The sequence below is a fragment of the Dermochelys coriacea genome, chromosome 1 (genome assembly GCF_009764565.3).
Source record: "Dermochelys coriacea isolate rDerCor1 chromosome 1, rDerCor1.pri.v4, whole genome shotgun sequence".
Classification (NCBI taxonomy): domain Eukaryota; kingdom Metazoa; phylum Chordata; order Testudines; family Dermochelyidae; genus Dermochelys; species Dermochelys coriacea.
In genome coordinates this window covers 337510590-337621701 of record NC_050068.2, presented here as the reverse complement: position 1 = coordinate 337621701, position 111112 = coordinate 337510590, and the positions used below count along the sequence as shown (strand labels likewise).

Here is a 111112-nt window from a genome sequence, read left to right as displayed (position 1 = left end):
AATAGTTTTACTTTGTGTAATGACTCATCCATTCCCAGTCTCTATTCAAGCCTAAGTTAATTGTATCCAGTTTGCAAATTAATTCCAATTCAGCAGTCTCTCATTGGAGTCTGTTTTTGAAGCTTTTTTGTTGAAGTATAGCCACTCTTAGGTCTGTGATCGAGTGACCAGAGAGATTGAAGTGTTCTCCAACTGGTTTTTGAATGTTATAATTCTTGACGTCTGATTTGTGTCCATTCATTCTTTACGTAGAGACTGTCCAGTTTGGCCAATGTACATGGCAGAGGGGCATTGCTGGCACATGATGGCATATATCACATTGGTAGATGCGCAGGTGAACGAGCCTCTGATACTGTGGCTGATGTGATTAGGCCCTATGACGGTATCCCCCGAATAGATATGTGGACAGAGTTGGCAACGGGCTTTGTTGCAAGGATAGGTTCCTGGGTTAGTGGTTCTGTTGTGTGGTGTGTGGTTGCTGGTGAGTATTTGCTTCAGATTGGGGGGCTGTCTGTAAGCAAGGACTGGTCTGTCTCCCAAGATCTGAGAGAGCGATGGCTCGTCCTTCAGGATAGGTTGTAGATCCTTGATGATGCGTTGGAGAGGTTTTAGTTGGGGGCTGAAGGTGATGGCTAGTGGCGTTCTGTTTTCTTTGTTGGGCCTGTCCTGTAGTAGGTGACTTCTGTCAGTATGCCAACATTTTTATGGCTGACTTAGAACAACGCTTCCTCAGCTCTCGTCCCCTAATGCCCCTACTCTACTTGCGCTACATTGATGACATCTTCATCATCTGGACCCATGGAAAAGAAGCTCTTGAGGAATTCCACCATGATTTCAACAATTTCCATCCCACCATCAACCTCAGCCTGGACCAGTCCACACAAGAGATCCACTTCCTGGACACTACGGTGCTAATAAGCGATGGTCACATAAACACCACCCTATATCGGAAACCTAGTGACCGCTATTCCTACCTACATGCCTCTAGCTTTCATCCAGATCATACCACTCGATCCATTGTCTACAGCCAAGCGCTACGATATAACCGCATTTGCTCCAACCCCTCAGACAGAGACAAACACCTACAAGATCTCTATCATGCATTCCTACAACAACAATACCCACCTGCTGAAGTGAAGAAACAGATTGACAGAGCCAGAAGAGTACCCAGAAGTCACCTACTATAGGACAGGCCCAACAAAGAAAACAACAGAACGCCACTAGCCATCACCTTCAGCCCCCAACTAAAACCTCTCCAACGCATCATCAAGGATCTACAACCTATCCTGAAGGACGAGCCATCGCTCTCTCAGATCTTGGGAGACAGACCAGTCCTTGCTTACAGACAGCCCCCCAATCTGAAGCAAATACTCACCAGCAACCACACACCACACAACAGAACCACTAACCCAGGAACCTATCCTTGCAACAAAGCCCGTTGCCAACTCTGTCCACATATCTATTCGGGGGATACCATCATAGGGCCTAATCACATCAGCCACACTATCAGAGGCTCGTTCACCTGCGCATCTACCAATGTGATATATGCCATCATGTGCCAGCAATGCCCCTCTGCCATGTACATTGGCCAAACTGGACAGTCTCTACGTAAAAGAATGAATGGACACAAATCAGACGTCAAGAATTATAACATTCAAAAACCAGTTGGAGAACACTTCAATCTCTCTGGTCACTCGATCACAGACCTAAGAGTGGCTATACTTCAACAAAAAAGCTTCAAAAACAGACTCCAACGAGAGACTGCTGAATTGGAATTAATTTGCAAACTGGATACAATTAACTTAGGCTTGAATAGAGACTGGGAATGGATGAGTCATTACACAAAGTAAAACTATTTCCCCATGGTATTTCTCCCTCCCACCCCACCCCCCACTGTTCCTCTGATATTCTTGTTAACTGCTGGAATTAGCCTACCTGCTTGTCACCATGAAAGGTTTTCCTCCTTTCCCCCCCCTGCTGTTGGTGATGGCTTATCTTAAGTGATCACTCTCCTTACAGTGTGTATGATAAACCCATTGTTTCATGTTCTCTGTGTGTGTGTATATAAATCTCTCCTCTGTTTTTTCCACCAAATGCATCCGATGAAGTGAGCTGTAGCTCACGAAAGCTTATGCTCTAATAAATTTGTTAGTCTCTAAGGTGCCACAAGTACTCCTTTTCTTTTTTCAGTTAAACTGGAACACCCTGAATAGGATATTGGACTATAATCTATGGACTAAATTCTAAAAGAACTCTTTGCAACTACAAAGCTCACCATCTCGGCTATGAATCTGAACCTCAAGAACTGAACTCATGTCTGTATGTATATTGATCTTTTAACCATACTCTCTCTCCCTTTTCTTTTTAAAAACACTTTAGTTAATAAGAATGGCTGTAAGAAAGCATGTATTTGGGTAAAATCTGGAATATTCATTAACCTGGAGGTAATGTGTCCGATCCTTTGGGATTGGTATGAACTTTTTTATATGATGAAATCAGATTTTTTTCAGAAATCATCATACCTGACTTGGGTGTCTAGGTGAAGGCCTGAGGCTGGGTTACTTTAAGGGGAGTGTGTTGTTGATTTCTGAGTAACCAGTAAGTATAATAGAGGCTGCTTTTGTGTTGGCTTGGTAAATCCAAGTATTGGCATATCTACTAGCTTAGGGGATTGCCTGCCCCACCCTTTGTTCACCCTGAGTGACCTCAGCTGGCTCCCCTGGGATCCTGGTGACTACCATTTGTCAGTGACATAGAAGCACAATTAACTATGCATGCAAGCAGCATTCAAAATCACCACTCTGGAGCGATCACGCGCGGCCTTTGTGCAGGACTCCAGTCCGTCTGCCGTATCTGACCTGATTTCCAAAGCTGCTGAGCGAGCACAGATAGCTCCCACTTACTTTTCATGTTTCAGGGTAGCAGCCGTGTTAGTCTGTATCCGCAAAAAAGAAAAGGAGGACGTGTGGCGCCTTAGAGACTAACACATTTATGTGAGCGTGAGCTACAGCTCACTTCATCGGATGCATTCGGTGGATTTTTTTTTTTTTGTTGGTCTCTAAGGCGCCACAAGTCCTCCTTTTCTTTTTGCGACTACAGACTAACACGGCTGCTACTCTGAAACCTGGGGGGGGGGGGGGAGGAACCAAAGCACTTTGAACAAGAGACTCGCTCGGTGGCGCTGCGGGGGCCGGGGCCACGCACGGGGTTGCACTTCCCAGGGTGCATTAACCAGCCCGGGCCGGGGGGGCGGGGGCGGCTCTCGCTCCCCTCCCCCACGGGCGCTGATGATTGTATTGTTGCAAAAACGCCGTTCGGAACAAGGCGCGCGCCGCAGCGCCTGCGCAGCCACGCAGAAGAGGCGCAGCCCCGGGCATGCCGCTATTTTTAGCGCCGGGGACGCCCAGGGCAGTAGTAGCAGCGGCAGCAGCAGCGGCAGCACACGGCGCAGTCAGGCCAGCGGCCCCCCAGTCCCTCCGCCCCGCTCACCTTCGCACGGCGCTTCCTGTCCCCGCGGGGCGAGGGCGGCAGCGGCCCAGGGCCAGACCTGCGCAGGGGCCGCGCGCAGCGCGTGCGGGAGGCTGCGGCATGGTGCTGGCAGCGCCGCCCGGCACGAGACGAGACCCTGCCGGAATGACCCCGCCCCCTTCTCCGCTCCCGGCCGCCGCCGCCAGGAGGAAGGAAAGGGCTTGGGTTGCTATGCTCGGTGACGACGAACACCGGCTCGATTTTTCATTGGCGGTTCGCCGCCTAGTCTGCACCCGGAAGTACGAAGGAGAAGCCTGAGCCTGTCTCTGGGATTGGCCCGAGCGAAAGCTTCGTCGGGAGGCAGATGCGGAATTTGATTGGCTGGGCGGGCGAGCGGCCGTGCAGGATTGGCGCGGGCCGCCTCGCGGTGCATTGTGGGGGGGGGGGGGGGCGGAGAGCGCTGCGGCGGCGGCGGCGTGGAGTAAGGGGCTCATGGCGGCCATAGGGGTCCATTTGGGTTCCACCTGCGCCTGTGTGGCCGTCTATAAGGTAGGCCGCGCTGGGGGTGTGGTGAGGGGTCAGCGGGGGTTGGGGGCCCTCCCTGGTGCCGCTGTGGGGGCCGGCTCGGCTCGGCTCGGCTCGGCTCGGCTCGGCGTGCCGTGCCGTGCCGTGCCGTGCCAAGACCCCTGTGAGCAGGGTGCGTGTGTAGCAGAGTCGGGGCCCCAGGCTGTTAAGGGCCGGGATGACTCACCCCTGGACAGCCCCGCCAAGGGACGTGACGGATTCTCCCTCCCTTGGTGTCCTCAAGACGATGCTTTTCTGGAAGATGGTTTTGTGGCACACAAGTTATACAGGGGTCCCTGGGTGCAGTTTTCTGGACTGGGCAGGTCACGCTGGCCTCACAATGTGCGAAAAAGCCGTTCTAGTGTCAGTCCGTTGCTGTTAGCAGCAGAGCTGTTCAAAACTGTTTAGCTGTTGCCACTCAAGAAAGAGAACTTGGAGTCATTGCGGATAGTTCTCTGAAAACATCAATGTGCAGTGGGAGTCAAAAAAATGCAAACAGAATGTTGGGAATCCATTAAGAGAGGGATAGATAATACAGGAAAATATCATGTTGCCTCTATATAAATCAATGGTATACCCACCTCTGGAATACCGTGTGCAGATGTGCTCGCCCCATCTCAAAAAGATATATTGGAATTTGAAAAGGTTCAGAAAAGGCAACAAGAATGATTGGGGCGTGGAATGGTTGCCATATGAGGAGAGATTAATAAAACTGGGACTTTGCAGCTTGGAAAAGAGACGACTAAGGGGGGATATGATTTGAGGTCTATAAAATCATGACTGGAGCGTAGAAAGTAAATAAGGAAGTGTTGTTTACTCCTTCTCAAAACACAAGAACTAGGGGTCACCAAATGAAATTAATAGGCAGCAGGTATAAAACAAACAAAAGGAAATATTTTTTCACACAACGTATGGTCAGTCTGTGGAACTCTTTGCCAGAGGATATTGTGAAGACCAAGACTATAACAGGGTTAAAAAAAGAACTAGATAAGTTCATGGAGGATAGGTCCATCAATGGCTATTAGTCAGGATGGGCAGGGATGGTGTCCCTAGCCTCTGTTTGCCAAAAGCTGGGAATGGACGACGGGATGGATCTCTTGATGATTACCTGTTCTGTTCATTCCCTCTGGGGCACGTGGCATTGACCACTGTCGGAAGACAGGATACTGGGCTAGATGGACCTTTGGTCTGACCCATTATGGCCGTTATGTTCCCAATAGAGGATCTCGCTCTGCCAGATGGAACGATGAAATGCTAAACTCACTCATAGAGTGCAAGTTTTTAATTGGCACCATTGGCTGTGTTTGGTGGTAAACGTCGATGCTGCATATTTCATTGCTAAGGTAGGAAGGTATGTTAACATTTCACTGAGTGACTTATCTCTGCCTTTGGGCGGTGTATTTTTTGTTTTTAGGATGGCCGTGCAGATGTGGTTGCCAACGATGCAGGTGATAGAGTCACACCAGCTGTTGTTGCTTACTCAAAAAACGAAGAGGTAATTTTTCTTCTCGCTGTAGCAGTTTTCTGCAGAGAGGAATGTCCATTTTTCACTTCATAATTTCTTTTCCATTTTGCAGGTTGTTGGTTTGGCAGCAAAACAAAGTAGAGTAAGAAATATTGCAAATACAGTAGTGAAAGTAAAACAGATTCTTGGGAGAAGGTAAGTGTATTTGAGGAGTAGTGTGTGTATATATTACAAATTGGGGATGAAAATAGCAAATGCTTATTTAACTCATATCTGTACACAAGTCTTCTCACTAAAGCTGGTCTGCTAATGATTTAAGATCTAAAGGTTAATCAATTTAATAGTTTGGCTTTGATAAGAGAGGTCACTAGATCCCAAAAATTTCTTTGGTAGTTTTTCCTTTCTTTAATGAACTGTGGAATAAGAAATTAGACTTTTGAGTATTCTTTTCCTGCATTTGTTTGCAGAATCAAACTGGAATAAAAATTTGCCAATAGGTAATCTTCACACTTCATAACTTGTCCAAAATAATAGTGGGTTTGGCCTACTTCTCAACTGTAGTGAGGGCTCTTACTACCAAGATATTTTTATTTGTATGCAGAAAACATTATAAAGGTTGTAGTACATTTACTGAATTATTACCTTGAATTTAAAGTAAACTACAAGTAAATCCACAAATTAACAAAGAAAATCTTGTGAACTACAGTGAACACAAGAATCATTCATCATTGCAAATTAGCAAGGTTCTACTTTATTTGGTTTTTAGTCCTGCCTAATAAAATGCTCAACTTTGTAATCAGAGAGGTGACAAATCAAGAAGAAAGATTTGTAACAGATTAAAAACAAATTAAAATTCTTTAAATGGCAGGTTGAAGGAGAGAATCTACCTGTGTATAGTCTGATTTTTATTTTATTTTCCTTCTGGTGTAGAATTTTAACAGTTAAACTTTTACTCATCTTTTAGAATAAGTTAATCAGCTTGTAACTGCTGATTATTTACAACTGATATAACGAAAATGATATTGACATATGGTCCTGAAATAAAAATCACGTTGAATGCAGAAGATACTGTTAATTGTTCAGATTTTATTTTTTATCCAGGAGGGTAGTAAATCAGAAGTGATTGATATTTTTCTAGGGTGCACTTTATTTTCTTTTTTTAAAATGTAACTTGGACTTTATCTACGCTACGCACCTTTTAGCGACACAGTTGTGCCGCTACAGCCATGCCGCTAAAAGGTTCACAGTGTAGCTGAACAAAGCGCTCCTGCTGACAACGCACTGTTCACACCAATGCTTTTTGTCGGTAACACTTTTTTTGTCGTTGGAAGGTGTGTGTGTGTGTGTGTGTGTGTGTGTTTTTTAAACACCCCGAATGACACAAGTTTTGCCGACAAAGTTCCAGAGTAGACAAAGCCTTAGAAAAATTGTCCCTTTCCCTTGTTTTTCCATGACAGGGGTGGGGCCCCAGACCAGCTGTTTATTAATAGTAATAGCAACAGGAGTTTTGTCTAAAATAAATAAAATACAAGTGGATCTTCATAGACTGAGTGTCATAAGCTGAAAAAATGAACAACTAGGTAGGTGGAATTACACATCCAATGCCATCTGCAAAACATCACTCTTAATTTGTTTTGACAGCTCTGGTGACCCACAAGCTGAGAAATATATTGCAGAAAGCAAATGTCCAGTAAGTATGATCCAGTTTCTTTTTTCTCCCTAGAGTTGAAAAAATTTGCATTGGTTCCATCATTTATTTTAGTATCACAAATACCTCATTACAGTGTCTTTGTGCCATATGGGTCTGATCACTGTCTGAAACTCTACAAGACACCATGTGTGATAGAAGCTTCTTTTTTAATGAGAGGTTTTGCTATATTCTGCTTTAAACCCTCTATTTGTCTCTCTCTTGTGGAGTTAGAGCCATCCATTATATGTGGGTTCTCCCTTGGGTAATATGCCTGAAGGAGAACTTCACAGAGGGTGATTCTTTAATGCAGTCAAAGAGGAATAGTAACTAGCTTTTATTAACATTATAAATACAGAAAATGCTCAGCATAGGAAGCATGAAATTAAAATGTTTATTACACAAGCAACCACATTATTGAATCTTAAGACAACATTATCCTTGCTACTGGAAGCTTTGTTTCAAAGAGAGATTTTTAAAAAAACTTTATTAAATCAAGATACTGACCTGATCTCTATCTCAGGAGCTCACAAGCATGCGGGAGTCTGAGTAACCGATCAACAATCGACTGCCCTGTATCCAGCCCTTGCTTCACCTCCTTCCTCCCAGAGGAGTGACAGCCAGGCTGTGATAATCGTTGACCACCCATCTTGATAAATTCATGTAAATTGGCGCAAAAGCTAGATAATATGAGGGTCTCAAAGTCCTCCCTGTGTGCCTGGGAGAACTGTGTCTTAGGCAAATCTTCCCCAACATTGCCATGACGTTTGAGGTCCAAATCCTTAGGGGTTTTTTACCTTGTGTTTGAATGTTATATACCATGGGCCTGGCTTCATGATTCAGGCCTGGATAATGTAAGACATCTTTATGATCCCCCTCCTTGGTCAAATCTGTTGTGGTGTCTTCATACTTTTTGGGCCAAATACAAACATGAAAATGTTTCCCTGGTCTAGCTTTCTTTTCTGGGAATGGAAACCGAATTAGACAAACATTACTTTTCATTACAAACAAAATGAGTCTTACTAGGTCACATGCACATATGTTGGCTTTATTCCTAGGTCACTGAGAAGAATGGAAAACTCCAGTATGAAATAGATAACAAACTTGTTTGCCCAGAAGAAGTTGCAAAACTCATATTCAGTAAAATGAAAGGTAAATAGGGAGTAAAACTTTAAAAGTTTTCAACACCTTGGCTATATTAAGGCGCCTTTTAAAAATAGTAATATTTTAATCCACATGTTCTGCCTCTGTTTGTAAACAGAAACTGCTCAGTCTGCTTTGGGTTCCGATGTCAATGATGTGGTTATTACTGTGCCATTTGAGTTTGGAGAGAACCAGAAAAATGCCCTTGGGTAAGAAGAATGACTTCTCTTTTCATTTAGATGCAGGGGGACAGAATGGCTCAAGGGATTGCTGATGATAGGGCCCTACCAAATTCATGGTCCATTTTGGTCAATTTTATGGTCCTAGGATTTTAAAAATCATAAATGTCATGCTTTCAGCTATTTAAATCTGAAATTTCATGGTGTTGTATTTGTAGGGACTGACCCAAAAAGGAGTTGGGGGGGGGGGGAGGGGTGTCATAAGGTTCACAGACACAAGGGTCACATTGGGTCAGGACCCCCAATTTGAGAAATGCTGGTCTCCCCTGTGAAATATGTAGAGTGTAGGGGAAAGCACACACAAGACCAGATTTCACAGTCCTTGATGCGTTTTTCATGGCTGAGAATTTGGTAGGGCCCTATTGATGGGATATGGAGACTTCCATATCTGGACCCAAATCCTGTAACTGATAGTAAATGGGCAGGTTGCTGTGCGTCTACAGAGCCTTCGCAGATGTAGCAGTCTGAACATCCACTTACAGTTACAAGATTGGAACCCTAGTTTGCTGGGTCAAATTTGGACCACGCTGGTGGTAATCAGGAGAAGAATCCTGGCCCGGTTGAAGACAGTGGGAGTTTTGCTACTGACTTCAATAGAAAAGACTTCACTCTAGAGGTTTTATCACTTGGTGACCGTTGTGTTTCACTTGAAATGCAAATGATTTCAGTGCTGTTCCTCCTTAGGTTTTTACATCACAAATCTGAGCATCACAATTGGCACCAAATAGCACCTTTATGGGCGATTGTACCAGGGAGGTTAGATGCTGTATGAGCATGGAGACTGAATTCTTATCCCGCCATGCTAGGTTTGAGACGTCCTGGCAGGACAACACAGGGCCACTTTCTGTACCACTGTTTATTCTTGTAGGGGTTCTCTCTCCAGGGCTCACCAGCAACCACACACCACACAACAGAACCACTAACCCAGGAACCTATCCTTGCAACAAAGCCCGTTGCCAACTCTGTCCACATATCTATTCAGGGGATACCATCATAGGGCCTAATCACATCAGCCACACCATCAGAGGCTCGTTCACCTGTGAATCTACCAATGTGATATATGCCATCATGTGCCAGCAATGCCCCTCTGCCATGTACATTGGCCAAACTGGACAGTCTCTACGTAAAAGAATGAATGGACACAAATCAGACGTCAAGAATTATAACATTCAAAAACCAGTTGGAGAACACTTCAATCTCTCTGGTCACTCGATCACAGACCTAAGAGTGGCTATACTTGAACAAAAAAGCTTCAAAAACAGACTCCAACGAGAGACTGCTGAATTGGAATTAATTTGCAAACTGGATACAATTAACTTAGGCTTGAATAGAGACTGGGAATGGATGAGTCATTACACAAAGTAAAACTATTTCCCCATGGTATTTCTCCCTCCCACCCCACCCCCCACTGTTCCTCTGATATTCTTGTTAACTGCTGGAATTAGCCTACCTGCTTGTCACCATGAAAGGTTTTCCTCCTTTCCCCCCCCCTGCTGTTGGTGATGGCTTATCTTAAGTGATCACTCTCCTTACAGTGTGTATGATAAACCCATTGTTTCATGTTCTCTGTGTGTGTGTATATAAATCTCTCCTCTGTTTTTTCCACCAAATGCATCCGATGAAGTGAGCTGTAGCTCACGAAAGCTTATGCTCTAATAAATTTGTTAGTCTCTAAGGTGCCACAAGTACTCCTTTTCTTTTTGCGAATACAGACTAACACGGCTGCTACTCTGAAACCTCTCCAGGGCTGTCAGTTTTTATATTACACAAGCCTAAGTCATTTTAAAAAAACAAAGTATTTTACTATTATAAGTCGAAATGCTCCAGCTTTTAGATTTAAAAAAAAAATCAGATGCCAGATGTCTGTTAAAAATCCATCTGGAAATAAGAATTGAGTCTTAAACCAGTGAATGGTATTTAAGAGTCATTGAGCAAAGCATTTATGAGGTTTGTGTGTTACTGAGGACATTTCATACTTGCCAGTTAATCTGAGAAATGCTAAATTAGTTAAATGACTATTACAAGGTGTATATTGGAGTGTGTCAGAATGACTGAGTACTTCTGTTTCAAGCGTAAAGGCAATAGACTTTATCTGGAAGAAATGTAATTGTAGGCTGTTCAGAGACATTGAATTTTCCAGAGATTTTTTTTTTGTGGGGGAAGCAATCAAGGTGATTTGGATGAGATATAAAACCAAACTTTCCTGCTATTACTGCTGAGAACAATTTATGGGGATTTTTTCTGGAATGTTAATAGTTAGATTTTGTTCTTAAAGTTAAAACTTCTGCTCCCAAATAAAACACAGCCAATTTCACTTTTCTATTTTGTGTCAGAGACTCTCATGCATTACAATACATTTTTCCTTGACACTTCATATATACAATTAAGGCAGGGAACCCAGTAACAATTTGCATTATAGACAGAACTTTTAATAGTGTTCCTTGACTAGGCCAAAACCTTGGAAATACCATATTATATCCGGGTAACATGGCTCTGTGGTATATGTACATTCATGAGGCCTCAGTAATATGTACCACTACAGTAAGTGAAATGCAGACCTTTAGCTGTGGTGTGTCTTATCACAGGCAAGCAGCTGGGGCAGCTGGATTTAATGTTCTGAGATTAATTCATGAGTCATCTGCAGCTCTCTTGGCGTATGGAATTGGACAAGATTCACCCACTGGGAAAAGGTAAAATGCTTTTATCTCATTTTTATGTGTGCTTTGTAAAATAGATTTAACTGTGGGTGCTTGAAAATTGGAGGTTTTGATGAACAATAGCGGTGTGTAATTAAGGCTTTATTGTGACTACAAAAATCAGGAGACGTCATTGTATTGTCATAACAATAAATGCAAAAATCATAACTTTGCTAGGAAATGCCCAGGGAACACCATATTATAGTTAACATTAAGGCTTGTCATTGGAAATTTGAAAAGTTCCATAGCCTTCATTTTCAATACAGATTTGTTTTCAATTACTTAAATGACTTTGAACTGATAACCATAATTTAAAAACCCATACTTTGCTACACTGGATATGGGGGAAAAAAAAGTGTGAAAAAATTGTCTTGCTCAGTAGTGAGCTGACTGGATTGACAAAAGATCATGACTACTTAGCTTGAAAATTAAAATGCAAGTCAATTTGTTATGGAAGTTATGACAATAGTAACATAGTACTGTTCTATCCAAGTTTTAAGTTAAAATATGTAACTTCTATTACCTGAGTATTCAAGTGCTGTACAAAATTAAAAAGTTGAGATCTGCCCAGGTGTCACTTTTCTATCCTGCTGTAAGTATAACTAGGGCTCATAAGATCAAATAAATGTTAGTTCCCAGTTACGCTCTGTTTAGTCAGGCTGCTTGCTACTTGTAAGCATGCTATATCAACTATTCTGTTTCTTGGAGGAATATTGTAAAATAATATCTATAGATATGATAGATGTATGTATTTCAGTCCTTCCAATCAAATGTTATTGACAAACAATGTGTAAAACTTAATTTACATTGTGTGTATATGTTTAGTTAGAAACAATGAGTATGAAGAAATGTAGATATTTTACTGATCTAGTTTTCAAGTTTTTTTTGTTTTTGTTTTTTTTTGTTTTAACCTGGCAGCAATGTGTTGGTTTTTAAGCTTGGAGGAACATCGCTCTCTGTGACAGTTATAGAAGTAAATAGTGGAATATATCGTGTTCTTGCCACAAACACAGATGATAGTATAGGTGGTGTCTGTTTCACAGAAGCCTTAGCACAACATTTAGCTTCTGAATTTCAGAGGTAAGTGCTGAATATTTTACAGCTACAGAAAAACATACATTGCTATTAATGTTGGGACTACCTTTTTTAAAATTGTCTGGAGGCAAAGTGGGGTTTGGGGTGGAGGCTCACAGCTCACAATCCCCCCATGCAATGACCTTGTGACCCCCTGTTTGAGAACCCCTGTTCTAGGTGTTACCACCATATAAATATTGAATAATAATCCATGCATTTAGCAAAAGTTGGCTAGGGTGAATTCACTGAGCCTACATAAAACTACCGTGTAAGTTTCAGATGGATAACATTCCTTTTCTGACTCAAACTGTTGTGTAGTGTTGCTGTAAGCTTTTTTTTTTTTTTTAAAGCAGTCTCATTTCAACTCTGGGCTGTTGGGCGTTTTTGTTTTTAAATAACGGCAGCTTTTATTAAGAAGTTGTTGAAGCAATTGCTATATATTCCTAATCGCTTAGTCAAGTTTATAGAGTGCTTTGAGATCTTTTGGATGAGGTTGTTACAACTTCTGTTTAATGTTCTGTTTCTTGAAACAACCCTGATGATTGAACTTTAAATTGATTAGCTTCAGGCATCTTCTTCCCATATTGCATTCATTTAGGAGATTGTTCTGAGGAGAGACTAATGAAATCTCTACTTGTTAAAACACTAGTTCCTGGCTTTCCCCAAATGGCATTGTAGAATGTGTCCTTTGCTTGAATTTGAAGCAGACATTTTTCTTTGTACATTTTGAATGTACTTACAAGAATAATATTACCGAAGAATGGGAAAACGAGCCACTTTTTAATACTAACTTCTTGAAAGCATTAATATCTAACGTATTATGTCTAAAACAGTTTCTCAGTCATCGTAAAGACTTCTTTTTAATACAGATCTTATAAACATGATATAAGAGGAAATTCCAGAGCTATGATGAAGCTAATGAACAGCGCTGATGTTGCAAAGCACTCTTTGTCAACCTTGGGAAGTTCAAACTGTTTCGTAGACTCATTATATGATGGTCTGGATTTTGATTGTAATGTGTCCAGGTAAGGGTAATCCTTTAGAAATTACTTTTGATATTTTTGTAACGGGGGGGGGGGTGTGTGTGTAAAATTGAATTTTGGGGCGGGGGGGTACTGAAGATGAAAACTGGGTTTTTGATCTCTTTCTTGCAATATCTAAAGTCTCTGCTTATGTGAATAGTTCCGTTGGCTTTAGTGTCAGATGAGTAAAGGCTGCAAGAATTGGGCTCTGAGTACTAAAGAAGGCTTCTAGCATTGCACTTGCAGGTTCTGACTTTTTTGAAAGGTCCCCCAGAATTTTGCCTTTATTTCATATGCACTATTTTCCCGATTTTTTTAACTTGAAGGATGACTAGTCCTAATCCAGCATAATGACATAGCATCTGACTTTATTGAAGATGGGGCTTGAAAACCATACCAGAGACCTACTGGCCAGAGCAAGATATCAAAGAAAAGTGTATAGAGAGCCCTGATAAGTGAGAGGTGTAGGGAGCTGGGATTTGTACCAGGTGTTCTGTTCCAAGACCCTGCACAGAATAAGGTCTATCCCTTTTTCTGAGAGGGGCAGAAGCTTTCTCTCCCTTCACCCCTCCTCAGTTCTCTGGTGTGAGAGTGGACTACTCTTACCTCTCCCGGGTGGGTTTTTTTTTTTTTTTTTTTTTTTTTTCCTTTGGAGGAGGATTGTCCTCCCCTGTCAATTCTGCTACTGCTCATTGCTTTCCCAGTTGGCAGTAGAAGCAGAATAAAATAGGATGCTTGGCAGTTTTCTTAACAGAATAGAAGCAGTTCCATTTTGCTGCTGCTGCAGTCTGGTATAAAAACAAATTAAAAACAAAAACAAAAAAACCCACCACAGTAGCAGAGACAAAGGAGCAGTCTATCTGCAGACTTTTATGAAAAAACTGTTTGGATTGCTCTAGTTCAGTTTTATGGACTAATATTTTGTTTTAATTAAAGTGATTCATTGTATACCTTTCAACCTTGTAAAGCTTCCCCAGTCCCTTTTGGTGAGTAGTATTCTCAAGCCCTGAATAAAGGTAGTACAACATATTGGGGTCCACAGACTACTTGCTTGTGAACATAAAGCAAGAGGTTGACAGTTAATTCTTAAGAACTTTTCTTACCTTGTTTCACCTTTGCAGATAAATGTGTTTTTAGTGTTTAATGCATCTTCAGATTAAAAATCAAAATTAGATTCAGTTTTTCCACTTTGTCTCACCACCTTGTTTTACCCCACAACTTGCATATGGAGATGGTTTTCTGTGGACCATCTGGGATATGTCTATACAGGAGGAAAAACTGGCCCTGTAATTCTCTACTGGTGTACTGCTACTGATGGAGTTATATTGCAGGGAGCATGCAGGCACTTTTTCCACATTATCTCAGCAGGGTTAATGTGTATTGGTGAAACTTTGGGTGGGACAACACCAATTTTTTTGCATGTCTAAACTGCTGCATTTTTTTCAGCTGTTCTTCACAAAAACAAAATCCAAGTTGAATCCACAGCTTTCTTGGTATATTTGTGAAGCCATAATATTTCTGAGACTCTTTCACACCAGTACATTGCTCCTGCTGTTACTTAATCCTATCAGTTCATGGCTGTGGAATCAGAGAATGCTGTAGAAAATATCTTTCTCTTCCATTTTAACTGCTAATTCTTCCAACGGCTGAGAGATTGTATTTGCTGTTTACTTAGCATTTTCTGTTTGTTAAACAGGGCCAGATTTGAACTGATTTGTTCTCCACTTTTTAATAAATGTGTAGAAGCAATTAAAAAACTCTTGCAACAAGTTGGATTTACAGCAGATGACATTAACAAGGTAAAAATTAATCTTTATTCTCTGGATATTTATGAACTCATTTGGAAGAACACCTGGGGAATATATTAACAAGGAATTAGCCATTAGCTGTTAATTTCTGGGGCTCAAAGTATACCCTTGTATGTGAAGCATTTTCTGGCTGCTAAATGTCATACTAGTTAAAGGTACAATTTACCCTCTGCATGTGTGTAGCTCTTATTACTGCTGACGGGTGTTGTGTTCACATTAAGGGAAGAATGTATCGCACGCAAGACTTTGGGTTTATAAAAGAACTAAAGGGTGACTAAAGCCTTATGGTTTAACACTGTCCTTTTCATCTATGTAGCACATTGATAACAAATCCTTGATCAATTCAAGGAAACTAAAATCACTTATGATTGATTGATTTTTAATATTTTATATGCCTAGGCTGGGATGGGTGCTGTACTTAACTTATCTAAAATGTTGTCTAAAAGATTTTTGATATACTTGGAGATTTATTATAACTAGTGATTTCATAGGTTTATTTTAGGTTTTTAAACATTCTTAAAACTCAAACCATGTACATCATATAACTGAGGGCTAAGGGACTGTTCCAACACCCACTGAAGCCTGTGGAATTTTACATTTGTCTTAATCAGGAATTGGATTGTACTCTTAAGTGTGTGAGAGGGGCTTTTTTGCATGTCTTTAAAGGAACTCCTGAGCTCTAGTTCATGTCTGAGTAAATCACTTAACCTCTGCCTCACTGGCCCATTAAATTGGGTTAATATTTACCCAAATCACAGAAGTATGAGTTGTTTAGTTAGTTAAAAGTACCTTAAAGATGGAGAGGTATGTAAAGTACAAAGTAACTACGTAGTAGTAGTAAATCTTTTAATTTTTAGATATGCACAGTACTTCTGATTGCAGAACCCAAGATCAATTACAGTAATATTGGAGAATAGTAGAGGCCAATAAGTCTTTTTTAGTTATTCAGCATAAAGGATAATACTACATGCCACTGGGATTTCCATAGTCAGTTTTGCATATGTAACGTCTGTTTAGTTTCAGTGATAGGGTAGAGAAGGGTTGGCATTTAAGATATAAAGTCCTGCAGTAACTAACAGATGCTCTTAGCACAGTGAGAACTGTTCCTTGAGTGGGAACTGCAGGCAAAAGAGCACATCAAGGTATCCCACAGGGGTTTGAAAGCTGTGAAAAGCGAACTTAAAATAGTGCCTACAAGTTTGAACTGAGCGTAGTGTGTTTAAAAAAAAATTTCTAACAAAAGGAAATGGTGAGTAGAGGAGTCAACACAAAACAAAGTGAAAATTGTAACATTAAATTTTTTAAAAGGAAACTAAATTCAGTGAATAAAGGGGAATCTTAAGTGAAGTCTTTTTTAAAAGTGAACATTTTTGATAAATGCCTGAGCGCTGTTTTATGTAAATAGTTGGCTGTCATGAATTTTTGCTTCATTTCCAGGTCAGGTTGGCCTCCGCTAAGACACTGTTGTTGTTTTGGGGGCGCGGGGAGTTAATTGGTTCTTTTAACAATGTGGTGTTTTTTTTGTGGTTTTTTTTTTTTTTTTTTTTAATGGAACGCTATTTTTTTAGCTAGCTGACTGATATAATAGGAGGCCTGCTCCAGAAATGATTTCATGCTTGCAAGCTGCCTTTCTTTTGAGACAAATGCTAAAGGTAGAGGTCAGGCAAAAATAATGTATTTATATTTTTTTATTGTAGTAGTTCTGTGGTTTTTACACAATGGGTCATAGAGCATTAAACATTACAGAGCAATTTAACCTTCCACAATGTAGCTGTATGTTCACTTACGTTCTGTAAAGTTCTGAAGTCACTAAGGAATAATATTTTCTAGGTAGTTCTATGTGGTGGGTCTGCTCGAATTCCAAAGCTACAACAGCTAATTAAAGACCTTTTCCCAGCTGTGGAGCTGCTGAATTCTATCGCACCAGATGAGGTCATTCCTATTGGGGCAGCCACAGAAGCAGGGATCCTAGTAGGGAAAGAGAACCTCTCATTAGAGGAGGAGGCACTATCTATTGAGTGTTCTGCCAAAGATATTCTAGTTAAGGTAAGTCTCATAGTTTAATATTGAAACTTTTTTACTCCACTAATGCAAAAATGTATCAATATTGGTGAAAAGAAAAGGAGTACTTGTGGCACCTTAGAGACTAACAAATTTATTAGAGCATAAGCTTTCGTGAGCTACAGCTCACTTCATCAGATGCATTTGGTGGATGAAGTGAGCTGTAGCTCACGAAAGCTTATGCTCTAATAAATTTGTTAGTCTCTAAGGTGCCACAAGTACTCCTTTTCTTTTTGCGAATACAGACTAACACGGCTGCTACTCTGAAACCTGTCAATATTGGTGGTGACTCACTTGGAAATGTCATGTTCATTGATTTACAGTGGTGGTAGTCTCCAAAAACCATGTTAGCACTAGCAATTGCATTGCAACTTCCTACTAAATAAATCAATATGTAGGACCTGATCCATAGCCTATCAAAATCAATAGACATACTCCTATTGATTTCATTGGGCTTTGGATCAAATCCTTGCTATGCTACAATAATTGAATTTACCACTCCGTGTGCAGTATTTTCTATGGCTGCAATAGGAAATGCTTCAAATACTACCATGCTGCAGCATTTGCCTTTATTTTGAGTATTAATGCTGAATTATACTTTTAAGCAGAGACCACTGTATGTAGCTATCATCTGATGATTAAAAATCAGTTTTTGCTAGCTTAACTCCCATTGAGTAGAGCCGAATAAAACTCTAGACTGTAATGTCTTTAAATTTGAACCTCTTATGTAAAGTTCAGAGATTAGATATGTCATGCCAACTTTTCTTGTTTGTTAGGGTATAGATGAATCGGGGACTGACAAATTCACAGTGCTGTTTCCATCAGGAACTCCCTTGCCAGCACGAAGGCAGCACACACTACTTGCCCCAGGAAATAATTCCTCTGTATGCCTTGAACTATATGAGTCTCTAGGGAAAAGTCCTGCAAAAGAGGAAGACAAATTTGCACAGGTGAGTACATACAAGAAGTTAATATAAAATTCTTGCTGTGAATTATTTGGAAATTCAGTGGATGTACAAGAACAGACTTTTTGTTGGGAGGAGTGGAAGTCCCTACGCCAGTCTCTCTAGAAATTGCCTTTAAATCATTCCCATAAACAGATCATACTGACTTTCCAAGCAAAGTATTTTTTTTAAAAAAGGAATTCTTCCTTTACTTAGCACCTTTATCAAGCTGAAGAATCCTACAAGTGCTTTGCAGGCTGCTCATATATAGAGCACTGCTGAAATGTAGCAAGCAACCAGCCCAGCAACGTACTTCACAATGGCAAGTTAGAAGAGAGAACTTTTTGACCAGGAATGGTGGCGTAAGTAGTACACAAAGTGCTACAGGATCTATTCAAGTCCACCTAGATTGAATAGGATCTTAGTTTCAAATATTGCTTTGGAAAAACACACACGGTATGCTACATGGTACTCAACTTCTCTAAATCAGAAGTATTAAAAATTAGTCAGGTACATCTAATACTCCTTGGATGAGTAGTGGCAAGGATTCAATGTTAGCTTAGTGGATAGAGCACTTGACTGCAAATCAACAGAATCCTTGAAGAAATGCCTCCTTAACTAAGTGTGCTTTTTGGGTCTGCACGGTGCTGATCACCTCTACCTGGAGGTACTTTCATGCCACTTAGTAGCCAAAGACAAAGGTTTGCCATAACTTGAGCTTTTTAGGAAGGGAATGGGAGTGTTCTGAAGTTCACATAGTGTTTTAGGACCTGATCAAAAGAGGTGATGAGCATGCTCATCTGATACTGAAATTAATGGGAGTTGAAGGTGCGCTGCCCCTTTCAGGATCAGACCTTGCATAGCCTTTCCCATTTCAAGGAGCTATCTTCACGTGAAGTGACTTCAACAGAAGGATAGAGCCCTTCCTGTATGGATCTCTCTTGCACGTACATGTGGACTTACTGTTTTGCAACTACCTTGTATCTTAAATTACCAGTAATAAATTCTGAACAGAATAAATAACATTCAGCATGTACAATTTTGATTATTTTTGGAAAATGCAGTACTTGTGATTTTTGTCGCCTCCATTTGGAAGAGTTGGGATCACAGAAATGTAGGATTAGAAGGGACCACAATAGGTCACCTAGTCCAGTCCCTTGCACTTAAGCAGGAATAGTGTAATCTAGACTGCCTGACAGGTGTTTATCTAACCTCCAGTGACCAAAGATTCTACAACCTCCCTAGGTAATATGTTCCAGTGCTTAACTGCCCTTAGTTAGGAAGTTTTTCCTTGCTATGCAGGATAAATCTCCTTTGCTGCAAATTAAGCCCATTACTACTTCTCTTTATCCAGAGGACAGGACAACAATTTATCACCATCTTCTTACCTACTTGAAGACTTATCATGTCCCCCGTTAGTCTTCTCTTCTCCAGACTAAACAAACCCATATTTTTTTTCAATCTTTCCTTATAGGTCTTTGTTTATGTTTTAAGAACTTCGGTCACTTCTATTGCTTTCCTCTGGACTTTGTTCACATCTTTCCTGAGATGTGGTGTCCAGAACTGGACATAGTTCTCCAGGTGAGGCCTCATCAGTGCTGAGTAGAGTGGAAGAATTACTTCTCGTGTCTAGCATATGACACTCCTGCTAATACATCCCAGAATGATGTTCTTTTTTAGCAACAGTATACGCTGTTGATTCATCTTTAGCTTGTGATCCACTGTAACTCCCAGATCCTTTTCTGCAGTACTCCTTCCTAGGCAGTCATTTCCCATTTTGTATTTGGGTAATTGATTATTTCTTCCTAAGTGTAGTATTTTTGCATTTGACTTTACTGAATTTCATCAGACTATTTTCCAATTTGTCAGCTGAGTTGGCTGAGTTTAGGTTCTTGTTTTAAAATCCTAGACTTTTGAGAGACAACAGCAGAATCGGCAAGTGGGTAGTGGCCTGGAACGTTAGAGCAAGGGATTTCATTCCGAACGACGAATGTAGTTTTGGAATTTGGACGCTAGATCTGTTCATGTGCTTAGCTTACTTTGTATCAGTGCATATAATCAACTTTAGCCTTTTATTTTTTTTTAAACAGATTGTACTCCAGGAGTTAGATATAAAGGAAGGAGGTCTTCATGACATATTAACTGTTCTCACTATGAAAAGGTACCAGAAATACAAATATTTCCTTGTCTGTGCATTAATTCACTAAGTTCCTATGAAAACTACATTTGAGAGAAATACTTTTTCTGCTGCTGAACTTCATCTGAGAATTGATAATATTTTCTCTCTAAGAAAGAGCAGCAGTTAATTAATTATTTGTGGGGCTCTTGCAACATGGGGATGAATTTGTGGGGAATCTGTGGTTTCTTTTTCTGCCTTTCCCAAAAGCAATGTTAATGTAGATTCTTGATGTCCCTAAATAAAATTTTCATACATGCTATGTTAAGATCTATTTTCAAGACTTCTGGTGTACAATATGTAAATATTTATTTCTCTCTTGCTTAGGGATGGATCCTTACATGTTACCTGCACAGATCAAGATACAGGAAAATGTGAAGTCATCACTATTGAAGTGGCATCATAGTTTCATTTGAAAGGAGACTCTTTTTTTTGTTGGCTTGTTTCCTAAACACACGTGTGTGTGTGTGTGTGTGTGAGAGAGATACTTTTAATGAGCCATTGCAGACTGGAATAAATTAGATAACAGCATTTCAGCACCAAATCTTTTATTTTTTTTAAGTTACAAATGAAAATATAATGCAAAAGGTCACCCCCAACTTTCAAATAATAGAGATAGTAATGCAATCTATCAATATTTAAGTTTCCCAAAGTGACACACCCAAATGATTTTTATTCTTTCAATAACGGGTTTATTACAGAATGAAAACTTTTCAAATCCATATGATTTAAGTTAGGGGTTCCTGCTTCCCATCTCATTAACGTAATAGAGACATAGACCCTTTTGGAACTGTTGATACATCAGTCATAAACAGCCGACCAGTGAACAAGCAAAAATCAGTCACCTGTTTGTAGATGGGTCCTTTAAAGTTTGTACCAAGTTGTACCAAAACTTGAGTAACGAAACTGCTTCTAAAGACTGGCAAGGTGTGATCCCTTTTGGAGTTAAGAGTCCTGTGTGCAGGTTTCGCTGTTCAAGCTAACGTCAAATGGCTTTGTGATCACTACATGGGAAACCTGTATGAGGGAAGACATTCTTGTGTATTTGTTTACTTATGGAATAGCAATAAAATATGATTTTTATATACATGTTGATGCACACTATACTTAATGGCATGGATGCAGACAGCTTTTTCAAACCTAATACAGTAAATTCAGAGCACTACTTGGTTTATGGTGGATAGAAACTTTAGTGCGTTTTCCTGCTTACAGAGTACACTAAGTATAATTGAGTTAACCAGACAAGTACAATTTTTACAGTACTTGGGATCCAACTTGAGAGGTTTAGCACCAGCAATTTTCAAAGATATCAGTTCACACTAATTTCAGATCAGTACCAATTCAAGGAGGAGAAACGTTAAATGGTTAAAGTTATAACCCTCATTGATGCAGTAGTACTTCAGCCTTCCTCTCCAATCTTTATATTTGTAGCCCTTTAATGTCAAGGTGATCTCGTGCTTAAGGTGCTAGGATAAGACTTGAGACCCACACTCAATTCCCTGTTTTGTCACAGACTTCCCATCTGTCCATAGATAAGTCACTGAAACTCAGTGATGTGGTCCCATCTGTAAAACAGGGATAAGTGTCACGGAAACACAGGATCAGTGCTATCTCCACAGCTTTGGAAGAGTCTCTAGGAGGAATCCTGCAATGTGCTAGACCCCTAAGGGCTCTTACTCTTCCTCCAGGGTAGGTCATGCCACAGAACTGCCTCCTTGACTGAACCTCTGGGTATCTTGCATACCTCAAAACCTTTTCCTATAAACCTTAGGTGTCAATTGAAACATAAGCAGTAGAGCCTTTTTTGATCTGTTTAGAGTGCCCAGTATCAATTTATCAATCTGGCTGTATGCCTCTAAAGCTTGGGGATTGGGGGGGGGGGGGGGTGAGACAGCGGAACTAGTCCACAGGGTCAACCATATACAAATTGCAAATCTTTTCAAAGCCTGTGAGGTAGGCATCTCTATCCACCCCTTTCTTAAACTGGGGCAACAATTTGGTATCTAGGCTCCCTGCGGGAATTAGCATCACTGGGTCTTTCTCCTCTTACCCCTCTATAGGTTCTGTTTCCCCTCTGCTACTCCATATTCAGTTCATGCTTTCTCTGCTTCCCCTTTTGTTTTGCTGATTCCCATGGTCAGGTCGTTCCTTCTCAGTCAGCTAGCTCCTTTGCTCTCAGCTCCAACTCCTACCACTTCAAATCTGTCAGTGGGAAACCTGGTCATGAGGACACACTGCTGGAAGGGGAAGCAGCTCTTGAGGATGCTACATGGCTGCCTCTGTCCCTCAGACCCTCTTGGAATGAGGCCTGTGGGGCTGACAGCGTACTTGTGGCACAAGGGTGGTAGTGGGGGCGAGGGGGTGGTTTGGTGGCTTCCAAGCCAGACTATTCTATTGGGGGATTGTGAAGGTCAGGCCTCTGGTCTCAACTTTCATGCCCCAGTGTATCCAATTCACAGGGTGTACACAGAGCAGGCCCTGAGGCATAATCACTTTATCATGCCCGTAGGAAGTGGCTGGGGAAAGGGTCTGGGGTACCAGGACACAGATGCTGGCAAGGCCCAATGTGGTGGACCCAGATCAGTTTGTGCCCAGTGAATAATCCTGAGCAGGAGGTTGGACTCTCAGTTAAGGTGCCTATAGCGAGAATGTGCCTGAAATGGGGTGCCCAGGAAGGGTACACATAGGCTGGGGTGTAGGACCTGCAAAGGTGCTCATGGGAAATGACCTGGATTACTGGCCAGATGATGCCCAGAATGGCTTGGTCCTTACCAGGAGCCAGAACCACAGGGTACCACCCTGCCCAGATCCATAATTGCACACTACCAAGCTTGGGGCTAGCGAGCTTCTGACTGAAGGGAGTGTGATCCCTGGGACAGGGCTGCATTGGGCTAAGCCAGAGAGGGGGAAACCAAGGCACAGCCAAGAGGTTTGTGACTTCAGTCCCTGCCAGCAAGGAGGGACAGGTCATACTCCCTGCCCTAGCAGATGAATTTCTGATAGGACTGCAGGAGGATATTCCCCTATCCCCTGCCTTAGAGAAGCTGAGTGCCATGGCAGGCTGCAGTGCTGCAAACTTTCTTAAGGCTGACTGCAGGGTAAGATTCCTGTGGGAGAACGGATTCCTGTAAAGGGAATGGGTTCCTCCCCAGCACTGAGGCTTGGGTCATCAGGAGACAGTTTGTGGTTCCTTAGAGGTACTGCCAGAGGCTATTGTAGCTGGCCCATGATGTCCCTCTCTCAGGACAGAGGATCCAGTGCATCAGGCAAAAGTTGCTGCAGAACATACTGGCCTAGACCTTTGATGCAGTCAAGCAGTCCTACAAGTTCTATGATCCTCTATGGTCAGAGGGTAGGAGTAAGTGTAAAGCAGCCCTGAGACAACTGCCCATCATAGAGTGAACCCTTCCAGAAGGTGGTGATGGACATTGTGGGGCCCCTTATCAAGGCAACCCGGTCAGGGAAGAAATACGTTCTGGTGGTGGTAGACCTAGTGAGTGGCAAACTCAAGGCAGTGGCTCTGTCTTCTTGCAAGGCTGATGCACTGCTGACTATTGTCAGCAGAGTAGGGCTCCCCTTTGAGGTCCTTACAGACCAGGGGACTAATTTCATGTCAGCCCTTCTGTGATGCTTATGGGAGAAATGTGGGGTCTGGCACACCTGTGCATCTGCACATCACCCTCAGACAAATGGGCCGCTGGAAAGGTTTAATGGGACCCAGAAGATGATGTTGAGGACTTCTATGGGCCACCATCTGCAGGACAGGGACAAATGCTTAACCTACTGCTGTTCACGTATAGGAAAGTGCCCCATTAATCTTCTCCCCTTTTGAAATGCTGTATGGGAGAAGAGTGAGGGGACACCCTGGACTTGCAGAGGGTGGAGTAGGAGGGGAAAGCCTCTCTCTCTGGAAAAATCAGTGATGGAGTATGTGCTGTCCTTTTAAGAGAGGCTCCCTGAATTCCTGGGTTTTGCCATGGAGAGTGTAGCCAGGACCCAAGGAAAACATAAGATCTGGTATGACCACTCTGCCTACCTGTTCGTCTAGCACAAAGACCAGATGATGGTTCTCATCCATTTGTGATGGGCCTTCTAAGTTATCAAACTGTTCAATTAAGTGAACTATGTGGTGGAACTGTCTGCCCTGTCTCACAGCCACTAAGTTGATCACATCAATGTGATGAAACCATACTTTGCCAGGGAGAAAGTGGTGCTGGCAGTGGGAGAAGAATAAGGAATATCCCCTGGTAGATTTTATGCCTGAGATGGGAGCCAGCCCTCCTCTAGAATCAATTCCAGCAGGCCTGGGCTCACTAACCTAGCTGCCTAGCAGGTGGAGACAGGAGCCCAATCTCCCATCAGATGTTTCCCATTCAGAGTCAAGTGACCCGGCTCAGAATGGTCTCAAAGAGGGAAGAGATGAGACAGTGGGAATTTTCTGTAATTTTTATGAAGCCTATGTGTGCATCAGTTTCCCCTATATTTTGAATGGCTTCTCAGTAGAGGAAAAAAGACTGTTTGCTCTCAGAGCAGGCTGGGAGCTATAGGTATGAATGTTGCCTACCTGTCTGAATGGGTCATTAAAAAGGACTGGCGGAAGCCAACCCCATATCAATGGAAAATCCAAGAAGACAATTGAAAAGCCAATCACCAGGCATTGACACCTAGCAACTAATGATCCAGAGGGAGATAGATTTCCCTGCTTCTTAGCAGGAAAGCTGAGCAAAGATCTCAGCTCAAGAACAAAGGATTGGGAAAGTGTGTGTAGGAGGGGGCATGGAGGGGAGACAAGAGGTTGCTGCTGGAGTGAGGTAGGAGACTCTCACCTGGGAACTGACCAAGGAGGTCAGACTGAGACACAGAGCCTGAACGTGGGAGTTCACTACAGCTTGGTTAGGCTCTGGGCTAACCAGGATGATCTATGCCAGGGGTGGGCAAACTTTTTGGCCCAAGGGCACATCTGAGTATGGAAATGGCGGACCGTGAATGCTCACAAAATTGGGGGTTGGGGTACAGGAGGGGGTGAGAGCTCTGGCTGGAGGTGCAGGCTCTGGGGTGGGCCCAGAAATGAGGAGTTTGGGATGTGTGTGGGGGGGGGGGAGGGTCTCTGGGCTGGCGCAGGAGATTGGGGTGCAGGGGGATGAAGGCTCCAGCTAGGGGCACTGGGGATGAGGGATTTTGGGTGCAGGAGGGTGCTCAGGGCTGGGACCAAGGGATTCAGAGGGCAGGAGGGGGAACAGAGCTGGGGTAGGGGGTTGGGGCATGGGAGGAGGTCAGGGGTGCAGGGTCTCGGCCGCGTTTACCTCAAGCAGCTCCCAGAAGCAGTGGCATGTCCCCCCTCCGACTCCTACACTGAACTATGGCACCGACCAGGCGTCTCTGTGCACTGCTCCATCTTCAGGTGCCGCCTCTGCAGCTCCCATTGGCAGTGGTTCCCAGCCAATGGAAGCTGCGGGGGTGGGGCTTGGGGCAGGGGCAGTGTGTGGAGCCCCCTGGCTGCCCCTACGTGCAAGAGTCGGAGCAGGGACATGCTGCTTCTGGCAGTTGCATGGAGCCGTGGCACGGGTGGAGCTGGGCAAGCCCCCAACCCCACTCCCTGGTAGGAGCTTGAGGGCTGGATCCAAACGTCTGACAGGCCAGACGTGGCCCACCCAGGTCTGTGCTTTAACTTTCAGTTCTCTGTGCTAACCCCTAAGGGCTTCCTATGCTGTGTTCCAGCTGACTAATAAATGCTACTGTTTTAACAACACCATTTGAGCGTCACTACAAATACTTGGTACAAGTCTCTGCCAGCAGCCTCTGTCAGTTGGACTCACTGAACAAAGCTCACAGTGTGATTCAGGAGAGCTAAAACCCCACAGCTCTCAAGGAGACTGTGAGGTAGCATGGCCTACCCTGGAGGAAGAGTGAGAACCCTTGGGGGTCTGGCACACTGAAAGGATTCCTCCTAGAGCCTGTTACAAAGCTGGGGGCATAGTACCAATCCTGTGGATCTGTGACAACTAGTACTCTATTTCAGAAGGGATAAAAATCACTAAAGATTGTAAGGTTTCAGAGTAGCAGCTGTGTTAGTTTGTATCCGCAAAAAGAAAAGGAGTACTTGTGGCACCTTAGAGACTAAAATTTATTTGAGCATAAGCTTTCGTGAGCTACAGCTCACTTCATCGGATGCAAGGTACTCAGATAGTACAATCTAAAACTTTTATTCAGTGGCAAAATAAATGCACTTGATCAGTGTTCCCAATAATTCTTCCTACCTTCCTAACAAGAAATAGACTATAATGGTTTAGCAATCTAAACACTGGGTTTGAAATTACTAGACTCAGTGGAATGAATTGCAGGTGAAATCCTGGCAAATTTGTCTTGATCCTTAGAGGGCTCCATTTGTGGTGTACAAAATTTTAGGATAAGACCTTAAAAACTCGATCATTCGGAGGCTACTGAAGCCAATCTGGGAGATTTTAGGCTGCTAAAAGTCCGGTCAGCAGTGCAACAGGGCTAAGGCTGGCTCCCTACCTGCCCTGGCTCCATGCCGCTCCCAGAAGCAGCCGACATGTCCGGCAGCGGCTCCTAGGCAGAGATGTGGCCAGAGGGTCTCCGTGCCCTGCCCCAGGCATGGATACCATGGGCTGGGAACAGGGAATCACAGCCAATGGGAGCTGCAGGGGCGGTGCCTGCAGGCAGGGGCAGCGCACAGCCACCTGGCTGCCCATGAGCCTAGGAGCTCCTGCCAGACATGCTGCCGCTTCTGGGCACTGCCTGGCCAGAACCTACATCCCAAACCTCCTCCCATACCCCAACCTCTTGCCCCAGCCCCCTCCCACACCCAAACTCCCTCCCAGAGCCCTCACCCCCTCCTGCACCCCAATTCCCTGCCCCAGCCCTGAACCCCTCCCACACCCAAACTCCCTCCTGGAGCCCACACCTCAACCCCCTGCACTAGGCTCAGCCCGGAGCCCCCTCCCACACTCCAAACCCCTCGGCCCCACCCCTCAGCCTGTGCCCCCACCTCCTGCCGCAGTCCTGTGAAAGTAAGTGATGGAAGGGGAGCGCAAGCAATGGGGGGGAAGAGGCTGGAGTGAGTGGGGGCAGGGCCTTGGGGAAGGGGGTGGGGCAAGGGTGTTTGGGTTTGTACGATTAGACAGCTGGCAACCAGATCCCAGGGTAAGATAAGGAATTGCCCTGGGCACCTCTCCACCACTGCAGTGTGCTGGCTGTGCACCTAGCTGTGCACCTACTCTAGAGGTGGCTGTGTGATTCCTGAATGTATTTAGCTTTGCAACAGACAAAGAAAACAGAAATGATTTAGTTTAGATTTTTAATAGCAATGAAACTTACTGTATTGTAGGCACACAACTGTTAATATGCTCCTATTGTTTGTCAGGGTATCTAGCTAAATGGAAATAGATCCTCTTCTGAAGGGTATTCAAATATAATGCAATTGTTACTGGTCTGGTCTGGAAATTCTGGTGGGGAAATTCATGCCATTGACCAGAAGGGCTTTAACAATGTGGGTAACATACATACGTCCTGCAAAATCCAACAAAACCTTGGCTCTTTTTCCTGCAACAGCTTCAGCATTCCAGCTTTGGCTAAGCACAGTGAATAAACTAATGTAGATACGTTCTTTCACAAGCAATCTTTCTAAATCCTCTGTTTGAGACTGTCTCCTTTAGCAAACACAGAAGGTTTTCTGTATCCTGCAGGTAGAAGCAATAGATTGCCTACTTTTTATCCCTTTCCTTTCCTGTTCAATGGCAGCTGAACTTATTGATAAAGATCTTTATAGATATGTAGAGCAGTGTACAAAGACTTCTGCCCTGGTTTAGTCCTCTGTCATCCCCTGACACCCCTCCCCCCCCAAAAAATGAACAAGCAAGCTGGAGGTTAGTGCTCTGTTACTAGAATAAGAATTCTGAAATTAACCTGAGTCCCCAGAATAATACCAGGATCTTCCTGCTGGATAGATCAAGAATTGGAAGCCCCTTTTATATTTTTTTTTTTTTGGTGAACAATTGGTACCTATCCACTGACTGTCCAGGTCTAAGGCTTTATAATAGGGCAAAAATGCTTTTCTGGGTGTGGAAAGAGTCCAGTGGCAAACAAAGTGCAGGAAGACAGAGGCAGAAAGGAGTGGGAGAACCCAGGAAGGAGACAAAACAAATAAGGAGGGAAGGAGGAAAAAAGGACTGGACAGGAGACGAATTTGTGGTAATGAGAGAAGAGGAAACAATCAGTTGTGGAGGAAAGTGCCTTCCATAAACTAATAGTTTCAAATAATGTTAACTTTCTAGTGCCTTTTCAATGCACTATATTATATGCTGAATGTCTCAGATAAGCTAAAACCTTCATTCCTGGCACCTACCCCCAGCCCAAGCAGCAACACTGTCCCACAAAGATACTCTGAAAATGTATAAGGTTGGGGTAAGAGATAATTAACTGTTAGACCTAGTCCATCCTGCTGTCAGTGCAAGTTTGTTTTTTATTATACATTTATTAATACATTCAGCTAGTTTACATGTTCCAAGTGTTGAGACTTCTACCACTTCCTTAGACATTTATTTTACAGGCTAGTAGATCCTAAAAGTGACTACCTTTTTCTTTACAGTTTTTTTAATTCTAAAACAACTCTTCCCTGTCCCCAGACAGGCAACTTCCTACTTTGAGAAAAAAACAAAAAACCAAACATTTTTTGATGGTAAGAATGAGAGTTGTGGTATATAAATGTCCCCGTTGAACCGTGCAGTAGAAAGCAAACTTTTCAGCCACCATTTATTGCTGAAGTATGTGTGCATTGAATGCAGAAGGCTCTGTTATTTATTTAAAATAGTACCCATGGGATATGCATCTAATTTCTGAGAAGCCTGATGTTACAGAACTGCCAGCTTTCACTGTTTTGGATTAATTTGAAGGCTGGTTTAAAAGCAAGCCCTTCTTGCAAGAAAGGATATTGTAATGCATGTCACAATAAGATATTTAAAATTTCACTCAGAACTGACTGTTAAATGAATCCTGTGACAAATCCAGAAGGCACTGATCATAATATCCCTATTTTTAACCCCCTCCCAAGCTTGGTAACTGGGCAAAATCATTGGTGCAACCAAATATCAGGAGCCTTGGAGCAAATGTATCATATAGGGTTGCCAATTTTGGTTGGACATATTCCTAGAGGTTTCATCACATGACAATCTTTAATAAAGATCAATCTTTAATTCCTGGGGACAAGGAAAAGAGACAGATTTTTAAAGGTATATAGGTCCCTATCTGTATCTTTAGGTGCATAAATACTTTTAGAAATCTGGCTCAACGCTCATGCTTACTATTGTTTCAACAAGAAAATGAAGGTGTTATATAGTCTCCAAAAATGAAGGGACCTGGAACTATTTGTATTAACTGAAACAGCCAAGCCACAAGTCAATCATTCAAACCAGTGAATGAAGCAAACTCTCTGTGAAATCAAACAATCTTATGATTATTCCCACCCTCGGCTTTCTCAGGTGGTTAAGGTTATCCGTGCTGGTCCTCCACCTTGCTAGGGGGAGGAGCACATGAGTGAATAGCACCAAGGCACATCATGTCAACACTCACCAGGCTGCAAGGGGAAGTGCTGTGTTTGAATTCAATAGTACAGCAGCACTTCTTCCACCTGCTGATGTGGATTGTGGTCAAGATGGACTAGAACAGGGGTGGCCAACCTGAGCCTGAGAAGAAGCCAGAATTTACCAAAGTATATTGCCAAAGAGCCACAGTAATAATTCAGCAGCCCCCCATCAGCTCCCACATCCTGCTCTCAGCACCTCCCATCAACTGGCAGCCCCCGTGGATCGGTGCCTCCCCCTCCCGCCCCGCATCTCCCAATCAGCTTTTTTGTGGCATGCAGGAGGCTCTGGGGGGGAGGAAAAGGAGGGAGGGCAAGGCAGGCTCAGGGGAAAGCACGGGAAGCGGTGAAGTGGGGGCAGCATAGGTGCCAACTCCGTGGATGCTCCAGGGCTGGAGCACCCAAAGGGAAAAATTAGTGGGTGCTCTACACCCACTGGCAGCCAAGCTCCCCTCCTCCCCCACACCGGAGTGCGCCGCGTCCCCACTCCTCTGCCTACCTCCCAGCGCTTCCCACCGCCAAACAGCTGTTTGGCAGCACTTAGCACTTTCCAGGAGGGATGGGGGAGGAGCAGGGACGCGGTGCACTCGGAGGAGGAGGCAAAGAGGCGGGGCAGGGGCGGGGACTTGGGGAAAGGGGGGTGGAATGGGGGCAGGAAGGGGGTAGGGGCTTTGGGGAAGGGGCAGAGCGGGGCGAGGGCGGTGCAAGGGTGGGGTCGAGCACCCACCAGGAACAGCAAAAGTCAGCGCCTATGGGGGGGCGGGGATCAGCGGCTGGGGCAGAGCCAGGGGTTGAGCAGCGAGCACCCCCTGGCCCATTGGAAACTTGGCACCTGTAGCTCCAGCCCCGGAGCCGGTGCCAATACAAGGAGCCGCATATTAACTTCTGAAGAGCCGCATGTGGCTCGGGAGCCAGAGGTTGGCCAGCCCTGGACTAGAGCCGTGAATCAGGGAGCCGCAGACTATCAGGGCCGGAAGGGACCTCAGGAGACCATCTCGTCCAACCCCCTGCTCCGAGCAGCACCAACCCCAACCTGCTCACGGGGGAGGGAGGTGTTGGGGCTCAGGTGGGCCAATCCCGGAGAGACGCCCCCTTCTCCCCAAGCCTCCCGAGAGTGGGTCTGGAGCAGGGACACAACCCGCGGCCCCGGAGAGCGCTTGCAGGGAGGAGGCGCTGCGCCAGGCCCGCCGGAGGGAAGGCCGCGGGCCGGGGTTGGCCGCCGACGGGCTCGGGCAGCAGCAGGCCGTCGCTCGTCGGCGCACACGCCGGTTTCCAGGCAGGGGGGGCGGGGGCGGGGGTGGGTGGCAGCGTTGTTTCAATGCGATCAAGAGGGGCGGTCACGGGGGGGAGGGCGCGAGCTGTCCCCGGGGGGAGGGGGGCGCTCGTTGGTGAAGCGGGGCTGGACTCGAGACCGAAGGGCCCCCCACGGGAGGCAAATGATCCTACTCACGCAACGCGCGTTTCAGCGCTGGTCTCGGTTCGCTCGGGCGGGACTCCAGTCAGCGTTGGGCCGGTTCCCCCCCCCCCTTAGAGAGCCCCTCCCCGGAGCGGGGTGCTCACCGCTGAGGGCGGGGAGGGGGCGACGCCGGCCGGCTTGCAGCGCGCGCGGAGGGTGGGGGTAGGTCTCCCGCCGCGACGGGCGGCCTGGCCGAGGGAGGGTCGCGAGGCGCCGCCCCCCACCCCCGCGCCCTGGGGAGTCTCAGCCCGCGCGCGCCGCCGGTGCAGCCCTGGGGACCCGCGGAGGGGCGGGGCCATCCCGCTGTGGGCGGAGCCTGCAGCGGGCGCCCTCCCCGCCGGCCCAAGTTCCGCAGGGTTTGAATGCAGCCCCCTGCAAGATGGCGGGCAGGCGAGGAGGTGAGGGGCCGGCTAGGGACACTCGCTTCCTGGGTCAGCGGGGATGGGGGTGAGGCGCCTCAGGGTCTGTGCGGCCTCCGTCCCCGCACACCCCGAAACCTACGGCAGGGCCCCGGTGGCTGCGGAACCTGCGGGGGGACAGTGTGGGGTTCCCGGGGGGGGCGGGCGTGCGGTGCGGGGTGCCCTGGGGGGGCGGCAGCGCCGTGCAGTGCTGGGGGGACAGTGAGGGGTGCCTGGGGGTACACTGTGGGGTGGCCGAGGGGGCGGCAGCGGCATGCAGTGCCTGGAGGAGGGGTGGGGTGCCTGGGGGAGGGGCGGGGGACAGTGTGAGGTGCCGGGGGGCGGCATGCAGTGCCGGGGGGACTGTGGGGTGCCCGGGGGGGCGGCGGCCGTGCAGTGCCTGAGGGAGGGGTGGGGTTCAGCGTGGGGTGCCTGGGGGAGGGGCGGGGGACAGGTGCCGGGGGGGGCGGCAGCGGCACGCAGTGCCGGGGGGACTGTGGGGTGCCCGGGGGGAGGGGCGGCGTGCAGTGCCTGGGGGAGGGGTGGGGGTACAGTGTGGGGTGCCTGGGGGAGGGGTGCGGGGATAGTGTAGGGTGCCCGGGGGGCATCGGCCTACCTTGACGGGGGGAGGGGCGGGAGGAGAGGGAGGGACCCTGTCGGGTGCTAGGGGAAGCTGGGGTTGGCATTACTGCCCTATGCCTGCGGGAGGCTTTTGGCGGGAGAGGTTGCTGCATGAAGTTAGAAATAGCCAAGGCCTCCCCTAGCTTGGGGAACCTCCAGTGCCTCTCCCGCTCCCCTCCTCTTCAGTGGCTATGTGCTAATTGCAGTCCTGGTTGTGAGACAAGTGAACAATCCCTTGCAAACGCAGAGGAAGGAATTCAGCTGTTGTCAAATACACCCTGACTCTTACTAAAATACGGGGGGGGGGGGACTGTTGCTTTGGATCCAGACTTGTGACTTGCTATAAACTTTGGACGATCCCTCCTAACAGAGTTCTGAACTATTGCAATTATTGTTCCATAGTCGGCACCCTTACATCTTTACGATAGTTACATTGTCTGTAAACTGTAACCCTCCTAAATTTGGCCCAATCGTCAAGAAATCAGAGATCTTTCTGGAAGAGGGATTTGCCTCTGTCTCATCCCAATCGCCATGGTTGCATAGCAAGTACAAGAGTGTTGATTCCACTTGACTAACTGCAGATATTTTGCAGTCTTGTGTTTTTGTTTTTGTTTTGTTTTTTTTAAAGTGAAGGATTTCTACATAACTGCAGTCAAAAGCATGGGTACCTTAAGGTCAGGGTGGTGATTTATTTATTTATTTATTTCTGTTTTGTTTCAAAACCGTTAACTATACTGAGAATCTTTTCCTATGAAGAATTAGTATGTCCTAGGTCAATGCTACTCAAAGTGGTGGTCCGCAGACCAGTGCTGGTCTGCGAGCCATCGGCTGCTGGTCCGTGCGCACACTGGGGAAAAAAATTGCTGGTCCCCCACATCAGATAGCTTGAGAAGCACTGTCCTAGGTTGTTTTTTTTTAATCATTGCATGAATACACATAATATCATATGCAGAGCTGAGGTTCAGGCAGAGAACTATTACAGGCTTACTTTATACTTAAGTGGAGTAGCATTGGTTCTGTCTGCCTGTGTGCTACATTTGTAGTTCTACAAATATACTGTGGACAATTCTTACAAATTACAATCTGGGGGCTTGGGAGCAAACTAAAAATCAAAAGTGCTTAATTTTTTTCAGCTGAGCTGAGACATTAAATTAGTAAAGAATCCTATTTTCTTATTGTAGCTTGGTATGTGCCTTGTCTAGCTTCACTTGAGACCATCCAGGAATTATGTAGAAAGGAAAATCTCACATGTAAATCCCTTGGAATCACCAACAGGAATCTAAAGAGTTATGAGGTGGAATATTTATGTGACTACAAGGTAGAAGAGGTAAGATAAATGTCTAGTCTTACAGAACAATTTGAACAATATTTCAGTTTGAAATTTGGAAGTGAGAGGCAGTAGTTTTCCTTAAGGTTTAAAGTGTGAGGCTAGCAGAGGGCTCTTGTTATGCTGCTGCTGACATTGAACAAAATATTTCAGAATGTTGAAGCCTAAATAAAATGTTCTTTAGCTCTGACTCTGTAAGGAAGGAAGGTTCTGCTGAAATAACGGAGATGTTAATAACAGAGCACAAAATGTCTGACCCTTGTATATCAGTGCTAAAGCAAATCTTACTGTGCTTAAATAACAGCGCAGTATGTATTATTATGCTTCTCTTCTCCCTTGTTAGTACTGCAGTCTGTTCCTTGAACAGTTAAAGCCACGTGCTACAACTGGGTCCATTGCCAGACCCCAGTTAGGTGCCATGTGCGTGCAGAAGCCTACCAGTGTGTGTCTGGTTTAAGGATTTGGCCTTATTGCTCTATTCCCTTTGAATACAAACCTCCCTTTGAAATAATTACATTTTGCAATACATATTCTTCTTAGTAGTAAATATAGCATTAAGAATTGTTTTGAATATATTATTCCTCTAGGATGGTTTGTGTAACTATTATAAATAGTACTATTAGAGGTTTTTTTGGTAAGTTTAGATTTTTTTTTATTTTTTTATTTTTTTTTGTTCTGTGTAGGGTGTTACTTTATTCTCTTTCCTTATAAAAATTAGTATATCTGACCTTAGCTGTGGCTGTGCTAACAAACTAACCCATGCTGGTATAACTTTATTGTTTTGGGTCATTCTATCCAGCTGTATGGTTATCCGTGTCCTTACAAGTGGTGCACAAAGTACATACCCAATTACCTTGCATTTGAAATGCTTGATCCTTTACTGTTAGGACCAGATGGCTGTGAATTTAACTATGTGGTGTTATGCCTCAATCATAAGGAGGGAGTTACGGATGTTAGTTTGACTGCTCCTCAGTTTATGCATTTTTGCCACCTCCTTGTCACTCCTCTGTTTAATTTTATTTACTATGGATGTGATACCAAAGCAGTTGAATCATTGAACAACCACACTTTATTTTCAAGATATTTTTGATTAACTGTTGGAAATGCTATGGCTAAATCTGTATTTATTTCTCTATTTCAAGGGCACAGAGTACTTCCTTGTGAAATGGAAAGGATGGCCAGAATCCTCAAATACCTGGGTAGCTTTGAAAAATCTTAAATGCCCATTGCTCCTTCAGTACTTCCATAGCGACAAGAATGAATATTTATCTCGGCTAAAGCGAGGCAAAGCAGTAATATTGAAAAACCATATTAAAGCTTTGAACCCTGTAGTAGCACAGTACATAGTAAAGAAGGCTAAACAAAGAATAGCTCTGCAGAGATGGAAGGAAGAACTCAACCGGAAAAAGAACCATAAAGGAATGATTCTTGTAGAAAACACTGTGGATCTTGAGGGCCCTCCTTTAGACTTTTACTACATTAATGAATATAAACCTGCTCCAGGAATAAATGTAATGAATGGAATCACAACCGGCTGTGAATGCTCTGATTGCCCTGCTGAGAAGTGTTGTCCAGAAGAGGCTGGATTTTTCTTGGCTTACAATAAACAAAAGCAGTTAAAAATCCAACCAGGCTTGCCTATCTATGAATGCAACTCATATTGTAGATGTGGTCCTGAATGCCCTAACAGGATAGTGCAGAAAGGCACGCCATATTCTCTTTGCATCTTCAGAACTAACAATGGACGTGGCTGGGGAGTAAAAACCCTCCAGAAAATTAAAACAAAGAGATTTGTGATGGAGTATGTTGGAGAGGTATGTATTTATCTCAGAGATAAATTATTTGGAATAAAAGATTTAAGTGTTAGGAGAACACTTTTTTTAAAAATAAAAATTCTTTCCTTTTTCAACACTTTTGGATTGTGTTACATAACAGATAAATATGCATTTGCTGTTTAATGAACTACATTGAAGACATCTCATTTGAAAGTCAAATTACCTTTATATTGTATGACCCAGGGTGTTTTCTGCACCAAAGCAATGCAAAGGGGCTGAAGTGCAAAAAAGATCCTTGGCATTGTTTTGTTATATCATAACTTTTAGAACCAGGTCTTGTCTCTCTTCTTTCACAATTTTTTTTTTTTAATTAATCAGACCCTTCTTTACCTCTTGTCAATCAAATTCCTTGTTAGTATCCTGATCGTCTTCCCATCTTGACTACTCTGGCCTTCTCTTCTAAGGTTCTCTTAATAATACTTATCTCATCCCAGACCAAATTACTGCAAAAATTATTTTTATCACTTGACATGCTGATCACGTCAGCCCTTGTATTTCACCATGTCTAAACTTGGAAAATAGGTTGTGCTTTAAAATGTATTGGTCAAAACCAGTTAACTCATTGTTAAAATGACTTGCCCTGTCTACACTAGGTGCAAAGTCCTGTTTAAAATAGTTAGTTAAAATGTGTTAGTGTATTTTCCTAGTCTAGACATGGCCCTTGAGTCACACAGTGCGACCGTGAACCAGTGAAATATCAGGTTAAACTTGTCCTTCCTTTCAGGGCTCTACATGATCCAGTTTCTACTTGCATCTCTCCCCAACAATCTGTGGTCCACCACTGATGGCAGCATCAGTATTGTATTTGTCCCCTTGCACAGCTATTTCTTCTTCTGTGTGCTGCTTCTGTGCTTACCCTCCCCAAGCTATCCAATTCACATTCAGGTCCTTCCTAAAAACTCTGTTAGAATGTACAGGAGATCAGTTTCTCAAAATAGAATTAATCCTGTGTGATGTTATGAGGAAACTTTTTTGGGGGGATGGGAGGAGAGAGAGGCAGGACTTCAAGTGAAGGTGGTGATTAGTTGTTTGTGTGTCCTTCCCTTGTGGCCGCCTCCTACCCCCTTCCCCAGCTGTATGTGATTATACTTTGTTATTCACAGGGATAACTGAGTGGTAAGCTCCTAAATCTTCAAGAGATTGTTATAATGTTCACTATTTTTCTTTACTGGTAGAGTTAGCACAACAAAATCTTTTTCTGGTAATAATAAAAGTGAAGTATATATTTAAAGTAGAAGACTGGGGATAAAATTGCATAGTCTGCAGCCTGAAGCAGGAGCCCTCTTTCAGACAGCTTCTGCATATCTCCATTCTGCTAATGTGTGCTGGCCATCCCTGACTAATTTTCAGCTATACCTGTAAATGTGCAGTTTTGCTTGTATAATTGTGTCTACACTAGGGGCTTCTGCCAGCACCGCTGTCAGGGATCACAACTCTTCACACCTTTGACCAACATAGTTGTGCTGGCAAAAGTCTGTAGTGTAGATATAGCTATAAGCCCAGTACTTCAAAGCAATCCATTTGCAAAAAAGTCACATTGAAATCAGTGGGACTTTATATGGACATTAGGGTCTGCATAGGTAAATTTTATATTACAGAATTAGCACGATACGTAGTAACTCAGCAGGGAGTGGGGAGAAGTTTTGAGAGTAGCTAAAGTTACAAGTGTAACCTGATATATTGATTCTCTCATACACTGAGGGAACTGGGGGGAACATGACTGGTTCCACCTTCCCTGAACCTTTTCGTGGTTCTGCTTGAAGTGAACTATTTTGTACAGGTCTGGTGGAAAAGTAATATGGAGGTTTAAGTAGTAAATATAAACTCTTTAGGAGAAATGACAAGGTTCTCTAGATAGGGTAGATTGTAATTGTCTAATGACCACATCCTCCTTTAGGGAGTCAGTGATTTTAAGTTATCTAAAATGTAGTTATAAAGATTACTTATAGAGGAGTTCAGAAAAGTTGGGGGCAAAGATAAATTATTTTATAGCAGGTCTTTTTATATTCAAGTTTTTATTCTACATTGTATAGAAAGCAATGGGAACATCACTTTATCTGTAAATACATATCCAGCGAAACTGTCCAATATTATATTGCCTGAGGAGAAAATACCATCACTATCTATAAATACTAATTTCTTCCCCCCACTAGTAATGCATCCGATGAAGTGAGCTGTAGCTCACGAAAGCTTATGCTCTAATAAATTTGTTAGTCTCTAAGGTGCCACAAGTACTCCTTTTCTTTTTCACAACTTCTTGTTAACTATTTGAAATGGGCCATCCTGATTATCACTACAAAGGGTTTTTTTTTTTTCTCCTGCTGATAATAGCCCACCTTAATTAATTGGTGTCCTTACAGTTGGTATGGCAACACCCATTTTTTCATGGAGGGGGGGGTGTGTGTGGTTAAAAAAAAAAAAAAAAGTTCCTACTGTATTTTCCACTGCATGCATCCGATGAAGTGGGTTTTAGTTTACGAAAGCTTATACTCAAATAAATTTTAGTCTCTAAGGTGCCCCAAGTACTCCTCGGTTTTCTTTTGTAGAAACAATCAGTAATTAGTCATTTTAAATAGCTATGTTCAAGTGTTCCTTATTCCTTACAGATACACAGCAACTTTCTTACTTCCTTTTAAAGACAAGTCTCCCTACTTCTGTTCAAGAAAATGTAAAAGTTTTTTCTAACTTTTGTGGTTTTGTTTCAGTTCAGTAACAGTTAATAATATGATGCAGGTTTCTTTTTTTTTTTTTTTTTTTTTAGGTGATCACAAGTGAAGAAGCAGAGAGACGAGGTCAACTGTATGACAACCAAGGAAATACATACTTGTTTGACCTGGACTATGACTCGGATGAATATACAGTGGATGCAGCTCAATATGGAAATGTGTCCCATTTTGTGAATCACAGTGTAAGGGGTTTTTTTGTATTCAAGAACTGTCCAGGTTGCACCAAGAATGCCTTCTCCTTTTGTAAATATCTTGATATCAAACACACAACTTTCATGGAATGACTTGTTCATACCAACCTCTCCCCCCCCCCCCCCCCCCCCCCCCGGAAGAAAATGACTTGAGTGGATTAATGCTGTTACAGCAGCACACTCACGTGAACTTGAAATCTTTGAGGAAAAATTGAAGTCACTTTGTCTCATGTTTTTAAAAGTCTAAATTAAAATTTTTATGAAACAATGAATGTGAGGGATCCTAAAATGGACAGAAGTATCATCCGACGAAGTGAGCTGTAGCTCACGAAAGCTTATGCTCAAATAAATGTGTTAGTCTCTAAGGTGCCACAAGTACTCCTTTTCTTTTTGCGAATACAGACTAACACGGCTGCTACTCTGTCCATTTTGACAGGTTTCAGAGTGCATGAGAGTGAAAGGGGCCTCAAATATTCCCACAAACCCCACAATCCTAATTTTTATTAATGCTTTTTTCTTGGATGCTTCAAGAAAGGCATCTTTCTAGACATACAACATAACCTAATGATCAGTTAAATAGGATGGAAGAAATACTGATACATACTTTATTTGGAGCGAAATTAAATATGAAAGAATATAAAGTAGCTTAGATTTAAGACAGTGTTTGAAACAACAATTATTCTTTAGTTTTCACAAACATTGGGAGTGCAAGGTTGTTTTTTATTAACAGGATCACTCCACAAGACATCATGTTAAATAGCAATTTTATTTTACCTTTTGAAGTAAAACTAAAAAGAGTTTTCACTGTTTCACTTATTCTTTCAGGCTCAGAATTACCTAAGAGGAAGATATCAGCAGTTTCTGAATTAGGGATTTTCATTAAAATGTAAAATAACATGATCAGTGGTCCTGATCCTGAAATCTGATCTATGTGGATGGACCTCTGAGCTCAAGCAGAGACCCACTGACCTCATTGGAACTCAGCCTAGGGATAAGGGATTGCCTAAGTAGATCAGATAGCAGAATTGGGATCATGATCTGTATTTCCAGCATATTCAATACTTGTTTCCAGAAACCCAAAACAAATTTTTCTCTTCAGATAATTGAATACCAACAGTATAGGAAATAACTGCATAATTAAACCCCTGGCTGTTGATTAATATTATATGAACTATTTTCCTCTGTGAAATACAGGAAGAAGAGGAAAGTGTCTGAATGTATTTTTGTTGTAAGTAATGGAGAGAAGGAATTTTCCTGCCTCTTCCATAGTATATCTCTCCCCTGCAGTTTTCCTCCTTTCCTCAGCACCATTTGTAAACTTGCTGGGGAACTTGAAATTGAAATCCCACCTTTTCATCCTTTAGTAATTCTTGTTTGTTTAAGTCTGAACGTGCTTTAGATTGCCTTTTATGAAATTGTTTTGATTCACCCACTCCACTCTAGTTAGTTGCAATCACTTTCAAGCTTTAACTTTTTTTTTTACTAGGTTGTTAGTTTTACTGTGCTATACCTGAAGAAGAGCTCTGTGTCGCTCAAAAGCTAGTCTCTTTTCACAAACAGAAGTTGGTTCAATAAAAGATACTATCTCACTCGCCTTCTCTGTGTACTATACCCACACAGCCATAGTGTCAATACTGTTGCTTAACAGGATCCTGCTTTCATTTAATAGTGATGTTTCAACAGATGTAATTCTGTTGACTTACAATGGCAAAAATCACAAGTAACTCCACTGAACCTGAGAGGAGACTCAGCCTCTAAATTGTTATAGTGTCACTTTCTTCTCACTAGTAGCGCACAATACATTTTAATTGCCATTCCCTACACTGTGTCTAACAGTTCTATTTTGATAGCAAATGTACACCTGAATTACAAAACTATAACTTTGCTTTGCAGTGTGATCCAAATCTTCAGGTCTTCAATGTTTTCATTGATAACCTTGATCTACGTCTTCCTCGGATAGCGCTGTTTTCTACGAGAACCATCAAGGCTGGAGAAGAGCTCACCTTTGATTATCAGATGAAAGGTATGTACAGTATAAATCTTTGTGTGCAGGATAGATGGTACTAGCTGGTTTTGTTGCAGCCTGATCAATTTTTCTGCATGAGTTTGCTGAAATCAAAGTGTTTAACTTCCTCTTTTTGGAGACACCACTCTCTTCTGTTTGTTTCTTTTTCCCCACTTTGTTTTGCCAACACCTCCTTCCAGCTCCCACTTAATCCAGTCAATAATCTGTGCAGGGCAGGTTTAAAGAATGATGCACAGCACCCCATGCACATAAAAGTATATTAAATGAAAATTAGAGCCCTGCATGGGACTATTTTTAATCCAAACAAAAAAAGGTTGGTTTATATATTGAGAGCTGGGTGGCTGGAGAGTGTTGGCTGCTGGCTGGGAGCCCAGCTCCGAAGGAAGAGCTGCCTCCAGCAGCAGCGCAGAAATAAGAGTGGAAATACTGTACCCAGCCACCCTTAATTCTGTGCTGCTGCCTTCAGAGCTGGGCCCTCGACCAGCAGCCACCGCTCTCCTACCGCCCAGCTCTGAAGGCAGCAGCGCAGAAGTAAGGGTGGCTGGGTACAGTATTTCCACTCTCATTTCTGCGCTGCTGCTGGTGGGACGCTGCTTCAGAACTGGGCACCTGGCCAGCAGCTGCTACTCTCTGGCCACCCAGCTCTGAAGGCAGTGCAGAAGGATGGCAATACTGCGACCCCTCTCATACAGTAAACTTGCAACTCCCCCTCCCCCACTACTTCCTTCTGGTTACGACCCCCAGTTTGAAAAACGCTGGTCTTCCCCGTGAAATCTGGTCTATTTTGGGTACTTTTACTCTATACTATACAGATTTCACGAGGGGAGACCAGGTTTCACTGTCCGTGATGTTTTTTTCACGGCCATGAATTTGGTAGGGCCCGAGTTAGGCATTTGGTATGCTTAGACCATTGCCTATTGCCCTGACCAATACTCTCTCATTACTTCCTTTTGCTTCCTTATCTGTCGTCTTTTTGTACTTTAGATTTCAAGCTCTTTGAGCAGGGACCACCACCTTAGTCTGTGTTTATACAGCATCTAGCATAGATTCATAGATACTAAGGTCAGAAGGGACCATTCTGATCATCTAGTCCGACCTCCTGCACAGCGCAGGCCACAGAATCTCACCCATCCACTCCTATGAAAAACCTCACCCACGTCTGAGCTATTGAAGTCCTTAAATCATGGTTCAAAGACTTCAAGGAGCAGAGAAGCCTCCCTCAAGTCAACCATGCCCCATGCTACAGAGGAAGGCGAAAAACCTCCAGAGCCTCTTCCAATCTGCCCTGGAGGAAAATTCCTTCCCGACCCCAAATATGGCGATCAGCTAAACCCTGAGCATATGGGCAAGATTCACTAGCCAGGTACTACAGAAAATTCTTTCCTGGGTAACTCAGATCCCATCCATCTAATATCCCATCTCAGGGGATTAGACCTATTTACCCTGAATATTTAAAGATCAATTACTTACCAAAATCCCATTATCCCATCATACCATCTCCTCCATAAACTTATCGAGTAGAATCTTAAAGCCAGATAGGTCTTTTGCCCCCACTGCTTCCCTTGGAAGGCTATTCCAAAACTTCACTCCTCTGATGGTTAGAAACCTTCGTCTAATTTCAAGTCTAAACTTCCTGGTGGCCAATTTATACCCATTTGTTCTTGTGTCCACATTGGTGCTGAGCTGAAATAATTCCTCTCCCTCTCCTGTATTTATCCCTCTGATATATTTATAGAGAGCAATCATATCTCCCCTCAACCTTCTTTTAGTTAGGCTAAACAAGCCAAGCTCCTTAAGTCTCCTTTCATAAGACAAGTTTTCCATTCCTCGGATCATCCTAGTAGCCCTTCTCTGTACCTGCTCCAGTTTGAATTCATCCTTTTTAAACATGGGAGACCAGAACTGCACACAGTATTCTAGGTGAGGTCTCACCAGTGCCTTGTATAATAGTACTAACACCTCCTTATCCCTATTGGAAATACCTCTCCTGATGCATCCCAAAACTGCATTAGCTTTTTTCACAGCCATAATCACATTGGCAGCTCATAGTCATCCTATGATCAACCAATACTCCAAGGTCCTTCTCCTCTTCCGTTACTTCTAATTGATGCGTCCCCAACTTATAACTAAAATTCTTGTTGTTAATCCCTAAATGCATAACCTTACACTTCTCAGTATTGAATTTCATCCTATTACTATTACTCCAGTTTACAAGGTCATCCAGATCCTCCTGTATAATATCCTGATCCTTCTCCGAATTGGCAATACATCCCAGCTTTGTATCATCTGCAAACTTTATTAGCACACTCCCACTTTTTGTGCCAAGGTCAGTAATAAAAAGATTAAATAAGATGGGTCCCAAAACCGATCCCTGAGGAACTCCACTGGTAACCTCCCTCCAACCTGACAGTTTGCCTTTCAGTAGGACCCGTTGCAGTCTTCCCTTTAACCAATTCCTTATCCACCTCTTGATGTTCATATTGATCCCCATCTTCTCCAATTTAACTAATAATCCCCCATGTGGCACGGTATCAAATGCCTTACTGAAATCTAGGTAAATTAGATCCACTGCCTTTCCTTTATCTAAAAAAATCTGTTACTTTTTCAAAAAAGGAGATTAGGTTGGTTTGGCACGATTTACCTTTTGTAAAACCAAGTTGTATTTTGTCCCATTTACCATTGACTTCAATGTCCTTAACTAATTTCTCCTTCAAAAATTTTTCCAGTACCTTGCATACTACAGATGTCTGTCTAACTGGCCTGTAGTTACCCGGATCACTTTTTTTTTTTCCTTTCTTAAAAATAGGAACTATATTAGCAATTCTCCATTCATTCGGTACTACTCCTGAGTTTACAGATTCATTAAAAATTCTTGCTAATGGGCTTGCAATTTCAGATGCCAATTCCTTTAATATTCTTGGATGAAGATTATCTGGCCCCCCGATTTAGTCCCATTAAGCTGTTTCAGTTTCGCTTCTACCTCAGATATGGTAATATCTACCTCCCATATCCTCATTCCCATTTGTCATGCTGCTATTATCCCCAAGATTCTCTTTAGCCTTATTAAAGACTGAGGCCAAGTATTTGTTTAGATATTGGGCCATGCCTAGATTATCTTTAACCTCCACTCCATCCTCAGTGTTCAGCGGCCCCACTTCTTCTTTCTTAGTTTTCTTCTTATTTATATGGCTATAGAACCTTTTACTATTGGTTTTAATTCCCTTTGCAAGGTCCAACTCTACTCGACTTTTAGCCTGTCTCACTTTATCCCTACATGTTCTGACCTCAATTAGGTAGCTTTCCTTGCTGATCCCTCCCATCTTCCACTCCCTGTATGCTTTCTGCTTCTTCATAATCACCTCTCTAAGATGCTTGCTCATCCAGCTTGGTCTACAACTCCTTCCTATGAATTTTTTCCCCTTTCTTGGGATACAGGCTTCCGATAGCTTCTGCAGCTTTGATTTAAAGTAATCCCAGGCCTCCTCTACCTTTAGATCCATAAGTTCTTCAGTCCAATCCACTTCCCTAACTAATTTCCTTAATTTTTGAAAGTCAGCCCTTTTGAAATCAAAAACCCTAGTTGCAGATTTATTTTTGTTAATCCTTCCATTTAGTTTGAACTGAATTAGCTCATGATCACTTGAGCCAAGATTGTCCCCTACAACCATTTCTTCTGATGTCCTCGCTGCTCACCAAAATTAAATCTAAAATGGCATCCCCTCTAGTCGGTTCAGCAACTACTTGATGAAGGAATTGATCAGCTATCGCATCTAGGAAAATCTGAGCCCTATTATTATTACTAGCACTGGTCCTCCAGTCTATATCTGGGAAGTTAGTCTCCCATGATCACGCAGTTTCCATTAGTATTTACTTTATTAAAGACATTAAAAAGGGCTCTATCCATATCCAGATGAGATCCCGGAGGTATATAGCACAACCCAAGCACTATCGTAGGAGAGGCTTTACTAGTTTTCTTCCCCAATATAATTTTTGCCCAGACGGACTGTGTCTTATCCATTGCATCGCTTCTTATTTCTTTAGATTCTGCCTCATCATTGATATACAGCATCATCCATGATAAGCTCAGAGCCAACCCACAATAATCTGTACAATAAGATTCCAGGATTGTTACTTCGAAGGCTAAAATGTCTGTGGAGTCAGTGTGAAGCAATGAAAACAGATACAAGCATGGTTGAGAACTCTTTTTATTTAGAACATCACCAGGTTCAATCACCATTAGGATTCATGGTCTGTTACTGTTCAACCTTTAAATTCTCAGCCATTTAGACTTCATGAATTTTACCTATTCAACAGCATAAGTTTTCAGCTACTAGTAAATAATAATTTTAGGTAACAATTCTTCAAAGATTTATACTAATGCTTAACTTTGCACACACAAGTAGTCCCATTCAGTTTAGTGGGACTTATTCACATGTGTGAAGCTAAATACATGCACAGGTCTTTTGAATTGGGGTCTTAAATCGTAAGCTTTTGGGGACAGAGACTACCTTTTTCTTTCTTGCACAATAGCAATGCCTAATAAATAATATCCTTTTCCAACCACCATCAATTCTGTTTGTATATTCTTATGTGTTTAGGTTCTCTAGATGTGACTTCAGACTCTGATGCTGTCAGCCCAGTGAGAAAGAGGATCAGAACTGTGTGCAAGTGTGGAGCTGTGTGTTGCAGAGGGTATCTCAACTGAATTCTCAATAGCCAAAGTTGCAAATAAATTATTTCATTTTGTCTTTTTAAATGTATTTTAAGAAGACTGCTGTTCTAGTTCACTTATACTTACGAATTGGAGTATTTTTACATATGAGTGAATCAATATAATGAAAACAAAGCATTAAATTTGTATTTGAAAATGTCATTAGCCAAAGAAAGAGATGTGATATTACAACTGCTCTTAAGTATGAAAACTGGCTATGTGGATTAAAAACTAGATCTCCTTGGAATTATTTGCACACTGTGATTTAAGAGCTGATGGAGGTGCATGTTAATGTGAATTCGAAGTTGAATATTCAAGTGTGTGTTTGACTCCAATCCTGTGAAAAGCTGATTTCAATATGAGGGTGTTCCAGATCTTCTGCTTTATGAAATGGGAATCTAATACCGTTGATGTACTAGAAATCAGTTGACTTATCATTTTTTCTTAAAAGGTTTCATGAAGTAGCAGGAAAATTTGAGGCCCTGATCCTTTATTGGGATCTACCACCATTAAATTCTGCATAGGTATGGAAGTTCATAGAGTACACTTAAGAAATAGTTTGTTTGGCTTTTGTTTTTTTGAAGTGTCCATGGAACTTCACACAAGCACACTGATCAGTGTTAGCAGATGCTGGACACAAGATTGGGTAGTCATCACTGAAACAAATTATTGGTGAAAGTTTGGAAAGCGATAGACAGGAATTGAGTAAATAATATTTAACCGATATTTTTCATGAACCTAGTGCATTGATACCCAGTTATAGACATAGACATAAAAGTATCCCAGCAATGTAATTGTACCAACAGCTGTCTTTTATATTATGTTACAAACTTTTACACATTATGAATTTTTTCTACCTAGTGGTAGACTTTAAACATATTGTGCCCATCTTTTTTCCTGTTGTAATAACATAACTTCAGTGAAGTTACAGAAAGGGTGAATTTGCCCATTTACTGTAGACAGTAGTAAGATGTTCTTTGAATCTTGAATGTAAAAGGCTGAACAATTTATTGTTCAGCTTCTTGAATATTTGTTCTGTTAATCTTCAAAAATATCAGATGTTTGTTTGAAAATGTGGTGATGAATGCTAAATTGTTCTTGACTTCAGAAAAGCACCCAACAGCAATTAAGTTAGTTGTAGACCATGGGTGAAACCACAAAGTAATTGTACTCTAGGGACAGAAGTTCAAGTCTTATTTTTCTCATTGATTGATTGTAAACATTGCATATTTCTTGGAAGTGATGTACAGAATCTCTAAGGGATCAGGCATAACTGTTTCTCATCAAATAGACATTCGATGTATATCATGAAGACAGCTACTTACTTTTATAAGGTACAGTGCTGTTGGCTCAGGTCACGTGTTCAGCCTATGATTATGTAGTTGGTTTGTTAAATATGCCTTAAATTTCATGTTTGTTGTTGGCACTGCAACAAGAGTTTTTGAAGGACACTATGATCATTTTTTAATTTAAAAGCACAAATGTACTTGAACTGCAGAACTGGCTCTCTGTAAGATAGTGAAATTTTGTACACCAAGGCTTATCCAATTTGTGATTGGGCATACATACACATTTGGGGCTATTAGCAATGCACAAAGCTATGTATCTGCTTGTAAACTGAAGAGTTTATAATTTTAAAGTAGATGATTTATATTGTTTAATGAATGGCATACTAATTGCTTAGGTTTTAAACACATCTAACATTGCTATGCTACCTGGAATCCATACTTGAATGAAACTGCTGCAGCTAGTTATTTTTAAAGGTATTGTTATTGGATAGAATTAGTCATGTGTCTCCTACATAAGTATTTTATAAATCTTAAGGGAATCTTAAATGCCCTTTTTTAAAAAAAAAAAAAACTTGTTTGAGCCAAATTCATTCCTCTTCCATTTACATACTGCCCCAATAAATGGGGTTGCGTGTGCCCATGTAATCCTTCATTTCATTTCCTTGCCCCTATCCACGCTACTCCCCAGGCTCTCTTGCTACAAGACACGTGAAAGGCCTCAGACAGCTTGGTTGGCTGCTCTGCTCCTTCCTCTTTAGCCCTGCTCCTGCGTATCCTTAACCAAACTACAGGGACAGGCAATTACAAATATCTATATTTTAAGTAGGTCTGACAGCTATCAAAATCTGAATTTAGGTCCTGTCTTTTTACAAGTCAGTGTATATAGCACCAGGTGCTCTTCTCTAGGGGCTGTGTGTTACCTCTCCTGCAGGCCAAATACAGGATCCTGAATTCAAATCTCGGTGAGTAACAGGAAATTATTAGATATAAAGTCTACTGCTGTATCCTGTTACTTATTTAGGACCTCAAAGATTGTTTTGTGTTTAGCCATTTAAAGTGCATTTCAATTTGCCTTCTGTTAATGGGACATTCAGTTTTTTTTTAAATATGACATTGAAAAAGCTGTTTTCAGTTTCTTAGCAAGCCCAGACCAACCTTGCTTTGGCCTTTTCTGCTTTTTTGTAGGCATTACCGTGGTTACCACTGCAGCTGTGTGAATGGTACTGGTAACCTATTTAACTGTCTTGGGGCTGGTTTTGAGGTAGCAAAACTAAAAGCTGCAGTATCTCCAAGCAAAAGCACCTGTGTATTTAAGTTCTCAGTTATACCACCTCTTTTTGGTTATTTCCCTTGGGGGTCAGGGCTGTGTATTTGTTTATAACCTCAGGAACATTACTCTTTCATAAAATATGTGACATCTCTGTAATAGCAGTTAGTTTTTTGGTAAAATAAATTCAATTTAGTTTTTTCTTTTGTTGGCAGTCTATAATAACTACCATCCCTTCTGTCGGTCTTAAATTTTGTTCATGTACTCTGATACAGCATTAGCTAGCAGCTCAGAAAAAGTCCTGCTGAATTACTTTTGCATGTCTGAGTAACCTCATTTTACCAGCATTTCTGTGAATATATTCATAGCCCTATACACTGTGATAGAACAGTAAATTCACTGTCTTCCCTCTCCAGACCCTTGAGAGTTGCCTCTAATTAAATAATTGATAACACTTCTGCAAGTTTAGAGAATGTAGTGGTCTTAGTGAGCTGATCATCTATAATAGCCCAACTACTTTGTCTGAAGTTGTGGGTTACTAGTGTACAGCATCAAAGTCCAGCTCTGGGAGGGGGTGGTGTTTGCTAGTTATAGATTTATTTGAGCTCCCTCTCTTGAAAGGGACACCAGACTGGTATGAGAGGATGTAAATGCTGAATCCATAAGGTGCTTTAAGCCTCCAGAGTCTGAATGGAGTTCAGGCCCTGTACCTAGCTTGAGGACTCCATGTATGTTTAAGCATGCAAATCATCAGTCTAGCACCACCCAGGAGAGCTGAGACCCTGTCCCAGAACAACCCAGCTGGGTAAGGACTCTGAGTTTACAATTTACCTCTTCAGGGACACAATAGGTGTAACAGCACAGAAATGTGCACAGGATTCTAAAACACCCTTGCTCTTTTACTTAAAAGCATGAGAAACAGGTAAGAAAAAAAATAAAGGGCTTATTTCCCTTCCTTACCCCTGTAACATTCTTTGTGGCTCATAGGATAACCAGAATTCTTCTGCAACAAGCTGGGTCAGTCTCTTTCTCCAGGGCTGCATACTTTGAGCTCAGTTGATCCCATAGCTAAACCAGGGCCCCCTTAAAAAATGTTTTTCTCCTGTCCCCAACTTCATATGCCAAGAGTGCTTTTTACTCTCTAGCTGTCCCTTACAGCATCACTTGCTCAAACTGCTTTCCTAACACACAAAATTCTCTATTTTCAAATGCCTCAGTGGACGTAACAGCTTTAGAATGATACCCCTCCACAGCCAACAGGTATAAGATTTAAGGTGAAAGGAGACAGGAACTACCTCTGATTGAACTCTTACAGTGAAACCTTGTTTACAAGCCTACCTTCCCTGAAACTTAGTGCTATTTGTTTTATCAGAGAACAGCACCAAGTAGGGAACTAGAATTTTAGCAAGGCTTTCAAATATTTGCCTGCCCTGTGTCTTTCCAACAACTTACTGCATACAGCAGAAGGGACATGGTACCCTAGAATAGATAAGTTTGCAGGTGCTCCTAAATTAGGCTTAGTCAACTTCTTTCTGAAATTTTAATTTTTTTTTCAGTGAGTTGTAAATTATTTCTTAACTTATGCACAAGAACATGGATTTTTATGTTTCCCCCTCTGTGGATTATCCTACTTCATATTCAAAGTTACATGTTGCTCCAGGAGGGGGCAGGGTCTTAGTATTACACCCCTCTAGGCTATGGCCAAGGCTTGGGCACACAGTCTCATGGATTCTATTTCTCTCCCTACTCAAAACATGAACACCTCAGATTCCAAAGCATGAATGACTCCTGTCCCTTTCAGAACAACTTTGCTTGAGCTAACACACATTAAAACAAAAAGGCCAAAGCTTCCCTACTTGAAAGTCTAAAACCAATATTTAGTAGAATCAAAAAAGAGCAGAGGGTACATGTTTAGGAGCTAATGTAATCTGTTTTAAGAGTACAAAAAAAAGTAGGGGTCATTTCAAGTGTTAGTTACATACACACTTAAGGTCTACAGTGAAGGTCTCTCAGATCTTTGTTATTTAGAGCATTCACTGAAGAGAGTTTCAGATTACAAAAAAACCCACAACCCAAGACTTCAGAAGACTGCTAGTGTGTGAGTATTGAAAGGCAAGTAGTATAACACCAGTATATTCAAGCCTGTTAGCTTGACATGAATCCAGGGCAAACTAGAAAAAGCTGATTCAGGATTCATTTGATAAAGAATTAAAAGGACAGGAATACAGATGCCACCCTTTTATGGAAAACAGATTTTGCCAAACAAACCTAAAATCTGGAGATAGGGCAGAAAAGAGCCACACATTATTTGAAGGCTGAAGAAAATGTGGTACAGGGAGAGAATCAGAGTCCAATCAGTTTAGCTTATCAAAAACAATGAGACTATTAAATTTTAAAATACTGCACAGGGAGAAAATACCAGGTACTAAAGAGCTCTTAAATATACCAGAAAAAGGCATAACAAGAACCAATGGCTGGAAGCCAAAGTCAGATTTAAATTAGACAACTTTTTAAACAGTGTAAAGGTCATTAACCACTGGAAGACTACCAAAGAGAGGATTCTCTTTCTCTTGGAATCTTCAGCTCAGGACGGGATGCCTTTCTGCAAGATATGCTTCAGCCATACACAAATTAGGCTCCATACAGAATTAACTCTGTGAAGTTTACTGACTTGACATACAGGAGGTTAAAATAGATGATCTATTAATTGTCCCTTCTAGTCTAACTCTAGGGGGGCGACAATTCACAAGAATTGGTTATGTCAAGACTTGATCCCAGCACTACGGTGATTATACATTGCAATTCACTTAGGGACAGCTTCAGGTTTACCTTTTCCAAACACACGCAAGCGGACATGTACCAGGAACCAAATGGAAGAATAAGAAAAACTGAGCTTATGTGAAAACAGAAGTTTAAACATTAGGAAATATTTTTCAGCGAGTAATGTTTTAATCACTAGACGGATCGTTTGGAACTTTTCTTGAAAGCTGAGCTGTGGAGGATTAATGACAAGAGAGAGTGGGTAGGAGATGATGTTTATGGTTGGTTTGCAACATCTCACTTAAATGATTCTTTACAGCCAAAAATCTACCTTTTGACCTTAACAACATTTCCTGGGTAGGCCCAAACCATTCACAAGGTCTGTTGAAAAGTAAGCAAAATCCAGTATATTTCTAAGACTACAGTCTTTCCTAGTCTGTTGACTGGGAAGTAGCAAGTGTACTTTGCTCTCTGAAAGAATCACTCTCCTATGTTAAATATATGCAGAGTTAAGAGTTTTATAAAAATTTTATTAAAAATAGCTTTATAAGGATTGCCTTCAATATAGACATATTTACAAATTCAAAGATCTGGTTAGCTACCTGCCAACTCTTAAAGACAGCTTGATATCACTCAACTAAACTTCACTTAGTGCTCCTTTCACTTTCTTTGGTTTATTTCTCCTTCCCTTCTCTATTGCATAGCTGCATGTCTCACCAACCTAAGATGCACCATCCACTTTTTTCTTGTTGTTAAACAACTTTTTCAGTTTGTCAGCTTAGTGTTTTCCTTCTACCAAGTAGAGCGTTTTCATTTCTCTTACAGGAATATCTTCCTTTTCAGGAGTTCATTGAGGAGGAAAAACATACTGCACATCCTAGTGTCTCAACAGTCAGTAGTGAGAGATTTCTAAGGACATGTAATAAGTCTGCTCCAAATAGAGCAGTGGGGATAAGTACAATTTTTATATACCTCTGAATACAGCTTCGGTTGACTCGTGTGTGTCTCTGCCTCTATATTTTAAAGAGAAGTTCCTAAATTCAGAAGAGATTCCCTTCAGTCAGTATATGGTTTCACCTGCTGCTAGTTTCTTGTACAGACAATGCAGCTTATCTGGTCTAGGTAACTCAGCATCGGGGGTTGAAGGGATTTCAAAGTCAGAGGAGCTCTGAGAGTCTCTTTCCAATTCTGAGTTAGGAGTCTTCGATTTCTCATTATTTACTTCAATTAGCGTGTTTTGTTTTTCAGCAGCACCAGCTTCTGCATTCGTCTCTTGGTTTTTTCCTTTCAAATCAGAGTCAATATTACCTGGGCAAGGTGTATTTTGGTCCAAAGGCTTCCACCTATGGGATTCAGTTTGATTATCCATGGCCATGAAATGTGACACAGAAACTGTTACCCTGCTCCCACCTTTGTTCAAAAAGCTGAAATCCGCACCATGTGCCTGTTGGGAGGTGATGAGCACTGTGTCTGCTTGGCTGTCCACGCCCTGGCTCCCCTGCTCCGATATGTGGGTTGACTGAGAAGAATTTTGTGAGGAGATATGGGTAGAATCACTTAAACTATCTGAATCACTGAACAAGTTTGGTGACTGGGACCTACCAGCATCTATGGAAGATAGGGGATGGTCCTCGTTTTCAGAACTATCATCTGTCGTTTTAATATCTCGCTTAAAGAAAACATCCCACTGTGGCATATCTGCATTAGACTCCTGCTGGCCACTAGTCAATGCACAGGTCAAGTCTGAATGGGCTTCTTCATTTGGATTTCCCAGTATCGAAGTGGAGTTTGGATTGTGGGCTACAACTTGAGCCGAAACTGTATTTTTTTCAGATTCTTCATCATCATCATCATCTTCACCATTTGATTCCTCACAATCTATGAAGTGTACCTGCGAAGACATAGGCATAGTGGTTGCTTTGTAACTTCCCATGTTCTCACTATGGTTTCCCTCAGAATTTTCAGATGAAGCTTTTGTCTCAGGCAATGTTGTCTCTACTTGATGTTTTGGAATCTTATGCCTTGCAGGAGTCAATTCTGTATCGAAGAGATCATCACTGCCCTCATCTGTCAAGACGAGCAAAAAGGATCATAATGAGCAGTTTTAGAGAATTTAGCAAAGGGATTTATAGAGACTACACAAACTCGATCAAATATTTATACACAAATTCCATTACTTAAAACAGGGTTCTATCTCTAGACAGACACCAAATCAATTTATCATGCCTGGGGATGATTGTGCAGATCTGTATTAATATTAACATGTAGTAAATAAACACTTATCACAACCATCATCATAGACTCGTTGGCCAATGGGCACAACTGGTTCCTTGTGTTGAGTTGTAGCATTTTAAGGGCTAAGACACTACCCTCATTTTAGTGGGATTGCCCTAGGTCTTGTTATTTCTCATAAGTATTTGTCGGATCAGCCCTGTTGTGGGCACAGAACAAGGAATCCCTATCTCAGAACGTAGTTTCAAGAGAACCAGTGTTCCATTCATGAGCTAAAAGTTTATTTTGCTTGAGTGAGCACAGGAGGGGGAAAAAAAAAGTTGCTTTCCCGAACCGCCCCTTAACATATCTAAAAGGGCTGCATGTCTTGCGATGAGTGACACAAATTTGGTCAAATTTGTGTGCAGAGTCCTTTAGTCACAGATAGCATTGAAATCTATTTGGAAAAATCATACAGTTGGGGAGTCTGATAAATTAAAAGCTTTTAATTAAGAAAACTGCTTATGTATTTCAACTGTGAACTAGCTTTTAACAAGCTGCAGTACAGAGTACAAGCTATGAAAGCAGGGGCAGCCCTTAAATACAGCCTTTGAAACACTATGGTATGGGTCAGATACAGTATTTGTCTTTAAAAGCTGCTGCTATTCCTGACTGTAGCCCCCATTTCACAAGTACCAGGATAATAATTATGGGTCAGAGAGCTGCATTCATGCTAACCAGAGAGTGGTTTTGTAACTGGGAGCACAGTAAGTCACTGCAGTTCAAATAATGTTGGAATTATTTTTCATACATCAAGATAAGTTACCTCACCTGGCCAGACACTTTGGAACCTGCAGTAGTAGTTGAGTTCTGTCTGGTTTCCTGTTTCATAAAGATTCAGACCTCTGTTGACCTGGCATTACCTGAAGCCCAACTTCATTTGAATCTATATCTTCCCCTCTCTATGGGCATTTATAAAGCACCTATCAGGAGTAGCTACATGCTAAAGAGTCAACAAAACAGTGTTTCATATCTGTTTGTCAGTGCTTGTTTGCTACCCTATGCTTGATCAGATGGAGGTGGCCAGAAACATCTATTTCAACTGACACTGGGATTATAGTAACAGGTCCACGCATTCGTCACTGACCCAAACCTGTCTCCTTTGCTATAATCATCCATCCCTGGAGGATCCTCTTTCCGTACCTGTGTCTGTTAAGTCCATTGTTCTGGATCTCTTCAGTGTTCCAAGTGGTTTATATTTGAGCTCGCTATTTATACTGTATGACTTGCATAGTGGCTTTAAGCTGATAAGAACAAGGAAAACAGATCTTTAGAATTCTTCAGACATGGAAAAATATTATGCGAGAAGTTCAGGAGCAAAAATAAATTGGTTAACTCTTTCAACACCACTGCTTTCATGCTAGCTACTAAAATAAAAGGTGCCAAAGTTACTGATGACTTTAGGAGCAGAGGTTAAAATGTATAGCTTTCTTGATAGGCTGCATGCAGTTCAACAGGATCACAGGACAGCACTCCTGATGCTATCAAGTTAAATGCATAAAAAGTGTGCACCAGCCATAAAGGTAGGGCAGGAGGAAAGGAAGATGGGAATTTAAGCCAGACTTCGGAGAAACTCAATCCTGCTGAGTAAAAACACTTCTTTGTAAGAGGGTCTCTGTAACAGAGATAAAGATCCTCACTCTGGCCCTTTCCCCTCTAACACTAGCTTTCTGTGCTAGTATTGCAAAGCTCTTCTGACCCCTGCATTTGCTCAACTGGAGGGGCAAGATTAGAGACACTGGTGATAGTAGGGAACACTGGAACTTTGTACAGAGAAGGTAGGAGTTCAAGTCCCTGTGAGATTTTATTTTAATTTTTAAGAGGAAGTGTCCTACTGAGTTACTCTAAAGTAGCATTACTGAAAGGGGTGAGAGAAGGTATAATGAGTTACATTCAGCAGACAGGGATGTCCCTAATACAGCTAGCATAAGAGCATCAATGGAGATGCCTAAAAATGAATATATCTAATTCAAATATGTAAGAAGTGGGTGAGAATTACACATACCACATTTAAGAATAGTAACAGAGCAGAATGTAGACATGACAGCTCCTTGAAAACCAAACAGGATGAATGTGTTGAGTACAGGAGACTAAAGGAGAGTATGAACAGATGGGAGGAAAAGGAAAATCATGCTGGCTATGGAAGATTTCCTGCTTGAGGCACAGTGCAGGTTGCCATCATCTGTTTTACAGCAGTCAAACCAAAGCACCACCAATACAGTAGCCTACACCAACCAGCCAAACCACACTTACATTTTTACAACTTCATGTGCTGTTGAACCCACTGGAATTACGTTGGGATACACATTCACAGGGCGGATGTAACTCAAGAAATCCTTAATCTAAATAAGGGGAAAAGTAGCTTATCACTTACATTGAAATACATATATTCGTAAGACTGCCCCGTAAGACTTCGTAAGATATGGCAGTGCATATCACAGCACATACACCAAAGGAGCTTCAAAGCTGACTAATCAGCACAGCTCACATTTTGGAACCATGTCAAAGTGGACAACTAAACCACAATTTGAATAAGAGACAGAATATTTTGATTAGGGTTGGTTTTTGTTTTTTTTAAATTAAAAGTTTCTGTGCCCTTTCCCTTGCAGTATTAAAATCATCTCACTCGTATTTTAAAACTGAAATCTACTTCCCTAGGGAAGTGAATTGTCCTCCATTGCATACGTATTGGTTCATGATTAGATGGTTATTTGTCAACATTAACTTGATTTTTTTTTAAAATGGTGGAAGAAACATTTATATTGTCCTTTTAAATTAAGCCTCATGATCCTGTACAAAGTGCTTTGATAACACAGAGGTAGGAATTCTCTATGGCGCAATTTAGATCAATAGTGACAGCCAGGATACGGAAAAGTTGTATGCTCTGTTCTCTCCCCAGAGCAACAGAAAAGAATAAACAAGCCAAATGCAATACCTAGATGTTTCTCCATTAGAAATGCAACAGTTTTGTCTTGTATTCTGTAACATTTAAAAAAAAAAAAAAACAGCCATGCTTAATTATAGTAGTAGCCCAATCAAAAAAGATTGGAATTGGAAAAGATTCAGAAAAGGGCAACAAAAATGATTAGGGTGATGGAACAGCTTCCGTATGAGACTGGGACTTTTCAGCTTGAAAAAGAGACAACTAAGAGGGGATATGATAGAGGTCTATAAAATCATGACAGGTGCAGAGAAAGTAAATAAGGATGTGTTATTTACTCCTTCTTATAACACAAGAACTAGGGGTCAACAAATGAAATTAATAGGCAGCAGGTTTAAAAACAAACAAAAGGAAGTATTTTTTCCACACAACGCACAGTCAACCTGTGGAACGCCTTGCCAGAGGATGTTGAAGGCCAAGACTATAACAGGGTTAAAAAAAGAACTAGATAAGTTCATGGAGGATAGGTCCATCAATAGCTATAAGCCAGGATGGGCAATGATGGTGTCCCTAACCTCTGTTTGCCAGAAGCTGGGAATGGATGACTCGGCATGGATGACTTGATGATTACCTGTTCTGTTCATTCCCTCTGGTGCACCTGCCATTGGCCACTGTCAGAAGACAGGATACTGGGCTGGTCTGACCCAGTATGGCCTTTTAATGATCTTAATCATATATAACTGCTAGAGAAATGATGTTAGCCCTGGTATTGGGCAGGATTACAACATGGGCTTGCCACAACTATGTTGGAGCATGGTTGTTTTTATAGTGCTTTGATCCTTATCTTTTCAACATACTGTCCTTCTCATCACCAGGCAACTTGTACCAAAACTTGACAAGTCAGAATGCAACAACCCCTACTCTAAAGTGAACAAAAATGACTTCTAACATGCATTCCTGGAGCAAGCACCATTGTACATACCTCACTGTAAGAGGAGTGAAAAGAGAAGCAAGCTCTGTATGAACTCTCCCCAGTCCTATGAACAGACATGGCAAAATAAATACTACTTTTCCAGCTAGCAGTTGCAAGTTTCTCAGCAGTAAGTGAACACTATCAAATTAAAAGGGAAACAAGCATGCTCTAGGGAAACCCATTTTAAGGCACAGCAAAGTGGATACTGAATATGCACCCTCAACTGCACTCCTTTGAGCACTCACCAGTTAACTGCTATGTAGGCATTATTCTACTATAATACACAAACTCAAAATTGCCAAACTTATTTCAGCTGCAGTTTAAGTAGACTTTGGGAATTATTTCAAATTCTAGAGATGACTAAATAGCTGTGAACAACTCAGGCAAACCATAAATGAGCACCCAAATAATGGTTTGATTTGTAACCCAAATGCCTTGATAATACTCTGCTCACCTTACTATTATATTGGTTTTTCTTGTCCTTTCTCCAAACCACATGGTGGAAGGTTTCACAGTAATTACACATAAAGGGGTTCCATTTCGGGAAGTCATTCCACAAGGCAACCTATTCCCTCGAAGATAGTCATCATCCTAGCAGATAAGAGTGTCAAATGAAAAACAGAAGCAATGCAATCATGCCCTTTCAATCCCTGTGTCATTTAACTAGGTCTTAACATACAATTTGAACAGGAACATGAGCAATACCATACTTGAGCCGACCAACCTTCCAACGAACCCTCTCCACCTATATTGGAATGAGAATCTTGAAAGACTATGTCCTCTCCATTCCATCTTGGTTCCTTCCCATTATCAGATTGGCATCCTCAGATGTGGTACTGGGCCCTGCCTGCAATGACCCTGTAGGCTGTCTAATCCCATCTATCCTCCTCCAGTTCAGAACTTCAGATTCAAGATGCTGTACTTAGCTCTGAGGGTCATGAGCTTTTTGAGCAAGTGCACTCATACACCACTTGGCCACAGAGCAGGTAATCATATATTCTGCTTTCTGTGCGTTGGCTTACAATAGTTTAGTCTCCTGTGGTATATACTTTGGTCCAATTTCCATTGTTGGGTTTAGCGTGTGGGTACTAGGTGGTGTTGGTGGCTTGATATACAGGGGGTCAGACTAGATGATCTGATGGTCTCCTCTGGCCTTAAACTATAAATAGTTTAACCTTCCCACCACCACCACACACACCCTGTTTAATCTGAATTTGGTCTTCTCCTCCAGAAGGAAACTGGGGTTTTTACTCTAGATACTAGTGACAACTGGGATTTGTTGAGGTGTATGGGGATGCAGAAGGTTTTACAGGGATCCCCTGGGTCAGATATATGCATATTAGTTCATCAAAGGGTGGCATCTAAGGTCTCCACTGAGAGCCAGTAGCCTACTGCTCATAATCATTGCAAAAGGTATTGTGATGGGGCAAGGCCAGATGGCTATAGAAAAGTAGTGGGAGATAGATTAGCTCCAGGCTAAACAAATCCCTGGTACCAGGTTAAGTGAAATGGAAGCTGCTCCAGGTCAATTAAGATACCTGGGGCCAATTAAGAACTTTCCAGAAGGCAGAGAGAAGGCTAGGTTGATTGGGACACCTGAAGCCAATCAGGGGCTGGCTGAAACTAGTTAAAAGTCTCCCAGTTAGTCAGGTGGGAGTGCATGTCAGGAGCTGTGGGAAGAAGTTGTGCGGTTGGAGAGGCTGAGTAGTACACACCATATCAGGCACAAGGAAGGAGGCCCTGAGGTACGGGTGAAGTGGAGCTTGAGGAAGTGAGGGCTGCTGTGGGGGAAGTAGCCCAGGGAATTGTATATGTCATGTTTCTAAAAGGTCAGCTACCATAGCTGATACTATTAGGGTCCCTGGGCTGGAGCCTGGAGTAGAGGGTGGGCCCGGGCTCCCCCAATCCACCTTTGCCCCGTTTAATCACTGAGACTGGGAGACAATGTGCAAGGAAGGATAACTTCTCCTCACCTCCCTCGCTGGCTTATGATGAAAATGGCTCAGACTGTGACCCTTGTCTCTAGAGAAAGAAGGGTTACGTGGAGGGTCACAGTGAGCCTCTGAGGCTAGCGAAATCCACCAGGAAACGTGGGACCCATGGAGGCAAGGACAGAGCTTTGTCACAGTATATACAGATAATATTTAAGAAATCTATATAGAAAATTATGTTAAGGGTTTGGGATTAAGGCAAGTAACCAGGAGGTGATGAACCTCAGCAACATGCCTTTGAGGCAGATGGTAACAGACGCTTATCTCCCTGTCAGGTCATACGTGTTTTGTCCCACCTCACCACATATGTCTATTTGTATACTGAGCCTGAGGCTAATCAAAAGATTGCAAAATCAACAAGGAAAGCTAAGCCACAGGAAGAAACAATCAGCATGAGGTGTCCTGTTTAGGAATAAGGACAAAGGATTGTTCTGATAAGTATGAGTATCAAGAGACACCCTGAATCCTTCACCAAAGAGACAAGCTAACTGCTTGTTTGTCTTATGAAAGGAGGGTCAAAGCCAGCCTGGTTGTATAACACTGAAAGGACTTTGGGCGAGCATTACGCTACAAGATATGACAGCATCTAGTTAATTAAGTCTGTGTTCTAAAATGCATGTTATGATTTTATTTTCTATGTAACCATTTGTTTCCAATTACTTCTACCTGCTATTACTTGAATCTCTGTGGCTTGTTAAATCTTCTACTTGATTTCACTACGAACACATCTAAGTGCTGTGTGGTAAGCAGAGTGGAACTGGTTAGCTGGGGTGTACTGTTTTTTGGAAGCCATAAATCCAGGTATACTATGAAGGTTCAGGGGCTGGATGCTCCAGAAAGATGCTTGGAGTGTACCTATTGCTAACGTGTAGAGAGAGCGAGCGCAGCCTGTGCAGGCTAAAAGGGAAGTGCTTATGTTGCCCATGACCAGTGGAGCTGGGGAGCTTACCACCAGCAGGCACAAACAAGGCTTCCTCATGCTAACGGCAGGTGGTTCCTGAGGTGCCTTACAGCCTGGGGTATCCCCTGGAAGTATCACAACTAGGTTTTAAGTATGAAACTACGTGTTTGGTTGGTTTTTTTTTTTTTGTTTGACTAACAGTTCCTTTACTTTAGTCCATTAACTACTGGCTCAACTTCTTACTCCCCTCAGTACTGCACTGCCACTCTGAGTTTCCTCTGGGAACACTCTGCTTGAGAAGGTTAATATTGTAAACATTAGTGTCTGCAATCACTCGTTTTAAAAAGGAAGTTCACAGTTGATTTACAAAATGATACGCACCCGTGGATGTCGACATGCATGAATCTGAGTGTGCCGATCCGTGGTAACATGGTAGAGGATTTCCGGCATGTTACTGAACATATCCAGTTTGTTCACATGGACCTAAAGAAAATATATTGAGTCTTAAGTAGCTTCATGCATTTAACAATCTGGACTTGGACTAGATCAATAACTGCTCATCAGGAGTAAATCTGCTACCAGAAATACTGGCAGAGACCAAGAAAAGGAGGCTGTGCAATTACTCACGTTGGATCATATTGAAGTTCTGTATTAAAGTCACAAATGAGTTTGATTCCCCATGGTTTGAATTCCAGGCTATTACTGGTTAAGAGGTCTCTTGGTCTTTGGTACTGTTTCTCTCCCTCTACGTGTGAAACTTGCAAGCTGCTAATTGTGTTAGTACATTCTAAGACAGTCTGTTCTCAAAGCAATTCTTTGTAACAACAACTACTCACACAGAGAGACTCAAAGCAATACTCTAACAACAGAAACAGCACACAGAGACTCCCCGCCCTTTTGTTGTATTCATCTTGCTTTAACAATTGTGATTAAAATAGAGATAGATAGAGATGGATGTTTGGTGTGGATAATAACTGAATGATCAGGGAGGTTCTAGCCTAAGAATCCAGTGTCCATTGGCTGAAGAAGGCATCAAGTGGAAATAACCAGAGGACCCCCGGAGGGCAGACTGGAATCTACCCAACAGCCTCAAGAATGGGAGAACCAAAGAACAAGATAACATCTGGCAGCACGGAGCAGTCAGGAATGTGCCATTTGCTGACTGATTCAGCAACAGCATGATGAAGCAATTCCCATAGACTGGCATAGGAAGAAATTCCTATAAAAATGGACTCTAGAAAGTGAGAAATTTGGCGTCTGATTCTGCAAACCAACTTCCAGGAGCATCAGATGAGCATCTTACAAGGCCCTGCTCCCTCCTCATGTCCAGGCCACCTGGCCAGTGGCTTGGCATGAGCAACTCTAAGGCTGGTAACTATGATAACAACCTTGCAGAACCTGTGCGTGTATGAATGAATGTGTGAATAAATATGAGATTGAATGGAATGTTATAGCTATAACTAAGTGCTTACTATGATTCTTTCTGTATTCACAATAAATGTGGTATTTTGCCTTTTCCCCTTTAATAAGATCCTGCTGGTTTTTATTTTATTGGTATAACACTCAAATATTATCAGCAAGTGAAGTAGGGCTAAGAATTTGGCACATCATTGGCTAACATCTACAACAGATAGACATATTCTAGGAAGGACAGGGACTCCCTGAACATGCTCAGTGACATCCACTGCCCATCAATATCAGGATCTTACTTCTCACATGTAGCCAAGGGAACTCCCCACCATAGAATTCCTTACAGGGCATCTCATGGCTGCCATAGGGTAAACAGTAGAATGTGTCTCTTGGAGAATCAGGATTAACTTCTGACTGTAGAACTCCAGAAGTCTGAGTAGATAGCAGCCATTAAGTGGTTTAGTAGGCATTGTTACTATGCACCACAAAAGCTCATTTACCAGGTTACCATTAGTATAGTGAATGAAAGCGTGCAAACCTTTCAGATACTGCAGAAGTCCTCTGAATGGTCATTTTCCAGGTCAGTATACTGCTCACAATCAGCACTGAGGTTCTGTTTATAAAGCAGTTATTATGAAAGTGTTACCTTGACTCCAAGTTCTTCACTGAGGTTTGTGAATAAATATTCATATCCATAGGCAGCTTTGCAATTTAGCCATACAACATGATAGCGACTCAGAGTGATCCAGCTTCGCACTAACTCTAATATCCCATTTAAACATTCCTCCTAAAAAGGTTAGAAAAGTTTGTGTGTTTAACTTTGTAGATGTATCCAAGTTACTGGACTTCAGAAATGTTTTCGATCAGTGTTTCTTAACCTGGGAGTCATGACCCCCGAAGGGGTCACTGGGCGTGTTCAGGGGTCGCAAACAGAGCATTAGCCTTGGGCCCCATGCCACAAGAGACCGCACAAAGCTAATTTACATGTTTCAGCCCAGAGCCCCAAGTTTAAGGTATGGTATCACTATTTTGGGGGGCAGGGGGAGAGGCTGTCACAATTTTTTTATTTTTTTTAAGTCCAAAGGGGGTCACCAGCACAAAAAGGTTGAGAAACACTGTTTTAGATAATGTGTTTTTAAAAAAACTGTTGCCTTTCAGGATTATACAAAGACAAAACACTGATTAATTACATCAATAGCTTTATGTGCCTCCAGCTAAAGCTTGATTGGACTTACTCTGCTTGGTATCTGATAAAATCTGGGATCACAGAAAGTGGTGTCTAAATATACACTCTGAATGTCTTTCACTCTGAAAGAGAGAATTGAGATACTGTCATAGCAAATACTGCATCGCGATACCCAGGCGTGCCCCATCGACTGACTGATCTAGTCAGAAATTTCTGTCTACTTCAAAATGGAAAAAAAAATTCCATTATGGAAAATGGTGAGTGAAGAGGCCAGATTCTAAACTCTGATTTTAGTAACACAAGTTAACTACCCACAGATTGGGCAAGAATACAAGCAATTCTTCAATATTGTAGTCCAAACTCCATATAAAATAGGTATTAGAATACCAATTCAACACATAGATCTTGTCTTGTACTATTACTTATGGTGATATTTATATCATTGGGGCAACTGCTAACCTCAGCTCGTAAGTGCAATATGAACACACAGACTGTAAATATAGAAACAAGTCTATTGATGATTTTAAAGATGCAGGTTTCAGAGTGGTAGCAATGTTAGTCTGTATCAGCAAAAACAATGAGGAGTCCTTGTGGTACCACAAGGACTTTTTTTTTTTTTTTTTAAAGATACAGTGATTTGGGAAATACAGGAGCTTCCTATGTTTTCTTTAACACATGCAAGACTGTCATTAACATTGCTGTTATCAAAATCACAGATTCAGAGGTTCAATACATTAAGGTTATTGAAGAAATTTTAAATAAGCCATAACTCAAATTGCAATACTTGTAACTATATTAGTACATTTTACAGCACAGTAAAGTTAGATTTGTGTCTTATTTCAGATTCTTCCTGCAATATTAACATAGTGATTTTTTTAAACTAGCTTCTTTGGCAGCAGTTTTCAGGTCCATGAAAGCCACCTCATTATCAAGAGGAATGTGGAGTCATTAGAAATGATTTCTGAGAGTCAATTATCATAGAAACACCTTGCTAAGGACTACATTTTTAAAACCACAAATTACGTGGGAGTTGAAGGAATAGGATGTCATAAGTCTTGAATGTCCATGACTAGAGAGTCTAAGTCTTTCTAAATTTCACACCCAGATGAACTCTCACCAGAAAGAAATAATTTAAGATTGTTATGAATTTTTGTACCTGGTCCCCGAATGCAAGAGCTCCATTCTGGCTGCTTCTCCTTTTGCTAGTCTGAAATCTCCAGTATAAAGTACAGTGCCATTTTGGCCTTGAAACAAAAACCTAGAAATAAAAGCATTAGTTAATTACAACAACACAAAGTACTGCAATTGTTGAGCTCTACGGTCATTTTATTTGGAGAAATCTGTGCAAAAGCGGAGTTTCAGAGAGAGCCCATGATGCAGTAAAGATAATGGGCCAGATTTATCCCTGCAGTAATTTCACAGAAACTGAACTACAGAAATACTAAATTTGGCCCAGTGAATCAAAGTCTGCTTTCACACATGTCCAACCTCACTTCAGACTATGGGGTTTGCACGGGTATTAGCAAGGATAGAATTTGGGGCCTTTTGTAGCCACCAGTCCCAGAAATTTACCATTGAAGCTAAACTTACAATGAACTTGTTGTTTAATTTTAATATCACATTGCAGTAGAGGATGCTTTATTTTACTAAGTTCCTGCATTGCTTTTTTAAATACCGCTGCAGTCCTGAAAGGTACTTATTTGTTGGAGTGGAAAAAAGTGTGTTCTGCCTCACTAGGATAAATGAAAAATCTTGTAACAAGGAAAAATTAGAAAATACACACACACACGCACAAACCAAACAGTTAAAAGCATCATTTCTTTCTTTTGCTTCTTTTGTAGCAGTCAGAATTTCCCATCCTTTTCCAAGCAAACACCCCTGATGTCAACTGTGCTTTGCAGTAAGATTTAAGAAGCTTAATATAGGATCAGAGTCTAGAAGTACCTAACTAGGGAGAATATATCTGATGCTAGACAGCTATTTCATCCAGCAGACCCAGCCACTGAACCTAGTTATGTAAACTGAAGCTATAGAAATTCAAACTGAAAATAAGACAGATTTTTAACAACGATGGTAATTAACTACTGGAACAGTAACATCGTAGCTTCTGCATCGCTTGACCTCTTTAAAAATCAAGATTAGATGCCTTTCTGAAAGAAATAGTCTATCTCAACTAGTTACTGGGCCTGATGCAGAACTACTGGATGGAATTCTGTGGCCTGTGTTATGCAGAGTCAGACTAGATAACTAAAATTGTTCCTTCTGGCCTTAAAAAAATCTAGAAAGATCTTGGCCTCAATTGAAGATGTGCTGAATTCCCCTCTCACTCTTACTCAAATCACGGAGCTCAAATGCTCGGCACCTCTCAGGGCTGGATTCTTTGGACCCAACTCTGCTCCCATCAAAGTCAATGGCAGAATACCCACTGCCCTCAACAGAAGCAGGAGCTGACTGTTTGCAGGGAACCCTCCTACAACTCAAGCCATGTCAAACTGATGTATGACGATTCCTAATTTTGCATGGTTTTCCCACCCCTCCATGCAGAACAAATTATTGTTCTGTCACTTGCCTCCAGACCAACCTGATCGAGAGGCTATGACTTCATGCTATTGTTCAAAGTCAGACTTAATAATTAGGGCCCTACCAAATTCATGGTCCATTTTGATAAATTTCAGTCATAGGATATTAAAAATCGTAAATTTCGTGATTTCAGCTATTTAAATCTGAAACTTCACGGTGTTGTAATTGTAGGGGTCCTGCCCAAAAAGGAGTTTTGGTGGGGGGCGGGGTCGCAAGGTTATTGTAGGGAGGGTCGCGGTACTGCTACCCTTCTATGCTGCTGGTGGTGACAGTGCTGCCTTCAGAGCTGGGCATCTGGAGAGTGGCAGCTGCTGGCCAGGATCCCAGCTCTGAAGACAGAGCCCCACCAGCAGCACAGAAGTAAGGATGGCATGGTATGATATTGCCATCCTTACTTTTGCATTGCTACTGGCAGGGTGCTGCCTTCAGAGCTGGTTGTGCAGTCAACAGCCACTGTTCTCTGGCTGCCCAGTTCTGAAGGTAGCGCAGAAGTAAGGGTGGCAATACCGCAACCCCCCTAAAAGAACTTTGTGACCCCCCTGCAACTCCCTTTTGGGTCAGAACCCCCAATTTGAGAAATGCTGGTCTGGCTCCATGAAATCTGTACAGTAGAGGGTAAAAGCACACAAAAGACCAGATTTCACAGTCCGTGACGTGTTTTTCAAGGCCGTGAATTCGGTAGGGCCCTATTAACAATGTTTACAGAAGCAGTTAACAGAGGGGCTGAGGGGACGGGAGGGCAGGGGCAGCGTGCAGAAACTGCTTCCTCAGTTTTATCTCGCACAATATGAAATTTTAAATAAAAACTAGGTAACTGAAACCAACTGATCCAAGTTCCCAATGATTTCCTAAGGGCCCATATTTTCCAAGCCAAAGCCCTAAAGTGCATCTGCTAAAAGACAAACGCACACAGGAAAAAAAAAAAAAAATCTGTTACTAAAAAAAGGTTCCAGAACATAGCAACTGCAAAGTAACATGCTCCTAGGAATATACACATCATATAGCCACTAGAAAAAGCAAGGTTCTTTATGTTTGTAGATCTCACACAGCATAATGCTGCTCCAATCCTGAAGGGGGGCGGTTGGGTGCAACCAAAATATTATTAATAATAAATGTAAGTACTAGCAATTAATCTTCACTCATTTATTCTAGCTAAAAAAATGGAATATATTTCTACAAAGAACTGTTCTGTACATTTAAAAATATGCAGAATCTATTGAAAGCACATACATGACTGATCCTGGGCAGTGACCAGCTGGTAGAAGTGTCACCACTATTTCTTCTTTCTAGAAATCAAGAGACATTTTAACAGGTTAGTGTTAGTTTCAATCTGTGGGGCAATATTGGTGACACTGGACATGACAGTGATCAAAGTGTACTGATTTATGTAGCCACTTCAAGTGCTCTTGGAAAAGTGAGGGTGTCTTCTCCCCGTATCCTAGTCTCAGGCTCTGTATGGCAGTGATTTTCCGGGCAACTCCAAGCAGCCGAGTAAAGCTCCCACAGATGCTCTAGGACAAATCATAATCCCCTTCTCCCTTGTACCCTCAGAACTTGTTTACTGAGGGACCAATCTCAAAACACATTGTTTTGCCCCAGACAGGACGTGCAGGACAAAGTGTCGTGTGCATGCACATATGTTTCAACCAGCCTTGAAATGAGCTATGAAAAAATCATCATGAGAAAAGAAAGAATAGGTTGGAGACCTCAGATACAGCAGAGAGAAAGACAGAACACCACTAAGCAGATGGGGAGAATAAATGATCCAGACATGGGGCACAGTGGGGAAAGGGTCTCTAAGTAGCTAAACATGGGTTGGAGCATGGGGAAATCTCATTTCTATCCAGTTAAAGGGAGCAAAAAAGTGACATTTATTTAAATATGAACTTAAAATTCTTTAAACTGGTTGTTAAAAATACTTGTTTTTAAAAGGTTACCTCACCAGACGCTTCATCAAGTAAAGAAATCTGAGTTGGAGTTTCAACTTCAAGGGTAACCTACAAAAAACAGAAAAAATGCATCATAAAATGTAGTACACGTGGTGTTTGATGTATGATTATGTCTAGCTGTTGGCTGATAAGCCACAGACATCTTAAACGTCTACATGCCCACAGCAGACAATCCAAGTCTGCAGAAAAAGGAAAACAAATTAAACATCCCCAAAAACTCACGTACTTTAAATTTCAATTAAAAAAAAAAAATACATTCTGACAACTGTAAATATGTAATAGATGGAAGCTAACTAAGCTGAGCACACCTGGATCAAGAGACACTGTTACCCTGACATTCCAACATTTTTAAGAAGCTGTGTTGACTTTCTCAGTATTATATGGCTTATTTTTGGCTGAGAAAGCAATGACGCCAGCCTCAAGTGTATTAAAAAAAAAAAAACCCTTCAAAAATAAGCAACCATGAATCAGACTCCCCCTTATCCCCCGCCCCCAAAAAATCATGAGATAAGCTTGGGATTTTTTTTTTTTTTAAACGGCTCAGTTCTTCATCTCTTGTGGGTTTTGAACTTGTACAACACATTGGGGACATGTTTTCAAGCTTCAGTCCTGCGGATTAGAAGCATACTTGACAATAAAAGTTAAGCATCTCAAAGTAATATGACTCCAGGTGTTGGGGCTTCAACATAAACTACCACAATTTGATCACAAGTCTCACAAGAGCTGGAAACAAAGAGTGGCTTATTGTTTTTCTGCATTAAGGACCATATCATTCCCTATAGGGAAAATCCAGCAGGCACCAACAAGTTACTCTGAGAACTTTTTGGGGGAGGGATAGCTCAGTGGTTTGAGCATTGGCCTGCTAAACCCAGAGTTGTGAGTTTAATCCTTGAGGGGGCCATTTAGGGATCTGGGCCAAAAATTGAGGATTGGTCCTGCTTTGAGCAAGGGGGTTGCACTAGATGACCTCCTGAGGTCCCTTCCAACCCTGATATTCTATGAACTCCATGGGGTTTTGAGGCTGTGGGGTTCCCGAAGCATCATCATGTCGTTGGGTGTGGCGAGTATGTCTTCCTGTGGAGAAGACAGGGAGTGCAGCCCTCCCAGCCCAGTGATATCAAAATTCCCCAGATCCTGAGCCTTTCCCGTGCAGATGTCTCTCTGCATCATGACCACCACATCAGCATAGCTTCCTTTAGCTTCCCATTGATTCCTGGATGCTATCCCCTCACCCCTGAAGGAAGGAGCCACAAAGCAGCTTTTCAGAAGTCAGCAAGCTGTTGGAATTTCTGCATATTAACATGGAGATGCCATGGAGAGGCATTATCCCCCCTATTCTGCCCCATCCCCCTTCCAAATACCTTTGGAGCTTCAAACTAACATACTGTAGAGAAGCCCCTCTGAACTACTGATGGGGAGAAATACCGCTAATTAGGCTCCTCTCCTATTCAGTTCTGGTCAATATTTCCAAGCATTTCACCTTCTCCTGCCAAAAAGCAGAGAGGATCATTTGGCCTCTACAGGTTAAAAACCCAACACTGGGGGAAAACTGGCAGAATGGGGGCCATCATGCCTCCAAGCAAGAGCTGCAACACTTGATATCCCAGTTTCTTAGCTAAGCAACCAGCCTACACATCACTCTAGGTTTTTTATGATAAATAGATTCAAAGATTCCAGGACCAGAAGGGACCAGTCTGATTTCCTGTATTACACAGTCATAGATCTTCCGCAAAATATTCCCGGAGTATAGCTTTTAGAAAAACATCCAATCTTTATTTAAAAATTTTCAGTGATGAAGAATCTACCATGACCCTCGGTAACAGTTCCAGTGGTTAATTATTCTCACCATTAAAAATGTACGCCTTATTTCCAGTCTGAATTTGTCTAACTTTAACTTCCAGCCATTGGATTGTATTATACCTTTCTCTGCTAGATTCAAGAGCCTATTATTAAATATTTGTTCCCCGTGTAGGTACTTATGGATTGTAATCAAGTCACCCCTCTGCCTTCTCTTTGTTAAGCTAAACTGATAGTGAGTGAGCTCTGAGTCTATAAGCCATAGGTATCTTAACAGTTTAATATTTAATGGTTTGTGTACATCGATAGTATGGACTATGATGAGACAATCTCAGAGCTATGGTGTTGGATTTCCCAGCTAGCTAGCCAAAATTTAAACAAAATACATAGAAGTGTATCAAACTTGTATATTACCTAGCCACAAAATATAGCTACACAGGCAAAAAATGCAAGGAGCTGATACATAAGGAATAATTGCTATGTGTCACTTTTGTAGTATTAACACCACAAATAGTGAAATTCATAACAACTTGGACTATCAAAAGATTTTAAAACTATAATTAATACTGATACACTTTTTTTATACTGCATTCATCTTGGATAATTCAAACAGGCTGATGATCAGTTTCACTTTGCTACTCATGATTTAGCACAATGCTGCAGTGTTGGGGTTTCAAACATTGCTTAGGAATATTTCATTCCAGAGATAAACCTATTTCCCACTGGAATTATCAGAAATCTAAGTTTTGCGTCTAAATTTCCAAAAAAATGGTTTTACGATCAGCAGAAGAAAGTTTGCTTTCATAGGCACAAGTAAATGATAGATTTCTGGCCATATTCTTGGCAATTTTAATTTTAAGCTCTCAATAGATCAAAAGATGCTCTCTAGATATCTTATTCACACTCTCAGACTTCTCATCAAGCTCAGATTGCAAATCATAAAAAATTATGTAGACACAAGCTGACATTTTGAACACCTCTTCTAATCTAATGACTATCAACCCAGTTTTAATCAACTTTGCACATTGATGCAAAGAGAAAGCTTACAATTTGTTATGAGACAAAGTTTGTGAGCAAGACACCCACTTAACTACTTTCTGATTTAGTGACTGTACACAGAGCCTTGCAAATCTGCAGATATCTGCTTCATATTGGATATCCACAGACGAATTTTGCAGATCGCGGATCAGATGCAGGGCTCTAGCTGTACAGTTCACTATATCACTGCAAGTCATTACAGGGAGCAACGTCGGCAACCCCTCCGCTTTTTAAATTTGTGTACTCAGGCATGCAAATCTAAAAGGTGCAACTATAAAACTCTTATTACAAGGATGTTTTAAAATCAGAAGATCAGGATAATACATAGCACTACAGGAAACCTCCATGTACAATCTCAGATATTACATAGAAATACAGCAATCTGCAAAAAACCTAAAACTTTCAAATCACCTACTGTAACCTTCCCTCAAAAATAAGAACCTAGGACAGTATACTTTGAAAACCCACAATGCTAGGTAGATTGTAGAATAAAAATAAATAAATAAATAACCCTATACTTCACCCATCATATTAGTATGTCACCAAGTTCCTTTATTTGATACTGAAGATACACAAAGTCAAAGTAATAGAAACAAAACTTTCTATAAAAGTGTTACAGAAAGCTAATGGAACTTGATGTTCATGCAATGCTGTGAAATATGTAAAATACCATATTAAGTACTTATAATGCTTTAGTATAAAGAACAATACAGTAGGTTTTACAGCACTTTATAAAAGGTACCATTTGCCAAATAAGAACAGGATCACTGTCTGAGGAGCTTTCAAAATACAGGTTCATACGAGTACAAAGACTAGTACCATCTAGACAGTGTGATGATTGTTCATTGTAGCTAAATGCCATGTTGAAAAGACAAACTGCAAGTAGGTCACACTTATATAATCCAACACTTGCCCAATGAATAGTGTTTATATTCACTCTGTTTACAGCTAAAATTCATGGAGACAAATAGGCTCTGGGGTGATTTTTGTATAATGATATGAAGCTTTTGAGGCTGGAAGGAAGACATTATAAAGCAGGAGGGAAACAGAACTCCCTCAAAGATTCCTCCCCCTCCCACACATAAAAAAGGAGACCATAAACCAAGAGAAAGAGAAGTAAAAGAAGGGATATAAATAAATCAGGGCAGGCAGAGAGTGTTGCAGAAATAAGGGAAGGTAGGACAGCATCATGTTTAGAGGAGAGGAAGAGAAACTAAAAGAAAAATCAAGAGAATTGCTAAGTTTGTGGAGAGAAAGATAGGACTACTGGCTGAACAGAAATAAACATGCTGTTTCAAAGAGCCTACGACAGACACTGAGGCTACGTCTACACCAGTGGTTCTCAAAGCCGGTCCGTCGCTTGTTCAAGAAAAGTCCCTGGCGGGCCAGGCTAGTTTGTTTACCAGCCGCGTCCGCAGGTTCAGCCAATCGCAGCTCCCATTGGCCGCAGTTCGCAGTTCCAGGCCAATGGAGGCTGCGGGAACAGCGGCCACCACATCCCTCGGCCCGTGCTGCTTTCTGCAGCCCCCATTGGCCTGGAGCGGCGAACCGCAGCCAGTGGGAGCTGCGATTGGCCAAACCTGTGGACGCAGCAGGTAAACAAACTGGCCCAGCCCACCGGGGCTTTCCCTGAACAAGCAGCAGACCGGCTTTGAGAACCACTGGTCCACACTACATCATTTACAGCGGTGCAGCTGCACCAATACAGTTGCACTGCTGTAGCGCTTCTGGTGAAGATTCTCCCATCGGCTTAGAGTGAGTTCTGCTGTTGGCTTAATAACTCCTGCATCCGTGAGAGGATATAGGTATGTCAGCAGGAGAAGCTCTCTTGCTGACACAGTGTTGTCTACACCGGTGCTTAGGGTCAGTTTAATTTACATCACTCAGGGGGAGGGAAGAGGCTTATTCATACCCCTGAGCGATATAAGTCATACCAAAGTAATTGAATAAGCAAATAAATAACCTGAGAGAGGAGGGGATGGCATGGGGTGGGGTGAAAATTAAACCCACAGATCATTGTAGAACTGGACACCAGCATCACTACTTAAAGACTGTTGCTTTGGACAATTTGGAGTAGACTGTATTTTTCAATATGGTGGATTTGGGGAGGAACAAAGTCTGATCTGATTAACAATTAATGACATTTGCTTTAATGTTAAAAAGTTAACTTACAATGCGATTCTCCCAAAACTTGTATTTCGGGCTAGTCAGCAGCAATTCCTTGGTTACTGGTGAACAGTACAAGTGAACTTTCAAGCTGCACAGAAAGAAGAAAATAGATCAATAAGGCTTTCAAAATAGAGAACAGGGAACAATAAGTGTCATGTGCCACGCCGCATATCCTCTGGACCTTTCCCCTAGTTAGAAGGGGAGTAACAGAGCTGTAGAAGCAGTAGAGTTCATGAAGTTGTCCTACCACAGGCTGGAGGCAGACCACAGGTCAAACAGAGTCACTCCACCAGGTGTGTGGGTCTTCCTAAGACACGTGTCAAAACTTACAAATACTTGCTTTAAAAAAAAAAAAAAAAAATCCTTTCCTCCTTTGCTTACCTATCAAGATCTGAGTTTAAAGGTCCCCATACTTTACTGGAATAGTTGATAACTATCACAAACACCTAATTCGAGCATTGGAATGTAATTTCTTACACCATTCCAGGCTTTAGAGAAAACCGTAAGATCTCAAATTCCTTGCTTGAGCTTCTCAGTTCACTTTTAAGAAGTAAGCTACCAATTTGTAGACCCAATTTGGGTTCTAGGGAACAACAGAGTTTAGCAGTGGATTACCAAATGGCTATGAGACATTCACCTATTTAAAATACATCACTGCAAGGGTAGGAAATGGCAAAACACTAGACATTATTTATTTGCACTCCAGGAAAGTGTCTGTTGCTATTCCACTCACACCTAGGGCATGTCTACTCTATAAACTTAAGTCGATCTAGTCCACACTGCCCTTCTTCTGTCAGTGATGCGCGTCCTCACCAAGAGCGCTTACACCAACTTAAGAGGGGCAGTGTGGGAGGCTGAGTCAGGACTGTCAGCTCTGCATGCAGCTCCCCACCGGGAATGGGGCAACCTCACCGGGCTTCTTAGATTCCCGCTGGGAACAGCACGGCCAACCCCGCTACCTCTGGGCTTTCCACCAGGAGCAAGGCAGCAACCAGACTCCAGGGATGGAGCTCCCTGCTGGGGGAAGTTGGGTTCCTGGCAGAAAGCTGAGAAGCCTGGTGGGTCTGCCTCCTTCCCGGTGGGGAGCCAAGAGTCCAGGTAACAGCCTGCATCAGAGCAGGGAGCCAGGGCAGCAGCCCAGATCAGAGTGGGGAGCCAGGAGGGCAGCAGGGCTCTCCATGGGGAGCCCAGGCAGTAGCCCGGCTTGAAGTGGAGACCAGGAGCAGACTGGCTGGGGAGCCAGAAGCCAGCTTTTTTGTCAATTTCACAGGTCCAGAAGAGAGGTGAAATTGATAAGAATTACAGCCAACAGACGCAAGTAAGGCAATGTCTATAAGGACACTGCATTGCCCGAACTACACCAACATAAGCCCTACATCGCTCATGGTGGTGGAGTTATGTCAGTGTAGTAGGGCACTTACATCGGTGGAAGCAAGGCTGTAGTGTGTACACTGACAATTAGGTTGACGTAAGCTGCCTTACGTCCACCTAACCCTCAAGTATAGACCAGGCCTTAGTATGGAAGAAGAAACAGTGACAAACTGGGAAGGGCCAAAATTTGCCCTGTTGCTTTGGTAACAGGGAACAGAGGACATTATTGGAGACAATAGTAAGCACGGATCTGAACCTAAATGGTCTGGTGTTAGATCAGAGATCACAGCTCACTCCTTTCTCCTTAATGGGCCAAATCCAAACACATCAACCCAACCTTCAGATTCAGATCTGGATTTTGAACTGCTGAGTTTGAGAGAGTTTAGAATCCAAAGTTTAGCTCTGTCATTTTAGAAATACAAAGGTCATATCTGGAGCTTGGATCCTAGCCCACATCTAGTTGATAGTAAAAAAGTTATGAGCAGGTAACTGCAGTGGTCAGTATCAGGCAAAGTTTGTAGACGATTGTCTTGAAGATATAATTTAATAAGTGGTTACATTTGCTGTGGCTCCCCACATTTTGGTGAGGGGGCAACAAATAAATTCAAAAGGTTCTGAACAAAGGACTGAAGGATGAGGAACCCAATCCTGGATAAAACTACACCCAATCCAAGCAGGCTCCAGATTTCTAGCACCAAAGAGCAGCAATAGTGGGGTAGGTACAGCCCAGGATGCTTGAACATAGGGGTGTCTGCTCAGACATCCCACAGGTACAAAGCTGCATGTACTCCTTCCCGAGCCATGCAGGCTGGCAAAATAGCCATGTCCCATGGGAGGAGGTCCAGATCCCCAGAAACTCCCAGCAGGAAGAGGCAATGGATATTCACAGCCTTTGGACCCAGGTAACATCACCACATCATCCATATTTACTAACTTTGTATTGTTGTCTAGTCTGACCTCCTCCCAACCCTCCCTAACTCCTACACTTCCTCTGCAGCAGCAGCAGCACCAGCGGGAGCCAAAAGGTGCACCTCAATCCCAGTCCCCTTCCCACCCAGTCCTTCACAGACTATAATGTCATCTAGACTCCCATCAGAACTCTGCACTGACATATTCTAAACTAGTATGATGAGGAACCAGATTTGCCATGTACAGAGTCCTCGTGGAAAAGATGAATTAGAATTAGTTTAAGTAGATTCCATCCTGGTCTAGCACGAGCTTTTTTATTCACAACTTTAAAGTCAGTTATCTAACAACCCTGCAGGGCTAGAAACTTTATATCCCTGGAACAGGTAGATTCCAAATGGGATCCAGCACTCACTTTTACCTAACCCTAGAAGTCATTACATGTTTAGGTATAAAAAAAGTATTTAGGTCATTTTAAGAATTATTTCCCTCTCTGAATATGATACTGTGGGGCTTACGGTAGCAAACACACCTACCTTTATATGGAAAGAGATACAAAATACAAACCAATAGATTGTTTTAGAGCTCAAATAAAAGTATTCTAGAAATTATACAATGTGCCATATACGGAATGTATGATGTGATAAGATTTTAATCAGTACTCAGATGGGATGATTTGTTTGGAAGCCAATCTGAACTCAGGTTGGTATATTGCATTTTTTTCCACAGATCTTATTTAAAAAAAAAAAAAAATCTTCAAAAACAGCAAGTTGAGCAGGTAAGTAGTCTATGTAACCACCTATATCCCTGTTACCATCATCATACTCCTTCAGATTGTTATACCTATTTGTGTTTTGTTTTAAATTAGATTGTATACTGTGTGTTTGCAGAGCACATGACACAATGGGACCTCCAATCCTGACTAGAGCTTCTGGACATTACTGTAATATGTAATACACTTTTCTACCCAATTATAACACAGAATATGTAGTATCTGAACTTTTGCACACTTTGAGCAGAAAAGTAGGAACACAGCTGTTTTAGGTAATGCAGGGTTAGGGTAGGCTTTGGCAGAGAAACAAAGAAAAAGTGTCATATTGCAAGAGCAAGGGTGGGGGGGAAAATCACAGCAGTGGGGTTGTCTCCAGGTTCCAGTGATCTTTCAAGAAAAGTTTACTGAGAAAAACTAAGTGTGTAGACTTGAATTTCCCCAGCACTTAAAGGACAAGTTCCAATGATATTACTTTAGTGAAAACCATTACCTGCACTCCAGTCTTCTTTTCAAGGAAGGCGCTCTCAGCCCTTTCATGTGATCTAACAGTAAGATATAAAGTTCATAACAATTGTATTTATTTTTTTTAAAGTTACCATACATCACAGCTTTTATATTTAAGAGTAATAGAAAAAAAAAATCACAGATAGTCTTATTTTACTGTATAGCACTATGCTATAAATAATAAACCTATGATTCCTGTCCTGTGAAGAGCTAACAATCTCAGGCCCTGATCCTACAATGAGCTCCATGAAGGCAACCCCTTGTGCCAGTTGCGAGCTCATTGCATGATCTTACAAATGCTTATTCTCCCCTACAGCCCCACTTAAGTTTGCATGATGAAGCCCCAAATAAACATGACACAGACAAAAACAATAAGGGGGATGGATTTATACAAAGAAGTCTGGTTTTGTAGTTACTCCTGGGGGGATTCTGCACCACTTTGCATGTGCAGAATTCATGTCCCCCACAGATTTCTTTGCTTACCTACAGAAAAATGACTTTCTGACAGGGAAGCAAAAGAAAGCTGCAAGAGCAGCCACGCACCACTCTCTAGAGGCGCAGGTACATCATTTCAGGCACCTAGAGCAGCTGGTAGAGAATAAGTCACCGTGGGGCGGGAGACACCCCAGCCAGTGGCTCCTACCTTGAGTTAGGATCAGCTGCTAGTCCCGTCTGGGCTGGAGGCAAGAAAAGACGTGACTTCCTCTTCCCCTGCAAGGAGTGTCTGAGGCTGTCAGACACCCCCCCAGAAACCCATCCCAGCTGCAGGAGGCTCAGCATCAACCCCTACTTTCTGCTCCCATCGCTCCTCAGCTATGGGGGGAGGGGTCACTGTACGGGGAGCTGCTCCCCCAACCACCCAACCCGCATGCATCTGGACCTCCCACACCCAGACACTGCTACCAAGCCTCACCCAGTACATCCAGAACCCCTCTAGCCCTCCATACCCAAACCCCACTGAACCTCAACCCCTGCATCTGGAAACCCCCTTTCACCTAGACCATCTGCCTCTAGACCCCCACCCCTGCACCCAGACCACCCACCACTGAGCTCCCTGCACTCAAATCCCCACCCTGATGCCCCAACCCCTACACCATCCTGAGCCCCTACATCCAGACCCCCAGGCCACTGATCCCCAACTAGCTGCACCCAGACCTGCACCCCACCAAGCTCCACTCCCCTAACTGTCCTGCTTAAAGCCACACACCCAGACCCCTCTGCTGAGCCCCAACCACCTTCACCTGGAAGCCCCTGCAGAATCCCATTGCCCCTGCACCTGGAACCCCCCCCCCCCCACAAGCCTCTATACATCCAGATCCCCCCACACCTATATCCCACCCCCCACTGAGATGCCTGCACCCAGACTGTCCCACACAGAATCCTCTCACCCCATACCTGGATCACCCCACATTGAGCCCCTCTACACTTGGATCCAGACTGGTTGACTCTGCCTACCCCACACCTGGTGTGCCTGGCGCAGAGGCAGCACCCCAGGGTGTTTCTGGGGCAGGCCCAGTCCTTGTGCTGCGTCACAGTTGGGTACAGCCTCACCGCTGAGTCCATGTCCCAGTGGCAGGGAGGCTGCAGGGTGATCTCCCACCTTCATGCAGCCAGTGCTCCCCACTGCCATGCTGAAGCCTCTGCATTTATTTATTGACAAATGAAACGGGAAGAATTTTGTGGAATTTTAAAATATTGTGTGCAGAATTTTTATTTGTTTTTCAGCACAGAATGCCCTCAGGAGTATGTAGTGTACATCGCTACAGAAGTTTGTTCTGCACAAAGGAAGGAGAGAAATTCCTGCTCCCTTGAAGATAAAAATAAAAAAAAATAGTGATTCCCCAATCAGGTGCAGAAAAATCTATGGTTATGATACAGCATTCAGTCTGAATGTCCTCTTAGATACAATGACATGTTGCTCTTGTGCATGGCATGAAAAAAAAAAAGTATGATTGTTTCTTTTAAAAAATAAAACCTTAGAATATAGCAGGATATACTGCTAAAGGGAAATTGATTTTCAATTTTCCATTCCTGATACACCTGGTTACATTTTACCTCTACTTTCACATTAGCTGTATTATTTGGTTATCAATAACACACCCTTCAAATTAGTCTAGCTAGGGTGGTGGGCAGGGTAACACACCCAGAAAGGACATGATGGGAACAGGGGGCTGCAGCACGGTCCTGGGGTAGGTTTCAGAGTAGCAGCCGTGTTAGTCTGTATTCGCAAAAAGAAAAGGAGGACTTGTGGCACCTTAGAGACTAACAAATTTATTAGAGCATAAGCTTTCGTGAGCTACAGCTCACTTCATCGGATGCATTTGGTGGAAAAAACAGAGGAGAGATTTATATACACACACAGAAAACATGAAACAATGGGTTTATCATACACACTGTAAGGAGAGTGATCACTTAAGATAAGCCATCACTAGCGGGGGGGGGGGGGGGGACCTTTCATGGTGACAAGCAAGGTAGGCTAATTCCAGCAGTTAACAAGAATATCAGAGGAACAGTGGGGGGTGGGGTGGGAGGGAGAAATACCATGGGGAAATAGTTTTACTTTGCGTAATGACTCATCCATTCCCAGTCTCTATTCAAGACTAAGTTAATTGTATCCAGTTTGCAAATTAATTCCAATTCAGCAGTCTCTCGTTGGAGTCTGTTTTTGAAGCTTTTTTGTTGAAGGATAGCCACTCTTAGGTCTGTGATCGAGTGACCAGAGAGATTGAAGTGTTCTCCAACTGGTTTTTGAATGTTATAATTCTTGACGTCTGATTTGTGTCCATTCATTCTTTTACGTAGAGACTGTCCAGTTTGGCCAATGTACATGGCAGAGGGGCATTGCTGGCACATGATGGCATATATCACATTGGTAGATGCGCAGGTGAACGAGCCTCTAATAGCGTGGCTGATGTGATTAGGCCCTATGATGGTATCTCCTGAATAGATATGTGGACAGAGTTGGCAGGAGAGACTGCTGAATTGGAATTAATTTGCAAACTGGATACAATTAACTTAGGCTTGAATAGAGACTGGGAATGGATGAGTCATTACACAAAGTAAAACTATTTCCCCATGGTATTTCTCCCCCCCACCCCACCCCACCCCCCACTGTTCCTCTGATATTCTTGTTAACTGCTGGAATTAGCCTACCTTGCTTGTCACCATGAAAGGTTTTCCTCCTTTCCCCCCCTGCTGCTAGTGATGGCTTATCTTAAGTGATCACTCTCCTTACAGTGTGTATGATAAACCCATTGTTTCATGTTCTCTGTGTGTGTGTATATAAATCTCTCCTCTGTTTTTTCCACCAAATGCATCCGATGAAGTGAGCTGTAGCTCATGAAAGCTTATGCTCTAATAAATTTGTTAGTCTCTAAGGTGCCACAAGTACTCTTGGTCCTGGGGTAGGGGAATTTGGGGCAAACTTTGGAGCAAAGTGGTACAGCTCCACGCAGAGAGGGGAAGTGGAGGAGCAGGGCGGGGACCAACAGCCCCACACAGACGCCATGGGGAAGTGGAGAAGTAGGGACCAACAGCCCCCCACAGAGAGGCCATGGGGAAGTGGAGGAGCGGGTTGGGAACCAGGGCAAATGCAGCATACGTGGCTGCGTAGTGCACCCAAAAATGTAGGACACCATTCCCCTCGGTGGCCGCAGCTGGACTCCTCCCACTCACGGTCTCTCATACTTCCCTAACACATACACACTGTCTCTCTCACGCAAAGGAGACAATTTTGCAACAGAAGAGCTTCAAAACCAGACTCCAAGGAGAAACTGCTGAGCTTGAATTAATATGCAAACTAAAAGAAAAGGAGTACTTGTGGCACCTTAGAGTAAATCTCTCCTCTGTTTTTTCCACCAAATGCATCCGATGAAGTGAGCTGTAGCTCACGAAAGCTTATGCTCTAATAAATTTGTTAGTCTCTAAGGTGCCACAAGTACTCCTTTTCTTTTTGCGAATACAGACTAACACGGCTGCTACTCTGAAACCTATGCAAACTAAATACCATTAACTTGGGTTTGAACAGAGACTGGGAGTGGCTGGGTCATTACACATATTGAATCTATTTCCTCATGTTAAGTATCCTCACACCTTCTTGTCACCTGTCTAAATGGGCCATCCTGCTTGTCACTACAAAAAAAATTTTCTCCTGCTGATAATAGCTCATCTTAATTAATTAGCGTCTTACAGTGGGTAGGGCTACTCCCACCTTTTCACGTTCTCTGTATATCAATATCTATCTATCTTCTTAAAAAGAAGCTCACTTCATCGGATGCTCACGAAAGCTTATGCTCAAAGAAATTTGTTAGTCTCTAAGGTGCCACAAGGCCTCCTGTTCTTTTCACATAGACTGGCTCTCGCACCCACATACACTCTTCCTCTCACGAGTCAGGTTTCAGAGTAGCAGCCGTGTTAGTCTGTATTCGCAAAAAGAAACGGAGGACTTGTGGCACCTTAGAGACTAACAAATTTATTAGAGCATAAGCTTTCGTGAGCTACAGCTTACTTCATCGGATGCATGAGCTGTAGCTCACGAAAGCTTATGCTCTAATAAACGTGTTGAGGACTTGTGGCACCTTAGAGACTAACACGTTTATTAGAGCATAAGCTTTCGTGAGCTACAGCTCATGCATCCGATGAAGTGAGCTGTAGCTCACGAAAGCTTATGCTCTAATAAATTTGTTAGTCTCTAAGGTGCCACAAGTCCTCCTTTTCTTCTCATGAGTCAGTGCCCGAGTCTCACACTCCCCAACACCCAGTCTCTCTCCCACACACACAGACTAGTCTCTAAGGTGCCACCGGTACTCCTTTTCTTTTTGCGAATACAGACTAACACGGCTGCTACTCTGAAACCTGTAAAAAGAACAGGAGGACTTGTGGCACCTTAGAGGCTAACACATTTATTAGAGCATAAGCTTTCGTGAGCTACAGCTCACTTTCAAATGCATCCGATGAAGGGAGCTGTAGCTCACGAAAGCTGATGCTCAAATAAATGTGTTAGTCTCTAAGGTGCCACAAGTCCTCCTGTTCTTTTTGCAGATACAGACTAACACGGCTGCGACTCTGAAACTCTGTCACGTGCACACACACACCGTCTTATTGTTGTTATTACTGCTTGGCACTTCCCCTCGAAAGGCTCTTGGTGAGCCAGGCGAGGGGCTGCAGGAGGGCCCTGGGCTCTGGCAAGATGCAACCCCCACGCGACAGCGCGAAGCCTGCCTTGAGCCACTGCCCGCATAGGAAGCTCGAAGTGTGTCCGCAATGGGGCGGGGGGAGGGGCGTTTCTGGGGCTCCACAGGCGGGGTGGGGGCTGTGCCCCCTCGACACACTGGGGTCAGCGGGGGGCTGCCTTCACCGGGGCACCAGTTTAATAATAGCGCGAAGGGCCCCATAAACCCTAAGGACGCTGAGGGGGGATTTCGAGGTGCGGTTAAACAGCTCCGAACTGGGGCGGCGGGGGGTGGGGTGAGGAACGATGCCGGGATGGGCCGGGGAGCGGAAGGGGGAAGCTGAAGCTCAGAGCCGGGGGAGGGGAGGAGGACAGGGTCCGCCACGCAGGACACCCCGGGGAGGAGGGCGGCGGCGGCGGCGCCAGGCGTGTGAGGGTCTCCCCGGGGTCAGACGGGGGGGGGGGGGCGGCGCCAGGCGCGCGCCGAGGGGAGGGCACGCGCAGCACTAGCGAAGCGGCTGGCGCGCGGAGCCGGCGCGGCCTCTCGCGCCCTCACCCTTGTGGCAGTGGGACAGGAAGTAGGCCCGCGCCCGCAGGTTCTCCCGGTCGAAGCGGTCTATGGACAGCCAGGGATACTCCCGCATCCTGCCTCCGAAGCTGCTCATGGCGCAGCCCTGCTCCGCGGACTCCGTCCGTCCACCATCCCTACCTCTCCCATTGGCTGCGGCCCAAACCAATCACAGAGCCGCCTTTGCAACCCGCCCGCCTACGAGGAAAAAGCCGGGGCGGGGCCTTTTCTTAAAGGGCCAGTAACAGAAACGACTCAAGGTTTTCTACTCCGGATCTTGCTCTGCCCGTGTGAACCCGGGGACAGAAGGGCCCCGCTGCCCGGCAGGATGGGAAGAAGGGCATGCCTGTGTACTCCAGCCCCTCTCACTCTTGAGCGCAGTGATTTATAAATAAGGAATTTAGGTAATTAATAACTGATACCATAATCAACTACATCATTAATAATTACTCTTAGTGACTGAATAATATTGAGTATGGATAATTACTGCATTAGGAATTCATTCCCTGCCTTAGGCATTTACAAAGCAACAAACACTGCACTATCATGAATAATTATAATTAATCCATTAGTAATTGGTTGTGAGTAGGTCTAACTAATTCAGTAATTGTGAATTATAAGTAAGTTATATCAGTAATTGTTTTGCTCCAACACGGTCCAGTAGTATTTGTTATTATGACATTCGTTTATTTTGTGGGTGAGGGGCAAACTATTGAATTTTCAAGAACTGCTGTGCACTGTTTTTAGTACTTTGGCCCAGACCAACTCCTGTGAGTTAGGCTCCTAAATATCTTTGAGGATCTGGGCTTTTGTCTCTGTTCACAGCATGGTCAGTGCCCTGTTCAAAGAGAGAAAAAAATATAATTATTGCCAAGCACTAATCTTTTAGCTATTTATGCTGCTGTCATCACCATGGTGGTATATCGAATTTTATATCCGTTAGGGAGGAATTAATGCAGGGGACACAAAGTCAGACAACATGCATTCTTTTCCCAACGCTGCCTTTGGCTCGCTGTGTAACCTTGGTCAAGTCACTTACTCCCATTTTCAAAAGTGACCAATAAGTGTGGCCACACAACTTTTGCCTGCCCAATTCAAGACCTAAATGTCTGCAACGCCAACACTTCAAAACGGAGCTGGGCCTTTTGAAAATGTTGGTTATAATCTCTCTCTTCCTCCGGCTACGCTGCTGAAAAGGCAGATAACATTTCCCTCCTTTACCGGGTATATATCCTACCTAAAAAGAAAAGGAGGACTTGTGGCACCTTAGAGACTAACAAATTTATTTGAGCATAAGCTTTCGTGAGCTACAGCTCACTTCATCGGATGCATTCAGTGGAAAATACAATCAGGAGATTTATATACATAGAGAACATGAAACAATGGGTGTTACCATACACACTGTAATGAGAGTAATCAGGTAAGGTGAGCTATTACCGGTGGGGAGGGGGAGAGGACACCTTTTGTAGTGATAATCAAGGTGGGCCATTTCCAGCAGTTGACAAGAACATCTGAGGAAAGGGGAAGGGGTGGGTAAACATGGGGAAATAGTTTTACTTTGTGTAATGACCCATCCACCCCAGTCTTTATTCAAGCCTAAGTTAATTGTATCCAGTTTGCAAATTAATTCCAATTCAGTCTCTCGTTGGAGTCTGTTTTTGAAGTTTTTTTTGTTGAAGAAGTGCCACTTTTAGGTCTGTAATTGAGTGACCAAAGAGATTGAAGTGTTCTCCTACTGGTTTTTGAATGTTATAATTCTTGACGTCTGATTTGTGTCCATTTATTCTTTTATGTAGAAAATGTCCAGTTTGACCAATGTACATGACACAGGGGCATTGCTGGCACATGATGGCATATATCACATTGGTAGATGTACAGGTCAACGAGCCTCTGATAGCGTGGCTGATTCATAGATATTAAGGTCAGAAGGGACCATTCTGATCATCTAGTCCGACCTCCTGCACAGCGCAGGCCACAGAATCTCACCCACCCACTCCTATGAAAAACCTCACCCATGTCTGAGCTATTGAAGTCCTTAAATCATGGTTCAAAGACTTCAAGGAGCAGAGAAGCCTCCCTCAAGTCAACCATGCTCCATGCTACAGAGGAAGGCGAAAAACCTCCAGGGCCTCTCCAATCTGCCCTGGAGGAAAATTCCTTCCCGACCCCAAATATGGCAATCAGCTAAACCCTGAGCGTATGAGCAAGATTCACCAGCCAGATACCCAGGAAATCATTTTCTATAGTAACTCAGATCCCATCCATCTAATATCCCATCTCAGGGGATTTGGCCTATTTACCCTGAATATTTAAAGATCAATTACTTACCAAAATCCCATTATCCCATCATACCATCTCCTCCATAAACTTATCGAGTAGAATCTTAAAACCAGATAGATCTTTTGCCCCCACTGCTTCCCTTGGAAGGCTATTCCAAAACTTCACTCCTCTGATGGTTAAAAACCTTCGTCTGATTTCAAGTCTAAACTTCCTGGTGGCCAGTTTATACCCATTTGTTCTTGTGTCCACATTGGTGCTGAGCTGAAATAATTCCTCTCCCTCTCCTGTATTTATCCCTCTGATATATTTATAGAGAGCAATCATATCTCCCCTCAACCTTCTTTTAGTTAGGCTAAACAAGCCAAGCTCCTTAAGTCTCCTTTCATAAGACAAGTTTTCCATTCCTCGGATCATCCTAGTAGCCCTTCTCTGTACCTGCTCCAGTTTGAATTCATCCTTTTTAAACATGGGAGACCAGAACTGCACACAGTATTCTAGGTGAGGTCTCACCAGTGCCTTGTATAACGGTACTAAAACCTCCTTATCCCTACTGGAAATGCCTCTCCTGATGCATCCCAAAACTGCATTAGCTTTTTTCACAGCCATATCACATTGGCAGCTCATAGTCATCCAATGATCAACCAATACTCCAAGGTCCTTCTCCTCTTCCGTTACTTCTAATTGATGCGTCCCCAACTTATAATTAAAATTCTTGTTATTAATCCCTAAATGCATAACCTTACACTTCTCACTATTAAATTTAATCCTATTACTATTACTCCAGTTTACAAGGTCATCCAGATCCTCCTGTATAATATCCCGATCCTTCTCCGAATTGGCAATACCTCCCATCATCTGCAAACTTTATTAGCACACTCCCACTTTTTGTGCCAAGGTCAGTAATAAAAAGATTAAATAAGATGGGTCCCAAAACCGATCCCTGAGGAACTCCACTGGTAACCTCCCTCCAACCTGACAGTTTGCCTTTCAGTAGGACCCGTTGCAGTCTTCCCTTTAACCAATTCCTTATCCACCTTTTGATGTTCATATTGATCCCCATCTTCTCCAATTTAACTAATAATTCCCCATGTGGCACAGTATCAAATGCCTTACTGAAATCTAGGTAAATTAGATCCACTGCATTTCCTTTATCTAAAAAATCTGTTACTTTTTCAAAAAAGGAGATTAGGTTGGTTTGGCACGATCTACCTTTTGTAAAACCATGTTGTATTTTGTCCCATTTACCATTGACTTCAATGTCCTTAACTAATTTTTCCTTCAAAATTTTTTCCAGGACCTTGCATACTACAGATGTCAAACTAACTGGCCTGTAGTTACCCGGATCACTTTTTTTTCCTTTCTTAAAAATAGGAACTATATTAGCAATTCTCCAATCATTCGGTACTACTCCTGAGTTTACAGATTCATTAAAAATTCTTGCTAATGGGCTTGCAATTTCAGGTGCCAATTCCTTTAATATTCTTGGATGAAGATTATCTGGGTCCCCCGATTTAGTCCCATTAAGCTGTTTCAGTTTTGCTTCTACGTCTGATATGGTAATATTTACCTCTATATCCTCCTTCCCATTTGTCATGCTACCATTATCCCCAAGATCCTCTTTAGCCTTATTAAAGACTGAGGCAAAGTATTTGTTTAGATATTGGGCCATGCCTAGATTATCTTTAACCTCCACTCCATCCTCAGTGTTAAGCGGCCCCTCTTCTTCTTTCTTAGTTTTCTTCTTATTTATATGGCTATAGAACCTTTTACTATTGGTTTTAATTCCCTTGCAAGGTCCAACTCTATTCGACTTTTAGCCTGTCTCACTTTATCCCTACATGTTCTGACCTCAATTAGGTAGCTTTCCTTGCTGATCCCTCCCATCTTCCACTCCCTGTATGCTTTCTGCTTCTTCTTAATCACCTCTCTAAGATGCTTGCTCATCCAGCTTGGTCTACAACTCCTTCCTATGAATTTTTTCCCCTTTCTTGGGATACAGGCTTCCGATAACTTCTGCAGTTTTGATTTAAAGTAATCCCAGGCCTCCTCTTCCTTTAGATCCATAAGTTCTTCAGTCCAATCCACTTCCCTAACTAATTTCCTTAATTTTTGAAAGTCAGCCCTTTTGAAATCAAAAACCCTAGTTGCAGATTTATTTTTGTTAATCCTTCCATTTAGTTTGAACTGAATTAGCTCATGATCACTTGAGCCAAGATTGTCCCCTACAACCATTTCTTCTATGAGGTCCTCGCTACTCACCAAAATTAAATCTAAAATGGCATCCCCTCTAGTCGGTTCAGCAACTGCTTGATGAAGGAATCCATCAGCTATCGCATCTAGGAAAATCTGAGCCCTATTATTATTACTAGCACTGGTCCTCCAGTCTATATCTGGGAAGTTAAAGTCTCCCATGATCACGCAGTTTCCATTAGTATTTACTTTATTAAAGACATTAAAAGGGCTCTATCCATATCCAAATTAGATCCCGGAGGTCTATAGCACACCCCAAGCACTATCGTAGGCTGATGTGATTAAGCCCTATGATGGTGTCCCCAGAATAGATATGTGGACACAGTTAGCAACGGGCTTTGTTGCAAGGATAGGTTCCTGGGTTAGTGGTTCTGTTGTGTGGTTGCTGGTGAGTATTTGTTTCAGGTTGGGGGGCTGTCTGTAAGCAAGGACTGGCCTGTCTCCCAAGATCTGTGAGAATGATGGATCGTCCTTCAGGATAGATTGTAGATCCTTGATGATGCGTTGGAGAGGTTTTAGTTGGGGGCTGAAGGTGATGGCTAGTGGTGTTCTGTTATTTTCTTTGTTGGGCCTGTCCTGTAGTAGATAACTTCTGGGTGTTCTTCTGGTTCTGTCAATCTGTTTCTTCACTTCATCAGGTGGATATTGTAGTTGTAAGAAACTACACCATTTGCTCAAGAAACTCCCTGAAAAAGCACAAGAACAAATCCGCACAGACACACCCCTAGAACCCCCACCAGGGGTATTCTGTCTGCTACCCAAGATCCATAAACCTGGAAATCCTGGATGCCCCATCATCTCGGGCATTGGCACCCTGACAGCAGGATTGTCTGGCTATGTAGACTCCCTCCTCAGGCCCTATGCTACCAGTACTCCCAGCTATCTTTGAGACACCACTGACTTTCTGAGGAAACTACAATCCATCGGTGATCTTCCTGAAAACACCATCCTAGCCACTATGGATGTAGAAGCCCTCTACACCAACATTCCACACAAAGATGGACTACAAGCCGTCAGGAACAGTATCCCCGATACTGTCACGGCTAAGCTGGTGGCTGAACTTTGTGACTTTGTCCTCACCCATAACTATTTCACATTTGGAGATAATGTATACCTTCAAATTAGTGGCACCGCTATGGGTACCCCGCATAGTCCCACAGTATGCCAACATTTGTATGGCTGACTTAGAAAAACGCTTCCTCAGCTCTCGTCCCCTAATGCCCCTACTCTACTTGCGCTGCATTTATGACATCTTCATCATCTGGACCCATGGAAAAGAAGCCCTTGAGGAATTCCACCATGATTTCAACAATTTCCATCCCACCATCAACCTCAGCCTGGACCAGTCCACACAAGAGATCCACTTCCTGGAAACTACGGTGCTAATAAGCGATGGTCACATAAACACCAGCCTATACCGGAAACCTACTGACCGCTATACCTACCTACATGCTTCCAGCTTTCATCCAGACCACACCACGCGATCCATTGTCTACAGCCAAGCTCTTTGATACAACAACATTTACTCCAACCCCTCAGACAGAGACAAACACCTACAAGATCTCTATCAAGCATTCTTACAACTATAATACCCACCTGCTGAAGTGAAGAAACAGATGGACAGAGCTGGAAGAGTACCCAGAAGTCACCTACTACAGGACAGGCCCAACAAAGAAAATAACAGAACACCACTAGCCATCACCTTCAGCCCCCAACTAAAACCTCTCCAACGCATCATCAAGGATCTACAACCTATCCTGAAGGACGACCCATCACTCTCACAGATCTTGGGAGACAGGCCAGTCATTGCTTATAGACAACCCCCCAACCTGAAGCAAATACTCACCAGCAACCACACACCACACAACGGAACCACTAACCCAGGAACCTATCCTTGCAACAAATCCCGTTGCCTACTGTGTCCACATATCTATTCAGGGGACACCATCATAGGGCCTAATCACATCAGCCACAGTATCAGAGGCTCGTTCACCTGCGCATCTACCAATGTGATATATGCCATCATGTGCCAGGGATGCCGCTCTGCCATATACATTGGTCAAACTGGACAGTCTCTACATAAAAGATAAATGGACACAAATCAGACGTCAAGAATTATAACATTCAAAAAAACAGTCGGAGAACACTTCAATCTCTTTGGTCGCTCAATTACAGACCTAAAAGTTGCCATTCTTCAACAAAAATACTTCAAAAACAGACTCCAAGGGGAGACTGCTGAATTGGAATTAATTTGCAAACTGGATACAACTAATTTAGGCTTGAATAAAGACTGGGAGTGGATGGGTCATTACACAAAGTAAAACTATTTCCCCATGTTTATTCCCCCCTCCCCTCCCTTCCTCAGATGTTCTTGTCAACTGCGGGAAATGGCCCACCTTGATTATCACTACAAAAGGTGTCCTCCTCCCCTCCCCTGGCTCTCCTGCTGGTAATAGCTCACTTGACCTGATCGCTCTCGTTGCAGTGTGTATGGTAACACCCATTGTTTCATGTTCTCTGTGTGTGTATATAAATCGCCCCTCTGTATTTTCCACCCAATGCATCCGATGAAGTGAGCTGTAGCTCACGAAAGCCTTATGCTCTAATAAATGTGTTGGTCTCTAAGGTGCCACAAGGCCTCCTGTACTTTTTGCGGATACAGACTAACACGGCTGCGACTCTGAAACCTTTCCTACCTAGTGCTTTGGGATGCACCCGTGCAAGCTCTATGCAGAAGCCTGATCTTCCAGTTTCAGCTCATGGCAAAGCTCCGGCGGCTTGCAGTGAGAGCAGGGTGGCGATGGTCCCCCAGCCGCCCGAGCGGTGTGAGATATAACACACGGGTCTCTTACCGCACATACCCACCTGCACCCGTTACAGTCCTTATTCCTCTTCCAAACTCCTGCGCTGCCCCGCCCCGGCTGCGCAGCTCGTGGCCCTGGCCCCGCTCCCGGGGTTCGCTGCCAGTTGGCCCCGGCTCCGCCAGGGTCGCCGGGGAGGCTTCTCTCGGCCTGGCTCGAGCGCCGGAGGTTGCTAGGCAACCGCGCAACCGCCGCCGTCAGACCCGAAGAGGCGGCGCCCGGCCCGAGGGAGGGAACGACCCGGCAAGACCGTTCGTGAGTGGCCGCGCGGCGCCCCTTGTCCCGACCCTCACCGCAGGTGGAGCCCGCCCAGCCCCGGGAGCCCTGAGGGGAGCGGGAGCTGCTGAACGCCCCCCTCCCTGCCCGGCTCAGGGCAGCCGCGTGGCCTTGGGGTTCCTTTAAAAAGCCCCGGCTCCTGGAGTCCTGGGACTGGGGGAGGGGATTTTCTTGAAAGCTACAGCTCGTGGGGTTAAGGGGAGATTTTTTCCTTAAAGCTTCAGCTCCTGTGGTTATGGGTTTGGGAGAGAGTCTCATCTTTCATTTAAAAAAAAAAAAATACAAATTTCGTGACTGGTGGTTTCCAAGAAAAGCTTAAAAACAGGACCCAAGTGTCCCTCCTAGCAGCTCGGAAGGCAAATGATAAGAAAACAATTACAATTCTTTAAAATCTGATGCTTTTTAAAGCGACTCGCATGGTTTTGGTGAGGCCTGAGGCATGGATTTTGCAGGTTAAGAGTTGGCAAGGCTGCAAGGGTTGGCAGGGACAGGGGTTGTTATGCAGAGGGGGCCCGAGAAAGAATTGCACTGTATTTTTGATGCCTTGTATTTTTGTTGTTGTTTGTCTATATCTGTTTGTCCATCTTAGACTGTAAGCTCTTCAGGGCAGGGCTCATAAGAACTGCCTTAGTGGGTCAGAGCAATAGCCCATCTGTCCCACTATACTGTCTCTGACAGTGGCCTGTACCAGAGCTTCAGGGGGAGTGTACTGCACAGGGCAATTTTGGAGAGATCCACCCCTGTCTTCCCCTCCTAACTTCTGGCAGTGGTCACTGTACACACACAGAAGATGGGGTTGTATGTCTGACCATCCATCTTCTGTGTGTGTACAGTGACCACAGTAGGGTCAATAGGGCTTCAACCCTATTTGGGATCTTTAGGCACTACCAGAATACATATAATTAATAACAGGGAGTCAAACACAATGTGGGGTCCTATCCGGGCAGATTCTATCTTGTCTCTCTCTCACCCCTTGGCAACTCCTTTGCCAGTAGAGCCCCACTGAAATGGTCTGACCTGTCTGCTGTTGCTTGAGCTGTAGCTCACGAAAGCTTATGCTCTAATAAATTTGTTAGTCTCTAAGGTGCCACAAGTACTCCTTTTCTTTTCATCACTACCTGACTCCTACTTTGGGTATTGGTGCCATAAGTATGTTCAAACATAAGACAAACTTACACGGTTCAGAGGATAGATAGGCTGGTTTCCAAACGGTGCTGACCTCTAGGCACAGATTTGTGCCACGGTAGACTTGCCCTTTACTTTTGCTTTCTGAAATAGGGGGAGAGATGTGGTTACATAACAGACCTGGTGAAAGTGGGAACAGGCAGAACACTTTTAAAACACAGGCAATCAGAAGTAGTAACCTGCTTCATGGCGCGCATGCATCTATTCTAGGATGTTTGTGTTTGACTACTATCATAACCCAAGAAGATGCAGAATTCCACCACTTACAGAATTTATTCATTGATGTACAGTGATTGCCATTACAGAGAAAGTATTTCCCAGTACCACACACTGGGATGTGAAATTGCACAATTTTCCCCTAAATTAGAAGAGTAATAAGAATGGTAACCCTGTGGTGTCTGTTGGCAAATTGAGCTTTTTGACACATTACTCTGGGCTGTCTCAACTGCACGTCAGTATAAGTGATTTATCTATTAAACTTAAATAAATAAAAGGTTTGACATACCAGCTTGAAAATGGTGATATTTGTTTTTTACTTGCATGCACTGACTTAGCACTTTGGCCCAGAGCCTCAAAGGTATTTAGGCTCCAAGCTTCTTATTGTCTGGGCTTTTAGATGTATGTTTTGCCTGTGTTTTCACAGGAGCTTTTATAGAAAGTCTGCTTGAATTCATGGATAGTCAGAATGTGCCATGTATATCCAGTTGCACTGGACAAGTGCATTTGCTAGATGACCCTGATATATCATTCAGCAGAGAAATGGTTAATCCTAGTGATATGTAAGTTGTCATAATAGACCTTAGTGTTAATACCTCATTAAGATCCAATCGTATACTTCATTTGCTAGCATTGCTTCGGTCTGTCTGTCTGCAGGCTCAGTTGGTCAGCAGTATAACAGTATATTTATAGCTTACAATTTATACATCTTTCTTCCAGAAGGATTCCCAAGTGCTTATTAATTCACACTGGGTCATGTTTCCCTTTGTAGCAAAAAAGTGCAATCAGGAGAAATATCTCCAAGACTCAGCTACCAATATGTGCCAAGTAGGTTAATTTGTATTGTGGCATCCCATAGTGCAAGGAGAAAAACTCTTTGTAATTATTGACAATTGGCATTTAAAGAGAGATAATAACTGTAGAATGCTGAACTACCACATATATGGCAGCATATTTGGAAAAGAGCCATAGTATCTGTATACTTATGTACAGATCTTCACTCAACCCCATGCAAACTGAGATTATGCCCCTTTTCCTTGATTGCTGATGGTCTTTCTGTACAAAGAATCCACTGTAAATTATTATGCCAGATACAAATGCAGATTTCAGCCACTCCCAAATAACTGCTGCCATGCAAGCAATAACTCCTATTTTCTCTTCTGTAGTGGTTTGAGGGGACTGACTTCTGAATTGAACCATGTACTAAATAAAGGGTTTCAGTTGTGTGTAGGATTTTGAGGCAGGTTTTGTAGTCAATTGCTACTCTTTTTCAGCCTATAAACCATGGGAGCACATGACCCAACAGGATTTTTATCCTCATCAGCATCAAGTCTAGAAACTTTCTTAAATGAAGGCTTAGATTCTTGAAAATACATCAAACTCTTCCTAATTATGCAGCTGCAGCATGGTGACACTAAGTAATTGTGAGAAGAAGTTGGCCCATTGACCAATGAAATTCATCAGATGTTGTAGCATTTGACATATTTTTCTTCCTGCGTAAATGAAAAGTGCTCTCTATTAGCAGAATAAGATTGTGACCATTGGTGCCTGGAGTGGCCACACTGAGATTATTCAATCAGGGAAAACTGCAAAGAATGGGGCAGACGATAAGCAAAACTGATGGTTATTCTAATCATTAGATTCACCAAGCCAGCAACAAAACATCTTCTACAATACCTTACTGGTTACCCAGAAGCCAAAAATATAGTTCCCTTAAAGCAATCCAGACTTGGGCTCCCACCCAGACAGCCAAGTCAAATACGTGGAAGATTACTGAAAATCTTGTTCAATATATATAAAGTTCTGCTAATCCCAACGGATCGGACACATTACCCGTCAGGTCAGTGAATATTTCAGATCTTACCCAAATATACGTTTACAGCCAGTTCTTATTAACTAAAAGATTTATTTAAAAAAGAAAAGAGAGTATTGTGGTCAAAAGATCATTATACATACAGATATGAATAAAGTTCTTAGATCATTTTCATCGTAAAGATAGTGAGCTGCTGAGTTGCAAAAAGTTCTTTCCAGAATAAGTTCATCAGGTTATAGTCCAATAGCAGTTCATATATAGAGTTTGTTCAGATTCTTCCATGAGAATTAGCAGGGTAATCCACACTAGAGCTGGATACCTCAGTCTTGCGACTCAAGCTTCCCCAGACCAAGCTTAAGCAGATCTGAAATAATAGGATCAGGGCCTTAGAGTTCTTTTATAGATCTCTGGGAGGTTACTGATAGCCTCTTAACAGCAGGTATTCCTTGGGTGAAGCATTGTGGTTCTGATGTAAAAATTCCTATTTCCTATGTATATACACGTAATTAGTTATATTCATCAGCATAAGGTAATTATCCATTAAGCAGGGCCGGCTCTAGGTTTTTTGCTGCCCCAAGCAGAAAATTTGCTGACCCAAGCTCCGAGAGCACAAAAAAAAAAAATGGTTGGAATGCCGCCTCTGGAATTGTGCCGCCCCAAGTACGTGCTTGCTTTGCTGGTGCCTAGAGCCAGTCCTGCCATTAAGACATGCAGTTTACTACAAACTTCAAAGAGAAATATTGACAATGACATTATTACACCCAAGTTTCATCTAAATGCTATATTCCCTCTGAATCATTGATCTCTGAATCAATAAAATATAGTAACGGACAGGAACCTACATTGTTAACATCTAACAAGCTATAGGTAAACAGACAAATATGAACAGTATCTTCTTCTAATTCTCTAACAATACAAGTCTATATTTCAAAGATCTATCTAACATGACTTTGTTAGCTATTTATAAGGAATGGCCTTAGTTACCATTTATATACTTTTCTAATATGTCTTTAAAGGTTGAATTTGGGTCACTTAGCCTGCTAGTCGCTTAACCCTTTCTGGCTCAGTGTCACAAAGATATACTCAAAAAATTAATACAATGAAATTAAGAGGTGAACTAAAAGAGAAAACTGGTTCCTGTTACATATTGAAATTGGTCTAGATTTGGAAACTTAGGTCAAATTCATCACTTGAGCAGCTCTGCTGACTTCAGTGGAGTTAGCCCTGGGATCCGTTCAGCCATGTGCATTTCAAAGAGCACTGTCATCAGTAATTTGAGCATACCCTGGAAAATGACATTATAATAGTTTACATATCTGGAAACTGAAATACAGGCGATATGGATTTACTCCAGAAAAATCATGTATTTAATGTGATTCTGGACATTTTTAACATACTAATTTTTACGTTGGGGTTTTGAGGTGGGTTAGGTTTGTTTTTTGTTTTGTTTTTTTGACTAACTATAACTTGTTTACTATGTTTGACAATTTTGTTCTACCCATTTTTATGTAGAACTTCAACAATATGGCTTGCTCCAGTTTTTATATGTATCATTTTTAAAACCTAGTTTCAGCAAAATATCTGGTGGAGTTCCTGGAGCCATGGCTAGCGCTGACATCAAACCAAAATCTATAAGTCGTGCCAAAAAATGGTCAGATGAGATAGAGAATCTATACAGATTTCAGCAAGCTGGATACAGGGATGAAATTGAATATAAACAAGTGAAGCAAGTTGATATGGTAAGATTTGTAATTGTGCAGGGGTTATGTATTTTAATTCTCTATTCCCTATTAAATAGTGAAATAAAAATGGAGGCACAGAGTATATTTCCTTTCATTTGCTTTTGTTTTTAATCAAATTCAATTTTAGTTCTTTAGGTAGTTTTAGAAGTGCAGAATAACTGATTTTTCAAATACATTTATTTTACTTGACACTGCAACTCTAGCAAGCCTGCAATGTGCTGCCTGTTCATCAGTTACATACTTAAACATGTTTCAGAGTAGCAGCCGTGTTAGTCTGTATTCGCAAAAAGAAAAGGAGTACTTGTGGCACCTTAGAGACTAACAAATTTATTAGAGCATAAGCTTTCGTGAGCTACAGCTCACTTCATCGGATGCATTTGGTGGAAAAAAAACCTTCCACCAAATGCATCCGATGAAGTGAGCTGTAGCTCACGAAAGCTTATGCTCTAATAAATTTGTTAGTCTCTAAGGTGCCACAAGTACTCCTTTTCTTTATACTTAAACATGTCAGAGCTTTTATTACATAATGGAGATTTTTTTCATTTCAAACAAAATAATGTAATGCTGGTGAAAGGTATGGCATGGGCAGCTCATGGCCAGCTTCCACACACTACTCTGCCAATGAGTATTACCCCCTGATGTGGTATACCCCCTTTTTAAGGATGAGAATATTGTTCAATATCCATGGGCTCCATCCAGCATCCCTCAAATTAGTGGAAGGTTTACCACTGAATTGTGTGGGAGTTGGTTCAGACTCCTTGTATATGCAGTACTTGGCCTCTCTCTTGAAAATGTCAATAGTCGAGAAAGTTGATGCCAGGTGTGGTGGAGGTGGTTGTAATGCAGATACTTCTCTACTGAGAACATCAAGAACTCTATCTTGTACCTTGAAAACTTCGTTGCATATGACCTAAGCTACTGGTTAGTCACCTGATGTCAGACAGCTACAAATCTACTCTGGATTCAAACTAGCAAACCTATAGGTGATAGGCTCTATATTTCATTATTTACCTCCTAAATCATGCAGTTCCTCAAAATCCCTTTTAAAAATCTATTCAGACCTACTATGTCAATATTTTGAAATATACAGTTTGCATTAAAGAAAAATGTTTGGTATTACTAATGTCTTGTTGCCACCTTCCATTATTTAAAAATCAACCATTTGAAGTATTTTCAAAATACCAGAAACAAATTAAACTATATTGGTGTCCAATCTCTCACCAAGTTTCATGTTTTAAATCAGTATGATAGGCACACTCAAGGCTTTAAAATTGGTGAGCTTCTGCTTCTTTTACCTACATATATTATTGTAACCATGCAAAGTGGTCTTTGAAAAGTTACTACTGAACTAAATTTTTAAAAAATGCATGGCTGAATTATTACCTACTGAAAATAGAGGTGTAAAGGAAGATGCAACGAGGAGTCGGTGGCACCTTAAGGACTAACAGATTTATTGGGGCATAAGCTTTCGTGGGTAGAAAACCCCACTTCTTCATATGCATGGAGTGAAAATTACAGATGCAGACATAAATATTCCGATGCATGAAGAGAAGGGAGAACCAGTGTTAACAAGGCTAATTCAGTCAGGGTGGATGTGGTCCACTCCCAGTAATTCATGAGAAGGTGTCAATACCAACAGAGGGAAAATTGCTTTTGTAGTGAGCCAGCCACTCCCAGTCCCTATTCAAGCCCAAATTAATGGTGTTAAATTTGCAAATGAATTGTAGCTCTGCAGTTTCTCTTTGAAGTCTGTTTTTGAAGTTTTTTTGTTGAAGGATGGCTACTTTTAAATCTGTAGCTCACAAAAGCTTATGCTCAAATAAATTTGTTAGTCTCTAAGGTGTCACAAGTACTCCTTTTCTTTTTGCGAATACAGACTAACACGGCTGCTACTCTGAAACCTACTTTTAAATCTGTTATTGAATGTCCAGGGAGACTGAAGTGTTCTCCTACTGGCTTTTGTATGTTAGCATTCCTAATATCTGATTTGTGTCCATTTATTCTTTGGCCATACTGGACAGTCTCTATGTAAATGTACATGGCAGAGGGGCATTGCTGGCACATGATGGCATATTATCACATTAGTGGATGTGCAGGTGAAAGAGCCCCTGATGGTATGGCTTATGTGGTTGGGTTCTCTGATGGTGTTGCTAGAGTAGATATGGGGTCAGAGTAGGAAACTGGGCTTGTTACAGGGATTGGTTCCTGGGTTAGTGTTTCTGTGGTGTGGTGTGTAGTTGCTGGTGAGTATTTGCTTCAGGTTGTGGGGCTGTCTGTAAGCGAAGACGGACCTGCCTCCCCAGGTCTGTGAGAGTGAGGGATCATTTTCCAGGATATGTTGTAAATTGTTGATGATGTACTGGAGAGGTTTTAGCTGGGGGCTGTACGTGATGGCCAGTGGTGTTCTGTTATTTTCTTTGTTGGGCCTGTTCTGTATTAGGTGACTTCTGGGTACCTGTCTCGCTTTGTCAGTCTGTTTCCTCACTTCCCCAAGTGGGTATTGTAGTTTTAAGAATGCTTGATAAAAATCTTGTAGGTGTTTGTCTCTGTCTGAGGGATTGGAGCAAATGCAGTTGTATCTTAGGGCTTGGCTGTAGACAATGGATCGTGTGATGTGTCCTGGATGGAAGCTGGAGGCATGTAGGTAAGTATAGCGGTCAGTAGGTTTCCGGTATAGGGTGGTGTTATGTGACCATTATTTATATTGTAGTGTCCAGGAAGTGGATCTCTTGTGTGGACTGGGCTGGCTCACTACAAAAGCAATTTCCCCTCCCTTGCTATTGACACCTCCTCATCAATTATTGGGAGTGGACCACATCCATCCTGACTGAATTGGCCTTGTTAACACTGGTTCTCCACTAGTAATGTAACTCCCTTCTCTTCATGTGTCAGTATATTTATGCCTGCATCTGTAATTTCAGTCCATGCGTATGAAGCAGTGGTTTTTTTTTTTACCCACAAAAGCTTATGCCCAAATAAATCTGTTAGTCTTTAAGGAGCCACCGGACTCCTTGTTGTTTTTGTGGATACAGACTAACATGCCTACCCCTCTGATATAGGGAAGATGCAGTTCGTTCTTTTGTATTGGGCTCAAATTCTGTGGTGAAGAGTATAGTATAAATGCTTACACAGAAGTCTAGATAGATCTTTTAATGAGAATGGTAGGATCCCTCTAGTTAATAAATTTTATAAGATAAAAGTCAAGACTGCTACAGGGTACAAGCCACAAAACAAATTATGATCCCATTGGCAGAGGGACACTCCCAACAAAATAATTTCCAACTTAAAAACTATGTGGAGCTCTGTTTATATCAAACTTTGGTGGAATTAGCATCAGTTATATTGTAACTGATCACATTTTGAAATATGACTCATATTTGCTGTCATATTATGGAAGGTACAAGATCTAAGAGTGGAGATACAAGGAATATTATATGGTACTTCCGTTTAAAAAAAATAACCCAAACAGCCAGCAGATCTGTACATTTAAGTACTAGGCTGAGTAATAAAACTACCATTTATGAGTAGTAATAAAACTACTACTTCAAATGCAATCTGGTTTGATATCCCTAATGACATCTATACCTGATGATCAGAAGTGAGAAATTAATATTTAGGATTCAAGACAACAGGAAATACTACAGCTGTTCATAACGCAGGTGCTTACATAATGCCATAGAAACTTCCAAAAGCTTTTTAATTAAAAGGATTGAATGTCTGCACTTTTTACAATGTAATAAATATCTTGTGAAGTACTGAATTGAAGGCTATGGGTGATGGTGCTCAGCACCTTGCAGATTGGGTCCATTGACACCAACTTTCCTGATTTGACATATGGCTCATTTGTTTGTTTGAAAATGATTAAACTAATGATGTGTCTATTTTTCATGGTTAGAAAGGTGCCAAAGAACCTTTTACTTGCACATAATCCTTCCATAAGAAGAGGAATCTTTCAGCCATTCGGATTTTTGAATGACTAACTCTTGTTTATACAGTAAAAGGAAGGCATCCATTGGGTAATCAAGGGGAGTCATAGACATTAGAGAGGAAAAGACCTGTTAAGTCTAATAACCTCCATTGCACCAGACAATGGTGGTTCCTGTTCTCTACACCATATTTTCTAACAGCTTTGTCCAGTCCAGTTTTAGATTACTCAAGTGCTACAGCTTCCATCACATCCCCTTTGGATCATTCATGTTCTCTTCTGACATAGTGAAGTGTTGCTGGTTTTTTGTTTGTGTGTTTTTATACCATACAGAACTTTGACTAGAAACTAGTTTCTGATGGTTTATGTTTTTTAATCTTTATTAGAGTTAAGCAATTTAATCATAAAGCACCAATCAGTTACAAACCAATTTATTCACCAAAATACAATCCATATAAAAATATCTTGTCTCCTGTGATGTGTTCTGCATGGATGTTTTCTCTCAATGGCAGCATGTTCAGAAGATGAATGTATATTCTTTTCATTCTGTTTACAGGTGGATCGTTGGCCAGAAACAGGATTTGTGAAGAAACTTCAAAGAAGGGACAATACTTTCTATTATTACAACAAGCAAAGAGAATGTGAAGACAAAGAAGTCCATAAAGTGAAAGTTTATGTTTATTAATTTTGTTAATCCCAACTACAGTGTTTTGTTTTTGTTTGTTGTAAGTATGTTGCTTTAATCTATTTGATGTTTATAACATGTAAGAAATTAAACAAGGTTTCTGAACTAATTTGTGCTGTTTTTAAAGATAGCTGAACATATTAGGGGGAGGAGTAGTAATGTATGTTCAGCACTGGATTTTCACAGAGCTTTTGATGAGGTCCATATAATTAGAAGTGCTAATCATTATTTAGTGCATTACATCTTCAATGTATTTTACTGACAGTAGCTAACTAATTCTAACCACAACCATGGGACATAGGTAAATGTTATTATCATCAGTTTACAGATGGGAAAACTGAGGCAGAAAAGTTAAGTGACATCCACAGGATCACGAGGGAGTCGATGTCAGACCCAGGATTAGTATTTGTTAAAGGAAACTGAATGACCTGGGAGTAGGGGCCAAAACCATGTTATGGATTAAAAACTGGTTAAGTGATGGGAAACAGTCATCATAAATATCTTTCTCTCTTAGCAAAGAGGGGTAAATAGTGAAGTATCCCATAGCTCTGTGGGGTTTTTTTATTAATATAAGTATTAATGACTTAAAGGAGAAAGTATTTAGTGAATTGGTAAAATTAGCCAATGATACAGGATGTTGGACAGCAAAAACTAAAGAGGATTATGAGGAGTTAAACACATGGTGGGATGAAGGGAATATTGGGCAGCAAGGTGTCAGGTGAAATCTAATATCTTTTTGGAAGTACATCAATTATAATTCTGGTTTTAGTGACAGAAAGAGATGGGATTATATTGGTAGCAGCTAAAGAGTAAATGGATTAGTATTTTTCCAGACCTAAACACAACAATTTTGAATAGAAGAGAGAGATTTGTGTCTCTGTGGTGTGGTATTAGAAGTAGAGAAGCAGAAGTGTCTGTCCTTTACCCTGAAAATTTAAGGGCAATGTACTATGGGATTAAAAAAAAATCACATTTTTGACAATGCTGTATCCTTTTGAAGATCACATAAATGAATGAAACTACAGATTCCAGTGTTGCTCAACTTGCTGGTGAGGGTGCTCAGACCTCAGAATTCTAACAGCAGTGGTTTATAGTGTAGTCCATTTTATTTTTTTGCAGCTGTCTTGCTTGGTTTGGCGTCCGTGCAGTGAAAGCTATTAAAATCTGCCACATGTGGGTTACATGAACTGATATAAATCAAATAACACTCCTATCTTTAGTTCTATTTACTGTAGCTCCTTATCTTCTTTTAGTCCTTTTTGATATAATCCTCTGGATTCTACTTGCAAAAATAACTGTCAAAATGGCATTGTGACGTCCATCTCAAATTTAGTCCATATCAAATGTACTCAGTTTATAAGGCAAAAGCTGGACTCCCAAACCCACATGGACTGCAAGCTGAACCTGGGATCTGGCAATCAGGCTGGGTTCTTTCTGGTTCCCATGTTATCATCTAACTCAAGTGAGTTATGTTACAGGTAAAGTTGTTATCCATTAGATTGAGCATAGAGCTGGGACTCAAGAACCTTGGAGTGAAATCCTGATGCCATTTAAGTTAAAATGTGTTTTGCTATTGTCTTAATTGATCTAGGATTTCACCCTTGGCTTCTGTTCCCTGCTCTGCCATAGACTCAGTGTGGTCAAGTCACTTAACTTCCCTGTGCCTCAATTTCCTTATCTGCATGACAGATAAGCATTATAATTTATTACATCTCTAGTCACCAAAAAGTAAAGATTCTATCATTATTGCCTAATTAAGAACTCTGGTGATGTGAGAGTCAGAACAGAATCCAGCTCCCACGCCTAGAACTGTATTGGCTCTGCAGTAATACCAACAGTAAAAAGGAGTAAAAACTTATTTTGGGAGCATATAATGCCATCAGTTTTTAAACAGAGCTCCCCCCATTGAAAACACAGCATGTCTTGTTGGCAGAGAAGTAAGAATATTGGATTTGGAATACATATAGAGAATGCATCTGTTGAATAAGAAAATGCTGCTTTTATGCAGTCCCTTTTTTGACTATACCTAAACATCAAGCCTATATTATATGAATTGTGAACGCTAATGGATTTTAATGTGTGTTTTCCCCCTCCTTTTTTAATGCATTATATGTATGTTCCTATTCTCTATTTTGTCTTTTATATATAATGAACAGTATTAGTTTTGTTTGTGAAAACTAAAGACTCTTAATAAATGAAGGTGGGGATTTATGACTTTATAGTTTTACATATACAATTTGTTCCTATTTAGTGTATTTTTCATTTTCTGTAATGATGTGTTCATAAATCATAGGGGCAAAATTCTGGTCTCATTTGCATCAGTGTATCTAGTGATTTCACTGGAATTCTGATGGAGTTATACTGGTGAAAATAAGATTAGAACTGGGCCCATGGAGTCTTAAATTTACTGTTAACTCTTTTGGAAAAAAGAAATGTTGTTGGATAGAAATCCCTAATCATAGCTGATGAGTAGTATGGGAAAATAACATACTTTTGGCTTCCATTAATTTTGTTCTATTGAATTTTGAGAGGCTAGCACCATTGCTGAGCTGTTTTAAGCCAGTGGTTCTCAACCCATTTATCGTTATGGGCCGCAGGTTGAGAACCATGAGCATGCCCCCCCAAAAAAATTCCCCACAGTCCCCTATGCCCCGTAGCCTCCGCCCAGAAACCCCTCCACAGAGTGGGGCCAGGAGCAGTGCCCTGGGTGCGGGGACAGAAGCCGGACCCCGTTGTATTGGGCCGGGCAGCCTAAAACCTGGGGGTACTGCAGCACCCACACAAACCCCTAGTTCCCAGTGCTCCCCACCCCCCCACTGCCCAGAGCACCCTTCTCCCCCAAAAAACTGCCCAGAGACCCATTCTCTCGCAGCCTGCTGGCAAGAGTACTCCAGCAGACTGCCAGAAACTGTCTCCCCACAGCCAATCCCGCTCCCTTTCAGATCAGAGCAGCAAATTTTGAATTTTTTTTAGCACAGCTGGGCCACAGCTGCGTGCGAATTGGGCCACATGCGGCCCGCGGATCCCAGGCTGAAAATCGCTGCTTTAAGCAGTTGAATGAGAACGTGACATTAGAAGGAAATAATTCAAGCTGGGAGAGAGAAGTAAATTATGCCATTGACCATTTTCTGATTACAATTAATGCTGGAGTTAAGAATATTAAAATGGCCATACTGAGTCAGACCAGCGATCCATCTAGCCCAGTATGCTGTCTTCTGACAGTGGCTGGTGCCAGCTGCTTCAGAATGAGTGAACAAACAGAACAGGGCAATTTGTCACATGATCCATCCCCTTCGTCCAGTACCAGGTGATTAGGGACACACAGAGCATGAGGTTGCGTTCCCGATTATCTTGGCTAATAGCCCAGTGGTGAGCTGGAGCTGGTTCGCGTGAACCGGTTGTTAAATTTAGAAGCAGTTTTAGAGCCGGTGGTTATGGCTCCCTGAGCTCCTGGCTGGGGAGGCTTCCCCCGCCTTCCCCCCTCTCGCAGAGCCTCAGCTTGCGGCGCCAGCGCTCTGGACCGCGCCTGGGCAGCTCTGCAGCACCAGCCGCTTTGAGCAGCATGGAAAGGGGGTGGGGCTGCGAGCTCCAGCGGGCCATGCGGCATCCATGCAGGCGGCCCTGAGCAGCATGGTAAGGGGGCTGGGAGGAGGGGTTGGAGAATGGGCGTGGAGGGGGCGGAGGTTCGGGTAGGCAGTCGCCGCCCCAGAAAGTCCCAGCCAGGCCGGGGCAGCCCCCCCAGGCCAAGGGGGCCTCGACTAGCGGCGCGAGGGACGGTGCATGGTGTAGGGCTCAGTGGTATAAAAGGGGGCTGTTGGAGACAGGGCCGGCTCTAGGCCCCAGCAGAACTAGCAGGTGCTTGGGGCGGCACATTTCTAGGGGCGGCATTCCGGCGCCGGCCATGCCGCCCCTAGAAATGTGCCCCCGCCGCCCCAGTTCGCCTCTACCTGCTCCCCTGAGCACGCCACTGTTTCGCGCGGCAAGCCTGGGAGGGAGGAGAAGCCAAGAGGCCGCTCGCTCGGGGGAGACGGTGGTGGTGGAGCAGAGGCGAGCTGGGGCGGGGAGCGGTACCTTTACCCCCTCCTGTTACTTCCTGCGCTTCCCCCCCCCCCCCAGCCCTCGCTCACCTCCACTCCGCCTGCGCCCCTGAACGCGCTGCCTCTGCCTCGCCTGAGAGGGACGTGGGAGAAGCGGAGCCGTGGCGTGTTCCGAGGAGCAGGCAGAGCGGAGGTGAGCTTGTGCGGGGGGGGTTGCAGGGGGGAGCCGCAGGAAACAATGGGTGGGGGGAGAATGCGGCACGCCCGGGGGAGGAGGTGGGGCCAGTGATGTTGGGAAGGGGCAGAGCCGGGGGGGGGGGCACAAAAAAAAGGTGGGGACGGCCAAAATTTTTTTTGCTTGGGGCAGCAAAAATCCTAGAGCCGGCCCTGGTTGGAGAAGGGGCTCGGTGCTAGACGGGGGTGCAGGGCTACGGAAGGGCTGCGGGGCCCTGCGTCCTGTCTCGGGGCAGGGGCCACGCTGCGGCTGGTATCCGCGCTGCGCAGGCAGCCGCACTGGGGCCCCACGCGCAGAGGCTGGTCCGATGCTGCCTCGCTCAGGAGCCACAGCCGAGCTCGGTGCTGCTTCCTGCCCAGCCCAGGAAGCGCGAGCAGCTGCGCTGGGCAGGGAGATCGGGCACCATGTGACTGGGTGCTGTGTAGGGCCGAGGAGGCAGGCCCCTGGCAGCAGCAGCCTCCTCTGCCCCAGGAGCCGGGCAGGGCTGGCTGGTGCCATGGCTGGGGGCTGCCTTGGGCGTGCTAGGGCGAGCCCCCCCCAATCTCTCCCGCTCCTGTGCTGTGGGGCTGTCTGGCCTCCGCCACTCGGAGGCGCTCACATCCCGTGGTGGGGAGTCAGGCAGATGGCAGCCTTGGCCTGCAGGGAGCCCTTGCCCCACATGCCGGGAGCGACTCCACTGATGCAAGGGCTGCAGAACTCCTGCGCCACCAGCAGGCACCTGGGATGGAGAACAGGCCTGGGCAGGGCAGGGGGGCAAGACAGAGCCTGGGGTGGGGGGGGCGGGAGGGGGCAGGACAGAGCCTGGGGGGCAGGATGGAGCCTGGGGTGGGGGGGCGGGAGGGGGCAGGACAGAGCCTGGGGGGCAGGATGGAGCCTGGGGTGGGGGGGCGGGAGGGGGCAGGACAGAGCCTGGGGGGCAGGATGGAGCCTGGGGTGCGGTGGGAGGGGGCAGGACAGAGCCTGGGGGGCAGGATGGAGCCTGGGGTGCGGTGGGAGGGGGCAGGACAGAGGCACATCCCTTAAATCAGAACTTTTTTGTAGGGAACCAGTTGTTAAGATTTTGGCAGCTCATCACTGCTAATAGCCAATGATGGACCTATCCTCCATGAACTTACGTAGTTCTTTTGTGAACCGTTTATACTTTTGGCCTTTACAGCATCCCCTGACAACGAGTTCTACAGGTTGACCATCTGTTGTGCGAAGAAGTACTTCCTTATGTTAGTTTTAAACCTGCTGCCTATTCATTTCATTGAGTGACTCCTGGTTCATCTGTTTTGTCAAAGGGGAAATAACTCTTCCCAATTCATTTTCTCCACACCATTCGTTATTTTATAGACCTCTATCATGTCCTCCCTACAGGGCCATCCTTAGGCATATACAGAATACGCAGCTGTGTAGGGCACCATGTAATTTGGGTTACCAGATGTTACGGTGCCCTAGGCAGCTGCATGCAGCATATGTGGCACTGGCTCCAGCCCCATCTTCCAGCCAGCCCCCCTGCTCCACCCCCGACTTGCCCCCATTCCACCCCTTCCCCCAAGCTCCCTTCTCCGAGCGACACGGCCTGCGGGATTAGCAGGGGTACAGGAGCCGGCAGACGGGGTCAGCCCGCCCCCACACTCACCAGCGGCGGTGGAGGGAAGCAGAGCGACCAGGCCTCAGCCCGCTCCGCCAGCTCCCAGCCATGTTGCTCTGCTTCCCGCTACCGCCGCCACTGGTGAGTGCGGGGGTGGGCCTGACCCCTTCCTCCCGACCCCTTCCTCCCAACCCCCTCCCACAAGCGACAGGGCTAGGAGCTGGGGGAGCGGAGTCAGCTGGGGCCAGGTCGTTCTGCTTCCTGCTGCCACCAGTGAGTGTGGTGGGGGCAGGCCCGCCTCCTGCTGCAGGTGTCAGGCCCCCTGTTAATCTCCCGTGCTGCCCTGGGCCTCCCCACCCTGCTGCTGCCCCCCACAGCTCCTGCCCCCATGGCCTTGCAGCCCTTAAGCGCAGCTTCCCCTCACTCCCGGCGGAGGGGCCAGCCCCCAAGCAGAGTGGCTGCTCCCCAACAGGGGAGTGCAGGTGCTCGGGCTGCGTAGGGCACCACCACAGGTTGGGACGGCCCTGCCTCCCTAGTTGTCTCTTTTCCCAGCTGAACAGTCCCATTCTTTTCAATCTCTCTTCATGGAGGTTGTTCTATACCCGTAATAATTTTTGTTGCCCTTCTCTGTACTTTTTCCATTTCTAATATATCTCTTTTGAGATGGAGTGACCGGAACTGCACATGCTATTCAAGGTGCGCCTGTACCATAGATTTATATAGTGACATTATGATATTTTCTGTGTTATTATCTATCCCTTTCTTAATGGTTCTTAACATTCTGTTAGCTTTTTTGACTGCCCCTGCACATTGAGCAAATGTTTTCAAAAAAATATCCACAGTGACTCCAAGATCTTTCTTGAGTGGTAACAGCTAACTTAGACCCCATCATTTTTCAATGTGCATTACATAGCATTTATCAGCATTGAATTTCGTCTGCCATTTTGTTGTCCAGTCACACAGTTTTGTGAGATGCCTTTGTAACCCTTCACAGTCAGCTTTGAACTTAACTGTCCTGAGTAGTTTTGCATCATCTGCAAGCTTTGCCACCTCACTGTTTACACCTTTTTCCGGTTCATTTATGAATACGTTGAACAGAACTGGTCCCAGGACAGATCCTTGGGGGGGCTGCTATTTTCCTCTCTTCACTGTGAAAACTGTTTATTGCTACCCTTTGTTTCCTATCTTTTAACGAGTTATTGGTCCATTAGAGGACCTTTTGTCTCATCTCGTGACTCCTTACTTTGCTTAAGAGCCTTTGTTAAGGAACCTTGTCAAAGGCTTTCTGAAAGTCCAGTCCAAGTACACTATATGCACTGGATCACACTTGTCCACATGTTTCTTGACTCCCTCAAAGAATTCAAATAGATTGGTGAGGCATGATTTCCCAAAGCCATGTTAACTCTTCCTCAACACATGTTCATCAATGTGCCTGGTAATTCTGTTCTTACTATAGTTTCAACCAATTTGCCTAGTATTGAAGTTAGGTTCACCGGCCTGTAATTGCCAAAATTGCCTCTGGAGCCTTTTTAAAAAATCAGCCAGCTATCCCCCAGTCATTTGGTACAGAGGCTGTTTTAAGCAGTAGGTTACACACCAGTTAGTAGTTCTGCAATTTCATATTTGAGTTCCTTCAGAACTTTTGGGTGAATACCATCTGGTACTGGTGACTTATTACTGTTAAATTTATCAATTTGTTCTAAAACCTCCTCTACTGACAACTCAATCTGGGACAGTTCCTCAAATTTATCAACTAAAAAGAATGGCTCAGGTGTGGGAATCTCCCTCCCACTTCTGCAGTGAAGACTGGTGCACAGAATTCATTTAGCTTCTCTGCAACAGCCTTGTTTTCCTTGAGTGCTCCTTTGGCACCTCAATCATCCAGTGGCCCCAGTGATTGTTTGGCATGCTCCCTGCTTCTGATGGACTTAAAAAAAAAAAAAAAAAACTGCAGTTAATTTTTGTGTTTTGGCAGTTGCTTTTTGAATTCTTTATTGGCCTGCCTAATTATACTTTCACACTTGATTTTCCAGTTTATGATCCTTTCTATTTTCCTCTGTAAGATTTAACTCCCATTTTTAAAGCATAACTTTTTGTCTCTAGCCACTTCTTTTTACTCTGTTGTTTAGTCCTGGTGGCATTTTTTCTGGTCCTCTTACTCTTTAACTTTTTTAATACATATAATTTGTGCCTCTACTGTGGTGTTTTTAATAAAGCTTCCATGCACCTTGCAGGCATTTCACTCTTCTGACTGTTCCTTTTAATTTCCGTTTAGCTTCATCATTTTTGTGTAGTTCCCCTTTTTGCAGTTAAATGCTACTGTGGTGGGTTTCTTTGGTATTTTCCCCCTTACAAGGATGTTAAATTTAATTACAGTATGGTTGCTATTACTAGTTTAGGACTTAATCAGACTGTTTATTATTATCATTATTATTTAGCATTTATATTACAGTAGCCCCAAAAGGCCTCAGTCGGGAATGGGGCTCTGTTGTGTTTGTTCAAAAACTAACACCTATAAAAACACACTTCCTGCTCTGAGGAGTTTATAATCCAGCTCTGCAGCAATGGAATTACTCCCTGTTTCTCTGCTCCCTGTCCACCACCTCCCACATGACATGGACCTATTTCTCGTATATATGACTGCGTACCCAGCAGCTCCCATTGCAATCAGGACTTCTGAAAATCAGGACACTTATTTAGGTGCCTAAATATAAATTATGGGGCCTAACTTTAGGCATCCATTTTTGAAAAGCTTCTTGTTATGCTCTGTCTGATACTGCACAGTGGAAACAAGGAGAGAAGCAATTTTTCATGTGGTACATTTGTATGTAATCCCTGCAGGGTAATAACTTTCCTACTAAAAAAGAAAAGGAGTACTTGTGGCACCTTAGAGACTAACAAATTTATTAGAGCATAAGCTTTCGTGAGCTACAGCTCACTTCATCGGATGCATTAGATTTTAATGAGCAGAGAAAACCTGCTTTTCACTTACTGATATTTGTCATAACAGCAATATATTTGAAACTAAATGCATAATAGCATCTAACCACCAGAGGGAATGGTGAGTGCTTGTAGACTGTCTGAGCCAGGGAAGGGAAAGAGACAAGAGTGAGGAATCCAGATTTCAGGCACTTAAGAGCTATTAACTTTCAATGAGAGATTGGTGCCTAAGGATGTGATTCCCAAAGGTATTTAGGCTCCTAAGTCACTGAGATGCTTTTGAAATTTTTACCCTTCTCTCCTCGATGTGTGCAAATTATTGATTCCATCTTAAGTGAAAAGAAACGGAGAACTTGTGGCACCTTAGAGACTAACAAATTTGTTAGTCTCTAAGGTGCCACAAGTTCTCCTTTTCTTTTTGCGAATACAGACTAACATGGCTGCTACTCTGAAACCTGTCATCTTAAGTGAGTGAGCCTCTCTCCAAACTAGGGAACAATTGCTGGGGCAACATGGGCCTGAAGAGACATAATCCAAGAAACTTCAGTTCTGCCAGCCAATTGACATGCACATTAGTGCCAATAAGGGACAAATAAGTTTTCATGGTTCATTTTTGGTGGTTATCTAGGGCAAAATTGGTGAAATTGCTTTTTCTGATATGGAAAGATCATGCTTCATAGATGGGGGGTTTAACCTTGCAGCTGACCTCATTGCAGAGATTGCCAAAGTATCTAGGCATAAAGGATGGGAGAGAAGATGGGAATAGGCCCAGAGATAGCTAATTCTGGAGGAAAACCTTCACTTCTGAAGAGAGAGCCTTTTCTTTTGTTAGTGACACTTTCTGTAGTTGGACAGATATTACCAAAATCTGCAAGAAGCCCTTTGAACCCAAAATGGGGATTGTTTGTCCACAGTCTCTATTTCTGTGACCTGTCAAAGTGCCTTAGACAAAAATAGATTGTTTTCTAAAATAAACAGGGCAGATTTCACTTGACTCACAGTAAGTGTGTTGTTATTTCGCTCTGTTCCTGGTCTGCCAGGCTGGGTGGGTTAATGTGAAAAATTGATATATCATAAGTTTTGTTTTTTCTCCAAATTTGTCATCAGGTATGTTTGCTAATGGAATTCAAGTGTGGAAATGACTAATGACAGTTATAAAAATATCTTTCCATTCATATCAGGGATGTTTTGAAGGAGGCTCCTGGGAAACCTTTTGTTAAAAGTTTTCTCCAAAATGAAGGAGCAGGTTGAGGTGATTTCTTTGCTTCTGATGGAGTTCAACTCCTCTCTGGATTCTGCTAAATTAAACTCAAATTTATGATACGCTAAGGAGGGAAAATTTCCCAAGAACCTGTAAAAAAATTGACAACCCTTCATGAAGATATTTTATACTGAAAACAAAAATGCAATTTGCTTAGACCTTTTTACATCAGAGCCTATGGCTTTTCCAAATAAGGTTTCTGTGGGATGAAAAGAGAGAAAGAGGAAGATTTCTGAAATACAGTGAAAAAGCTCATATAAAATGGAGAGATTCTATCAGAAAGACAACCAAACCCACCAAACCCAGGTTATCTGAAAACCTGAAGGAGAGACACAATTATAGTGAATCAGACAAACAAAATTGTCCACTGTTCTGAACTCTTCAGCTTTTGTTATTTAACTCTTCCACTTGATCTCAGTAAATTCAGAAACATGCAAGTTGGGAAAAATAAAATAAGTAATAGGAAGTTACTTATTTAAACACCGCTACAAAACAATCTACATGATCAAAACCACCAGAAGGAAAAAGTAGGTTAATATACTGTAATACCTTAATTTAGTGGGTATGCTCTTGTCTCCCTTTTGTGGCTGGCTCTAGCAACTGTAATACCTTGGTGCTTACAGCTAAAGGAATTTTCCTTTAGTTCGGATGATGAAATGTTGGGACTTGTGTGCTGAAGTTCTCAGGTTAAATCCCCACTGATGACCTTGGGGCCTATATGTAGAAGGCCGCTATATGTTACAGTATCATCATAAAGACAATTAAAGATTACAGGTCAGGATAGCAGCTGGTGTATGTTGGCTGAGGGATGCCAGTTTCCACCAAGTGATGATCTAGGCCTATACCTTTGATCTCTAGTTGGTGTTATCAACTATTGACAGTAAAAGGCTTAAAAGAAGCATTCCTATTCTGTGAACTTATTGACGTGAAAGGTGAATGTCCTGGAGCTATAGGCCATTGTTTCTATTTTAACATTTAAGTCCATTTAACTCAAAGTTTTGTGTGTAAATTCTTTGAAAAATATAAACATTTTTTAACATGTAAAAGGCACTCAAGGTAAATTACTAGGGGTATGTCTACACTACAAAGTTAGGTCGAATTTATAGAAGTCGGTTTTGTAGAAAGCGTTTTTATACAGTCGAGTATGTGTGTCCCCACACAAATGCTCTAAGTGCATGTAGTCGGCAGAGTGTATCCACAGTACCGAGGCAACCGTCAACTTCCGGAGCTTTGCACTGTGGGTAGCTATCCCACAGTTTCCGCAGTCTCTGGCGCCCATTTGAATTCTGGGTAGAAATCCCAGTGCCTGATGGGGCTAAAACATTGTCGCGGATGAGGTTCAATAAAGATAAATGCAGGGTCCTGCACTTAGGATGGAAGAATCCAATGCACCGCTACAGACTAGGGACCGAATGGCTCGGCAGCAGTTCTGCGGAAAAGGACCTAGGGGTGACAGTGGACGAGAAGCTGGATATGAGTCAGCAGTGTGCCCTTGTTGCCAAGAAGGCCAATGGCATTTTGGGTTGTATAAGTAGGGGCATAGCGAGCAGATCGAGGGACGTGATCGTTCCCCTCTATTCGACACTGGTGAGGCCTCATCTGGAGTACTGTGTCCAGTTTTGGGCCCCACACTACAGGAAGGATGTGGATAAATTGGAAAGAGTACAACGAAGGGCAACGAAAATGATTAGGGGTCTAGAGCACATGACTTATGAGGAGAGGCTGAGGGAGCTGGGATTGTTTAGTCTGCAGAAGAGAAGAATGAGGGGGGATTTGATAGCTGCTTTCAACTACCTGAAAGGGGGTTTCAAAGAGGATGGCTCTAGACTGTTCTCAATGGTAGCAGATGACAGAACGAGGAGTAATGGTCTCAAGTTGCAATGGGGGAGGTTTAGATTGGATATTAGGAAAAACTTTTTCACTAAGAGGGTGGTGAAACACTGGAATGCGTTACCTAGGGAGGTGGTAGAATCTCCTTCCTTAGAGGTTTTTAAGGTCAGGCTTGACAAAGCCCTAGCTGGGATGATTTAACTGGGACTTGGTCCTGCTTTGAGCAGGGGGTTGGACTAGATGACCTTCTGGGGTCCCTTCCAACCCTGATATTCTATGATTCTATGATTCTATGATTCTATGGTTCTGGGTACATATCGTCAGGCCCCTGTTCCCTCCCTCCCTCCATAAAAGCAAGGGCAGACAATCATTTTGCGCTTTTTTTCGTGAGTTACCTGTGCAGATGCCATACCACGGCAAGCATGGAGCCCGCTCAGCTAACCATCACCGTATGTCTCCTGGGTGCTGGCAGACGTGGTACTGCATTGCTACACAGCAGCAGTTTATTGCCTTTTGGCAGCAGACAATGCAGTATGACTGGTAGCCATCGTTGACGTAGTCCTGGGTGCTCTTTTAACTGGGCGCCTGGGCAAACATGGGAGTGACTCAGCTAGGTCATTTCCCTTGTTTCGTCTCATGGCGATTGAGTCCTACCGGCAGTGCACTGTCTTTTAATCTGCAGCCAGCAGAAGATGATGGCCAGCAGTCACACTGTACCGTCTTCTGCCGAGCACCCAGGAGGTGACGATGGCTAGCAGTTGTACTGCACAGTCTGCTGCCAGCAAGATGTATAAAGATAGATGAAGTGGCTCAAAACAAGATATAGACCAGATTTGTTTTCTATTCATTTTCTCCTGCCTCCCTCCCTCTGTGAAATCAACAGCCTGCTAAACCCAGTTTTGAGTTCTATCCTTGAGGTTTTGAGTTCTATCTCTGAGGCGGCCATTCAGTTTCTCACAAAGCCACCCCCTTAGTTGATTTTAATGCCCTGTAAGCCATGTCGTCGGTCGC

At 42.9% G+C, this 111112-nt stretch overlaps 4 protein-coding genes and 1 long non-coding RNA gene across 18 annotated transcripts; 3 read left to right on the top strand and 2 right to left on the bottom strand.

Moving 5' to 3' along the window:
• Positions 1–3757: 3757 nt before the first annotated feature.
• On the top strand, positions 3758–21434 carry HSPA14 (heat shock protein family A (Hsp70) member 14). Of its 3 annotated transcripts, none has more exons than XM_038389173.2 (14): positions 3758–4017; positions 5447–5527; positions 5610–5692; positions 7139–7187; positions 8243–8336; positions 8446–8536; positions 11152–11256; positions 12181–12342; positions 13206–13361; positions 15055–15157; positions 16997–17212; positions 18004–18177; positions 20262–20332; positions 20675–21434. In XM_038389173.2, the coding sequence occupies exons 1-14, from the start codon at positions 3961–3963 to the stop codon at positions 20751–20753; spliced, it is 1521 nt and encodes a 506-aa protein (XP_038245101.1). In that variant the 5' UTR covers positions 3758–3960; the 3' UTR covers positions 20754–21434. The 3 variants fall into 3 exon arrangements, with proteins under 3 accessions (XP_038245101.1, XP_043354107.1, XP_043354101.1); XM_043498166.1 differs by having other exon boundaries at positions 3869–4017; positions 12178–12342; XM_043498172.1 differs by lacking the exons at positions 18004–18177; positions 20262–20332; positions 20675–21434 and adding an exon at positions 17510–17929 and having other exon boundaries at positions 3868–4017; positions 12178–12342; positions 16997–17276.
• LOC119850769 lies at positions 16875–31689 on the bottom strand. 3 transcript variants are annotated; one of them, XR_006275899.1, is made up of 6 exons: positions 31396–31689; positions 29936–30048; positions 21193–21364; positions 20696–20786; positions 17948–18575; positions 16875–17134 (listed from the first exon to the last, which is right to left on the bottom strand). It is a non-coding gene; the product is annotated as an uncharacterized LOC119850769 (long non-coding RNA). The 3 variants fall into 3 exon arrangements; XR_005291008.2 differs by having other exon boundaries at positions 17948–18148; positions 20696–21364; positions 31396–31688; XR_005291009.2 differs by lacking the exon at positions 17948–18575 and having other exon boundaries at positions 20696–21364; positions 31396–31687.
• On the top strand, positions 31668–47998 carry SUV39H2 (SUV39H2 histone lysine methyltransferase). 5 transcript variants are annotated; one of them, XM_038389196.2, is made up of 6 exons: positions 31668–31799; positions 33602–33747; positions 34890–35561; positions 38344–38490; positions 40393–40522; positions 45124–47998. In XM_038389196.2, exons 1-6 carry the CDS (start codon positions 31781–31783, stop codon positions 45228–45230), a joined length of 1221 nt encoding a protein of 406 aa, XP_038245124.1. In that variant the 5' UTR covers positions 31668–31780; the 3' UTR covers positions 45231–47998. The 5 variants fall into 5 exon arrangements, with proteins under 5 accessions (XP_038245124.1, XP_038245135.1, XP_038245115.1 ...); XM_038389187.2 differs by having other exon boundaries at positions 31749–31848; XM_043498185.1 differs by having other exon boundaries at positions 31762–31799; positions 33623–33747.
• A 3063-nt stretch (positions 47999–51061) lies between these two features.
• Positions 51062–81166, bottom strand: DCLRE1C (DNA cross-link repair 1C). Of its 5 annotated transcripts, none has more exons than XM_038389142.2 (14): positions 80978–81166; positions 75238–75289; positions 71702–71786; positions 66683–66742; positions 65976–66031; positions 63322–63423; positions 62215–62287; positions 61626–61766; positions 59951–60052; positions 57132–57268; positions 56687–56741; positions 55077–55165; positions 53967–54067; positions 51062–52619 (listed from the first exon to the last, which is right to left on the bottom strand). In XM_038389142.2, exons 1-14 carry the CDS (start codon positions 81084–81086, stop codon positions 51613–51615), a joined length of 2169 nt encoding a protein of 722 aa, XP_038245070.1. In that variant the 5' UTR covers positions 81087–81166; the 3' UTR covers positions 51062–51612. The 5 variants fall into 5 exon arrangements, with proteins under 5 accessions (XP_038245070.1, XP_043354091.1, XP_043354084.1 ...); XM_043498156.1 differs by lacking the exon at positions 80978–81166 and adding an exon at positions 75895–76009; XM_043498149.1 differs by lacking the exon at positions 63322–63423 and having other exon boundaries at positions 80978–81154.
• Positions 81167–88477: 7311 nt separating this feature from the next.
• On the top strand, positions 88478–99179 carry MEIG1 (meiosis/spermiogenesis associated 1). Of its 2 annotated transcripts, none has more exons than XM_038389285.2 (3): positions 88478–88635; positions 93438–93609; positions 98094–99179. In XM_038389285.2, the coding sequence occupies exons 2-3, from the start codon at positions 93472–93474 to the stop codon at positions 98220–98222; spliced, it is 267 nt and encodes an 88-aa protein (XP_038245213.1). In that variant the 5' UTR covers positions 88478–88635; positions 93438–93471; the 3' UTR covers positions 98223–99179. The 2 variants fall into 2 exon arrangements, with proteins under 2 accessions (XP_038245213.1, XP_038245202.1); XM_038389274.2 differs by lacking the exon at positions 88478–88635 and adding an exon at positions 91706–91897.
• The last annotated feature ends 11933 nt before the right edge of the window (positions 99180–111112 follow it).

Bases quoted from the DNA above. Each gene is read 5' to 3' on its own strand.
- HSPA14 (XM_043498166.1), top strand. From the start codon at position 3,961: ATGGCGGCCATAGGGGTCCATTTGGGTTCCACCTGCGCCTGTGTGGCC. The intron at 5,693-7,138 runs GTAAGTGTATTT...TTGTTTTGACAG, and splicing joins AAACAGATTCTTGGGAGAAG to CTCTGGTGACCCACAAGCTG. The intron at 20,333-20,674 runs GTACCAGAAATA...TCTCTTGCTTAG, and splicing joins ACTGTTCTCACTATGAAAAG to GGATGGATCCTTACATGTTA.
- SUV39H2 (XM_038389187.2), top strand. From the start codon at position 31,764: ATGCAGCCCCCTGCAAGATGGCGGGCAGGCGAGGAGGTGAGGGGCCGG. The intron at 38,491-40,392 runs GTAAGGGGTTTT...TTTGCTTTGCAG, and splicing joins CCCATTTTGTGAATCACAGT to TGTGATCCAAATCTTCAGGT. The intron at 40,523-45,123 runs GTATGTACAGTA...TTATGTGTTTAG, and splicing joins CTTTGATTATCAGATGAAAG to GTTCTCTAGATGTGACTTCA.
- DCLRE1C (XM_038389142.2), bottom strand. From the start codon at position 81,086: ATGAGCAGCTTCGGAGGCAGGATGCGGGAGTATCCCTGGCTGTCCATA. The intron at 66,032-66,682 runs GTAACCTTTTAA...CTTGATTTCTAG, and splicing joins TTGATGAAGCGTCTGGTGAG to AAAGAAGAAATAGTGGTGAC. The intron at 54,068-55,076 runs GTAAGTGTGGTT...TGTTCTTATCAG, and splicing joins GCACATGAAGTTGTAAAAAT to CTTAAAGCCACTATGCAAGT.
- MEIG1 (XM_038389285.2), top strand. From the start codon at position 93,472: ATGGCTAGCGCTGACATCAAACCAAAATCTATAAGTCGTGCCAAAAAA. The intron at 93,610-98,093 runs GTAAGATTTGTA...TTCTGTTTACAG, and splicing joins AAGTGAAGCAAGTTGATATG to GTGGATCGTTGGCCAGAAAC.